This window comes from Oncorhynchus nerka, unplaced genomic scaffold (assembly GCF_034236695.1).
Source record: "Oncorhynchus nerka isolate Pitt River unplaced genomic scaffold, Oner_Uvic_2.0 unplaced_scaffold_40___fragment_2___debris, whole genome shotgun sequence".
Lineage (NCBI taxonomy): Eukaryota > Metazoa > Chordata > Actinopteri > Salmoniformes > Salmonidae > Oncorhynchus > Oncorhynchus nerka.
In genome coordinates, this window is record NW_027040326.1 from 126,150 (window position 1) to 250,000 (window position 123,851).

A 123,851-nucleotide genomic window follows, 5' to 3' on the forward strand; every position below is an offset into this window, starting at 1 on the left:
GGCAAGGGCCTTTCTCTTTTAATTCTCTCCCTCTCTGCTCCACCTTTGCTTTTCTGACCATCCATTTCGCCGTGCAGCTTGTCTAAAAGGTAGAGAAGCAGGTAGACGGTTGCGATGTGCGTCACGGAGAGACCTGATGTCCTTTTTGGCGCGGGGACACTGCAGCGAGAGATTGAGAGGATGCGTGGATTCTCTGTCAACTCATTCCTGCTTGCTATATTATCACTGGTCAAGTTGACTATTCATGGCAAGCCAAAACGACCCTCAGGCCAGTGCTCCGGACGGCCAGTCCGCCACTGCTCATTGGAACACTGTACTGACAGCAGGAACCCTAACCCTAGCTCTAACCTTAACCCTTACCCTAGCATTAAGCTTAACCCTAACCCTAGCTCTAACCTTAACCCTAACTCTAACCTTAACCCTAGCTCTAACTCTAACCTTAACCCTAGCTCTAACCTTAACCCTAGCTCTAACCTTAACCCTAGCTCTAACCTTAACCTTAACCCTAGCTCTAACCTTAACCCTAACCCTAGCTCTAACCTTAACCCTAACCCTAGCTCTAACCTTAACCCTAACCCTAGCTCTAACCTTAACCCTAGCTCTAACCTTAACCCTAACCCTAGCTCTAACCTTAACCCTAACCCTAGCTCTAACCTTAACCCTAACCCTAGCTCTAACCTTAACCCTAACCCTGGCTCTAACCTTAACCCTAACCTTAGCTTCATGTCAACATCCTGGTTCAACCCTTAGCTGTAAGTGCATGGTAGGTACAGTGGAACCAAAGATTCCCGTCAATTCCCCATATTCCCCTGGAAAATATCCTAGTAACCCTACTCACAGGTCTTCTCCAGTGCAGATTTCATCAGGCTGTCCCTCTCTGAGCTTGTAGAACATGAGTTCCAACCGGGCTGTATTCATAGTGTATTCCTCCGCCTTGGGGATGAGTTCCAACCGGGCTGTATTCATGGTGTATTCCTCCGCCTTGGGGATGAGTCCCAGGGAGCTGCAGCTCTGGCAGGGGACTAGAAATATGTTACGCCCTCTGTTGGTACTGTGACCATTACTGGATCTGCATCCGGTCGGATCTGCATCCTCAGAAGTCAAGGCAGGAGGTTTAGCAGGACATGAAGTCAACAAGGTCAAAGGTCAACACCACCAGAGCAGCCAAACTTTCCTTTATGGCCTAACAACAAGCCATCTCATAATGCCCATGTATTATGAGATGTATTTGAGGCATGAACGCTTTTGACAAACTTGCTGATCACAGTCTTACCTTCCTGACTTTATTTGTCTTGATGTATGTATTGGCAGCCTGGTCTCATAGACTAGATTTAACATAGTAAAGTCAATTCGTGACACTCAAATTAGTATGATATGTTACGTTTAGTATGATTACCGTAGATAAGTCAGATGGTTACTTAAGGTGGTTGGTCGGGGTGAATGGTGTGCGTACAACGTGAATGTCTAGAAACCCAAAGGTTGTGAGTTCGATTTTGTTTTTAAAGCATTTTAAATAATTAGCAACAATTCAACTACTTAATACTTTTTAGCTACTTTGCAACTACTTAGCATGTTAGCTTCCCTTTTCCCTAACCCTAATTGTAACCCTTTTAGCTAACCTTTCCCCTAACCCTAACCTTAACCCTTTAACCTAACTCCTAAACTAAATCCTTAACCCCTAACCTAGCTAACGTTAGCCAGCTAGCTAATATTAGCCATCTATCTATAATTTGTAACATATTGTAAGTTTTGTAAATTCATAACATATTGTACGTTTGGCAAATTCATAACATATAATATGAGTTGTAATTAGTAACATATCATATGAATGCCTGATGGACATCCACAAATTAATACATACCATACGGAACGTGTCATATCATACTAAATTGCTTGTCTCCGATTTACATACAGGATGATATGAAATGCTCTGAGACAAGGTTGGTATTGGGGGTCCATAGAGACACTTTTGCACACGACTCAGTTCATTTCTATCACAAAACAGCATGTACCTGCAAAGACATATTCACCTTTATATTATCAGAAGCCATTGAGACAATACAGGTTCACAATGTCAATAATACTTCCCATAATAACTCATTTAATAGGATCTCTGTGGTTAAATTGGCCTTACTTTCCTATAAGAGCCTGGGAGGTTTCTAGAAGGATGAGGAAGACAGCCTGGGCCTGGAGGATCACGATGGACACGGTGCACTTCTGGAACCCCACAACCACAGAGAGAGTCAGTCAGTTGATGGATGATCAGGAAGGACACCCCTTCCTGGTACTCTAACTTATCTTTAGTGTAGAGCTGGTTAATCAGCTTCTTAGCAGGCCTGTGCTTGATGATCCACTCCCCATTCTCTGGCAACAGTAGAGAGCTAGAGTTCATATGAATAGTGTCATGACTTCCAGATATACTGCTTAGAACAATTCTGTCTAGAAAAAGAGAGAGAACGAGAGAGAACGAGAGAGCGATGGATGTTGAGAGAACTTTGTATTTGTTTTTTTAGGGAATATATAGAGGATATATTACACAGTGATTTAAACAACAAATATGAGGAAGACCAAGTTGGTCAACATGATAGACAGCTTACTGATAGGTAAAGGTCTGGCTTTTTGCATTCGTCCACCTGATCCCAATTTTTTTTTAAACAGTCCCAGAAAATAACAACAGTTTAAGAAAGGAAGGTACTTTAATATTCCGATTTATTCACTTCTTCAATCTCTCCTTGTCAGCCAGGCCAGGGACAATACTCCTAACAAACATGCTAATGTCTCCTTTCAGCATGCTGTCTTGTAAACAGTAATGGATGACCGTGACTGTGTCTATGGATGTCTGTGTTCAGTTCCCAGACCTACAACGTTAACGAGATCGGACTAGTTCTCACAGAGGAGGACAACCAGCTGGTGGAGTGGGTGGTGATCGACCCCGAGGCTTCTACAGGTAGTAACCCGACGCCTCAAATCACTGAAGAGGTTGGGGGTATGTCTTGGCTAAGGGGATGTTTTTTTCTGATTGGGAGTGTGTATGATGCCCACGCCGGAAGAACATGGTGAAGTTCTGCCAGTCGAAGAGGAAGTAGTTGGCGATGATGGAGCGGGCGCTTCGGTAAATGGTATTTTAATTGAAAACAATCACATTAAGATACATAAATGTGAGCCAGAAATGATTTGATATTGAAATAAAAATAGCTGCATTGCACCTTTCACACGTCCAATAGGTAAACACACTGGCTTTGATTTGTCAGCTAAAGCAAAATACTTTGGATACTTTCCCCAATGGTATAGAAATAAACACTGAACTAAAATGATCTATTAATGTATACTGTATCCCCCACCCAAAACAGCTAACCCCCCATGAAAAACAAAAACATCATTCATCTCAAAATACAGATTCCCTGAGGGCAACACACTGTAGCTCACATGGCTTTTTCATTCTAAGTATTTGTCTATTTATTCACTTTGAATCGAGCAAAACGTGTCTGATAGCAATATTTCTGAAGCTTCGTTTAACTCATTGTTATTACACAACACGTCTGCCACACTCTCAGAAAATCTAGGCTACTGATCCACGCATTGACATTCCCCCCAAAAACCAACCGAATTTCCTCCAATTAACAGCCATGCTAACAGGAAAATTAGACGCTAACATTCTTACCAGCGTTTATACCTTCATGTGGTGGTACAGAGCTATAGGCCTACAGAATGTTGATACGGCTGTGGCCTATGCTTTGTGCCTGGCCAGGTCTGTTTTAGCTGTCGCATAGTTGAGAGGTGTTCCTGTAAGTAAGCGTTTCATTGTACTGCGTACACCTTGTGTATCCTGTGCATATGACAAATAAACCTGATTTAGGAGCCCCAAACCTCTTTTGCTCTCCCTCTGTGCAGGCTTTTGTTTCAACCCATCAACTAGTTATGGTGTTCACAATAGATTAGTAGTTGAATCTTGAATAGCTCAACATCCATTTTGACTCGAGGCAACGTCCTCACAAAAGCGAGTCTGAGCCATTCCTTTCCCCAACCACCATCATTACCCAAATGTCTCCCATCAGGGTAACATCTAATCTGTAAACAGTTAACATTAGTCTTCTGGTCATTCATAAACAATTGCTTGTAGATAGTGTGTATACAGAATCCTAAAATCATCATGTCAGACCTGAAAGACAATCTCAGTTCTATGACCAGTGTCTGGGAATAGGGATAACAGTGAGAGAGAGACAGAGAGAGGTGAGAAATAAGGAGACTCAGAGTGGAGAGGAGTGGGGTTGATTGTTACCCTAAGACCCAACCCCCCCACCATGGACCAGAGCAGCTGCTGTGTTGACGGGAAAGCTAATGTTAATGAGTCGGAGTTCAACAGAGTAGATTGAGGTCAAGGGTCATTACTTATTCCGCTTTAGTGTAGATGGACAAAATAAGTGAGTGTGTTCCCTTTACATAATATAATTCAACCTATTATCTGACCAATAGGACCTTAACGTTATATATATATATATATTTTTTTACAAATGAATGAATCCGAGTTGAAATGAGGACAAGGATTCTCTGTGTACTTCACCAGACATAGAATATATAACCAAGCACTACAGATAGAATAATAACAATTTTACTGATATTTTATTAGAAAAATACAAAGCAGTTCTCTATACAAATAAATATAGCAATGAAAAATAATATACCAATGTACAGTATGAAGGGGCCTAGTCTGCTTGCTTCACAAGAGGCTCAACCTTTTGCAGAAAAACAGACATTTTGAATAACTTATTTATACAGGCTCATAAATTAGAATGGGTTGCGTCCATAGAGATAGATACATGGATATAACCCGTTTTAGCATGGCCATCGGCATTGAGGGCTTCCACCATTTTAATGGCACAGGTACAAAAAGGAGTTCTCTATCTATTTCTATGGCTGTCTCACTGCGTTACGCCAGCCATGTAAAAAAACAACTAATCTCCATGAATGGTTGCTAGGCAGGATGGTCCAATACATTCAGGGCTGTGTGTACATAGAGGTCAGGCTCTCAGGTGGGTTGTCATGTTGTAATGTCACTCTCCTGTCTGTTCTTCAGCGTGGGCCAGCAAAGTCACGCAGTGTGTGTGTGCACGCGTCCATTTGCGCGGGGCGATTTCATACGCATTTGGACACATTGGTACAATACAGGAACGATACATTTGAATTTGAAACGAGTCGGTGCGATTTGGTTTGATTAGGGAAACTAATTGATGCAATTCAGTTCAATGCACTTCTTTGTTGTTGCATCGAACACATTCATTTTCCATTTTTAATTAATAACTGCTGCTGATGGGAGCTCAGAAGCTGGGCCTCTCTGTGCTGGATCTGTCTGAGATGACTTCTCTAAACTGAGTGGCCCTCAGTGTGTGTGTGTCAATGGGGTGTAGGCACCTGAGCATCTACCACCCCACTATCAGATTAGGAGTGGAGAAATGTATGCTTTTTCTCCCACCACTTTTATCTGACATCACCATCGCCCACCGATTAATTTGTCATTTTTGCAGATTAAACATGTTTCCAGCTAGTACTATGTCAATATTTATCTTTAGAAATTAGCATGGCATTTAGCCAATTTATATAATGCAGCTTTGTATTTTACCCCGTCTCAAAAGGGAATGATTTACACCGTTTGGAGTTTTACGGAGAGCTTCTCCATTCCGACCAATGAATCAACGCAACCATGTGCAGCTGGCAAAACTTATTTCTGTCCTTAATGAACATACCCTGTTCATGTTGAAATGACCAAATACACTGACTGTTTAAAAGCAAAACTACCAAAACAATTTCTGTCCTTAATGAACATACCCTGTTCCTGTTGAAATGACCAAATACACTGACTGTTTAAAGCAAAACTACCAAAACTATTTCTGTCCTTAATGAACATACCCTGTTCCTGTTGAAATGACCAAATACACTGACTGTTTAAAGCAAAACTACCAAAACTATTTCTTATAGTGAACCTGAACAATTAAATGAAATGTGAATGATTGAAAACCCCAAATCAACAGTTGGATGTGAGTTGTATCCATTCCGGTCGGCTACACAACGAGTAAAAAACACTTTCTACAGCTCATTTGGTAACAATGACCCGAAATGACCCAAATTACATCTGTTGTCACTCAACTAATAAAGCCTATGATTTGACATTGTGAAAGCCATTACAAGCATCTGAATGCAGATGTACGAATAGCCCATTAGAACAACTAGAGCAACCTCTCGTTGGCGCGAGCAGCTGTCTCCAGCACTGTACGCACAGTTGCTATCTCACACTCATACAGCAGTTACGTGATAAAGTCTGATAGGCTACTGAACTAAAGGAGGACGCAGCAGTTTTTCCCCCCGGAATAACACTATATAAAGTAAAAAACAGTTAACTGTCAGTTTGGAACATTTTAAATGGGTTTTCTGACCGATGCATACGTCATTTGGATCAGTTAGGGCTCCCCGCCCACCGATAACAGGGACGCACTCAGCATCTTAAGCATTTGAACCGGACCTGATGTGCATTGGTGAATTGTTACATTCCTAATGTTTAGGTCTCCTAGAATGCCCAGTGCCTGTCCTCTCGCCTCCCATCTGAATGAGTAGTCGCCAAGTTTCTAGGTCCCACGGGGTTCGTTCCCCCTCTCTGGTCTCTGGCACCACAAGCTGACTAGACCTTCGCTGAGCCACTGAGTCTTTGACGTGTGTTCGTTTTGTTGAACTTGATACTGTTTACGTTTTGAGAGCGTCCAGAGCCAGAGCAATGATGCGCGGCATGCTACGGTAGAAGGACTCATTCTCCAGACCCACCAGGCTGTAGAAGGTCAGAGGTCGACCCCCCACCACCGCCCTGACCCGAGCCTCGTACAGACCCCGATCGTTCTTAGAGCTCAGGTCCACCAGCAACTGAGGAGGAGGAGGAGGAGGAGGAGGAGGAGGAGGAGGAGAAAAGAGAGTGCGAGTGACATTGGTCAACAACACAGGACATGACGACAGTAACAAATTACTTGAATGAAGAAAAAGTGTTGGGAAAAAGTCTGATTGGTTTGAGTTTACTTGTCTGACATAATATGCACAATCTCAATATCTACATGATTATATCCCGCATAAATAGACCTTGTAAATATTGCTGTGCAGAGAAAACCTCACCTCCTGGAAGTTCATGTGGAGGTTCTTGGTGGGGATGCCCAGGATCCACTTGTATGTGTCTCTGATACCACTCACTTGCTGGGTGGACTCTGCTACTCCTGGACAAGCTGTTAAACACCCACAATCTATTATTATGTTGCTAATATCCAATACCGATAATGTTAACATATACACATGCTATGAGTGAGGCTAGAGGTTTCTCCTGACCACGTGACCTGACCAGGAAAAACTCCCAGCCTTATGTTTAGTCTATCTAGGGCCCAGAGTGTTTCCTAGTCATGTCACATGGTCAGAAAAATAAAAAAACAAAATCAGGGTCGTAATAACGTGACACTGTTGATTACAGAGCTGTTCCATCTTACCATCACAGACACGTACAGTACAGACATGCAGTACTAGATTCGACACGTACCTTTAACCCCAGGGATCTGCCTCTTGCGGAGACTCCTGCGTCTCCGGTGGTCGAGGGACAGCTGGAGGGAGGGAGAACCAGGAAGTAGAGTCTGTCTGGAGTCAAAGGTCGTTGCTATGGGAGACATGGTGCTGCCGATGGTGGACAGAGACGGGAACAGGCGCTGTAAGGTTGTCTGTTCGGTCACAGCTTCGTTAAGCCAATCAGTAGTCTCTATTGAACTGACTGGTGTTGGATCTGAAAATGTGTCCTCTTCAAACGATGTTACACTAATTTCTGCATCTTCTGTCGCCATTTCATTCTGTGTCCCAAATTTCCGGATTTCACTGATGAGGGCTGTGAGCGACTCTGACCCCTGAAGGGGGAATGAGGAGGGCGACTCTTCAGTGGGAACAGCATGAATGTTGGGAGAGTTTTCCTGGAGGAGGTCTGTATTCAGGTGCAAGATCGGAGGAGCAGGTCTGGAGTCCAGTTTGGAGTGTAAGGCTGAGATGATGGTCTGGTACTTCCCCTCTAGCTGATGCAGAGAGGGGTCCTCTGCCTGGAAATGACATCATAAAGAGGGTTAAAAATGGGTACAGTAAAGCACAGACTAACATTAACGTACAGCAACAGTATAGCATAGTACACCAGTAAAGCAAACTGTAGTGTTGATATAGCTACTGAATATAAAGAAAGAGTACAACACCGTCTCATATAAGCCAGTGGTCAACATGGGAGAGGATCAGAAAGACAGTTCCCAAGATAAACAAAGTGACTGAAAATGACCTTTACAAAGTGTTGGAAGAGTTGAGTTCACTATGGCCTACCTGAAGGAAAAGGCTCTCTTCTTGGCTCAGGGGTTTGGAGCCGTGTGTCTGTGTGTCCAACTCCACAGCGATGCCCCTGAGGTAGTTCTCCCAGTCAGCCACCAGGGGGCCTACCTTCTGGAACAACCCAGGACCAGTTTCCTCTGACCCTGACCGGACAGCACCCCATACCTGTTCTTTAATAAATAATACCCCTGTTACACACATACAATGGCCATGTCACACACACTTCTGGATGCATAATATAATACATACATACTATCAATAAATAGCATTAATACCTATAGAAAAAAAAGCAAAGGTAGGCTGTGTGGGTAAGGTTGTGTTTTTGGACATGGTTTTGAAGAGGAATGGGGTTGTTGTGGGGGTAGCAGGGGCTTACAGTACTGTGATGTGGAGTAGTAGGGTGTGTGGGGGTAGCAGGGGCTTACAGTACTGTGATGTGGAGTAGTAGGGTGTGTGGAGGTAGCAGGGGCTTACAGTACTGTGATGTGGAGTAGTAGCGTGTGTGGGGGAAGCAGGGGCTTACAGTACTGTGATGTGGAGTAGTAGGGTGTGTGGGGGTAGCAGGGGCTTACAGTACTGTGATGTGGAGTAGTAGGGTGTGTGGGGGTAGCAGGGGCTTACAGTACTGTGATGTGGAGTAGTAGGGTGTGTGGGGGTAGCAGGGACTTACAGTACTGTGATGTGGAGTAGTAGGGTGTGTGGAGGTAGCAGGGGCTTACAGTACTGTGATGTGGAGTAGTAGGGTGTGTGGAGGTAGGGGATAAGATGTGTGGGTAAGGTTGTGTTTTTGGACATGGTTTTGAAGAGGAATGGGGTTGTTGTGGGGGTACAGGGAGAGCACGAGGGGGCTAGAAAGGGTACAGTAGTGGGCTGCCTGTGTTGTACCTGTTTCCTGTGGGATCTCCCTCCTCTCCCTCTCCTTGGCGGTGAAGGCTGTACTGTAGATGTGTTCCACCAGTTGAGGCAGGGTCTGGGTGAAGAAGGTCAGGTCTACCTTGTCTCTGATATAGTCCTCTGCTCTCTGGAGCAAGTCCAGCAGGGTCTGCAGGAACGAACGCAACTCTGAAGAGAGGAGAAATCAAGGATACATTATATAGCAGAGCAGAGAGAGACTTGATTAATCTCAGTAATCTGCAGAGGATTAGTTCATTACAATATCCAATATCCATCTCCACTACAACAATAGTATCACCATTATTGCTTTATACAATAGTCTTCAAGTTGTTCTTGCCCACGGACCCCATCCCAGGCAAACTGGCAACCCACCATCATACGTTAGCAAAAAAAAATACATCTCGTCTTCTCAGGTGAACGAGGAGCAACATTTTGTTAGATATTATTTTGACATCCCAACATTACAGTTGGAAGAGGAAGAGTAAACTCTAACATAGCCTATTAGCTAGAAAGGTAACTCTAAATTGTATCGCTAAGAGCAGCTGTTAAAAGGTTAGCCATAGGGTTGGGGACAATTCCATTTAAATTCCAGTCAATTCAAGATGTATACTGAAATGCTAATTATTTTCAAAGCTTTTCAGCTGATAGCCTATTCGCGGGTGCTTTTCAAAGCCTTATGTCAGAAACTATTTTCTACATTGTAGAATAGTAGAATAATAAGACATCAAAATGATTAAATAACACACATGGAATCATGTAGTAACCAAAAAAAAGTGTTAAACAAAAACATGTTATATTTGAGATTCTTCAAAGTAGCCGCCCTTTGCCTTGATGACAGCTTTGCACACACTTGGCATTCTCTCAACTAGCTTCATGGAGGTAGTCACCTGGAATGCTATTCAAATAACAGGTGTGTCTTGTTAAAAGTTCATTTGTGGAATTTCTTTCCTTCTTAATGTGTTTGAGCCAGTCAGTTGTGTTGTGACAAGGTAGGGGTGGCATACACAAAATAGCCCTATTTGGTGAAATACCAAGTCCATATTATGGCAACAACAGGTCATATAGGCAAATAGAAACGACAGTCCATCATTACTTTAAGACATGAAGGTCAGTCAATGCGGAAACGTTCAAGAACTTTGAAAGTTTCTTCAAGTGCAGCCGCAAAAACCATCAACCGCTACGATGAAACTGGCTCTCATGAGGACCGCCACAGGAAAGAAAGACCCAGAGTTACCTCTGCTGCAGAGGATAAATTCATTAGAGTTACCAGCCTCAGAAATTGCAGCCCAAATAAGTGCGTCAAAGAGTTCAAGTAACAGACAGACCACATCAACTGTTCAGAAGAAACCGCTGCAAAGAAACCGCTACTAAAGGAGTAAGGATAATAATAATAATGAGGAGGAGACTTGCTTGGGCCAAGAAACACGAGCAATGGACATTAGACCGGTGGAATTCTGTCCTTTGGTCTGATGAGTCCAAATTTGAGATTTGGTTCCAACCGTCGAGTCTGTGAGACAGTGTAGGTGACCAGATGATCTCTGCATGTGTGGTTCCCACCGTGAAGCATGGAAGAGGAGGTGTGATGGTGCTTTGCTGGTGACACTGTCAGTGATTTATTTAGAATTCAAGGCACACTTAACCAGCATGGCTACCACAGCATTCTGCAGCGATACGTCATCCCATATGGTTTGCGCTTAGTGGGAGTATAATTTGTTTTTCAACAGGACAATGACCCAAAACACCTCCAGGTTGGGTAAGGGCTATTAGACCAAGAAGGAGAGTGATGCATCAGATGACCTGGCCTCCACAATCACGTGACCACAACCCAATTGAGATGGTTTGGGATGAGTTTGACAGCAGAGTAAAGAAAAAGCAGCCAACAAGTGCTCAGCATATGTGGGAAGTCCTTCAAGACTGTTGGAAAAGCATTACAGGTGAAGCTGGTTGAGAGAATGCCTAGGGTGCAAAGGGTGGCTACTTTGAAGAATCTCAAATGTAAACACGTTTTTGGTTACTACATGACTCCTTATGTGTTATTTCATAGTTTTGATGTCTTCACTATTATTCTACAATGTATAAATTAGTAAAAATAAAGAAAAACTTGAATGAGTAGGTGTGTCCAAACATGACTGGTACTGTACATACAGTGCATTCGGAAAGTATTCAGATCCGTTTCCTTTTTCCACATTTTGTTACGTTACAGCTTAATTCTAAATACCCACAATACCCCATGATGACAAAGCGAAAACAGGTTTCTAGATTTTTTTGCAAATTGATAACAAAAAACAGAAATACCTTATTTACATAAGTATTCAGAGCCTTTGCTATGAGACTCGAAATTGAGCTCAGGTGCATCCTGTTTCCATTGATCATCCTTGAGAAGTTTCTACAACTTGGAGTCCACTTGTGGTAAATTCAATTGATTGGATATGATTTGGAAAGGCACACCCCTGTCTATAGAAGGTCCCACAATTGGACAGTACATGTCAGTGCAAAAACCAAGCCATGAGTTTGAAGGAATTTTCCGTAGAGATCGAAGGACAGGATTGTATTGAGGCACAGATCTGGGGAAAGGTACCAAAAATGTCTGCAGCATTGAAGGTCCGCAAGAACAGTGGCCTCCATCATTCTTAAATGGAAGAAGTTTGGCACCACCAAGACTCCTCCTAGAGCTGGTCACCTGGCCAAACTCAGCAATTGGGGGAGAAGGGCCTTGGTCAGGGAGGTGACCAGGAACCCGATTCTCACTGACAAAGCTACAAAGTTCCTCTATGGGGGATGGGAGAACCTTCCAGAAGGACAACCATCTCTGCAGCATTCCACCAATCAGGCCTCTATGGTAGAGTGGCCAGACTCTCTACCACAGTCAAGGGGTCTGAATCATTTCCGAATGCACTGTATACACACAGTAACGTGCAAAAGTTTTAGGCAGGTGTGGGAAAAATGCTGCAAAGTAAGAATGCTTTCAAAAATAGACATGGTAATAGATTAGATTGATCAATTAACTAAATGCAAAGTGATTGAAAGGAAGAAAAATCTAAATCAAATCCATATTGTGTGACCTCCCTTGGCCTTCAAAACAGCATCAATTCCTCTAGGTACACTTGCAGAAAGTCAGGGATTTTGCCGACATATAGTCAGGTGTATGATTAAACAATTATACCAAACAGGTCCTAATGATCATCAATACAATATGTAGGTTGAAACACAATCATTAACTGAAACAGAAACAGCTGTGTAGGAGGAATAAACTGGGTGATGAACAGCCAAACTCATCTAACAAGGCGAGGTTGCTGAAGACAGTTTACTGTCTAAAGTCATACACCATGGCAAGCCTGAGTACAGCAACAAGACACAAGGGAGATATACTGCATCGGCAAGGTCTCTCCCAGGCAGACATTCCAAGGCAGACAGGGGTTTCCAGATGTGATGTCCAAGCTCTTTTTGAAGAAGCACAAAGAAACAGGCAACGTTGGGGACCGTAGACACAGCGGTCGGCCAAGGAAACTTACTGCAGCAGATGAGACACATCATGTTTACTTCTCTTCACAACTGGAAGATGTCCAGCAGTGCCATCGGCTCAGAATTGGCAGAAAACAGTGGGACCCTGGTACACCCATCTACTGTCCGGAGAAGTCTGGTCAGAAGTGGCCTCCATGGAAGACTTGCGGCCAAAAAGCCTCCGACGTGGAAACAAGGCCAAGCGACTCAACTATGCACGAAAACACAGGAACTGGGGTGCAGAGAAATGGCAGCAGGTGCTCTGGACTGAGGAGTCCAATATTTGGCTGTAGCAGAAGGCAGTTTGTTCACCGAAGGGCTGGAGAGGGGTACACGAATGAGTGTCTGCAGGCAACAGTGAAGCATGGGGGAGGTTCCTTGCAAGTTTGGGGCTGCATTTCTGCAAATGGAGTTGGGGTTTTGGTCAGAATTAAGAAATTATCATCCATTCAATGCTGAGAAGTACAGGCAGATAATTATCCATCATTATCCATCATGCAATACCATCAGGGAGGCATCTGATTGGCCCCAAATGTATTCTGCAGCATGACAACAACCCCAAACATTCAGTGAAAGTCATTAAGAACCATCTTCAGCGTGAAGAAGAACAAGGAGTCCTGGAAGTGATGGTATGGCCCCCACAGAGCCCTGATCTCAACATCATCAAGTCTGTCTGGGATTTACATGGAGAGAGAAGCACCTGAGGCTGCCTAAATCCACACTACCTGCAGAGTACCTTCAAAAACTGTACCTAGAAGAATTGATGCTGGTTTGAAGGCAAAGGGTGGTCACACCAAATATTGATTTTATATTTTTTGATAAATATAATCTATTAACATCTATTTTTGAAAGCATTCTTACTTCACAGCATTTTTTCCACACCTGCCTAAAACTTTTACACAGTACTGTATATATACACATACACAGATCCCCGGTTGAATAACCCTGCAAATAGGGGTTGGTTAATTTTTAATGCACTAAACGTAGGGCAGTTGAGAGTTCATGGTCCTCGTGCTCACTTCACAGCAAAAAATGGCCGTGAATGTTACAAGTCAAACACTTACGACACTTCTTGAAGCGGCTGCGACATTTCTCCTCTACGAGGCGGTTGCAGGCAGCGGTCCCCTGGCTGGGGGGGCAGGTCTGAGCGTAGAAGCGACACAGAGAGACGAACTCCGACCTCTGCTGCTCCTCCGACAGCTCCGATGTCTTCAGCAACTCAGGGCACGTCGGCTCCCGACTCCCAAAGGACTCTGGGTAAACCAGGGAGTGAATGTTAGAATGCTGGTTCAGTACTGTATCATGATTCACATCAGGGTATGTAATATGTTTTAAATGTTTCACTTCAAAAGCTTTAGAACCAATCATTTAAATGCATGGCAAATAATAGTGGCTTTAAAAAACGAGTTACTCTGTATCTCAGCGAGTATCCAATCGGAGAAGGCGCTGACCCGTGTGTAGACCCCAGGTTTGCCCTTTTCCCCACAGCCGTCTCCCCAGGACGTGATGCCGTGCAGCTGGAAGCGACCTGATATACGGTCCTGGTAGATCAGAGGGCCTCCAGAATCCCCCTACAGGACACAGACAGTATTACAGCTATGAAGTACTCTGCTATGAACTCATAAATATGCCATTCAGCAGGCATTTTAAACCAAAGCAATTTAAGGCGTCCGCATGCTTCCCAGTTCGGAAGAGTTTGTGCATATATAATGACGACATTTTGTGATGTTTTTGTTTGTTTTGTACTTTTCCGGCTGTTCGAGCACACAAAATTTTTTTTTTTAGGCAAGCCGGAGAGAGTAGTCTTTGTTGTAATTCAATGAGAGACACCTCGTAGTCGCCCCTTCGTCAGTGATTTGTCAACCGTAGGGATTCTTCAATAAGTCTTTGTTGTCATTATTCAATGAGAGACACCTCGTTTTCATGCAATTTTTTTTATTTTGCACCAAACATCTTATTTAGATGTAAAATTGCACAACCCAGATCTCCTCGGTAAAAATGAATGTCAGATTTCTTAGAAAATACACTTCCTGAAAATAGAATTTAAGGGAGTATGCGAGCCCACTCGTTTGGTTCTGACACCTTACCAGTCATGCATGTGGTGTATACATGTTTTATGTATTGGTGGTCCCGGGAATCGAACCCACTATCCCGTCATTGTAAGGGAGTATGCGAGCCCACTCGTTTGGTTCTGACACCTTACCAGTCATGCATGTGGTGTATACATGTTTTATGTATGGGTGGCCCCGGGAATCGAACCCACTATCCTGTCATTGTAAGCGCTATGCTCTCTACCAACTGAACACCAGAGGACCTCACTCATCACAATATAAATGCACAGGAGCAAAGCTCTGGATTACATTTTGAATACATTTAAACAAATGCTAAGACAATCTTCAATCATAAATCTCATTAGTCTGAGTCAGTCCAATGTTAGGAAGGGACCTGGGAATGACATGATCTTAATCTCAGTCCATTGACATGGCAGTACCACCCACCTGGCAGGAGTCGATGCCCCCAGAGAGGTACCCGGCACACAGCATGGTGTTGGTGACCAGCTCCTTGCCCAGGGAGCTCTTGCAGGTGCTCTGGGGCAGCAGAGGAACCTTAGCCTCCATCACCACGTCAGCTGAAGGACCATCTGAGGTGATAGACAGGAAGTAGTTTAATGAGTACATATCATACTGTGTGTGATGGCTTCAAACAAAGTTCAATTTTAGTCACTTCCTTATGTCAATGCATTTGCTTTTCTATACAAATGAGGTCTATAACCTGGCCCAAAAATGTTACTTGAGAAACGGACAACTTTGTAACACATGAAATATAGAGTATTGTAGCACACATTTACTTATCCAGAGTGACTTACAGTTAGTGCAGAGCGCCACACGTCTTTGGTGAATGAATCATATATTAATGATGGTTCAAATAATAGAAGTACCTTCGTAGAGGGAGCCCCAGCCGGCCACCAGACAGGGGCTGCCAGTAGGCGGTTCCAGACCTGATGGCAGACACACAGGGGTCACGCGGTCCGACAGGACCACCGGAGATGTCAGCTCCACCAGCGCTATGTCGTTGTTAAACGTCTTGGGGTTGAACTGCACAGAGAGGGAGGGAGGATTGATTAAGTTGATTGGCCGACGTGTTTGACTGATTTAGCAGTTAATTGATTCATTCAATTGCATTGCTCTAGCCGGGAACATGTGACCTTCAGAGAACAGACTGTGCTGCAACACTCAAACTGTAGTATAGACGCAGCTCTGAAGGCAGGATGCACAGTAAGAAAACATGTATGAGAAACACACCTTGGGATGGGAGATGATGCGGTTGACCTTGAGCACCTGCTCGTCAGGGTCGGTCTTGGTGATATCAAACTCTCCCACCACAGCCGTCCAGTAGCTATCACTGCGGCTGCTGCAGTAGAGAAACACAGAGAGAGAGCGGAATAAGGTCAATTATGCTGAACTTTTTACTCTGAGGGAAAAAATTCAGAGAGACAAAATTAGAAGTGTCACACTCTCTCGGTTTAACAACCAGTACCAAACAACCAGTACAAAAGGACCCACACTTACACACTTACCCAGCGAAGCAGTGAGCGGCGGTCACCACCCAGGAGCTGTCCACCAGCACCCCTCCACACATCAGCCCTCCGTCCAGCTGCAGGTTGACCAGCCAGGGCCAGCTGCCAGGGAGGGCCGGGGAACCCCCCACAATACGGGAGCGGGGCTGGGTCACGTTCTGCACCGCCGAGAGCCTCTGGCCACACACTGCTGCTGGGAAAGAGGGGGACACACTTATTTTTCATTGCAAAACATTTTGGCGTGCCCTAATGAATAACAACCAAATATAGTGCAAATTGTGTGTGTTGCTCGCTCACCCACCCTGTGTGCGTGTCTGTGTGGCAGGCTCCAGGTTCTGTATGGTGTTCAGGAGGCTACACTGGAGCACGCGGGCACTGCAGCTCTCGCCCATGATCCTCACACAAGCCTCCTTCTCCTTTTCGCCCGGCGGGCACCGCCGGCGGTAATACCCACATGCCTGGCTCAGCGCCCAGCTCCGCTCGCCCTCCTCCGGAACTTTCTGAGCCTTGGTAATGACGTCACAGCTGGGCTCAGCCAATGTGCCATCCAGAGAGGCTGTAAAGAGGAAGAGGAAGTAGAGATGAGGCCACGATTATAACCACAATGATTAAATGGCACCATGTACGAACACTTATTCTCATCTTGTGTGATTGTTATGAACTTCTTTAACTCCATCAAAAATTCTGTTTCCACTTACACAAAATCAGTACAACAAGACATTAAAACACTCTTAAGACCTAGCCTCATGTTGTCACATGGGTGATGGGGAGAGATAAAAGCTATGGATGTTTCCTTACAGCAGGGTGCGGAGCGCTGTCCGCAGTCCTGAAAGAGACAGGGTACACAGTCTCTACAGACTGCCTCGGCCTGACTCCGCTCCGACGTCGCCAGCTCCAGAGCCGACAGAGCACTGGTCAACGCCGCCTCCAGAACCACAGTACCCCGGTCCGATAGAGCTACAGAGAGAGAGAGAGAGAGACAAGAGAAGAGAGATGGAGTGAGAAAGGGATATGTCAACTTGAAGAACAGTATGACCAACAGCAAACGGTCAGTGCAGAAATGAACAGTAGAAAGTCAGCCATGTGACTCTCAGCACTAGGGCACATAAATGCAAATGTTTAGACTACTCAGAACAGTTGAGACTGCATTTACATGGTCTTATACTGTTAGGGCATTGTGACAGGTTTGTACTCTCGGAGGAGATATAATTATAAGAAGCACATTCGGAGGACATGCACACGACTGACACATTCCTTAAGTGTGGGAAAGTCGCAGTAGTTGACCGCACTCTGTGTTTGTGCTTGTAAAAGAGTGTACGGTGAGTGTTTATGTGTGTGTGTGTGTGTCACTGTGTGGAGCCCCATTTTTCTCATGATGCTCTTGAGCCCTTTGGCAGCGCGATAGGGGAGCGAGCTCACGCACAAACACGCTGGCGAGGGCTGTGCGGACGCACTTCAATTGTGCCGCCGCCCCCGCGCCCCTCCTCTGTGCGCTCCACATCACAGGGCAGGCCGCTAGCAAACAACGACAATGCTGATTAGAAGACTTAATTAGATGGCAGAGACGGCCCGAAGCATGGAGGAAAGGGGACACGGGCTGGCAGGACAGGGGCGGCAGAAACCCTGCACTCTTGGAACCCTTGGTTCAAACCGCTACAAGCACTGTGCGCCGCCATCATCATCACTTTGCTGCACTCAGCCTCCAAAGAGATCTGGGCATCTCTACTCGTAGGATTCATGCCGATCAGGGTAGCTGCTGTAACAGCCCTGGGAAAGCTCAGGGAAGTGAGCAAGGTTACCAATCCATTCCTTTTATAAGGAGGTACGGTAAGCGATTGTACTCACCAAGATGAGATTTGGCTGGATATGTGCCTGTATGTGCAAGGTCCATTTGACTGTGATACAACAATAAACCCCTAATTCACTCACCGGAATGTAGATGTCAAGATGACCTCTGCAGTGAGCAGGATTAGAGAAGCCTGCTCTGACAAACTGTTTGATCTATCCTATGCTTACTTTGCTATCAAATGCTTACTGGTCCCGGTAATTGTAAAGTGTCTGCTAAATGGCATATGCTATTTATTATTTTAAAACACCGACACCAAACGACTTACTGCTGTCACTAATGTCTGGAACATGTCACTATGTAATACAGCAGTGTGTGTTCACTGTGTGAACCCAGTTCACCAATCTGCATTGGTTAGGCTTTTGACCTCAGAGAAATTGCTGCACAGGCCTATAGTTTATCGTGCCTTCACAAGGACAGAGAGAATTTCCGATCAAAACACTAAATAGAATAGATCACCCTCGCACTACCAGGAAAGTCTCGCTTTACTTCAAGTGACAAGCTCAAGATCAGATAGATAAAGGCCAGCTCCTCTGAACTGTGGCAACAGTAGACTTGGATCGTGCTGCAGACTCAATGTGCAGAGTGTGAATGACAAACCAAGCATCATTAAAGTGAAAAAGTCATCACTACCACAGCATATATACAGTACATGTACTCTCTACATCAGTGTTTCCCAAAATGTGTCCAGCTGATTGAAATGATCAGAGCATGAGGATGAGTTGGTTATTTGAATCAGCTGTGTAGTGCTAGGGCGAAACCCAAACCGTGCACCCAGGGGGGACCCTAGGACTGTGTTTAGGAAATCCTGGTCTAGATCATCCACACTAGGTGACATATTATTCAGTGAATAGCCAAGAAGTTGACATGAGAAACGTAACCCTCGCAGTGTGCAAAGGTATGACACAAAGAGACACGGTTTAAAATGACACACAGAGCAGGCCTTTTACCTTTCAGAGCACTCTGAGGCATCCTGTACACCTCCCTCCCGGCTGGCGCTCCAAGGCAGCAGTCCATCGCCATCAGCAGCAGTGACACCAGCAACATGCCGTCAGATCATCAGATCACCACTCAGCGGTGGAGAAGAAAAAAACAAACAAAAACAAACAAAAACTCAGAGAAGAAGAAATGGGCTAGTAGTAGTAGTAGTAAACGTCTCTGTCCAGCAGCACCAGCTATTGTCTTGAGACTTGTCTCTATCGTGGCTGTCTCTCTGCACTCTCCAAAAACACACTGTGCTGCCGCGGGGCATCTGTCTGCAAGTTTCCTTAGAGGAACAATAGGAAGGAGTAGAGTGGTCTGCGGTATATATAGAGTCCCTCGGGAAACACCAGAGAGGTGGAGGAGGGGCGAGAGTGAGGGAGGGGGAGGGAGGAGAGATGCTCCCATGGCCAATGCACAAACAGCTGAATTCATTAAAACTGTGACAGCAAATCTGAGTACAACTTGCCAAGGCTGGAAATTACAAAGAGGTTTGGTTCTGTGAAAAGGGGGGAGAGGGAGCCAGGAGGGAGGGGGTGGAGTGATGGGGCTTGGAGGCAAGGAGGGGGGTGTTTGAATTCATTAACATTGGAGGGAGAGAGTTAGTTGTGGAGCTATGGCTGTGTGAGAGAGTTAATATTGTGAAAGGGCCGAGCAAAGAAGGGTATCAGTGACAGAGAGATAGGGAAGACAGGGAGACGGGGACGGAGAGATGAGAGGAAGAAAGAGAGAGAGAACATGGACAGAGAGATGAGAGAAAGCGGGGAGGGACAGAGCAGAGGACAGAGAGATGGGGGAGGGACAGTGAGAAGAGAGAGAGGAGCGTCTGCCATTCTCCCTGCCCGTCAAAGAGGGCATTGTGCTCGATGTCTCTCAGAGGATGCCCACTTCAAAGCCCCGGGAATCACTCGGACACCGCCCCCATTGATCACTTACAGCCCTTTATCCCCCCCATTAAAATATTGTCAGTTCACATCACTTTTGTCTTTCTCAGATGAACTCACCAATCGTTATATAAAGATACATTATAAGAATGGTGGTCATCATAAGTTGTGTCTTATAGTAGCAAACCAGTAGGTTTCAATTGAAAAGTTTTCAATCTTGGTAACGTTTTGCTGTATGTCTATGCATTGCAGCTCCAGCATGAGTAGCCAAAACAGTATTGATCGTTATGAAGACTCTTCTTTGATGTGTTGTCGGTATGTAATTAAGACCAGATTTAAATCAAACCAAATCTTTGTTACTAACATAACTACTACCTGTGCACACACACACACACACACACACACACACACACACACACACACACACACATTATTCTAAAAACTAGTAGGCCAATATCTGTGAGGGCAGTTTATGAATATTTCTACTCTACTGTGAACCATTCTGCTATTCTATCTGGGAACTGGAAAAGGTGTATGCATCTTCATTTTTGAACTGAACCCCGACTTCAGGGCAACCTGGCTTAATTTGTACTTGACTAAATGTTTGCACCTGTTATTTTCTAGAGGAACTAACGCATATTGTAATAGAAGAACCAGGGTTTTTTCCTGCGCAGGTCACATGGCCAGGAAAGACTCCTAACCCAATCTATAAGGTTTTACAAATAAGTCAAATAGAGGTCAAGAGGAGAATGCAGACCTTGATTCTAAACAAAGTGACTTCCAAGTTGGATCTCAGTGTTAAGTTTTCATTTTCCTCTGAAAATCACAAGTTGTTCAGACACCCATCACCCAGGTTCTTGAGAATTCTGTAGAACCGACAACAAAATGTGACAATAACGGCGACCACAGAAGACCATACCACCAACACAGACACGATGTTCTGTACACCCATACACAGACTGTTAGTGGAGAGAACGCGGTCTATGGTCACACACTAGCTAGACGTCCACATAAAACGAGGTCTAGATACAAAGCGCCAGGAAGCCAAAAGAGGGACGCAAATTGGAGTCATCTTTAAGCCAAGTGAGCGGCTGAACGATGAAACGCAGCGCGGCTCCAACAGTAGCAGGACAGCATCAAAGTGTGCCGCTGCAACCCTCCCCACAGGCCAATGCTGACGGCAGGGTTCACACTGCTAACAACAAACCCTTCCCTTTATCCACATTGTTACGTTACAGCCTTATTCTAATATGGATCAACTGTATTTTCTTCCTCATTGATCTAAACACAATACCCCATAATGACAAAGCGAAAACAGGTTTTTCAAAATGTTAGCAATTGAATTTGGTTAGAATATAACTTCGAGACAGGATTGTGTCGAGGCACAGATCTGCGGACAAGGACCAAAATTGTCTGCAGCATTGAAGGTTCAAGAACACAGTGGCCTCCATCAATCTTAAAATGAAAGAAGTTTGGAACCACCAAGACTCTTCCTAGAACTGGCCGCCTGGCCAAACTGAGCAATCAGGGGAGAAGGGCCTTGGTCAGGGAGATGACCAAAAACACAATGGTCACTCTGACAGAACTCCAGAGTTCCTCTGTGAAGATGGGAGAAACTTCCAGAAGGACAACCATCTCTGCAGCCCTCCACCAATCAGGCCTTTATAGTACAGCGGTCAGATGGAAGCCACTCCAACCACTTAAAAAAGGCACGACAGCCCACTTGGAGTTTGCCAAAAGGCACCTAAAGGACTCAGACCATGAGAAACAAGATTCTCTGGTCTGATGAAACCAAGATCGAACTCTTGGCCTGAATGCCAAGCATCACGTCTGGAGGAAACTTGGCACCATCCTTACAGTGAAGCATGGTGGTGGCAGCACCATGCCGTGGGGATGTTTTTCTGCAGCAAGGACTGGGAGACGAGTCAGGATCGAAGGAAAGATGAACGGAGCAAAGTACAGAGATATCATCGATAAAAATCTTCTCCAGAGCGCTCAGGACATCAGACTGGGGCGATGGTTCACCTTCCAACAGGACCACGACCCTAAGCACACAACCAAGACAACGCAGGAGTGGCTTCGGGACAAGTCTCTGAATGTCCTTGAGTGGCCCAATCAGAGCCCAGACTTGAACCCGATCAAACATCTCTGAAGACCAGCCAGAGCGTGAGAGGATCTGCAGAGAAGAATGGGAGAAACTCCACAAATACAGGTGTGCCAAGCTTGTAGCATCATACCCAAGCCTGTAATCGCTGCCAAAGGTGCTTCACAACAAAGTACTGAGTAAAGGGTCTGAAAACTTATATAAATATGATATTTCTGACTTATTTTTTGTCATTTTGCAAAAAAATCTAGAAACCTGTTTTCGCTTTGTCATCATGGGGTATTGTGTGTAGACTGAGGGATAAAAAAAATATATATTTATATATTTTTTTAATAAGGCTGTAACGTAAACCAAATGTGGAATATTTTCCAAAATAACTGTATGTGGACAGCTGCTCATTGAACATCTAATTCCAAAATCATGGGCATTAATATGGACTTGGTTCACATTTGTTTCTATAACAGCCTCCACTTGTCTGGGAAGGCTTTCCACTAGATGTTGGAACTTGCTTCCAATTCAGCCACAAAAGCATTAGTGAGGTCGGGCACTGATGTTGGGCGATTGATTAGGCCTGGCTTTCCAATTCATCCCAAAGGTGTTCGATGCGGATGACGTCAGGGCTCTGTGTAGGCCAGTCAAGTTATTCCACACAGATCGAGACAACCATTTCTGTATGGGCCTCGATTTGTGCACAGGGGCATTATCATGCTGAAACAGGAAAGGGCCTTCCCCAAACTGTTGTCACAACGTTGGAAGCACAGAATCTTCTAGAATGTCATTGTATGCTGTAGTGTTAAGCTTTCCCTTCACTGGAACTAAGGGGCATAGCCCGAACCATGAAAAACAGCCCCAGACCATTATTCTTTATCCACCAAACTTTACAGTTGGCACTATGCATTCGGGCAGGTAGCGTTCTCCTGGCATCAGCCAAACCCAGATTCGTCCGTCGGACTGCCAGATGGCGAAGAGTGATTAATCACTCCAGAGAACGTGTTTCCACTGCTCCAGAGTCCAATGGCGGCAAGCTATACACCACTCCAGTCGATGTTTGGCATTGCGCATGGTGATCTTAGGCTTGTGTGTGGCTGCTCGGCCATAGAAACCCATTTCATGAAGCTCCCGACGAACAGTTCTTGTGCTGATGTTGCTTCCAGAGGCAGTTTGGAACTTGGTAGTGAGTGTTGCAACCGAGGACATATCATTTTTATGCGCTACCAGCTTCAGCGGTCCTGTTCTGTGAGCCTGTGTGGCCTACCACTTTGCGGCTGAGCCGTTGTTGCTCCTAGACTTTTCCACTTAACAATAACAGCCCTTACAGTTGACCGGGGCAGCTCTAGCAGGGCAGACATTTGACAAACTGCCTTGTTGGAAAGGTGGCATCCTATGACGGTGCCACGTTGAGAGTCATTGAGCTTTTCAGTGAGGCCATTCTACTGCCAATGTTTGTCTATGGAGATTGCATGGCTGTGTGCTCGATTCTACACCTGTCAGCAACAGGTGTGTCCGAAATAGACTATATATACACATTTGTGGATTTGGCTGTGTGAAGTGTGTGTGACTGTGTGTATGAGTGGCTGTGCCGCAGTTTGAGTGAGTGGCCGACTTTGGCAACATCAGAGGGCTGTGCTTTGAAGTTGCGGCATAACAGAGAGAACGGGTGTGTGAGAGAGACACACATTGGGGGATGGAAAGAGAGAAAGGAGGAAAAAAGGAGACCGACAGTAAATAAGTGTAAGAGGAGAAAGCGCTAATTTCCGCTCTCAGTACTTTGTGTGTGAGTGTGTGTAGTGACTGGGGGGGGATCAAAACAGTCACAATATCGCAATATTATTTTGGACGATATTATGACTGATCAAAACTCATTCTCTCTCGTCTCCCTCTCTGCAGCAGACATATAGTGAGCAATATATTTGGAACATCAAACCGCAATATCAAATAGAATCGTGAAAATCGCAATAAATATAGTATTGGCACCTGAGTACCGTGATAAATCAAATCAAATTGTATTGGTCACATACATGTGTTAAGCAGATGTTATTACGGGTGTAGCAAAATGCTTGTTTCTATCTAACAATTTCCCAACATATACTCAACACACACAAATCTAATATTGTGTCGTGAGGTCCCTGCTAATTAGCAGCCCTGGTATGGTGTGAGTCTGTGTTGTTTCTAATTTGTAGTGTTGTGTTGGTACTGTAGTGTATGTGTGTCGTGTCCCAGCCCCCTCCATGCACCCGCGTGGCACAATGGCCCCGAGATCTGTAAGCCAGCTCAGGCAGAGCAGGATGGCATGGGACAAACGGTCGGCACGCTTTCATCCTATCCCTCCATCCCCTTTGATGTCCTTTGATTAATCTGGCCTCCGCTCACTCGCTCCTCCCATCCCTCCCCCTCGAGTGGGCATAGTGTACTGAAGGCCCCCCCCCCTTTCTTTTTGACAGTCTATCGCTCAGTATTACACCTATTTTACCAGTCTCAGTGGCACTGACCACACAGAGCTAGACCAGCAAGCAAGGTTGAAGGGAGAGGTCAGCAGTCTTAGAAGGGAAAGTGAGAGATACTAAATGTAAAACGAGAGGTCAGCAGTCTTAGAAGGGAAAGTCAGAGATACTAAATGGAAAATGAGGGAGGACAGCTAGACAAACAAGTGGTTCAGGCATCTCACCTCTCTCGCCTCTTCTTGCTGTGACGGCACACCCGCTGCTCTAGACCTGAAATACATCAGAGAACATTAAATCAAGCCAAAGCCACACGCTTAAAATTGAACACACACAAATCCATAGAAAGCTTAACTTGAAAGTGCATTAATGTCCTGCTAAATCATGGCATGACTGACATCACATCGTATGGAGATGTTTTGGAGGCGTACTTACCGGAGCCATCTCCTCTATTCGGCCAGTTCAGCAGTCGCAAATGGCTACAAGGGTTACAGCTCACTGCCACAAGAAGTGCGTTGCAGAAGCCTAGACAGGATTTGCTTTTGCCAGTCCATATCTCCATTGAGACAAGAAACCCAGTATATGGAGAATTGGGTTTAGGGTGTGTGTGTGTGTGTGTGGTGGTTCCTGCCCTAGGGATCAACGGAGGTTACACATGGTGCTGACATAACACACACAAGCCCTACAAAGACACTAGGCAAGGGTCTAATAAGGGTCATAAAGTGGCGCAAAGTGAATGAGTTAGTAAGTGGAGCAAAGTGAATGAGTTAGTAAGTGGCGCAAAGTGAATGAGTTAGTAAGTGGCGCAAAGTGAATGAGTTAGTAAGTGGCGCAAAGTGAATGAGTTAGTAAGTGGAGCAAAGTGAATGAGTTAGTAAGTGGCAAAGTGAATGAGTTAGTAAGTGGAGCAAAGTGAATGAGTTAGTAAGTGGCGCAAAATGAGTGAATGAGTTGAATGAGTTAGTAAGTGGCGCAAAGTGAATGAGTTAGTAAGTGCAAAGTGAATGAGTTAGTTAGCAAAGTGAATGAGTTAGTAAGTGGCGCAAAGTGAATGAGTTAGTAAGTGGAGCGTGAATGAGTTAGTAAGTGGAGCAAAGTGAATGAGTTAGTAAAAGTGGAGTTAGTAAGTGGAGCAAAGTGAATGAGTTAGTAAGTGGAGCAAAGTGAATGAGTTAGTAAGTGGAGCAAAGTGAATGAGTTAGTAAGTGGAGCAACGTGAATGAGTTAGTAAGTGGCGCAACGTGAATGAGTTAGTAAGTGGAGCAACGTGAATGAGTTAGTAAGTGGAGCAACGTGAATGAGTTAGTAAGTGGAGCAAAGTGAATGAGTTAGTAAGTGGAGCAACGTGAATGAGTTAGTAAGTGGCGCAAAGTGAATGAGTTAGTAAGTGGAGCAAAGTGAATGAGTTAGTAAGTGGCGTGAGAAAGAAAGGTTTTGTAAAGGCTGTCAACAGGGACATTTGAGATCTCTCCATAAGAATAACTTTGAGACCCCAGGGTGAGGACAAAGTGTGTGTGTGTGGAAAGGGCGTTGGGTACTGAAACTGCTCGCTGGGGGAGGGCTGCATGAGTTGGTTACATAAAGGATGCGCACAACGCTCTACACACAATCACGCCACAATGAGAACCCTTAACAACAATCCTGTTGAATAACACCCAGGTATTGTGTGTGGTTATGAAACCATTTTCTCCCATTGTCTCAGGCAGAAAACAATTGAAAACTAGGTCAGCGGGGTACGCAGGGCTGGGCAGGGGAGAGAAGGGGTTCCCAACGAGGCAGCAGACAGACCTAAAAACATACACTTCAGCCCCCAGACAATAACTCAAGCAAAAGCATCTCGTCTGTGTAGGGCTGGAGCGGGTCTTTCATTCTTGAACATTTAGTAGAACTCTTAAACATAACCGGAAATTGTTTCCATTTGAATAATCACAGATTTAGATGGGGGACAGGATAACACCGATAATATCAGTAATATTTCCTAAACTACATAGCAGTATGCTGATGAAACTTGTGTGCTTATTCAAGTGATGTTGCATTTGTGATAATGAAGTTCAGTTCAAAATCTGAAAACATAGCTTTTAATATTTGCTATTAGCAAATAAAATGACAAAAATCGGCACATTCAACAGGAAATACATTCTCTCTTTATCCAATTTTTTTTAAAGACAAATTACAAACAACCTTTTTATAAACAGGGGAAAGGATAGTGCCTTAAACAAAAGACTCCTAGTCCAGGCCACAAACCCATGGAATAAATCTCAAAAGTGTCTTACTCTCCTTGTCTCCTCCATTTCAGTTGTTTGAAGGCAGTGCAGACTGAGGGAAGGAGACAAGGCGTGGAAGCACCTTCAGAACACTGAGCAGCCTATGTCTTAATAAAACAGTACATGCCCGTCTCAGGCTACAGTGGTCAGGGTCTCTGGTTGTTGAGGCTCTTGGCCTTGGAGATTATCTGTAGGGGGGTCTGCCTGCGCTCGGCCCCGGAGCCTGCCATGGCCCCTTCCCCCTCCTGCTCCCCCAGAGGGTCCATGTCCTGAGTGGACGTAGACGTGGTTGCTGACATCATCCTGCGGATGTTACCCACCTGACCGAGACAGGAGAGAGACAGAGACCAGATTAGAGACACATATTATCCTCAGATTACACAGACCCACAAAGAATTCGAAAAACAAATCCAATTTTGATGAACTCCCATATCTATTGGGTGAAACACCACAGTGTACAATCACAGCAGCAAGATTTGTGACCTGTTGCCACAAGGGCAACCATTGTAAATACAACCAATATTTATTTTCCCTTTTGTACTTGAACTATTTTTACAACACTGTATATAGACATAATGGGGCATAGACATAAAATGTGAGCAAAAAAATATATATATATCTATTTCACTTGCTTTGCAATGTAAACATGTTTCCCATGCCAATAAAGCCCTTTAAACTGAAAGAGAGGAGGAAGGACAGAAAAGTGACAGGGAGACAACACTAAAAATCATGCACCAGAGCACACTTGAAAATGGAGCACTTATTCTTTCTGACCATCCACCTCAACCCTCTCTGAATGTTTCCCTCACCTCGGTCTCGATGTGCTGCAGAGCTTTGAGGTGGCTCTCTCTGCAGTGGCTCACCCTGCCCACCTCCTGCTCTATGGACGCAGACATGCTCTCACAGTCACTACACCTGTGGACACGCATAAAGATCAGCAGAATCTATATGTGGACAGAGAAACAGGCATAAAACAAACAGTAGAAAAGCAGGACTAATGATACAATATTAATGATTAATCAGATACAGACAATGACATTCTAACATGGCTTTTGTTGGGGAAAAAACGACTCATAACCGGGTCTATAATCTCAAACATTAATATGCAGAACTCTATACGTGGACCCCCCCCCCCACACCACACCACACCACACCACTGTGTCAGTATGCTGGCGATGCGGCCCATGCCCTGGGAGCGGATGTCCCGGCCGATGCAGGCGTCCACCTCCAGTTGCTGCCTGCACTGGTCCAGCTTCCCCCGGATCACGTCAGCATACACAGCCTCTATCACCAAGTCCTCTAGCTCACGCACACTGCCCACCTCCAGGTCCTTCAGCAGCACTGAGTACGGGATCACCTGCACTCACCATGATAATGAACAGAAGTGTGTGAGAGTGATGCTGCACATTACACATTTGCAAACGGGTGCTGGACCAATAATGAACACCATGAATAAGAAGAAAGCCTACTGCTCTCGGTTACTTTGATCAAACTGACTGCACAAATACAATACACAAACAATATTTAGGGTTGCTTCGGGTCTGTTGCAGTAGACAGTCCTGTACGGACCTGCATGTTTGCAGCCAGGTTGACAATGGTCAGATGCCTTAGTTTGTTCTTCTGGGTCTCAGTCAAGGGGGGTAGAGTATCCTTGAATGCTGAAAAGACAAATAGGACCAAAAATAATTGTATTTTCCTACTAGCATAGATTTAGCTGATAAATAATTATTGAGGGATGATGTACTTGCTACGACTGAATTGTAGGACCCCTTTAGGTATAATTTTAAAAAGCAAATATAAAACAAAATATTGAATTTGGCCTATACTACTATAGCCCATAGAAACACATTGAATACCACATTCATAAATGGCAAAAAAAACTGTCAACTAGTTTAATAAGGATCTGCACCTTTTTTCAATTTTCCGCCTAAAATGACATACCCAAATCTAACTGCCTGTAACTCAGGACCTGGAGAGAGGATATGCATATTCTTGATACCATTTCAACGGAAACACTGAAGTTTGTGGAAATGTGAATTTAATGTAGGAGAATATAATTCCTGAGATCTGGCAAAAAATAATACCAGGAGAAAACGTGTTTTTTATGTTTGTACCATCATCTTTGAAATGCAAGATATCTGCATCAAGACTGCCCAAATGTGCCTAATTGGTTTATTCATACATTTTCAAGTTCATAACTGTGTACTCTCCTCAAACAATAGCATGGTATTCCTTCACTGTAATAGCTCCTGTAAATTGGACAGCGCATTTAGATTAACAAGAATGTACGTTTTCTGTCCATATCAGATATGTCTCCGTCCTGGGATTTTGTTTTTGTTCCTTACAACCTAGCCTATGTTAGCTCAACCATCCCGCGTTGGGGGGGGGACACCGATCCTGTAGAGGTTAAACTGATTTTGTTTCTGTTCCTTACAACCTAGCCTATGTTAGCTCAACCGTCCTGCGTTGGGGGGGGGACACCGATCCTGTAGAGGTTAAACTGATTGATTTTGATGGGGATTTTTAAAATAATGGTACTTATATTGAAGCAATAGACTTAGAGATGCACTGTGCAGAAATCACTCTGCCATTTTCTGCTTGCTAAAATTCTAATAGTTTGCATAATTTCAGTTTATGCAGGAAAACAAGCAAGTATAGTGTAGAGCAGGGGTCTTCAACAGGTTGATCGCGAGCTACCAGTAGCTCGTAGGCTCACATACGAGTAAATCGCTAAACAATTCTGAATGTACATGCAATTTGACATGTATTAGATACCGCAAGCTCCAAATACTATCTAATCAATGCAACATTGACATTATCCAACCCCTGGTTACCCACTATTGGCTCAAAAAGCCAAACCTAACAATATTTGCCGATTAAATTCCAGCAATATTGCCTGTCTGTCTGTGTGGTGCATGCGTTTTTCTATCACTCCGTGTGTAGCCAGTTGATGCAATAACCATCTTGTGGGTTGACAGAAATACTTTCTCCAAAATCTTCTCAATTAAATGGTAAGGCTTACCCGGCAGAAGTATATAATGAATAAGTATGTTATTTGTATCTATTATTTGTTATTGCAACATTTGCTGTGAAATGAGCAACAGCAGTACAGAACCATCACCAGACACCCACATTTGATGGCATATTCTTTGCTTGCTATATGCACAACTAAAGGGGAATTACGCAACAAAATGTTTTCTACCAGACCTGAATTATTATTATATATATATTTTTTAATACTCAGAACATCCAATTTCATTTTTTCTCTATGAACAATTGTAATTGAGACTGAAAATTATTTATTTTTACTGAGAAAACAATCTGGAAAAATATAATCCAGAAAATATTGTGCACTACTTTCTATTGTACACGAAGGACCTGGGGACGAGTCGCAGGGGAGAGAAGATTGTGTCTATTGGAAAGCTAGAAAAAAATGAGTAGCTCAAAAATGAGCAGCTTAAAAATGTAGCTCTCATGCTAGAAAAGGTTGGAGACCCCTGGTGTAGATAATAATTGTACCATCTAAACTGCTGTGAAATATTTTTCATAACCAAAAATATTTCATTTTCAGCTGTTTTAAGCTGGCACACAAAACAGAAATTAAATAGATGCAAAACCCAAACTTATGAACAGGAAGCTTAGAAATAGCACACATTATACAGATCTACCTCTTATTTGACATGATTTAAATGAGAATGACAGATCTATAGAGTGTTCAAAACATTTCTACGTGAATTTGGTCAGTCACCCAAAAAGTTACATATTGCAGCTTTAAGGATTTTTAAGATGAATGCACTAATTGTTATTCGCTCTGGAGAAGTGTCTGCTAAATTGACTAAAATGTACAAATGTAAATAAATCAACCCGTGGATACTGTAGCACCATTACCGTGTAACATGAATAACACAAGCAGAAAAAAGCATGAAAGGATCAACTACCTTTATAATCATGGTATGTGCCATAGGCAAACATGTTGAGCAGTTGACTGTAGCCTTCATTGGGACCTTTTGACATCTACAAAGAGAGAGCAGTGAGTTGGGGAAAAATTGACAACATTGTACGCAATCACATACCTTGAAACCAGTGACATCTAGTGGTGTGGGGTTAGCCACTACATTTGAGTGAAAAATGAATGCCCTCCACATTCATACACAAGTCACTCCACTTGAGAAGAAAAAGATGGTTAGGTAGGTTACCTGTTGAATGCAGGGCAGTTCTAGGAACTCTCCGAAGACATATACGCCCGGAGCTTCCAGTAATTGTTTTATGAGGGTAATCAAAGCGGGTCCTTGCGTATTTTTGGCCAGCAACATGAACTGCTCTAGCTGGTTGCTGTGTTTCGGCTCTCCAGCCATCTGAGGAAAAACTGAGAGGAGCTAGCCAGAGCTAGCTAGCTAACGTTAGCGATGTCATTTTAGCTGGCTAGCAAACTGGCTTATATATTAAACCACAGCAAGGCAATACAGTTGACTATCAAGTTTATTTTGCTCCCAGGCAGTTACCGAAGTTTGCTACTGTAAGTACTCACTTTGGTTTTGTTTATCTTGTCATAAATATTGTTTCGAGCTGCTTGACTAAATGCCAACTTGTTTTCAGGAGAAAGATGTGGGGGCGTGTCTAGGCAAATTACACGCCTTTATATGAGACATTAAAGGGATATTTCATCAACATTACAAAATTATGTGTTGGTTTCCTTACTCTGTCAGCAGTCTATGGTCATCGGGAAGTGTGCAATTTACTCCTCAGCCTGAAGTATCGCCACTTGCACCGTTGGCCGACCAACTGGGTCATTCCTACAATGTGGGGCCTTTTGGACCTCAACTTTTTTGAGGAAAAGTATATATATTTTTTGTATTCTATCAGAAAAATGACATGATTGACTTTCAGAAGAAAATATTGGTCAAGTTCAGGCACTTAAATCAGGGCCGGTCCTAGCCTTTTGGGGGCCCTAAGCACCTTGCAGGCAAAACATTTTAGTGGTCTCCCTCTTGATGGTGGAGAGTTTTTAAGTACATTTCCTGCAATTCTACACATTTTGCCATGGGTGGAGAGAAAATGTAGCAATTTTCTAACACATTTCATGCAATTCTACTCATATTGCCATGGGGCCGTTCAAAAGTTTGAAAATGTCCGTTGGTCCGTTAAAATAACATGAAATTGATCCGAAATACAGTGTAGACATTGTTAATGTTGAAAATGACTATTGTAGCTGGAAATGGCAAATTATTTATGGAATATCTACATACACATACAGATGCCCATTATCGGCAACCATCCCTCCTGTGTCCCAATGGCACGTTGTGTTAGCTAATCCAAGTTTATCATTTTAAAAGGCTAATTAATCATTAGAAAACCCTTTTGCGATTATGTTAGCACAGCTGAAAACGGTTGTGCTGATTTAAAGTAGCAATCTAACTGTCCTTCTTTAGACTAGTTGAGTATCGGGAGCATCAGCATTTGTGGGTTCCATTACAGGCTCAAAATGGCTAGAAACAAAGAACTTACTTCTGAAACTCGTCAGTCTATTCTTGTTCTGAGAAATGAAGGCTATTCCATGCGAGAAACTGTAAGAAAGTGAAGATCTGGTACAATTATGTGTACTACTCCCTTCACAGAACAGCAGCAAACTGTCTCTAAACAGAATAGAAAGAGGAGTGAGAGGTCCCGGTGCACAACTGAGCAAGAGGACAAGTACATTAGAGTGTCTAGTTTGAGAAACAGACCCCAATTAGTCGACTGGTGGATTGTTTGGTTGTTAGGCTGTTGGTCGACCAAGATCGTTTTAGTCAAGCAGTTACAAATATATATATACAGTACCAATCAAAGCTTTGGACACACCTACACATTCAAGGGTTTTTATTTATTTTTACTATTTTCTATATTGTAGAATAATAGTGAAGACATCAACACTATGAAATAACACATATGGAATCATATATTTTATATTTGACATTCTTCAAAGTAGCCACCCTTTGCCTTGATGACAGAATTGCATACTCTTGGCATTCTCTCACCCAGCTTCACCTGGAATGCTTTTCTAACAGTCCTGAAGGAGTTCCCACATATGGTGAACACTTGTTGGATGCATTTCTTTCACTCTGCGGTCCATCTCTCTCATCCCAAACCATCTCAATTGGGTTGAGATCAGGTGATTATGGAGACCAGGTCATCTGATGCAGCACTTCACCACTCTCATTGGACAAATGATTCCATGTGTTATTTCATAGTTTTGATGTCTTCACTATTATGGTGGATTTTTATTTATTTAAAAAAAAAAAATTATCCTTGAATGACTGGTACTGTGTATATTTGCGCCCATCTCAGTGAACTAATTAATCAATTGCGGAGGCCTAGACTAAAAGACCATTTATGCTTGATCCGAAAATGTGGTCGGAGGCTCCATATGATGGGGGTGAAGCAATTGCGGAGCCTCCAGAGGCCAAATCGAGCTCCACCATATCGCCATGCGCCTCCCAAATGTTGTAACAATGCGGTGGGCTCTTCATTGACATGATTGGTTGACGGTAGGTGGGGCGGTACATCCTGTATAAACGCAAACACTTCCTTGACAACAGCGCCGCACTGCTCCGTGAAGCGCAAAGAGTATGAATAACCTGCCTTCTCGTATCACCGTAAATGCTGCATGACGAATGCAGAAATCGGATTGACCATGTCCCAGATGCTTAATGCACTTCTTTCTCCAGAATTTGCTCTCTCCCACCAATTTGTGCACATTCATTGTTTCATAACTTCATTGTGTGAATTGTTAGTGTATATCAATTTCCCATTGCATACATCACCAGTAGTAGACTACATTTACCGTTAATTCCTATACTTTCTATATTCTAACGTTTAGTTGTAATTATTTAAATGCATTCAATATTCTTATTCCTGTCTTCCAGTTCTCATTGTCTGAGTGGACACATTGTTGGCAGAGTGCACAACCTATGCTACACTTGTGAGAAACAAGTTTTATTTTATTTCATTCCATTTACGAGTTTTGTCAATTTAGTCATTGTCTTTTGTGTGGAGCTCTCCTGTCAATGTTGAGAAGGGAGGCGCACGCATAGAAGTAAGCCTATATAATAAGCGACCTGAAAAATCTTTCCATCACTCAAGAGGAACAGGAACAAATAGGCTACAGCTGTGTCTGTCCGGTCCTCACTGGCGGGGAAACTCTGTGTGTCCAGAACATTTTATACAATGTTGCAAGTTCGCTAGCGAAAGCTCGGTGCTGGACCCAACTTTAATAGTTTATACAATGTTTCTGGTTATCTAGATCTCTGGCGCCATCCGGAGGCAATTGTCTTATTTCATCAAACCATAAGCTTTAAGAATCAGACAAGCTCAATGCATATAGTTAATTTGATTAAAACACATAGGGTGTGTCTATATATGGAAAAATACACGTTTAACATTTCCAGGTTGATCGAAAGAACAGACGATTTTCGGACACCAAGATAGTTTTTAGTTGGGGACAGCCCTAAATTCTACACAGTTTGCCATGACTTCTATCTATAAACACTGAACAAAAATATGAATGCAACATGTAGTGTTGGTCCCATGTTTCATGAACTGAAATATAAAATCCCAGAAATGTTCTATACACACACAAATCGTATTTCTAGCCCATTTTGAGCAGGAATGCATTTTCATCACCGTTAGTGAGTATTTCTCCTTTGCCAAGATAATCCATCCACCTGACAAGTGTGGCATATCAAGAAGCTGATTAAACAACATGATCATTACAAAACAAAGATACAGTACCTCTAGCTTAAACTGATACATTTTGATGGGGATTTTTTTGTTATATAATTTATTGTAGATTGACACACCGGTGCGTCAATCGACTCTAAAGGGGGTCAAAGATATCTGAGTGAGAGTGAATTACAAAATCAATGGGGGCTTCCTGGAGGTCAGTGTCCTTGGCCACGTGCCCTGCGTGCCTGGTTGGTATTCATTGATTACTACAAGTTTAGATAGCTGGCTTGACTAATTTACCAATCAAAAAATTGTTAGCTGACATGGCTAATTGAGCGACTGTCAGTGACTGACATCACAAGAGAAATACTGCTGATGCACAACCACATTTTGAAATGGCACATTGTGTGTTCTACTATTCTAACTCTCAACAGTAAACGTAACCCTAGCGGACGGGGTTCCTAAGTGACCGCTTATGTCACCGGCCCTGACTTAAATACTAATACCATCAGATATTTCCACCCTGTTTGGGATATACACATAAATATCTCAAAGTGTTAACAATGCATGTATACAGATATATTTAGATTTTCTAAAGACATCAAAGGTTCATTTATTTCTTCAAATAATTATAAAACAATGATTATTGAGTGAAACTTATGTTATTTTCAGGGGTCTTTGTCCTGTTGGAAGACGAACCTTCGCGCCAGTCTGAGGTCCTGAGCGCTCTGGAGCAGGTTTACAACAGGGATCTCTCTGTACTTTGCTCCGTTCATCTTTCCCTCGATCCTGACTAGTCTCCCAGCCCCTGCCGCTGAAAAATTGACCTACAGCATGACGCTTCCCCCACCATGCTTCACCGTAGGGATGGTGCCAGGTTTCCTCCAGACATGACGCGTGGCATTCAGGCCAAAGAGTTCAATCTTGGTTTCATCAGACCAGAGAATCTTGTTTCTCTTAGTCTGAGAGTCTGTAGGTGCCTTTTGGAAAACGCCAAGCGGGCTGTCATGTGCATTTTACTGAGGAGTGGCCACTCTACCATAAAGGCCTGATTGGTGCAGTGCTGCAGAGATGGTTGTCCTTCTGGAAGGTTCTTCCATCTTCACAGAGAAACTCTGGAGCTCTGTCAGAGTGACCATTGGGTTCTTGGTCACCTCCCTGACCAAGGCCGTTCTCCCCAGATTGCTCAGTTTGGCTGGGCTGCCAGCTCTAGGAAGAGTCTTGGTGGTTCCAAACTTCTTCCATTTATGAATGATGGAGGCCACTGTGTTCTTTGGGACCTTCAATGCTGCAGAAATGTTTTGGTACCCTTCCCCAGATCTGTGACAAACGTCACATCTGGAGGAAACCTGGCACCATCCCTACGATAAAGCATGGGGGTGGCAGTATCAGCGACACTCCCCATCCAACCTGACAGAGGTTGAGAGGATCTGCAGAGAAGAATGTGAGAAACTCCCCAAATACAGGTGTGCCAAGCTTGTAGTGTCATACCCAAGAAGACTCAGGGCTCAGTACAAAGTACTGAGTAAAGGCCCTGAACACTTATGTAAATGTGATATTTCAGTTTATTCTTTTGATATACATATACATTTGCAAAATGTTTTTAAAAAAACAGTTTTTGCTTTGTCATTATAGGGTATTGTGTGCAGATTAATGAGGGGGAAAAAATATTTAATCCATTTTAGAATAGGCTGTAACGTAACAAAATGCGGAAAAAGTCAAGGGGTCTTAATGGCTTATATTTGATGAATATATATACAGTCAAAACTGTTCGCTGCTCTGGCCCCCCAATGGTGGAACAAACTCCCTCACGACGCCAGGACAGCGGAGTCAATCACCACCTTCCGGAGACACCTGAAACCCCACCTCTTTAAGGAATACCTAGGATAGGATAAAGTAATCCTTCTCACCCCCTCCCCCCCCCCCCTTAAAAGACCTAGATGCACTATTGTAAAGTGGCTGTTCCACTGGATGTCATAAGGTGAAAGCACCAATTTGTAAGTCGCTCTGGATAAGAGCGTCTGCTAAATGACTTAAATGTAAATGTAAATGTATAACATGGCAAAAACACCTACATCCACTAAAAACAAAATGCCTAAAATTAACTTTGAGATCCATATCTTTGTGGTTTTTATGGTAAAGGGACACCTAACTTTATATTTAAAGCCCTTTTGAATCCACATTTTACACTAAATATGAGGTGATATTTCCTTGGGACAGAAAAGGCACCAGATTTTTTATTTTACCCTTATTTTACAAGGTAAGTTGACTGAGAACACATTCTCATTTACAGCAACGACCTGTGGAATAGTTCAAATCAAATTTTTTGTCACATACACATGGTTAGCAGATGTTAATGCGAGTGTAGCAAAATGCTTGTGCTTCTAGTTCCGACAATGCAGTAATAACCAACGAGTAATCTAACCTAACAATTCCAAAACTACTACCTTATACACACAAGTGTAAAGGGATAAAGAATATGTACATAAAGATATATGAATGAGTGATGGTACAGAACGGAATAGGCAAGATGCAGTAGATGGTATCGAGTACAGTATATACATATGAGATGAGTAATGTAGGGTATGTAAACAAAGTGGCATAGTTTAAAGTGGCTAGTGATACATGTATTACATAAATATGCAGTAGATGATAGAGTACAGTATATACATAGATGAATAATGTAGGGTGTGTAAACATTATATTAAGTAGCATTGTTTAAAGTGGCTAGTGATATATTTTACATCAATTTCCATCAATTTCCATTATTAAAGTGGCTGGAGTTGAGTCAGTGTGTTGGCAGCAGCCACTCAATGTTAGTGGTGGCTGTTTAACAGTCTGATGGCCTTGAGATAGAAGCTGTTTTTCAGTCTCTCGGTCCCAGCTTTGATGCACCTGTACTGACCTCGCCTTCTGGATGATAGCGGGGTGAACAGGCATTGGCTCGGGTGGTTGTTGTCCTTGATGATCTTTATGGCCTTCCTGTGACATCGGGTGGTGTAGGTGTCCTGGAGGGCAGGTAGTTTGCCCCCGGTGATGCATTGTGCAGACCTCACTACACTCTGGAGAGCCTTACGGTTGTGGGCGGAGCAGTTGCCGTACCAGGCGGTGATACAGCCCGACAGGATGCTCTCGATTGTGCATCTGTAGAAGTTTGTGAGTGTTTTTGGTGACAAGCCAAATTTCTTCAGCCTCCTGAGGTTGAAGAGGCGCTGCTGCGCCTTCTTCACGATGCTGTCTGTGTGGGTGGACCAATTCAGTTTGTCTGTGATGTGTACGCCGAGGAACTTAAAACGTACTACCCTCTCCACTACTGTCCCATCGATGTGGATAGGGGGGTGCTCCCTCTGCTGTTTCCTGAAGTCCACAACCATCTCCTTAGTTTTGTTGATGTTGAGTGTGAGGTTATTTTCCCGACACCACACTCCGAAGGCCCTCACCTCCTCCCTGTAGGCCGTCTTGTCGTTGTTGTTAAACAAGCCTATCACTGTAGTGTCGTCCGCAAACTTGATGATTGAGTTGGAGGCCACGCAGTCGTGGGTGAACAGGGAGTACAGGAGAGGGCTCAGAATGCACCCATGTGGGGCCCCAGTGTTGAGGATCAGCGGGGTGGAGATGTTGTTACCTACCCTCACCACCTGGGGGCGGCCCGTCAGGAAGTCCAGTACCCAGCTGCACAGGGCGGGGTCGAGACCCAGGGTCTCGAGCTTGATGGGGGATAGGAGGGTGGATGAATGAGCCAATTGAACGAGCCAGGTCAGCTCATTGTAGGAATGACCTGACTGGTAAGATGCAGAGGTCCTGGGTTTGAGCCTTGGGTTGAGATGAATAATGGTGCCTAGTGTGTAGAAGTCCCTTAGATATTCATTTACAATTAGATCTTCAAGGCTGTTTTATTGATCTGCCAGTATTTTCATTTAGAGATTCTGGTAAACTCTATGTTTCCTTTCATTTCATCCTACCAATTATTATTGGATTATTCACCACGGCAACCATTTGTTAATATAAAAACAAAACTTATCTCTCGGTTTGGTTGGCTTTTGTGGAGATCAGACCATTTTCATTTGAAGAGAAATTTGTCCGTTTTTGACCAAGTAACACATGTATACTCTGGTTCATCATTGAACTCAGACTGGGCTTCTGTGTCTGTCATCCCTCTTAGACCAGTGACTTGGATCTACAGGTGCGCTCAGCTCAACACCGGGGTCACTGTTGAGTAAGGTTAAAGGGCGAATGTAGCACATTATCACAATGCAGCCTGAAGTGTCACCCTTATGCCACCGAATTGTTAAAGTCCTCCTCCAGTCTCCTTTTCAACTCATTTCACAAATGATTTACTTCGCAAAAGGCACATCTCAATAGGTCGTCCAGGCATGACATGGCACAAGTGGAGGGGAGGTCCTTTCCTCTTTTGTTCTCTATTGGTCCTCTACTGTTCCTCAAGCAAGGGAGGAGGCTGATGACATCACTTCTTTACCTACAAACCTCCTCAGAACTCCTTGAAGTTTGCAGTTGTGTCTAAAAAACACTATTTTGCTCAAAACATATTTTTTAATCCTTTAGTGATTAGAAGATAAGATAAGGAGATGCAGTTCCCCTTACTGCTCTGTAGACAAGCACCAGGGTATTGAAGATGATGCGAGCTTCGACTGGAAGCCAGTGAAGTGTGCCCAGCCAACAGAGAGTTGCAGTAGTGTAGACGGGAGATAACAAGTTCCTGGATTAGGACCTACTCAGCTTCCGATGTGAGGAAACGTTGTGTTCTACAGATGTCGTAGAGCATGAACCTGCAGGAGCGAGTCACTGCTTTGATGTTTGCAGAGAACGACAGGGTGTTGTCCAGGGTCACACCAAGTTTCTTTGCACTCTGGGAAGGAGCCACCGTGTAGTTGTCAACAGTGGTGGAGAGGTTTTGGAGCGGGGCAAGCCTTTCTCGGGAGGAAGAGCATCTCCGTTTTGTTTGAGGTTGAGCTTGATGTGGTGGGCTGACATCCAAGCTGAGATGTCTACCAGGCACTCAGAGATGCATGTCGCCACCTGAGTGTCAGAAGGGAGGAAGGACAACAGTAGAAGCGTGTCATCCGCATAGCAATGATAGGAGAGACCATGTGAGGGTATGACAGAGCCGACAGAGTCAAGTGCAGACACAGATCCTCTCCACGCCACCCGGTAGGAGTGACCTGCCAGGTAGGATGCAATTCAGGAGTGTGCAGAGCCTGAGACACCCAGGTCTGAGAGGGTGAGGAGGAGGCAGAGCCTGAGACACCCAGCCCTGAGGGGTGGAGAGGAGGCAGAGCCTGAGACACCCAGGTCTGAGAGGTGGAGAGGAGGCAGAGCCTGAGACACCCAGCCCTGAGAGGTGGAGAGGAGGATCTGATGGTTCACGGTGTTGAAGGCAGCAGATAGATCTAGGAGGATGAGAACAGAGGAGAGAGATTCAGCTTTGGAAGAGCGGCGAGCCTCCGTGACACAGAGAAGAGCAGTATAAGTTGAGTGAGCTGCCTTGAAGCCCTACTGGCTAGGGTCAAGAAGATTGTTCTGAGAGAGATAACGAGAGAGTTGGTTCCGAGACGGTACGCTCAAGTGTTTTAGAAAGCAAAGAAAGAAGGGTTACCGAAGGGGAAGGTCGGACCGGACAGGAGGAATAGGGAAAGTGAGAGTCAAATGATGCAGAAAGGTAGAAGAGTAGGGTCGAAGAGGCAGAGTCAGTAGACAGAAGGGAGAAGGATTTAGCAGAAGAAAGAGAGGATGTGACAGAAGAGGGGAGAGTAGCAGGAGAGAGCGAAGTTTGCGGTGGCGCATTACAATCTGGCTTGGGGCTGAGTGGGTAGGGTTGGAGGGGAGATGGATGGAAAGGGAAACAAAGTAGTGACCAGAGACACGGAGAGGGGGTTGCAGTGAGATTAATAAGCCAACAGCCTCTAGTGAAGATGAGGTCATTCATTTTCTCCAGGTGGGGGAAGGCAATGACGATTGCGTCGTCCATGGATGTGTCGGGATGGTAGGCGAATTGGAGAGGGTCGAGTGTGTCGGAGAGGGACGAGGTGATGTGGTTTCTTTAAGACCATCACGAAATGTCCTGATAACTGACACACAGAAATGTTCTTGCAGCGATCCCATTAAACATGTCTGATGGATCATTTTCCCTCAGAAAACTGGACACATGAATGGTCTTGCAACTTTCCTATGAAATGTGTTTAGAATATTAACATGTTCTGAGAACATGTTAACCAACTTCTGGATCACTTCTATTTGACATTAAGGGAATGGTCTCTTGCACATCACCCTAATGGGAGTCGTAAGGGAAAGTTCTGTAATGTTTTGGGGACGTTTCTTCTTAGCTGGGCTACTATTCCGATTGTGATGAGTAGATTGCGTAGTCATAATTTAGGCTGATAATATAACTCAATCACTGTTAGCAAAACAGACAGTGCTGAACAATTCATGACTGATCGCGTAGTGACGTGACATATAGCAGGCCTAATCAGAGGCGTTTCTTCTCTTTTCTTTGCATGGGAAAAATGTGGCCATTTATAAACACATTTCATGCAATTCTAGTACAATTTATATGGCTGAAGACACAAGCAACATATTCTTTCATACGACACAAATTAGTAGCCTACTCTGCTGACACTGACAAACAGATCAGTAGAACGACCTTGTCTGCAACCATCTCATTTAGTCCTGCGAAAAGGGGGAGTTGTGTACAGTATGACATCCCATCTAGCCTGGAGGAGGAAGTGATTGTCCCCAGAAAAACTTTCAAGTTGTACTGATCCAATGATAAAGAGTGAATATGAGCACACTCATCCACGATATGGCCAGTGAAATAGGCTACTGGTCGCTCAATTGGGGGATGAGAATTTTTGATAACTTAAGACAGATTTGAGTATTTTCTTTGTCTTCTCTTTTCAGCAATAGCCATTTGCTTTCTAAACTATGTTTTTCTAAAAATATAAATATATATTTTTTGAGATACTAACTTTTTAAAATGTTTTAATTGAGATTTAACTGCTTTTCACTGACTGCTGCGACAGAACAATCAGCTATTTGGTAGGCTATTAGCCATGGTAGGCTATTAGCCATGGTAGGCTATTAGCCATGGTAGGATATTAGCCATGGTAGGCTATTAGCCATGTGCTGCCCAAATTGTGTGCTGAAAACAATCCATAGCTCATTTTAAAAAGAAGCTATGGCTGATAAGAGAATTATGTTCTCTAGGTACATCACCCAATTTAATTATATTACTCTCAGTCTGCAAACCAGAATGTGTAAGATCTTGGTCGAATGAAACAGACGGAGGCCCAGCCAAATGGTCAAAAAGGTTTATTCACGAGCCGTTCTGAAGTCAAGAATACAAAACAATTAATTTTATACTGACTTCTCACACCCACATACACACAGCCATACGCACACACACAAACAGACGCACATACACACATACCCACACACACATGCAAACAAACAGACGCACACACGTCCTGCTATGTACACTGTCTGTCTCACTTCCCAGCCGACAGAGATAGTGACCTTGTCCTTGAGACATACTCCCTGTTCTCTCCCAAATCTCTAGTCAGGTCGGCACCAAGCTCAGACAGTCTGTTTAAAATACCATAAAGACATATTGTTTTACCCTAATTCTAACTAGGACTACACATTTATTGTTTATGATTTTATACATTCTAATCAATTCCATAAAATTATATATTTCAGGGCGGAATATTCTAATCATTCAATTAACAGACAATTCTCACCTATCAATGGCCAAATCATGCTCTCTTGTGACGTATGTTGAATGACTTATTTCTGTATAGACACAAGTAGTTATAGGCTATAGCTCATTTCCATTTACTTTTCAATTTACTAAAGCTTGTCTTCCCCTAGCCTATTGGAGGCACAAAGCAATTGGCGCACCGCCTAAACCGCTGACCGGCAAAGCAAGCTGCCTGGCTCTGTCTCTGCTTTCTTTAAAGTGTGAGAAAGGCACAGGCTGGCAGAGAAAGGCACAGGTTGGCAGTGAAAGGCACAGGCTGGCAGAGAAAGGCACAGGCTGGCAGAGAAAGGCACAGGCTAGCAGAGAAAGGCACAGGCTGGCAGAGAAAGGCACAGGCTGGCAGAGAAAGGCACAGGTTGGCAGTGAAAGGCACAGGCTGGCAGAGAAAGGCACAGGCTGGCAGAGAAAGGCACAGGCTAGCAGAGAAAGGCACAGGCTGGCAGAGAAAGGCACAGGCTGGCAGAGAAAGGCACAGGCTGGCAGAGAAAGGCACAGGCTGGCAGAGAAAGGCACAGGCTGGCAGAGAAAGACACAGGCTGGCAGAGAAAGGCACAGGCTGGCAGAGAAAGACACAGGCTGGCAGAGAAAGGCACAGGCTGGCAGAGAAAGGCACAGGCTGGCAGACAAAGACACAGGCTGGCAGAGAAAGGCACAGGCTGGCAGAGAAAGGCACAGGCTGGCAGAGAAAGGCACAGGCTGGCAGAGAAAGGCACAGGCTGGCAGAGAGAGAAGCTTTCATACTATCTCCTGCTAAATAATGAAGATAATATAGGAGCAACACAGCAGGTAATAACATTTATTCATTTTGTTTAGTTACAATACAATTCATTCAAAAAATATATACAAGTACCAGTCAAAAGTTTGGACACCTACCTGTACTCATTCAAGGGTTTCTCTTTATTTGTACTATTTTCTACATTGTAGAATAATAGTGAAGACATCAAAACTATGAAATAACACATGGAATCATGTAGTAACCAAAAAAGTGTATATTTTATATTTGAGATTCTTTAAAGTAGCCATGTTTTGCCTTGATGACAGCTTTGCACACTCTTGTCCCGAAATGTGTTAGGTACAGTGGGACCTTTTGTAAAAGGGCTTTATAAATGAAAACATAGCATTTTATCAAGCTACGTGACATCAGAGGGACGACCAACTTTTTGCAGGAGAATACAGTGATGAGTACTGAAATTGTCCCCCATAAAGTGGCTACTTTGAAGAATCTCAAATGTAAAATATATCCAGCGTGGCACAGCAGTCTAGGCCACTGCATCTTAGTGCTAGAGGTGTCACTACAGACCCTGGTTTGATTCCAGGCTGTATCACAGCGGTCTAGGCCACTGCATCTTAGTGCTAGAGGTGTCACTACAGACCCTGGTTTGATTCCAGGCTGTATCACAGCGGTCTAGGCCACTGCATCTTAGTGCTAGAGGTGTCACTACAGACCCTGGTTTGATTCCAGGCTGTATCACAGCGGTCTAGGCCACTGCATCTTAGTGCTAGAGGTGTCACTACAGACCCTGGTTTGATTCCAGGCTGTATCACAGCGGTCTAGGCCACTGCATCTTAGTGCTAGAGGTGTCACTACAGACCCTGGTTTGATTCCAGGCTGTATCACAGCAGTCTAGGCCACTGCATCTTAGTGCTAGAGGTGTCACTACAGACCCTGGTTTGATTCCAGGCTGTATCACAATCGGCCGTGATTGGGAGTCCCATAGGGCGGCGCACAATGAGCCCAGCGTCGTCCAGGTTTTGCCAGAATAGGCCGCCACTGTAAATAAGAACGTGTGCTTAACTGACTTGCCTAGTTGGATAAAGGTTAAATAATCAACCACAGTGTGTCATGATCAACTGCATCTAATGGCTTTAATGAAGTGGCAGCTGTGTTCATGTACAGGAAATGACGTCACCATAGCCTTGGAACGTCGACTGAATAATCTGCTATCTACTATGTAGCGAGAGGCAGGGCCAATTTCTATAGAAGAAGCCCATTTTCACTAACGTATCAGTATGCTTTTTAAGAGACAGCTTTTCATCTGTCCAGATGCCCAGAGATTTGTAAGCGGGACATGTTCACTATGGACACCATCCAAAGTACATATGCTTAAATCAGTTCATTTTATACACTCTAGAAAACAACATATACTTTGTTTTATCTGCATTCAGTAGTAATTTCAGGTCAATAACGTTTTTCTGTAATAAGATAAAGGCAGACTGTAGTTCAGATAGAGCCTGTCAACCATGAGGGCAATAACATACAAAACAGTATCATCGGCATGCAGGTTACAGTTGTTTACAGACGAGTCGATATTGTTAATGTAAACAGGACCCAGAATCGCCCCATGCAGGAGACCTGCCGTAATATCCAGGAAACCTGCTTTAACACCATCAGTAAATATGTAATGTTTCAACCAGTTACATGCAGCCTGGTCTAGGCCAATTGAGGAAATCCTCTGAATTAGAAGTGAGTGATCAACAGTATTGAAAGCCTTTGACAGGTCAATGAAGAGGGCAGCACGTTGCTTTTTATCAGCAGAGATAGTGCTATGACCTGGTCTAAAACCTGACTGATGTACATTTAGAATAGATTTCAAAGATAAGAATGATCTTAGCTAATCATTTATTGGATTTTTAAAATCTGAATCGAGGATTCAAATATTTTAGCTAGTTTAGAAATAGGGCGATAATTATTTAGGTCGCAAGGGTCACCACCTTTGTGAAGGGGGAGTACGTGGGCCACTTTCCAAACCTTGGGGATAGTACCAGATATAATCGGCAGGCTAAAAATAGGTGTAAGTGATTCAGCAATCAGTGGGACAGAGAGTGCAGCAAAAATGGATAAAGCATATCAGCCCCAGTGGATGTTTTAATATTTTACATCAATCTTAAGCAAGGAGTCTAGCACATCACAGACAGGAAATTGTTGAAATGAAAACAGATTCAGCAGAAGTTAACGGGTTAACCATAGAGTCAGCTAGAGGTTGGCAGAGGGAAGAGCAGTCGATTGACTGACCGACCAGGGTCAATTAAACCACTGTTTCTCTCAAATAAAAAGCCTGCTGAGATAAAATTATGATTAAGAGCATCATTAATCTATTCTACTCAGTTTTGATGCCAGAATCAGACAGAACTTGCTTCGGCAGGGAAGAAGAGGAATTTGTACGCTTCAGTGCATTGACTGTTTTCCTAAATGATTTAGCTTTCTTAATTGAGATAGTACATCTGTTTTTCATTTGGCTGAAAGATTGCCAGTCCTCTACAGTCTGTTTTTCCTTGCTCTGGCCCAGTCCTGATTTCTCATCTGAATGAGCTCAGATAGCTCCGAAAGCGCTAGATTTATCTTTGACTCTGAATTGTTTAAAAGATGTGTGTTTATCTGCCAGAGGAATAAATATGGAGGATACATTTTCTAGAGCCAACTCAGGGTCAGGAATACAGGAGACAGTGGCTAAATCAGAGTAGAGCCTGAGTAGAGATGACCTGACGAAGATACAACTCAGGGTCAGGAATACAGGAGACAGTGGCTAAATCAGAGTAGAGCCTGAGTAGAGATGACCTGACGAAGATACAACTCAGGGTCAGGAATACAGGAGACAGTGGCTAAATCAGAGTAGAGCCCGAGTAGAGATGACCTGACGAAGATACAACTCAGGGTCAGGAATACAGGAGACAGTGGCTAAATCAGAGTAGAGCCCGAGTAGAGATGACCTGACGAAGATACAACTCAGGGTCAGGAATACAGGAGACAGTGGCTAAATCAGAGTAGAGCCTGAGTAGAGATGACCTGACGAAGATACAACTCAGGGTCAGGAATACAGGAGACAGTGGCTAAATCAGAGTAGAGCCCGAGTAGAGATGACCTGACGAAGATACAACTCAGGGTCAGGAATACAGGAGACAGTGGCTAAATCAGAGTAGAGGCTGAGTAGAGATGACCTGACGAAGATACAACTCAGGGTCAGGAATACAGGAGACAGTGGCTAAATCAGAGTAGAGCCTGAGTAGAGATGACCTGACGAAGATACAACTCAGGGTCAGGAATACAGGAGACAGTGGCTAAATCAGAGTAGAGCCTGAGTAGAGATGACCTGACGAAGATACAACTCAGGGTCAGGAATACAGGAGACAGTGGCTAAATCAGAGTAGAGGCTGAGTAGAGATGACCTGACGAAGATACAACTCAGGGTCAGGAATACAGGAGACAGTGGCTAAATCAGAGTAGAGCCTGAGTAGAGATGACCTGACGAAGATACAACTCAGGGTCAGGAATACAGGAGACAGTGGCTAAATCAGAGTAGAGCCCGAGTAGAGATGACCTGACGAAGATACAACTCAGGGTCAGGAATACAGGAGACAGTGGCTAAATCAGAGTAGAGCCCGAGTAGAGATGACCTGACGAAGATACAACTCAGGGTCAGGAATACAGGAGACAGTGGCTAAATCAGAGTAGAGCCTGAGTAGAGATGACCTGACGAAGATACAACTCAGGGTCAGGAATACAGGAGACAGTGGCTAAATCAGAGTAGAGCCTGAGTAGAGATGACCTGACGAAGATACAACTCAGGGTCAGGAATACAGGAGACAGTGGCTAAATCAGAGTAGAGGCTGAGTAGAGATGACCTGACGAAGATACAACTCAGGGTCAGGAATACAGGAGACAGTGGCTAAATCAGAGTAGAGCCTGAGTAGAGATGACCTGACGAAGATACAACTCAGGGTCAGGAATACAGGAATACAGGAGACAGTGGCTAAATCAGAGTAGATCCTGAGTAGAGATGACCTGACGAAGATACAACTCAGGGTCAGGAATACAGGAGACAGTGGCTAAATCAGAGTAGAGCCTGAGTAGAGATGACCTGACGAAGATACAACTCAGGGTCAGGAATACAGGAGACAGTGGCTAAATCAGAGTAGAGCCTGAGTAGAGATGACCTGACGAAGATACAACTCAGGGTCAGGAATACAGGAGACAGTGGCTAAATCAGAGTAGAGCCTGAGTAGAGATGACCTGACGAAGATACAACTCAGGGTCAGGAATTCAGGAGACAGTGGCTAAATCAGAGTAGAACATGTCACGTAGAAACCCTTGAGGAGAACTTCTTAAAATGTCTTTTCCTAATTAAACAAGGATTAGTATTTTGGTGTTTCAAATCTCTAATACATACTATGGGACAAGGACAACTGAGATCATATGCAAATACTACACCAGACAAATATTTATGGGGGTTATTAGTAAGAATGAAATCGATCAATAAGGAGTTAACAGGGTTTTTCACACCCACGCCGTGTGGGTTTTGAGATCAATTGAGCCAGATTAAAGTCATTGCATATACTCTTACATTGAGCTGAGGTCGGGGATATCCAATCCAGATCAAAATCCCCTAATATGACCTACACCAAGAATAAAAAAAGGTGTTAAACACTCTGATATAGCACCAATAGCATCCGCCATGGCATCGGTAAATCCCAGCAACAAATACATGTGTATTCTGGTTTATGGACATATCTACAATCAGGAGCTTAAATTTATTGCGAACAGAAATATTTAAAGATTGGGACGCAATGAAATGTGATTTTACATAAAGTATATGGCCACTCCTCCCCCTTTCTGTAATCTGTCACATCTAAATACATTATAATAATTTATTTGTTTATTATAATAATTTACTTCAATGTCAATTTACTTCAATGTCTTTTTTGTTTGTTTGAATTTTACCCCTTTTTCTCCCCAATTTCGTACTATGGGCTTGGGAGAGACGAAGGTTGAAAGTCATGCGTCCTCCAATACACAACCCAACTCTTGCGTCGAGCCATCCCGGATCCGGTATCGTGACTACAGCCTCAAGCTCATTACCATAACGCAACGTTAACTATTCATGAAAAACGCAAATGAAATGAAATTAATCTATTTGCTCTCAAGCTTAGCCTTTTGTTAACAACACTGTCATCTCAGATGTTCAAAATATGCTTCTCAACCATTGCAAAACAAGCATTTGTGTAACAGTATTGATTGCTAGCGTAGCATTTAGCGTAGCATTTAGCGTTAGCATTCAGCAGGCAACATTTTCACAAAAAACAGAAAAGGATTCAAATAAAATCATTTACCTTTGAAGAACTTCAGATGTTTTCAATGAGGAGACTCTCAGTTAGATAGCAAATGTTCCGTTTTTACAAAAAATATTATTTGTGTCGACTAATCGCTCCGTTTTGTTCATCACGTTTGGGTAAGGAAAAAAAAAAAGTCATTAAAACGCGAACTTTTTTCCAAATGAACTCCATAATATCGACAGAAACATGGCAAACCGATGTTTAGAATCAATCCTCAAGGTGTCTTTCACATATCTATCGACGATAAAATCCATCGTGGCAGTTTACTTTCGTTTACTTTCTCTTCTGAAGAAATGGAACGCGCATGGACCTACAGATTACGCACACAGGACACCGGGCGGGACACCAGGTAAATGTAGTCAATTCAATTCAATTCAATTCAATTCAAGGGCTTTATTGGCATGGGAAACATGTGTTAACATTGCCAAAGCAAGTGAGGTAGACAACATACAAAGTGAATATATAAAGTGAAAAACAACAAAAATTAACAGTAAACATTACACATACAGAAGTTTCAAAACAGTAAAGACATTACAAATGTCATATTATATATATATATACAATGTACAAATAGTTAAAGGACACAAGATAAAATAAATAAGCATAAATATGGGTTGTATTTACAATGGTGTTTGTTCTTCACTGGTTGCCCTTTTCTCGTGGCAACAGGTCACAAATCTTGCTGCTGTGATGGCACACTGTGGAATTTCACCCAAAATATATGGGAGTTTTTCAAAATTGGATTTGTTTTCGAATTCTTTGTGGATCTGTGTAATCTGGGGGAAATATGTCTCTCTAATATGGTCATACATTGGGCAGGAGGTTAGGAAGTAGTCTCTTATGGTCAATTTTCCAATGATATGCCTACAAACACGTCACAATGCTGCAGACACCTCGGAGAATAGACAGAAAGCGCAGGCTCATTCCTGGCGCATTCACAGCCATATAAGGAGACATCGGAACACAGCGCCTTCAGAATCTGGGGCATTTCCTGTATGAAACTTCATCTTGGTTTCGCCTGTTGCATTAGTTCTGGGGCACTCACAGATAATGGAGACGTCAGAGTTTTGTCTTTCCAAGGCTGTCAATTCCATGCATAGTCGAGCATCTTTTCGTAACAAAATATTGCGCTTAAAACGGGCACGTCTTTTTATCCAATAATGACACAGCGCCCCCATAGGTCGAAGAGGTTAACACAGTGCTCATCCAACCCGGAAGCCAGCCGCACCAATGCGCCGGAGGAAACACCGTGCACCTGGCCACCTTGGCTAGCGCACACTGCGCCCAGCCCACCACAGGAGTCGCTGGTGCGCGATGAGACAAGGACACCCCTACCGACCAAGCCCTCCCTAACCCGGGCGACGCTAGGCCAATTGTGCGTAGCCCCACGGACCTCCCGGTCGCGCGAATCCATGGACTCTGATGGCACAGCTGGCGCTGCAGTACAGCGCCCTTAACCACTGCGCCACCCGGGAGGCCCCCAATGTCTTTTTTAACCATGTTTCTGAGAAGACCAGAATGTCTGGACACGAGTCCTGTACCCATATGTCAATTGTGTCCATTTTTTAAATCAAACTTTGCAAATGTAGGTGCATTAGCCCAAGCCCCTTACAAGATTTAAAGTCAGACGGGGGTATTCAGCTCATTCCCATAAGAACTAACAGGCATAGGTTCATTCACAGACACATGAAGTCTATACTACACAGTATTTGAATTTCTGTTGTTATTGTAATATTACATGCAACATCAATAATGGTCCATGTTTTGAATAGAGATATGCACAACATTTCAATAAGAATTCACTTTCATAATATTTTTGGAGCTGTGAAATAAAAATTCTCCGTTTTATATCATATGCATACAGAGAGGTTTGCATTAAGGCTTTGAGCCACATCTCTATGGAGTGAGAATGCGGTGTGGCGTTAGATGCTCGTGATGGATATCTTATCAGTGCTTTATTTGAGCAGCATGTGATAAACCTGACCACGTGTCTCCTCTCTTAAGTACTATCTCTATCTGTAGCTCATGAAGCGTGGTCCCAGAGATAGCTTGGAGGACGGAGTCAGCAGGGCTCTGACCAGGAGGCCCAAATCAGCCAAGGCCAGACAACGGTATCCTCCACCTGACCCAGACCCGTCTGTAAATGTGGTTACCCAACAACATGCAGAGGTAGTGTCAGTGTCAATGCGCCAACACCGCTCTCAGACTCCACAAGGCATGTATGGTGGAAACTTGAATACCTTTACTATCGCAGCTGCTACTGGTGCTGTGGTGCCATCTAGGCATCACCAGAGGGACCAGCAGAGAGACAGCTTTGCTCCACTCAGGAACCTAGGCGTCATGGCCTCCCCTGTAGGTAGGCCCATGTCCGCCAGGGGGTGCTGACGACAACAACAACCCGCCCATCACACACCAGATGCGGAGAGGAACCAATCTCAAGTGGAAACCCATCGTCCACATGACCTGACTCCGAGTCAACCTCGCATGAACCAGGTATCGAAGATAGCCTCTGTCAACTGGTCTGGAGCTGGGGCTGAGACCCCCTATGTGTCTCAGGATGACCTGAACAGAGGGAAGAGTAGCAGTTCCTTTGACCAAGACGACCCAGAGGTGAAAGGTCAGAGAATCAGCCCCAAGTCATCGAAGGGACGGCAGCGATACCCAGTACAACCACAACCTCAAAGTCAGGAGGACCAACCTTGGAACACACACGACACTCAAGGACAGGGACAACATCGGTACCCAGTACTAACTCAAAGTCAGGAGGACCATGCTGACGCAAAGAGTATAGAGCGGCCAGGCAGTCATGTTTATCCCCGGGTCATAATCAAGCAGCCACAGATATGGTGGAGTCCAATACAAAATGGGATGCAGTCATACTCCTTGTCTACACATCCCCTCCTTGTACCTCGAGTATCCTGCAGCTCCCTCAACAAGTACAGTGTGTTGCCCTCCATCAGAAAGAGAGATGCTGAGAGTCTGTCAAAGAAGACAGACCAGTAGCCTCACCTTAACATGGATTTATAAACCTTTATTTTCAACAAACAAATATTTGCGTTGTTGTATGCTATGTGTATAGGAGGGAACTGAGTTATTGAATGATACTGCTTATTTGTGTGGGGAATTGAATTATAGTAAATGAAATAAAGGTGAACTTGATCTCTCTTGTTGGTCATAAAACAGTCTGTCACGTGCTGTAGTCGGTAGTGAGAGAAAACCTTTAGCAATTACCTGACTTTGTCTCTAGATGGTGACAAAGATGAATAAAAAGTGAAGTAGGCCTACATTTAGCATTTTTGAATTCAACAAGGAGAGGAAAGTCAGGAAGAACAAATACGTTGTTTCTGATTATTTGGCAAAAGGCTTTGTCTTGTTTGTATCAAGGTACAAGCATGCTGTCCTCAATTCTGCAATCAATATTTTTTCCTTCAAGACAAACCCAATCAATGGGGATAGAATCAATGTAAACAGAAGATAAAATCAATTATCTTAGCCATGATATGTATTTTGCTCACATTAATCAGTTAGTGTATAGACTTTGATTCAATGTGCTATATTTCGAAGTGACCTGTTGTCTGTGTGTTATTATCTGTTACTAAATGATGAATAATGTCTTATACACATGATCTATACTCACAGCCTGACCACATTCATTTACAACCACTATTCCTTTCGTAAGGTAGCGTAATGTAATGTAACACATGACACTTAAATGGAGGGATACAAATGTACGTCCCAAATCTAACGAAATGCCACGAGACTAGGTTAATACTCAAAGTTACATCACTGCAATCAGAACAATCATCACAGGTGCAACACCTGCCAGTGCCAATAGAACTACATACTGTACCTGTTACCATGGTTCCTTCACAGTAACTCAGACTATCCAGACTTAGTAAAGGTCAGTGAGAGCACGTTCCAGGCAGGCATGTTCCATACCGAATAGACCTGTAGCAAGTGCAGTTAAAGAAGAGGGAGCCGTTTTAGACTGTGATGTAGCCACTGCTTTCCTTTTGCCAGTGTTGAAACTGATGTACGAATGTACATGGGAGAATAGCATTTCATTGATTCCTCAAATCTTCTCTGCTCGCCTCCCTCTCAAAAACCATTGGATGAGAAGGTCAAAGATCCCTTCCCTCTAACCTTCTCATCTAATGGGATTTGAGGAGGCAAGGAGAGAGAGGACATGAGAAATAAAGGAAATGAAATTAATATTCTCCCCCTGTGTCTGACTCTGACCTGTTGAGGAGAGGCAGACAGACAGACTCAGATGATCTGCTCTCTCCTGGCTCAATCAGCCATTATCTTGAGTTATGGGCTATGGTCAGAGCCAATTGCCTGGACACAGAACAGACAGCAAATTATGTCCACCACAGCAACTGGTCCAGGGGCAGTATGGTTTACAATGGTGACATGTAGGGATGGATATGTAGGATTGATTCTAGATCAGTAACAGACACACACAGTATGTTAATCTTTGCGCAATTTACTGAGGACTATACCTGTATAACTTCAAAGCCACAATGTAATCCATATAATACGTTAATACTGAATGAATAAGCATTATTCTGAATGAATAAGAATAGTATTATTTATTGACATAATGTCTTCCCTGTCAATGAATCCTCGTCAGTCATTATAGTTCTCCTTACAGTAAAAGGGAGCGATTCAATCAGAGATGAGCAACAGTGTGTGTGTGTGTGTGTGTGTGTGTGTGTGTGTGTGTGTGTGTGTGTGTGTGTGTGTGTGTGTGTGTGTGTGTGTGTGTGTGTGTGTGTGTCAACGCACGCGCACGTTCTGCACCGTCCGTATTGCGCGTGCGCGCGTGGGTAAATAGGCACTGAGGAGAACAGGGTCCGTCCTTTAACGGTAAAAACCCGAACGGGGTTAACAACGGAAGAAGGAGACAGAAGTGGGATGGAGTGATGCTGACCAGCAAGAGGACCCGGAGAGAAACAACGGGACCGCGGTGACCACAGAGAAGCAGAAAGACCGGTAAGTAAATGCATAGCAATGTATTGATTTAGCATTTTATCAAAGGGGTTTTATTAACGCAAATAGCCTGCAGTAGAGCTATACTCGCTGTGTATTTCTCTTGCAGCCACTTTCAACAGTAAAAATAACGGGCAGCCCAATGCCGTGTCATGTATAGCCTGTCTGCACTGAGTTTTGTTAGGGGCTTATGCACTTAAGTATTCTTATGTAGGCTTACAATGATCTTCAATTTAAGGAATTTGAAGGACAACAAAGTTGTTGTCCCCCCCATTGTCATTCCATATGATTTCAAGCACTTTCTGACTGCACCCCTTTTGATTTGAACGAAACCTCCCATACATGTTTGCCCAGTGTAGAAGTGGTCAGAAAGTGATTCTTTTTCATCTAAATGCCAAAACATTCAGGTGATACAGTGGTGTTAAATAGTATCCAGTACATTAAAAATACTACTTGAGTAAAAGTCTAAAAGTATTTGTTTTTAATTATACTTAAGTATCAAAAGTAAATGTAATTGATTTTCTTGATTTGTATTTATTTATGGATAGCCAGAGGCACACTCCAACACTGAGACAATAATTTACAAATGCAGCATTTGTGTTTAGTGAGTCCTTCAGATCAAAGACAGTAGGGAGGACTAGGGATGTTCTCTTGAAAAGTGTGTGATTTGGACGATTTTCCTCTCCTGCTAAGAATTTGAAATGTAACAAGTACTTTGGGGTGTCAGGGTAGGCTATCGTAAATAAGAATTTGTTCTTAACTGACTTTCCTAGTTAAATTTAAAAAATCAATGTCTTTATCAATTAAACATATAAATAATTGCATTTGACATCATTTGAAAGCTTACAAACCGGATTGTCAAACTATTAAAACATGTATTGAAAAATACGTTTTTAAATCAAATTGCATATTTTTTTTAACCTTTCAAGTCAATATAAAAAACGCATAAATTCAACAAAAAAATGATGTTCATATATGTTGTAGTTAGGACCCTGTTTGACATCATCTGAGGTGTTTGTGTTGTGCCTGTCTTCAGACACAGCATACTTTTGAATACAGGTGGGTGTCATGTAAAGGCTGATAAATGTCAGTGGTGGAAACAGTACCCACTTGTCATACTTGAGTAAAAGTAAAGATACCTTAATAGAAAATGACTAAAGTAAAAAAGTGAAAGTCACCCAGTGAAATAATACTTGAGTAAAAGTCTAAAAGTATTTGGTTTTAAATATACTTAAGTATGAAAAGTGTATGGAATTGCTAAAATATACTGAAGTATTAAAAGTATAAATCATTTCAAATTCCTTATATTAAACCAGACGGCACAATTTTCTTGTTTTTTTAAATTGAAGGATAGCAAGGGGCCACTCCAACACTCTGACATAATTTACAAATAAGCATTTGTGTATAGTGAATCTGCCAGATCAGAGACAGTAGGGACGACCAGGGATGTTCTCTTGATAAATGCGTGAAGTGGACAATTTTCCAAGTCTTGGGGATCAGGGAAAATGTATCAAGTAAAAAGTACATTATTTTCTTTAAGAATGTAGTGAAGTTAAAGTAAAAGTTGGCAAAAACGTAAATAGTAAAATAAGAACAGGTACCCCCAAAAACGACTTAAGTAGTTATTTTTACTTAAATACTTTACACCACTGATAAATGTACTAAAATGTGAATATAATGTAAATGTTTACTTTCATTTGGTAACACAAAGATGATTGTAGAACATACACGCAAAACAATGCCGGATTCAAAACTTTGAATTTTTAAATGTAAGTTATTATACAAAATTATTGTAACTATTTAAATGTTATAATATATGGGGGATACAATAATCCCAGCTCTACAGATTTTGCTGCAGAGACAGAATCCTTGGATATGTACAGTAGCTTGTTTTTGGTTGTAGGTCCAGGAATGGCTGAAGAATTGCAACATTTACCTGAAGCTAACTCTGCAGATAGCACCACTGGTTGATTTGAAAAGTCATTGTCAGTCAGTCAATCAATAATAGAATAATACTTTTAGCAACAAATGTTATCTTTAATTTACAATCTCTAGAAACCATGAGAATAGAAAGGTTCAGAACTGTTGTAAAACAGCACAGCACAGATGAAAAATATATGGCAAATAGAAATCCAATATGGATGGTGTTAAGAGATAGATGGGAGGGGTTGAGAGGAGCTGAAGGGTGGGACAAATAACAACAAGATAACTCAGGTCAAATATACTGTGTATGAAAAATGTATATAGGTTCAGAACTATTGTGAAAGAGCACAGTTAAAAATATATGGCAAATAGAAATGAAACTGGATGGTCTTCAGAAATAGATGGGAGGGTTAGAGGGTAGAGGAAGGACATCAGAAATAGATGGGAGGGTTAGAGGGTAGAGGAAGGACATCAGAAATAGATGGGATGGTTAGAGGGTAGAGGAAGGACATCAGTAATAGATGGGAGGGTTAGAGGGTAGAAGAAGGACATCAGAAATAGATGGGATGGTTAGAGGGTAGAGGAAGGACATCAGAAATAGATAGGAGGGTTAGAGGGTAGAGGAAGGACATCAGTAATAGATGGGATGGTTAGAGGGTAGAGGAAGGACATCAGTAATAGATGGGAGGGTTAGAGGGTAGAGGAAGGACATCAGTAATAGATGGGATGGTTAGAGGGTAGAGGAAGGACATCAGAAATAGATAGAAGGGTTAGAGGGTAGAGGAAGGACATCAGTAATAGATGGGAGGGTTAGAGGGTAGAGGAAGGACATCAGTAATAGATGGGAGGGTTAGAGGGTAGAGGAAGGACATCAGTAATAGATGGGATGGTTAGAGGGTAGAGGAAGGACATCAGAAATAGATAGAAGGGTTAGAGGGTAGAGGAAGGACATCAGTAATAGATGGGAGGGTTAGAGGGTAGAGGAAGGACATCAGTAATAGATGGGAGGGTTAGAGGGTAGAAGAAGGACATCAGAAATAGATGGGAGGGTTAGAGGGTAGAGGAAGGACATCAGAAATAGATAGGAGGGTTAGAGGGTAGAGGAAGGGCATCAGTAATAGATGGGATGGTTAGAGGGTAGAGGAAGGACATCAGTAATAGATGGGAGGGTTAGAGGGTAGAGGAAGGACATCAGTAATAGATGGGATGGTTAGAGGGTAGAGGAAGGACATCAGAAATAGATAGGAGGGTTAGAGGGTAGAGGAAGGACATCAGAAATAGATGGGAGGGTTAGAGGGTAGAGGAAGGACATCAGTAATAGATGGGAGGGTTAGAGGGTAGAGGAAGGACATCAGTAATAGATGGGATGGTTAGAGGGTAGAGGAAGGACATCAGAAATAGATAGGAGGGTTAGAGGGTAGAGGAAGGACATCAGTAATAGATGGGAGGGTTAGAGGGTAGAGGAAGGACATCAGAAATAGATGGGATGGTTAGAGGGTAGAGGAAGGACATCAGAAATAGATAGAAGGGTTAGAGGGTAGAGGAAGGACATCAGTAATAGATGGGAGGGTTAGAGGGTAGAGGAAGGACATCAGTAATAGATGGGAGGGTTAGAGGGTAGAGGAAGGACATCAGTAATAGATGGGATGGTTAGAGGGTAGAGGAAGGACATCAGAAATAGATAGAAGGGTTAGAGGGTAGAGGAAGGACATCAGTAATAGATGGGAGGGTTAGAGGGTAGAGGAAGGACATCAGTAATAGATGGGAGGGTTAGAGGGTAGAAGAAGGACATCAGAAATAGATGGGAGGGTTAGAGGGTAGAGGAAGGACATCAGAAATAGATGGGATGGTTAGAGGGTAGAGGAAGGACATCAGTAATAGATGGGAGGGTTAGAGGGTAGAAGAAGGACATCAGAAATAGATGGGATGGTTAGAGGGTAGAGGAAGGACATCAGAAATAGATAGGAGGGTTAGAGGGTAGAGGAAGGACATCAGTAATAGATGGGATGGTTAGAGGGTAGAGGAAGGACATCAGTAATAGATGGGAGGGTTAGAGGGTAGAGGAAGGACATCAGTAATAGATGGGATGGTTAGAGGGTAGAGGAAGGACATCAGAAATAGATAGAAGGGTTAGAGGGTAGAGGAAGGACATCAGTAATAGATGGGAGGGTTAGAGGGTAGAGGAAGGACATCAGTAATAGATGGGAGGGTTAGAGGGTAGAGGAAGGACATCAGTAATAGATGGGATGGTTAGAGGGTAGAGGAAGGACATCAGAAATAGATAGAAGGGTTAGAGGGTAGAGGAAGGACATCAGTAATAGATGGGAGGGTTAGAGGGTAGAGGAAGGACATCAGTAATAGATGGGAGGGTTAGAGGGTAGAAGAAGGACATCAGAAATAGATGGGAGGGTTAGAGGGTAGAGGAAGGACATCAGAAATAGATAGGAGGGTTAGAGGGTAGAGGAAGGGCATCAGTAATAGATGGGATGGTTAGAGGGTAGAGGAAGGACATCAGTAATAGATGGGAGGGTTAGAGGGTAGAGGAAGGACATCAGTAATAGATGGGATGGTTAGAGGGTAGAGGAAGGACATCAGAAATAGATAGGAGGGTTAGAGGGTAGAGGAAGGACATCAGAAATAGATGGGAGGGTTAGAGGGTAGAGGAAGGACATCAGTAATAGATGGGAGGGTTAGAGGGTAGAGGAAGGACATCAGTAATAGATGGGATGGTTAGAGGGTAGAGGAAGGACATCAGAAATAGATAGGAGGGTTAGAGGGTAGAGGAAGGACATCAGTAATAGATGGGAGGGTTAGAGGGTAGAGGAAGGACATCAGAAATAGATGGGATGGTTAGAGGGTAGAGGAAGGACATCAGAAATAGATAGAAGGGTTAGAGGGTAGAGGAAGGACATCAGTAATAGATGGGAGGGTTAGAGGGTAGAGGAAGGACATCAGTAATAGATGGGAGGGTTAGAGGGTAGAGGAAGGACATCAGTAATAGATGGGATGGTTAGAGGGTAGAGGAAGGACATCAGAAATAGATAGAAGGGTTAGAGGGTAGAGGAAGGACATCAGTAATAGATGGGAGGGTTAGAGGGTAGAGGAAGGACATCAGTAATAGATGGGAGGGTTAGAGGGTAGAAGAAGGACATCAGAAATAGATGGGAGGGTTAGAGGGTAGAGGAAGGACATCAGAAATAGATAGGAGGGTTAGAGGGTAGAGGAAGGGCATCAGTAATAGATGGGATGGTTAGAGGGTAGAGGAAGGACATCAGTAATAGATGGGAGGGTTAGAGGGTAGAGGAAGGACATCAGTAATAGATGGGATGGTTAGAGGGTAGAGGAAGGACATCAGAAATAGATAGGAGGGTTAGAGGGTAGAGGAAGGACATCAGAAATAGATGGGAGGGTTAGAGGGTAGAGGAAGGACATCAGTAATAGATGGGAGGGTTAGAGGGTAGAGGAAGGACATCAGTAATAGATGGGATGGTTAGAGGGTAGAGGAAGGACATCAGAAATAGATAGGAGGGTTAGAGGGTAGAGGAAGGACATCAGTAATAGATGGGAGGGTTAGAGGGTAGAGGAAGGACATCAGAAATAGATAGGAGGGTTAGAGGGTAGAGGAAGGACATCAGTAATAGATGGGATGGTTAGAGGGTAGAGGAAGGACATCAGTAATAGATGGGAGGGTTAGAGGGTAGAGGAAGGACATCAGTAATAGATGGGATGGTTAGAGGGTAGAGGAAGGACATCAGAAATAGATAGAAGGGTTAGAGGGTAGAGGAAGGACATCAGTAATAGATGGGAGGGTTAGAGGGTAGAGGAAGGACATCAGTAATAGATGGGAGGGTTAGAGGGTAGAGGAAGGACATCAGTAATAGATGGGATGGTTAGAGGGTAGAGGAAGGACATCAGAAATAGATGGGAGGGTTAGAGGGTAGAGGAAGGACATCAGTAATAGATGGGAGGGTTAGAGGGTAGAGGAAGGACATCAGTAATAGATGGGAGGGTTAGAGGGTAGAGGAAGGACATCAGTAATAGATGGGATGGTTAGAGGGTAGAGGAAGGACATCAGTAATAGATAGAAGGGTTAGAGGGTAGAGGAAGGACATCAGTAATAGATGGGAGGGTTAGAGGGTAGAGGAAGGACATCAGTAATAGATGGGAGGGTTAGAGGGTAGAAGAAGGACATCATAAATAGATGGGAGGGTTAGAGGGTAGAGGAAGGACATCAGAAATAGATAGGAGGGTTAGAGGGTAGAGGAAGGGCATCAGTAATAGATGGGATGGTTAGAGGGTAGAGGAAGGACATCAGTAATAGATGGGAGGGTTAGAGGGTAGAGGAAGGACATCAGTAATAGATGGGATGGTTAGAGGGTAGAGGAAGGACATCAGAAATAGATAGGAGGGTTAGAGGGTAGAGGAAGGACATCAGAAATAGATGGGAGGGTTAGAGGGTAGAGGAAGGACATCAGTAATAGATGGGAGGGTTAGAGGGTAGAGGAAGGACATCAGTAATAGATGGGATGGTTAGAGGGTAGAGGAAGGACATCAGAAATAGATAGGAGGGTTAGAGGGTAGAGGAAGGACATCAGTAATAGATGGGAGGGTTAGAGGGTAGAGGAAGGACATCAGAAATAGATAGGAGGGTTAGAGGGTAGAGGAAGGACATCAGTAATAGATGGGATGGTTAGAGGGTAGAGGAAGGACATCAGTAATAGATGGGAGGGTTAGAGGGTAGAGGAAGGACATCAGTAATAGATGGGAGGGTTAGAGGGTAGAGGAAGGACATCAGTAATAGATGGGATGGTTAGAGGGTAGAGGAAGGACATCAGAAATAGATAGAAGGGTTAGAGGGTAGAGGAAGGACATCAGTAATAGATGGGAGGGTTAGAGGGTAGAGGAAGGACATCAGTAATAGATGGGATGGTTAGAGGGTAGAGGAAGGACATCAGAAATAGATGGGAGGGTTAGAGGGTAGAGGAAGGACATCAGTAATAGATGGGAGGGTTAGAGGGTAGAGGAAGGACATCAGTAATAGATGGGAGGGTTAGAGGGTAGAGGAAGGGCATCAGTAATAGATGGGATGGTTAGAGGGTAGAGGAAGGGCATCAGTAATAGATGGGATGGTTAGAGGGTAGAGGAAGGACATCAGTAATAGATGGGAGGGTTAGAGGGTAGAGGAAGGACATCAGTAATAGATGGGAGGGTTAGAGGGTAGAGGAAGGACATCAGTAATAGATGGGATGGTTAGAGGGTAGAGGAAGGACATCAGAAATAGATAGAAGGGTTAGAGGGTAGAGGAAGGACATCAGTAATAGATGGGAGGGTTAGAGGGTAGAGGAAGGACATCAGTAATAGATGGGATGGTTAGAGGGTAGAGGAAGGACATCAGAAATAGATGGGAGGGTTAGAGGGTAGAGGAAGGACATCAGTAATAGATGGGAGGGTTAGAGGGTAGAGGAAGGACATCAGTAATAGATGGGAGGGTTAGAGGGTAGAGGAAGGACATCAGTAATAGATGGGATGGTTAGAGGGTAGAGGAAGGACATCAGTAATAGATAGGAGGGTTAGAGGGTAGAGGAAGGACATCAGTAATAGATGGGATGGTTAGAGGGTAGAGGAAGGACATCAGAAATAGATGGGAGGGTTAGAGGGTAGAGGAAGGACATCAGAAATAGATGGGAGGGTTAGAGGGTAGAGGAAGGACATCAGTAATAGATGGGAGGGTTAGAGGGTAGAGGAAGGACATCAGTAATATATGGGAGGGTTAGAGGGTAGAGGAAGGACATCAGTAATAGATGGGAGGGTTAGAGGTTAGAGGAAGGACATCAGTAATAGATGGGAGGGTTAGAGGGTAGAAGAAGGACATCAGTAATAGATGGGAGGGTTAGAGGGTAGAGGAAGGACATCAGTAATAGATAGGAGGGTTAGAGGGTAGAGGAAGGACATCAGTAATAGATGGGAGGGTTAGAGGGTAGAGGAAGGACATCAAAAATAGATAGAAGGGTTAGAGGGTAGAGGAAGGACATCAGAAATAGATGGGAGGGTTAGATGGTAGAGGAAGGACATCAGTAACAGATGGGATGGTTAGAGGGTAGAGGAAGGACATCAGTAATAGATGGGATGGTTAGAGGGTAGAGGAAGGACATCAGTAATAGATGGGATGGTTCGAGGGTAGAGGAAGGACAGGAGAAAAAAACAAACAAAAGATTACTATTGTAAAAGAGATTGTGTCCGTAAAATGTATAAGCTGTCGCTCTGGATAAGAGCGTCTGCTAAATGACTTAAATGTAAATGTAAATGTAAGTATAAGCTGAAGTGTTGATGTTCATTAGTTTACTCCAATTAGGGGAGGGGTGGTAAAATATATTTTTAAAAGATGCACACTCTTGCTATTCTCTCAACCAGCTTCATGAGGTAGTGACCTTGAATGCATTTCAAGTGACAGGTGTGCCTTGGTAAAAGTTAATTTATGGATTTTCTTTCCTTCTTAATGCGTTTGAGCCAATCAGTTGTGTTGTGACAAGGTAGAGGTGGTGTACAGAAGATAGCCCTATTTGGTTAAAGACCAAGTCCATATTAACAACAGGTCATATAGGCAAATATAAATGACAGTACATCATTACTTTAAGACATGAAGGTCAGTCAATGCGGATCATTTCAAGAACTTTGACAGTTTCTTCAAGTGCAGTCGCAAAAACCATCAAGCGCTATGATGAAACTGGTTCTCATGAGGATCGTCACAGGAAAGGAAGACCCAGAGTTACCTCTGCTGCAGAGGATAAGTTCATTAGAGTTACCAGCCTCAAAAATTTCAGTTCAAATAAATGCTTCACAGAGTTCAAGTAACAGACACATCTCAACACCAACTGCGTGAATCAGGCCTTCATGCTCAAATTGCTGCAAAGAAACCACTACTAAAGGACACCAATAAGAAGGAGTGACTTGCTTAGTCCAAGAAACATGAGCAATGGACATTAGACAGGTGGAAATCTGTGGAAGATAGGTGGAAGTCCACATTTTTGGTTCCAACTGCTGTGTCTTTGTGAGAGTAGGTGAACGGATGATCTCCGCATGTGGTTCCCACCGTGAAGCACGGAGGAGAAGGTGTGATGGTGTGGGGGGTGCTTTTCTGGTGACACTGTCAGTGATTTATTCAGAATTCAAGGCACACTTAACCAGCATGGCTACCACAGCATTCTGCAGCGATACGCCATCCCACCAGGTTTGCGCTTAGTGGGATTATCATTTGTTTTTCAACAGGACAATGATCCAACACACCTCCAGGCTGTGCAAGGGCTATTTGACCAAGAAGGAGGGTGATGGAGTGCTGCATCAGATGACCTGGCCTCCACAATCCCCCAACCTCAACCAAATTAAGATGGTTTGGGATGATTCGGACCGCAGAGTGAAGGAAATACTGCAAACAAGTGCTCAGCATATGTGGGAACTCCTTCAAGACTGTTGGAAAAGCATTTCAGGTGAAGCTGGTTGAGAGAATAACACGCGTGTGCAAAGCTGTCATCAAGGAAAAGGGTGGCTACTTTGAAGAATCTACAATCTAAGATCTATTTGTTACCACATGATTCCAAATGTGTTATTTCATAGTTTAGATGTCTTCACTATTATTATACAATGTAGAAAGTAGTAAAATAAATAAAACCCCTTGAATGAGTAAGTGTGTCCAAACTTTTGACTGGTACTGTATATATACGTACAGTTGAAGTCGGAAGTTTACATACACCTTAGCCAAATACATTTAAACTCCGTTTTTCACAATTCCTGACATTTAATCCTAGTAAAAATTCCCTGTCTTAGGTCAGTTAGGATCACCACTTTATTTTAAGAATGTGACATGCCAGAATAATAGCAGAGAGAATGATTAATTTCAGCTTTTATTTCTTTCATCACATTCCCAGTGGGTCAGAAGTTTACATACACTCAATTAGTATTTGGTAGCATTGTCTTTAAATTGTTTAACTTGGGTCAAACGATTTGGGTGGCCTTCCACAAGCTTCCCACAATAAGTTGGTTGAATTTTTGCCCATTCCTCTTGACAGAGCTGGTGTAACTGAGTCAGGTTTGTATGCCCCATTCCTCCTGACAGAGCTGGTGTAACTGAGTCAGGTTTGTAGGCCCCATTCTTCCTGACAGAGCTGGTGCAACTGAGTCAGGTTTGTAGGCCCCATTCTTCCTGACAGAGCTGGTGTAACTGAGTCAGGTTTGTAGGCCCCATTCCTCCTGACAGAGCTGGTGTAACTGAGTCAGGTTTGTAGGCCCCATTCTTCCTGACAGAGCTGGTGTAACTGAGTCAGGTTTGTAGGCCTCCTTGCTCGCACACTCTTTTTCAGTTCTGCCCACAAATTTTCTATAGGATTGAGGTCAGTGCTTTGTGATGGCCACTCCAATACCTTGACTTTGTTGTCCTTAAGCCATTTTGCCACAACTTTGGAAGTATGGTTGGGGTCATTGTCCATTTGGAAGATACATTTTGCAACCAAGCTTAACTTCCTGACTGATGTCTTGATATGTTGCTTCAATATATGGCCAAACCGTTCTTTTTTTGCCTCAGCAGACCAGAGGACATTTCAAACCGTTTTGGAGCAGTGGCTTCTTCCTTGCTGACTGGCCTTTCAGGTTATGTCGATATAGGACTTGTTTTACTGTGGATATTGATACTTTTGTACCTGTTTCCTCCAACATCTTCACAAGGTCCTTTGCTAAATCTGGGATTTATTTGCACTTTTCGCACCAAAGTACGTTCATCTTTAGGAGACAGAAGGAGTCCCCTCCCTGAGCGATATGATGGCTGCGTAGTCCCATGGTGTTTATATTTGCACACTATTGTTTGTACATATGAACGTGGTACCTTCAGGCGTTTGGAAATTGTTCTCAAGGATCAACCAGACTTGTGGAGGTCAACAATTGTTTTTCTGAGGTCTTGGCTGATTTCTTATGATTTTCCCATGATGTCAAGCAAAGAGGCACTGAGCTTGAAGGTAGGCCTTGAAATACATCCACAGGTATACCTCCAATTGACTCCAATTGACTCAAATGATGTCCATTAGCCTATCAGAATCTTCTAAAGCCATGACATAATCTTCTGGACTTTTCCAAGCTGTTTAAAGGCACAGTCAACTTAGTGCATGTAAACTACTGACCCACTGGAATATATATGTGTGTATATATATATATATATGTATGTACAGTGCATTCAGAAAGTATTCAGACTCCTTCACTTTTTCCACATTTTGTTACGTTACAGCCTTGTTCTAAAATGAAGTAAATAATTGTTCCCCCTCATCAATCTACACACAATAACCCATACTGACAAAGTGAAAACAGGTTTTTAGAATAAATAAAAAAATACAGTATGTAAATAAGTATTCAGACCCTTTGTTATGAAACTCAAAATTGAGCTCAGGTGCATCCTGTTTCCATTGATCATCCTTGAGATGTTACTACAACTTGATTGGGGTAAATTCAATTTATTGGGGCATGATTTAGAAAGGCACACACCTGGCTATATAAGGTCCCACAGTTGACAGTGCATGTCAGAGCAAAAACCAAGCCATCGGGTCAAAGGAATTGTCCATAGAGCTCCGAAACAGGATTGTGTCGAGGCACAGATATGGGGAAGGGTACCAAAACATTTCTGCAGCAATGAAGGTCCCCAAGAACACAGTGGCCTCCATCATTCTAAAATTAATGAAATTTGGAACCACCAAGACTCTTACTAGAGCTGGCCTCCAGGCCAAATTGAGCAATCTGTGGAGATGGTTGAGCCTTTCAGAAGGACAACCATCTCTTCATCACTCCACCAATCAAGCCTTTATGGTATAGTGGCCAGACGGAAGCCACTCCTCACTAAAAGGCACATGACGGCCCTCTTGGAGTTTATCAAAAGGCACCTTAAGACTCTCAGACCATGAGAAACTAGATTCCCTGGTCTGATGAAACCAAGAACTCTTTGTCCTGAATGCCAAGTCTCACATCTGGAGGAAACCTGGCACCATCCCTGCGGCGAAGCATGGTGGTGGCAGCATCACGCTGTTTTTCAGCGGTAGGGATTGGGAGACTAGTCAGGATCGAGGGAAAGATAAACTGAGAAAGGTACAGAGAGTTCTTTGATGAAAACCTGCTCCAGAGGGCTCAGGACCTCAGTCTGGCACAAAGGTGCACCTTCCAACAGGACCACGACCCTAAGCACACAGCCAAGACAACGCAAGAGTGGCTTCGGGGCAAGTCTCTGAATGTCCTTGAGTGGCCTAGCCACAGCCCGGACTTGAAACCGATCGAACATCTCTGGAGAGATGTGGAAAAAGTGAAGGAGTCTGAATACTTTCCAAAGGCACTGTATGTATATATGTATATGATGGAAGCTACAATCAATCAGCAATATTAAAGATGATCTACCCCCCCCCCCACACACATTTTTTAAAATTATGGTTGGAGAATGTCAGAGAATGAGTTCTGGGAAGATTCTTTGATTTAAATTAGACTGTTAGGTTTCCTATGGAAGACTATTTGACTACCTTGTAGGGTGTTGGGCAGTAATCAAAAGGTTACTGGTTCGTATCCCCGAGATGGCAAGGTTGGAAAAAACCTGATTCATAAAGGTTACTGGTTCGTATCCTCGAGATGGCAAGGTGGGAAAAAACCTGATTCATAAAGGTCACTGGTTCGTATCCCCGAGATGGCAAGGTGGGAAAAAACCTGATTCATAAAGGTTACTGGCTCGTATCCCCGAGATGGCAAGGTGGGAAAAAACCTGATTCATAAAGGTTACTGGTTTGTATCCCCGACATGGCAAGGTGGGAAAAAAACTGATTCATAAAGTTTACTGGTTCGTATCCCCGAGATGGTAAGGTGGGAAAAAACCTGATTCATAAAGGTTACTGGTTCGTATCCCCGAGATGGCAAGGTGGGAAAAAACCTGATTCATAAAGGTTACTGGTTCGTATCCTTGCGATGGCAAGGTGGGAAAAAACCTGATTCATAAAGGTTACTGGTTCGTATCCTCGAGATGGCAAGGTGGGAAAAAACCTGATTCATAAAGGTTACTGGTTCGTATCCTCGAGATGGCAAGGTGGGAAAAAACCTGATTCATAAGGGTTGGGTTAAATGCAGAAGACACATTTCAGTTGTACAACTGACTAGGTATCCCCCTTTCCCTTTACTGAAATATAGATAATAGAACATACATTTCCATTCAAGTTGACATTCGATGCTGGGTGGACTGGCGGCCATCTGGTAATTGGAAGTTAAAGTTTCTACTCAATTTAAATGTCATGGTGTACCAGCTAAATTGTAGTGGTCTTCATGGAAATGTCCATTCTATGAATTCTACTTCTATGATTGAAATAACACCCACCCTGTATTCAAGAGTATGCTGTGTCTCAACTGATGACGGGCACAACATAAATACCTCATATGATGTCAAATAGGGTCTGAGATACAGCATAAATACCTCATATGATGTAAAATAGGGTCTGAGATACAACATAAATACCTCATATGATGTAAAATAGGGTCTGAGATACAACATATGTGAAAATGTTTTTAGATCATTTACGTTAAAGGTTAAAAAATGACCGAATTTTGTAAATCATATCTAACTCAACTTTTATATTTTTCAGTGTTGAAGACTTCTCTCAGTGTTGAAGACTTCTATCTCTCATGGTAGGGTGGGATATGCAAAATTGGTCATATTTGAGGCCCTCTTTCCCCTGACTTTCTGACCAGTTCTTCCATGGGCAAACAAGTATGGAAGGTTTAAATCAGAAGGGGTGAAGTCAGAGGTGACTTCATTCATAGAGAACAACCCTGAGCCCAAACAGCAGAAGAAGCAGCCTGTTGTATCAGATCTCCCTTGGACATTTTTTATGAGAGAAAATAGGTAAGGCACAGTATGGGTTTGCCATCTACATACCGGGGCCCTTTCATATCAGCCAAAACGTATGTCAAACAGATTTATTCAGTAGTACTTTATGGAAGATGACGAGACCTTTTAATTGTAAGATCTAGACATTTACATTTAACAAGTAACCTTTCCTGCTGTGTGTTTTACTCTGACCGCGTGTTTGTGGTTGAATGCTGGTTTGGCTTATTTCTGCCCTCCCCTTCTCCCAAACAGACATGTATTTGCTGCCCCCCCTCCATCCCTCCAAAGCACAGTAGCCAGATGGAAGCTGTTGATCTACTTAGTCAGAGGTGGATGTAGAGACCATTACCCAGACCAAAGCAAACAGTCACAATCTGCACTCCGCAGTTTGCTGCTCACTGAGCTGTGAGTCCGCTAACACTAAACCATTAGAAACCATTACACCTGCAGGTTATAGCCCAGATTCCCAGAACATTGTTTTATTCAAGGAGTGCTAAAAAGGTCAATCACTAAGAAGTGTGTTTTATGTTCTTCTTTGACCTGCTGGGCTTAATTGCAGCAGCTGTGTTTCTTTCGTAAAGAACATGGCTGCCTAGTTTGATTCATCTATTTCATGTTGTGTTGTGTTTGCTGCTGATGCAAGCAACAAGGTTAGAGCAAGCAACAAGGTGATGTTATACTGGAAGGACGTCCCTGTGAGTTTAAAGTCCTAAACAACAAGATGCAAGTCTTTTCAAGGAGGGAATAGTGTCTATTTGTTACTAGATCTCTTATTTACACTAACATTCTTTTGAGGTGCACCTGTTTCGTAGGTTTTCTAAGAGGTTCCAGTAACCCAACAAGCTTACCTGATCTCTTACCTGATCTCTTACCTGATCTCTTACCTGATCTCTTACCTGAGCTCCCGTATTGTGCTACGAACACAACCTAAAGATACATCATACCACCCACCCACTCTTATCTCCTCTGTGGTCAGTTAAGACTTGTGAAGCTGTATAGTATGGATTTGCATCAGGTAGCCGTTGAGGAGATGTTGCCCACGAGCCCATGGCGTGTTGACCAATCTGTTAATGATTGAGTTGGCCTTCAACACTGCTGCAACCGGTTGCTATGCAGGTGGAGAGAGGGGATAGCTCGGTTGCCAGAGTAGAAGCCCAAGGCAAGATGGGGCTTCTGTAAATAAATATATCTCACAGTTACACAGGTAATTCATGTGAAAACAGTATATATTTACATTTTCTTTATTATACCAACATGGCACAATTGCCCTGCAGCAAGGTTCATTAAATGTGGGGACCTTTAGCTGACATTTTGAAATAATTATCAGAGCTGATTCGAGGCCAATGTTCTTTCCATCAATTGAGAGAAAGCCTCATTTAGAAGCACATAATTGGTCGAAGAACTTTCCATACTGTGCTTCTGATCCTTCCCCTTGATAAGGCTAGACACTGAGGCCATTTGAATGCGTGTGCACACACACGCGCGCACACACACGCGCGCACACACCCACACACACATGCACACACACACTATCGTACACACACGCAAACACACACACACATTGAACTCAAGGATTTTCTCTCTTCCTCACATCCAGAGACGATGGTTGGCCTGAGAAACCGGTCCACGTGGGCCCCGCTTCTCCTCAAGGCCTCCTGCATCAAGTCCTGTGCCAACGGCTGCTCCCTGGGCATCACCGCGCATCTCACCTACGCCAACACAGACACCGAACCTGTGGAGGGTGAGGTCACACACTGATGTCATGGGGGGAGGTGGGATTTTGGGCCTTAGCAATCGGTTAGTCACATATCAAGCCACAACATCTATAGCCAGATCTAATCTTGGTCTTGTCTTTCTGTAATAGTCTTTCTGTAATGCTGTCTGTTGTCCTTTATTCAATGCCCCTTGCACCTTCCCCTCACCCCTCTCCCCCAAGGTGTGTTTGTCTACCCGCTGGGGGAGAAGGAGGTGGTGGTGGGCTTTGAGGCGGTCATCGCCGGCCGCATGGTGGGAGTTCAGATCCAGAGTCGGGGGAAGCTGGAGGATTGCTGTCTGGACTGCTGCCCAGGATCGGGGCTTGACGGCCAATGTGGCAACAGACGGGAGTGGGGCTGCTGCGGGGGATCCAGCCTGGACATACAGTGTACCAACGGTGAACAAAGGGGGAAGGAGGGAGGGATAGATGGGAGGGGGCTGCTGCGGGGATCCAGCCTGGACATACAGTGTACCAACGGTGAACAAAGGGGGAGGGAGGGAGGGATAGATGGGAGTGGGGCTGCTGCGGGGATCCAGCCTGGACATGCAGTGTACCAACGGTGAACAAAGGGGGGAGGGAGGGAGGGATAGATGGGAGTGGGGCTGCTGCGGGGGATCCAGCCTGGACATGCAGAGTACCAACGGTGAACAAAGGGGGGAAGGAGAGATGTACGGCAGAAGGGAAGGAGGGAGGGATAGATGGAGAGAGGGAGGGAAGGAGGAAGGAAGGAAGGTAGGGATGGAAGAAGGAAGGTAGGGATGGAAGGAGGGAGGTAGAGATAGGGCTGGATGGAGAGAGGGAGGGAAGGAGGAAGGAAGGAAGGTAGGGATGGAAGAAGGGAGGTAGAGATAGGGCTGGATGGAGAGAGGGAGGGAAGGACGAAGGAAGGAAGGTAGGGATGGAAGGAGGGAGGTAGAGATAGGGCTGGATGGAGAGAGGGAGGGAAGGAAGGAAGGTATGGGTGGAAGGAGGGAGGTAGAGATAGGGCTGGATGGAGAGAGGGAGGGAAGGAGGAAGGAAGGAAGGTATGGATGGAAGGAGGGAGGTAGAGATAGGGCTGGATGGATAGAAGGAGGGAAGGAGTGTATCAGAAGGTATTTTTCATTTCTAAAAGCTTAGGGCATAACCCACAGACAGTGGTGGAAAAAGTACCTATTTGTCATACTTGAGTAAAAGTAAAGATACCATAAAAGATAACGACTCAAGTGAAAGTGAAAATCACCCAATAAAATACTTTAGTAAAAGTATTTGGTTTTAAATGTACTTTAGTGTCAAAAGGAAATGTAATCGCTAAAATATCCTTAAGTATCAAAGTAAAATTATACATCATTTCACATTCCTCATATTAAGCAAACCAGACGGAACGATTTTCTTGAGTTTTTTGATTTATGGATAGCCAGGGGCACACTACAACACATCATTTACAAGCAAAGCATTTGTGTTTAGTGAATCTGCCAGATCAGAGTCAGTATAGATGTCTGGGGATGTTCTCTTGATAAGTGAGTGAATTAGACCATTTTCCTATCCTGCTAAGCATTCAAAATGTAGTTAGTACTTTTGGGTATCATTGAAATGTAAGGAGTAAAAAGTACATTATTTTCTTTAGCAATGTAGTGGAGTAAAATTAAAAGTTGTCAAAAATATAAAAGTAAAGTACAGCTATCCCATAAAAGTACTTAATTATGTAGTACTTTAAAGTATTTTTACTTATGTACTTTTCACCACTGCCCACAGATTCTGTTTGGTCCTATTTCATGTTTTCCTTTCTCTAACTTTCACGAAGTAATCTTTAATCAGTAGAGAGACAACACAGAAACTCAGGCACACCAGGGACTAAGGCACACCAGGGACTAAGGCACACCAGGGACTAAGGCACACCAGGCACACCAGGGACTCAGGCACACCAGGGACTAAGGCACACCAGGGACTCAGGCACACCAGGGACTAAGGCACAACAGGGACTCAGGCACACCAGGGACTAAGGCACACCAGGGACTAAGGCACACCAGGGACTAAGGCACACCAGGGACTAAGGCACACCAGGGACTAAGGCACACCAGGGACTCAGGCACACCAGGGACTAAGGCACACCAGGGACTAAGGCACACCAGGTCTCCTCTGTGTGTCTGACCTGACTGGGAGTTTTCAAATATCACATCAGTCTCATTCCTGTTCCCCACCCCGTTGCTTCCCCTCTGCCTCCCAACTCTCCCTCAGCTGCCATTCTATGTGATCGTTTTATTGATAGTTTTATTGGGCGGCAGGTAGCGCTTGGGTGTTGGGATAATAAAAGAAAGGCCGCTGGTTTGAATACCGAGCCGACAAGGTGAAACATCGGTAGATGTGCCCTTAAGCAAGGCACTTGACCCTAATTTGCTCAAGGGGCGCCGTACTACTATGGCTGACCCTGTAAAACAACACATTTCACTGCACCTATCTGGTGTGTGACAGTAAACATTTTTGATGCTAGGACAGCAGAGTCCCTGTTAGGACAGCAGAGTCCCTGTTAGGACAGCAGAGTCCCTGTTAGGACAGCAGAGTCCCTGTTAGGACAGCAGAGTCTCTGTTAGGACAGCAGAGTCCCTGTTAGGACAGCAGAGTTCCTGTTAGGACAGCAGAGTCCCTGTTAGGACAGCAGAGTCTCTGTTAGGACAGCAGAGTCCCTGTTAGGACAGCAGAGTCTCTGTTAGGACAACAGAGTCCCTGTTAGGACAGCAGAGTCCCTGTTAGGACAGCAGAGTCTCTGTTAGGACAACAGAGTCCCTGTTAGGACAGCAGAGTCCCTGCCAATCTTCTGAAAGTGTCTGAAACTCTAACTCTTCAGCATCTATAAGCATAATAAAGCTGTCTTACCCCCCCCCCCCCCTCAAGAGACCTTGCACTTGTCTTTTCCACTAGCACTAACTTTGCTGATAACTTCTTTACTGAGGGAAAATGTATTAACTAAGACTGTGACATGTGGTTGTTTCACCTATCTACTGTAGTGTAAGATGAAAGCACTAACTGTAAGTGGCTCTGGATAAGAGTATCTGCTAAACGACAGAAATGTAAAACTGTACTTAATACCCTGCTCATCCAAACCAGCCGCTAAAAGAAATCAGTTAGGCTTTTATTGAAGAGTCTCAAGCTAATCCATTTAGTGAGACCGCCCACCCGGAGACATGCCATTAGTCTTCCTCTCGTTCAGAGAGACCTCCTACCTATCTCTGAACGTATCACAACACCCAGGCATGCATTCCTATTATGAATCCTGGAACTCTCTTTATAAATCACTTTGTAGGCTATACATTTAGATGCTTAGAACATTAGAAGAGTAAAGAATCGCTACCAGAATAGAAATGCCTCATTCATTTGATTCATTTAACATAATGGTATAATCTTGTAGGATGGGGCAGAGGACTGAAGCTAAAAGGATTTGTCGTCTTGCCTCTTCATGAAATGGCTTTCACTTAGTGTAAAAAAATGTATCGACTTGAAGTGAATGTTAAGATTCTATTCAATCCATGGAACCATGCACTGACCATTTTTATCTGAATCTCTGTCTTTTAGGCCATCTCATCCTAGATGAAGACTTGGAGCGAACCACCTTCGTCTTAGGCACAGGGGTCATTGGCTCGATGGACATAGTATCTGTCATCATAAGTACGACCGTGGAACTCCCCACCTTGAAGAGTGGCGCGATCCACCTGGTCTACCCCACAGTACTCACTCCCATCGCCACAGGGCGGGTGACTGCAAGCAAAAGCGAAAATGGGGCGAAATCAGATGAAACAGGGTATTTCCATCCCCCTTGAAAATGATCTAAATGTTTGGTAGTTTGATGTCAATAAAATTCATTCCCACAAGTGCTGAAAAAACAACCAAAAGGTCATGTGTAATTCAAACTCTGGTGCTTAATATTCCCCCCCAGACCCACCAGTTGTTTTGGAGCCACCTCAGGGAAACAGGAGAGGGTTTTGGGTTCGGAGCAACAGTGTGCCCATGCCATCTTCACCAGCCCTGCCACCAACCTGGCACCCTATGAGCTCAACTTCCAGCTGCTGGTCCGAGGGGCATGCCTGCTGGCTGGTATACCCATATTATATACCCATCTATCGCCCCACATTTATTTACCCAGGAAGTCCCATTGATGTCAACATACCTCTTTCCCACGAAGTAGCTTTGCTATTGTAGCGAACAGCAGGGCAGGGAAGGGTCACTGGCCTGAAAGGCCTACGCATCATGCAAATAGGGTTAACCCATTTGGTGGTAATTGTAACTTGGTTCATATAGGCTTGATACACTGCCCCCTTAGAACAGAAAAGCACATCCCCGTGCTTCGGCCCCTCACAGCCCCCTCACACTTCTGGGCCGTGCAATTCCGATGGCCTTACCGCCACCATCCCACTTTTGACACCAGTGTAGCAAACGGAAGGGCAGGGAAGCAAATGCGGGTCGCTGGTGTGAAAGGCAAACACCCTAGGCATCGTGCCACTTGGCTCATATAGCGAGGATCACTACAATATCATCCCTATCTCCTCCTGGTTTGGTGACGCAGAGTTCTTTGAGTACAGCAAACACTTGAGTGGGTGGGAGAAACAGCTCTTTCTATCTTTAGCCTGTCTCCTGTAATGATATAGTGACAGATACAATTGGCCCTGGCACTCCCATAGTGATATATGAAATGTGTCTGGGGAGGCGGGACAATGAGCTCAGAGTGAGGCAGCCCAGGGACGGGGACAGAGTAAGGGAGCTGAGGAATGAAGGAGGTGGTGGGTGTGTTTGGAACAGGGCCAGGCTACTGTAACTGCACTGTGCAGCAGTCAAGATATTAGGTGGGGGGGGGGGGGGGAATTAGGCTACTCAATCAGATTGGGCACTAGGAGGGCCTGTATGGGAGTGGAATCACTCCGGCCTGTCTGAGAGGGAGCGTACCCTTTCCCCAGCCCCTTCCTCTAGCTGGCCCCTAACCCTATCCCCTTCACCTAAGTGTTGTTGTTGAACTGGGCTTCTCTTGTCCCTTTCTCCAGGTCTGGAAAGCCCTACCCATGCACTCAGGGCAGATGCAGACCCCAGCGCCCAGAGTGCTTCCTCCACCTACATCACGCTGGCACAGGAACACCCCTATGACAGACACATAGAGATCATACTGCACCTCAGCGGTGAGAGAGAGTGTCTGTGTGTGTGGTTGTGCATGTGTGCGTGTGTGCGTGTGTCACAATAGTCTCTGATGGCCTCCTTCCTTATCTCACTGATCATGAGTTCTGTCCCCAAACTCTCTACTCCAGAGCCTCACAGCCCATTGGTCATCCTGGAGAGGGGTCGGCTCACCTTCAGCCAATACGAGCAGCAGATCTGTTCCCGGCGCGACTTCATTCGCTGTGCTCGCAAAGAGCTGGAACCAGAGAAGAAGGTGAGCTGGACTGAAAGCGAAACAATCAGTGGGCGCAAACAACAGTGTGTGGCTTCATTATATTTCCTTTAAACTATTTATCCAACCCAGTACCCAGCAAATAGCCTTTCATGTCCTTATAATACATCTATACATTATTTGGACGAACACACAGTATATTCTGGCTGTATATGTTTTTTTATTGCCTAATAAATTCTATCAATCAATCCTCCTGTACAGTTGGAGTTTGTGAGAAAGCGGTACCACAAGGACATCCTGAGCAGCCCGGTCCTGATGCTCAACTTCTGTCCCGACCTGCTGTCTGAGCCTCCAGAGCTGCACCGTGCCACCAGGGAACTGCTCTTCCTCATAGACCGCAGCGGCAGCATGAGCGGCATCAACATCCACCGCATCAAGGTGATGATGGAGAAAACACATAGTGAAGAGGAAGGGATAAAAATACGCCTACAGGTGAAGTCGGAGGTTTACATACATCGTAGCCAAATACATTTAATTAAACTCAGTTTTTCACAATTCCTGACATTTAATCCTAGTAAAAATGCCCTGTCTCAGGTCAGTTAGAATCACCAAGTTGTTTTAAGAATGTGAAATGTCAGAATAATAGTAGAGAAAATTACTTATTTAAGCTTTAATTTCTTTCATCACATTCCCAGTGGGTCAGAAGTTTACATACACTCAATTAGTATTTGGTAGCATTGTCTTTAAATTGTTCAACTTGGGTCAAACGATTCGGGTAGCCTTCCACAAGCTTCCCGCAATGAGTTGGGTGAATTTTGGCCCATTCTTCCTGACAGAGCTGGTGTAACTGAGTCAGGTTTGTAGGCCTCCTTGCTCGCACACGCTTCTGCCCACAAATTTTCTTTACGATTAAAGTTAGGGCTTTGTGATGGCAACTCCAATACCTTGACTTTGTTGTCCTTAAGCCATTTTGCCACAACTTTGGAAGTATGCTTGGGGTCATTGTCCATTTGGAAGACCCAATTGCAACCAAGCTGTAAATTTCTGACTGATGTCTTGAGATGTTGTATCAATATATCCACATAATTTTCCTTCCTCATGATGCCATCTATTTTGTGAAGTGCACCAGTCCCTCTTGCAGCAAAGCAACCCCACAACATGATGCTGCCACCCCCGTGTTTCACTGTTGGGATGGTGTTCTTCGGGTTGCAAGCCTCCCCCTTGCAAGCCTACGATCTTTTCCCCCATGTGCAGTTGCAAACCATAGTCTGGCTTTTTTATGGCGGTTTTGGAGCAGTGGCTTCTTCCTTGCTGACTGGCCTTTCAGGTTATGTCGATATAGGACTCGTTTTACTGTGGATATAGATACTTTTGTACCTGTTTCCTCCATGGTCCTTTGCTGTTGTTCTGTGATTGATTTGCACTTTTCTCACCAAAGTACGTTCATCTCTAGGAGACAGAACGCGTCTCCTTCCTGAGCGGTATGACGGCTGTGTGGTCCCTAGGTGTTTATACTTGCGTACTATTGTTTGTACAGATGAACGTGGTACCTTCAGGCGTTTGGAAATTGCTCCCAAGGATGAACCAGAGTTGTGGAGGTCTACATTTTTTTTAATAAGGTCTTGGCTGATTTCTTTTGATATTCCCATGATGTCAAGCAAAGAGGCACTGAGTTTGAAGGTAGGCCTTGAAATACATCCACAGGTACACCTCCAGTTGACTCAAATTATGTCAATTAGCCTATCAGAAGTGTCTAAAGCCATGACATCATTTTCTGGAATTTTCCAAGCTGTGCCAAGCTTCTGGTTACGACAGTGCAGTAATATCTAACAAGTAATCTAACAGTTCCCCAAAAACTACCTAAACTACACACAAATCTAAAAGGGGTGAATGAGAATATGTACATATAAATATATGGATGAGCGATGGCCGAGCGGCATAGGCAAGGTGCAATAGATGGTATACTAAACCCATGTCTACTTCCTGTCCCAAGGAACCAATGGTGGTAGCTCTGAAGAGTCTTCCTCCAGGCACCATGCTCAACATTATAGGCTTCGGCACCACCATCAAAGCCCTGTTCACCACCAGCAAGCTCTGCACAGATGTAAGTACTACGTCAGAGCTCAAATGAATAGTTCACCCTAAAAAGTCAAAGTTTGCCAGATGCTTTCACTCCTCAAAGAAGTAATCTATTATTGACTTGCACTGATATTCCCCACAATCTGTTATGCTGATCCATTGTAGATCCATATATATGCATTAATTAAGAGAAATCTGCAGGGCTCAATCGCCAAATGAATGTGAAGTATACTGTGTAACCTTGACAATGGGTCTCCATTTGCCGAGCAACCATGAGCTTCCATCCAACCTTACATGTATGAAGATCTACAAACCATGTTAAAGTGAAGAACTTAACATGCTCAGTCAGACAAGGTGTTCTCAATAGGACCTTGATGAACTTTAAAAATAAATCACTTGTGGACCTTCTGTCCTGTCCCCCTCTCTGTTCCACCTCATTCAGAGTCCAGGTCAGCTCATACCAGGGTTGCCCTAGCAGCTGAGTATCAGGTTTTAGCCAGACCAGGGCTGTGCAAGGACAAACAGCAGCTAAACAACATATGGTGACCTTTCATGCATATTACAATGAGAAAAACGAGGATGAGCAATAGCCACCTAACCTGTTCTCTCTCCCTCTCTCTCTGTCTGGTTTAATTAATCACAGATTGTCATGGGTGTTTGTGTCCCCTTTGTGATTTGGGTTTAGGCAGGTGCAGGTGCTGACGTTGGGTGACCTACACTGTTAATGTTGTTCAATGATGGTCTACTATGGGCTTTGTTACGTTTGTATTCCCTTACAGGTTGGACAGGGCTTGATTACATTCTAACGGCAATAGAAATATAGGATTATGTCTGTTTGATTTATTCCAATTCAAATCAATTGAGCTCTTCCAATGTTTACACATCAAACAATAGGAAGGTATTTACCCCGTTCTACCAGACAGATAACAAGAGATTTATTCAAACTGCCCCTTATTTCTCCTCGCCCAATCTGATGCATATCATACTATCCCTCTGTCAATTATTTAGTGTACAGTAGATGTATGCTACCCTTAAGTTTTTATGCCCCCTCATTGATTAAATTAATTAGAAGAATAGTTTGGTGATCATACGCTGCTTATCAAACGTGTCCATCAATATGAACCAATAGGCTGTAATCCTATCTGTCCCTCCCCTCCCCTCCCCTATCCCTTACTCTCCGCTCTGCTCCCCTCTCCCTTACTCTCCGCTCCCCTCCCCTATCCCTTACTCTCCGCTCTGCTCCCCTCTCCCTTACTCTCCGCTCCCCTCCCCTATCCCTTACTCTCCGCTCTGCTCCCCTCTCCCCAGGTGACCTTGGCACAGTCCTGTGAGTACATCCACAAGATGAGGGCTGACATGCGGGAAACCAACCTGCTGGGGGCGCTGTCCTGGGTGTATCAGCAGCCTGTGCAGCGCTCCTGCCCCCGCCAGGTGTTCATCATCACAGACGGCAGCGTCAGCAGTGTGGGCAAGGTGCTGGAGCTGGTCCGCAGGAACACTTGTGCTGCCAGGTATTGTCTGACGGCGGCTGGTAGAATGAGTAGGAATGGGATCAGTTAGCGTTTACATTTACATTTAAGTCATTTAGCAGACGCTCTTATCCAGAGCGACTTACAAATTGGTGCATTCACCTTATGACATCCAGTGGAGCAGCCACTTTACAATAGTGCATCTAAATCTTTTAAGGGGGGTGAGAAGGATTACTTTATCCTATCCTAGGTATTCCTTAAAGAGGTGGGGTTTCAGGTGTCTCCGGAAGGTGGTGATTGACTCCGCTGTCCTGGCGTCGTGAGGGAGTTTGTTCCACCATTGGGGGGCCAGAGCAGCGAACAGTTTTGACTGGGCTGAGCGGGAACTGTACTTCCTCAGTGGTAGGGAGGCGAGCAGGCCAGAGGTGGATGAACGCAGTGCCCTTGTTTGGGTGTAGGGCCTGATCAGAGCCTGGAGGTACTGAGGTGCCGTTCCCCTCACAGCTCCGTAGGCAAGCACCATGGTCTTGTAGCGGATGCGAGCTTCAACTGGAAGCCAGTGGAGAGAGCGGAGGAGCGGGGTGACGTGAGAGAACTTGGGAAGGTTGAACACCAGACGGGCTGCGGCGTTCTGGATGAGTTGTAGGGGTTTAATGGCACAGGCAGGGAGCCCAGCCAACAGCGAGTTGCAGTAATCCAGACGGGAGATGACAAGTGCCTGGATTAGGACCTGCGCCGCTTCCTGTGTGAGGTTTAAAACCTACTGTAGTGATCAAAAGTGGTACTGTAGGTTCAACCCTGAATATTGTGGTAATAAAGTGTGTCGGTGTAAGTCTGTGTGTTTGGAAGGAGAGAGAGCAAGAAAAAGAGAGAGTTAGAAAGAGAGTGGCTGATGCAGTATGAAGTATCAGATATAAACCACACCCATTAATCCCACTAATTGCTTCCCTCTGCAGTTACTGCCACGCCACTCTGGTCTAGTCTGCCCCCCCCCCTTTCCAGCTCCCTGGGCATTGTGCAACAATAACTCCATTTATCCTTCATTAGTATTCTACTGTTAGCCCAGCTATCCCCGACAGCACACTGGTTATGTTAGAGAAGATGATGGAGGTACGTAGGGAGTGGTCAAATCACAAATGTGATTCCAACAGCCTGTGTGTGTGTGTGTGTGTGTGTGTGTGTGTGTGTGTGTGTGTGTGTGTGTGTGTGTGTGTGTGTGTGTGTGTGTGTGTGGCGTATGTGTGTGTGTGTGTGTGTGTGTGTGTGTGTGTGTGTGTGTGTGTGTGTGTGTGTGTGTGTGTGTGTGTGTGTGTGTGTGTGTGTGTGTGTGTGTGTGTGTGTGTGTGTGTGTGTGTGTGTGTGTGTGTGTGTGTGTGTGTGTGTGTGTGTGTGTGTGTGTGTGTGTGTGTGTGTGTGTGTGTGTGTGTGTGTGTGTGTGTGTGTGTGTGTATATATATATATTGATATTCATGTGGGACAATGAGTCTGCTCTGCCAGACAGACATACGTAGCTGAATTCAGAGCAGAGCAACACACTGTCTGTCACTTGGCTTTTTCAATTAGTCTGGCCTGTGGCCCTTTCAGCCATTCAATTAGTGAAATGCCATTTGATTCCTCTCAGTGTTGTGTTCAACACTGCTGTGTGTAGCTAATAACTCAGGTTTAGATACGAAGGACACAGTAAGTCCATCATACATCTCCTGGTTTTAAAGTCCCTAACTAATACATTTGTCTAAATTTGCGACAGTAGATAGATTCTCTCTCTCTCTCTCTCTACTAAATAAGAGGTATTTTACAGTTTTTCTCAATTGCTAAAACACCATTTCTGAAACCTTGCTCCATTTCCTGAAAATATTAAACACAAAACCTCATCTTCAAGCACTATTTACATAACCCCTGACTCCTCTTACAAAATTAAATATTCGCCTCAGAACAGTTTTACCTGTGTTCAAAATCAAACACTGCTCTCAAATCATAAACAAAGTGATCGAACTGATGTACACTCTCAAGCAGCCAGTAAACAATACAACCAAAAATAGAAAACACATTGTTCAAAACATACAATTCTCAGGGAGAAGTATATTTTTAATCAAAATAAATATTCATATATTTCCGTCATTGTCCTTTTATGAACGACAACATGTTCTATCATAGTAGCTCAAAATGTACTCCTCTGCTTTGCTCTTTGCAATTTTGTTTTTTGTTCTTCCTCCTCCTTGTACCCCTATTTTTACAGTACTGTACCCTGCATCTCACAAACTTGTCCTTTGTCTCTGTGATACTGTAATTCTTGTTCTTTGTTGATATGAACCTGCAACCAGGGCAGACAGTACTGTTAATAAATGGAAAGCACAATGTTCAGGGCCATACAATTCATCCATTCTACAGTATACAGCCTACAATGCACTGTACTACAGTATCCATTCTCAGACTTTCTCCTTCCCACCTTCAACAACCTGTTTGCTCTCTGAACGGGCTTATATTGGTTGTGTCGCATCATTTGAAACAGGTTAAATCAATTTTGAGTGGTTGTGTTGAATCAATGACATGTCTTCTCTACTTGTATTTGATTGTTGCCACTTGTGTTTACCAGTATGGATGACATGTGCATTAGAGTGCAGAATGTGTTTTGAGAATGAGAATGTGTTTAGAGTTTTGCTGAAAAGACTAAGTGAGATCTGCAAATGGTGTTTTACCACGTGAAATGGTTTAAGGTATTGACAACAGACTGCATCATTAGCTAAATGAGTGCAGGCAACTGAGAACTTTGTTCAGCCAATGGGTTTTAGTGTTTTAGCAATTGAGAAAAACTGTATTATTATCCCAGGTGCTTTGGTCTTGGCCTGGGCCCCAGAGCCTGCAGGAGGCTCCTACAGGGCGTTGCCAAGGTGACAGGTGGAACCACAGAGTTCTTGGGTGATGAGGAGAGGCTGCAGCCCAAGGTGAGAAGCGACATCACTGTCCCCTAGTGGGGAAAGTAAAACTATTTAAATAATTTCACTTTGGGGAAATACTGTAGTAGGCTACTGGGGAAAAACACTCTACTCTAACATTCAAAGATTATCGCTTCCCTCCTCAACCTAAAAATTAAAACACATTTGAATCAACCGTTAACCCCTAATGTTTAACTAATCACTGATCCCTCAGCTGATAAAGTCCCTGAAGAAGGCCTTTGAGCCAGTCCTCACAGATGTACGTATAGACTGGTACCTGCCTGATAACATGGAGGCTCTCCTGTCACCCAATGAGATCCCTCCGCTTTACCCGGGGAATCGCCTGATTGGCTACTGTACCCTGTACGATGTGTCTAGCTTCAGAGGCAAGAAGACTGAGGTGAGTGTCCAACTATCCACTCTGGAAAGGCTTTCAAGTGTCCTGTCTTGTGGACAGCATGTAAACTGTGCAGAATACAAAAGTAAACTCAGTCCCTTCTCTCGCCTTGTGTGTTCTGTAGGGGCGTGGTAGGGGCTATAAAGGCTTGTCTCGAGGCTCGGTGGGCTCTGTGTTCGGCCTATCCAACGACGAGCTGTCCCCTCCCTCCGTGTCTGAGCTCCTCCCTCTGGTTACATCATCAGAAGGTGCAGACCTAGAGGAGGCGCTGAGGGAAATCTCCCGGGAAATCTCCTCAGAGTTCTCCTGTGCCAAAGACACCGACACTGGGACTAGTACAGGTGAAATACTGACACTCAAGAAATGACACGGTCACTCAGTTCCCTCAATCCAATACCTGTAAAGTTCCTTTGGCTTTGTGCATATTACACCTGAAGCGCAATGATTATAGCTGTGTTCCAAGCTCTCCTCTGATATCTCATCCACAGGTGGAGAGGTGGAATGGTCCAGTGATGTTCGTGGTAGGATCCAGGAGAGTTCTTACATCCAGGAGCAGTATGTTCTGACCCGCTGCTCTCTGAGCAGTGAGAGGGGGCTGCCCTACACCCACACCCCCTCCACCTCCGACTCTATGGGAGGCCCTTACCCCACTGATCTGCTCCCCATCCCGTGCCTGGACACGGGCTCCCTGCCGCAGGGCCTCGAGAAGATGGCTCCAACCGAACAGAGAAGCACCCTGTCCCGCTGGGGCGAGTCGCCATGGCAACAGCCCCCCTCCTCAGAGAATACAGATTCCGTGTCAGAAAAGGTAGGACTGAACCACCTCAATACTGTAGTCATTAGACGACACTGCTGTAAATATTTTTTAACCCAGTGTACTCGTTTTCCCTTGTCACAATCCAGGCAGGGCGTATGTGTGGAGGGGAGGAATCTCGAAGGAGACAGAGGGCATTGGCCCGTTCAGCCATGTCTGCAAGGAGTTTCTCCTCCCCCCAGGGTGAGCTGGACATGCACCGCCTGCGGAGGGCACTAGAGAGAGTCTCCTTTGATCAGGCGGTGGGGGGGAGGCTAGAGGAGAGCGATGGGGAGAACCAGCCTACACCCAGAGGAGGGCTGTCCCGCAGGAGCCTCACTGACTCCAGTAGGTTAACTCACCTCTAGACTGATGTCTGAAACTAAACTCCCTCGCACTCTCTTTCTCTCTATTTTCCATCCATCCACTAATCCTCTCCTTCTACCCCTCTTTCTCTCCCCCTAGACGGCCTGCTGTTCCCTGTCTCTCCTCTGGACTGGGACAGCTTCACTGACCCGGAGTACCTGTTTACCGCCGCCCCCCCGGACGACCCCCCCACGCCCCCTGCCCAGTGCCGCTCCCTCATCCACGGCCTCCTAGGAAGCAGGCCTGTTTCCTGGGAGGTCACCGTGGACCTGACCCAACTCTGGGCCCCTGAGGACCAAGGGACAGGAGGGACATCCGGGGGAGGAGGAGAAGGGGGAGGAGGGGGAGACCTCTGGGAGGAAATTATCCACCAGCTGACAGCTCGCTCTGCAATCAGGGACTTTGAGAAGATGGCGGAGAAAGAGAGTGACATCGAGCACGGTGAGGGTTTCCACCAGTGTTCCTCCATTTTGGGATTGAGGAGGTCACAGGGTGTACAGGGTTTTGTTTCAGCCTTGATTAGTTGAGTACAAAGGGGTATATTACAAAGCAGGATCAAAGAGTTAGCCAGCTAACTTGCCTAAATATTCTGATGTAACTTAATTTCTTTTGAAACATAAGCTTGAAATGGATATGGTGTAATTGATTCAACAAACGAAAACGCAGAGTCAGGTCCGAAATTATTGGCACACTTGATAAAGATGAGCAAAAAAGACTGTGTAAAATAAATAACACAAATAGTAAGCTACAGGTAACTGCCAAAATAAAGGAATTTGGCACCAGGAGCCAGAACAGCTTCAGCTGTTGTCTGGAACTCTGTCGGAGGGATACAACACTATTTCAATGGTCTTGAAAACAGCCAATCATTTTGACCCCTATCTTTTTGAGAGAACAAAAGTACAAAATCTCTTTCTCTGAGCAATTGTAGTAGTATAAAATAATATCATTTTCCTATTATTTGAGCACGCAATGGCTGCGTTTACACAGGCAGCTGAATTCTGATCTTTTACCACTAGGTCACTTGCCACAGGGCGGCAGGTAGCCTCGTGGTTAGAGCGTTGGACTAGTAACCGAAAGGTTGCAAGATCGAATCCCTGAGCTGACAAGGTAAAAATCTGCCGTTCTGCCCCCGAACAAGGCAGTTAACCCACTGTTCCTAGGCCGTCATTGAAAAAAAATATTTGTTCTTAACTGACTTGCCTAGTTAAATAAAGATCAGCTCTTTCCACAATATTTGGGGAAAATATCAGAATTGGGCTGCCAATATAGCTCAGTATTGTTATTATTTATTTTGTGGTCTTTTTGCTCATCTTTAGACCTGACTGTATCGAAGTCTCGCTTTTATAATGAACAAGAAAATCTATAGTTATTTCTTGTTGCTTATCAAAGTTAGATGGCTAACTAATTGATCCTGCTTTGTGGTATACCTGTCTCTAAGTGTATGATTGATTGTATGCCGTATACTTGTTTTGCAGGGCCTGCTAAGCGGTACCGTATGAAAGCCATCCAGACCAGTAAGAGCTGTAACATCATCTGTACGTACACAGCCTTTACTGCCACTGACGCCAACACCAGCAAGGGTCCATCAGACACTGTGGAAGTGAGAAACAACGGTAACAATTCAGACAGTTCCACAGTCACAGCAAACCTGAAAACACATGGCCTAATTTGACAATATGCAACTGAAGTCTGTTAAACAGTATCGATTTCAAACAACTACATGTATTTTATACAGCCCTTCTTACATCAGCAGTTGTCAAAGTGCTTTACAGATACCCAGCCTAAAACCCCAAAGAGCAGGCGATGCAGATGTAGAAGCACAGTGGATGGGAAAAACTCTCTACAAGGCAGGAACCTAGGAAGAAAGAGAGACAGGAACCAGGCTCCGAGGAGTATGGTTTGGATAGCAGTGGTGTGTGGTGACTGGTATCCCGTCATGTGTAGGGTTGCGTTTGGGGAACAGACGGAGCTCCCAGGCAGGCAGTCGCAGACAGAGGGCCTACTCTGTGGGACTGGGCCGACGCCCCTCCAGCAGAGACAGTGAGGAATTTGAGGACACCTGCAACTCCACAGGTAAACCTACAACGCAATAATCCTAGTCATTAGTAAACCTGCAGAGGTCAAATGGTATGTATATGTCAATGCCATGATGTCAGCTAGTCTACCTGGGTTCCGATACAGAACTAAAAAGACATTACAAACAATTAACATTTACATTAAAGACATTATATATATATATTTTTTAAATAGACCTGACGGGTAACACATTTCCATACAATAATGAACTCCAGGTCTTGTAGTAGACATGTTGTTTGGTTGTTTCCCAGACAGGGATGATACTCCTGCCTCCCCATGCAGCCTAAAGTCTTGGGACAGCAGTAAGTGCTATTACATTGGCTGAATCTATAACCGAACACTTCGATCCACTCGATTACTCAATATCCGAGTTCACGATTGGTTTCACTCAACCCCTCTTACAACCTGTTGTAATAAAAGCCATCCATTACTGTTGATCACACCTGTGTGCCTCTCTCTCAGGTGCAGGGGGAAATCCCTACCCTGCCAGTCCCTCAGCCGTGTCCGGCACCTCCTCCACCCGCTCCCAACGCTCAGTGGAGAGCAAGTCTGTGGAGAGGTTCTTTGGCTCCAGATTCCCTCTGGGCAGACTAAGGTCATCTAACTCCTCTGGGAAGCAGGCCCCTCTGAAGGGCCACTGTCTTTCTGCTGAGGCAGAGAAACGCACAGACACGGAGTCCCCAGACTACCTCCCTCTGGTGAGACCACTGTCCTCTCGCCACATCTGTGCCTGAAAGGTCTTAGGCCTCGATTCAATCAGATCAAGCGTTAACCGACGATAGCAGACACCCGCATAGTGGTGGTCGGAACTGCATTGGAGCCGTCAGATCGGTGAGCAGCTGCTCTTGCGGTCATTGTCACAAAGCCACACCTGTCCCACTGGTGTTAGAAGTTCAGAAGGAGAAAGTATAGACTGTATAGAAATAATGACACTGAAATGGAAAAATAACGAGGATTTCTATCATTCTATTTGAGGTGTAAATTACATCTCACATTGCAGTTTTGAACTCCATGCAGCCAATGGCAATGTCCACTTTAGGTATAATCCCAGGAGCTACTTGTGGATTTGACAGCTCTAACGCAGTTCCACTTCCGACACTGTCAAAACAACCGCGATGTGGATGTTGGCTAAAGTGGATCTGACTTAATCAAGCCCTTAGTGCAATTGTATTAAAGGGCAATTCCACCCCTTTCAACCTAATATTCATTATCTCCAGCATCATACCAGTATCTACATGTAGGTACATACCAGTATAAACAGTGTAGTTATTCCCTCCGCAAGACAGTCAAACAAGCGAAAAGTCGGTATAAATCAAATCAAATTTTATTGGTCACATACACATGGTTAGCAGATGTTAATGCGAGTGTAGCGAAATGCTTGTGTTTCTAGTTCCGACAGTGCAGTAATATCTAACAAGTAATCTAACAATTCCCCAACAACTACCTAATACACACAAATCTAAAAGGGGTGAATGAGAATATGTATACAAGTATATGTACAAGTATACAAGTATATACAAGCCTATGTGCAATAGATGGTATAAGGTACAGTATATACGAGCATATGGGATGAGTAATGTAAGATATGGAAACATTATTAAAGTGGCATTATTAAACTGACTAGTGATTCATTTGTTAAAGTGGCCAGGGTCTCAATGTAGGCAGCAGCCTCTCTGAGTTAGTGATTGCTGTTTAGCGGTCAGATGGTCTTGAGATAGAAGCTATTTTTCAATCTCTCGGTCCCAGCTTTGATGCACCTGTACAGTGTACAGGTGGATCACACCTCGCCTTCTGGATGGTAGTGGTGTGAACAGGCAGTGGCTCGGGTGGTTGTTGTCCTTGATGATCTTTTTGGCCTTCCTGTGACATCGGGTGCTGTAGGTGTCGTGGAGGGCAGGTAGTTTGCCCCCGGTGATGCGTTGTGCAGACCGCACCACCCTCTGGAGAGCCTTGCGGTTGAGGGCGGTGCAGTTGCTGTACCAGGCTATGATACAGCCCGATAGGATGCTCTCGATCGTGCATCTGTAAAGGTTGGTCAGGGTTTTGGGTGACAAGCCAAATTTCTTCAGCCTCTTGAGGTTGAAGAGGCGCTGTTGTGCCTTCTTCACCACACTGTCTGTGTGGGTGGACCATTTCAGTTTGTCTGTGATGTGTATGCCGAGGAACTTAAAACTTTCCACCTTCACTGCTGTCCCATCGATGTGGATAGGGGGGTGCTCCCTCTGATGTTTCCTGTAGTCCACGATCATCTCCTTTGTTTGTTGAGTGAGAGGTTGTTTTCCTGACACCACACTCCGAGAGCCCTCACCTCCTCCCTGTAGGCCGTCTCGTCGTTGTTGGTAATCAAGCCTACTTCTGTTGTATCATCTGCAAACTTGATGATTGAGTTGGAGGCGTGCGTGGAGATCCTTGATGAAAACCTGCTCCAGAGCACTCAGGACCTCATACTGGGGCGAAGGTTCACCTTCCAACAGGACAACGACTCTAAGCACACAGCCAAGACAACGCAGGAGTGGCATCGGAACAAGTCTCTGAATCTCCTCGAGTTGTCCAGCAAGAGCCCGGACTTGAACCCGACCAAACATCTCTGGAGAGACCTGAAAATAGCTGTGCAGCAACGCTACCCATCCAACCTGACAGAGCTTGAGAGGATCTGCAGAGAAGAATGGGAGAAACTCCCCAAATACAGGTGTGCCAAGCTTGTAGTGTCATACCCAAGAAGACTTGATGCTGTATTCCCTGCCAAAGGTGCTTCAACAAAGTACTGAGTAAAGAGTTTGAATACTTATGGAAATGTGGTAAGTTTTTTTATTTTTTTTATAATTTTGCAGAAATTGATAAAAACCTGGTTTTGCGTTGTCATTAAGGGGTATTGTGTGTAGATGAGGGGGAGAAACGATTTAATCAATTTTATAACAAGACTGTATCGTAACAACGTGGGGAATGTCTGAAGACGTGTTCTGTGAATAAAAAGAAGAGCTCCTAAAAAGTCCTACTCTGTGACATCCTTGAGAAGGATAAAAAATGATTTGCAAAACCTGCACCGAGTTTCTAGCCAGGGGGAGAGCATTTTCCTGTTCTCTGCGATCTGGGCTTCAAAACCACCGTTTAATGTTTTTACTTTTGATGACAACAAAATTGCACTTTCTAATTTGATATTTGTACTACAAAACATAGAAGTGTGTCAATTATACATATGTAGGCCATGGTATGGTGCTGGATATAATGAAGATGAGATTGAAAAGTGGTGGAAATGCCCTTCAAGTACTCTACCGATAATGAATCTACAAGAAGTATTTAGACGTGGATACCTGATTTAAGAGTTAGTATCTGGTATCTCCTCCACAGGTGCGTCTCCAGTTGGCCTCTGGGGCCTTCCTCCTGACAGAGGTCTACTCTGACTGTATCCAGATCCCCCTGGACCGTCTGAAGAGGGCATCCCCCTACAGCCTCCACCGCAGTAGCCTCAGCCCCCCCTTCCGCTGCACCTCGCCCAACGCCCCAACAATCCCCTCCTCCACCACTACCACGCGCCCAACTGGTACCCCCCTCCACCACACCACCACCACTACCAAGCCTCCTAGTCTCCCCCATCACCACACCTCTACTGGTACCAAGCCCTTGGGTGGCCCCCATACCCCTGACGACCCTCCACTAATCCTGGACCCCCGACTCTGCAGGAGACACTTCTCCGACCGGTGCCAAGAGCCCCTGACGACCCTCCCCGACCCCCCTAGCTCCGAGGAAGGCTCTCCTGACACGACAAGTGGCCCTATCCCCCAGACCACCCAAGCAGACAGCGGGCGCGGCTCAGAGACTGACGTCTGTGAGGGTTCTCTGTTGGATCCAGCAGCTCCAGACCCCCAGGGGAGCGATCAGCTAGCTCTGGGGGACCTGGAGGGCTCGAGCTGGGCCACGGCCGTGGCTCTGGCCTGGCTAGAGCACCGCTGTGCAGGTTTTTTCATGGAGTGGGAGCTGGTGGCAGCCAAGGCGGATTTCTGGCTGCGGGGCCAGGAGCTGCCGGAGGGGGTGGACCTGGCCGGGCTGAAGGGGGCTGCCAGGCAACTGTTTATGCTGCTCCGCCACTGGGACGAGAACATCCAGCTCAACATGCTCTGCTACAATCCCAACAACATGTGACCACATAGCCACCATGTTAAAACCACCACAATATGCGAAATGACTTATTACCGTCACGACAACATGTGATAGTTACCGGTGTTTTCTCCTACTAGAACTTTGGTGCAGTTGCCTCCTACCTTGAATCATTTGTTTTTAAAATCAGATTCAGTTGAAAAATGGCATTTGCACCTCTGGTTGCTAATATGAATGCGTCTGTGGCCCGCCCACATAAAAGAAACAGATTCCATTTTCCCCAGTGCCAAGATCATTTAAAAGCCATTGACTTAGGTAAATTGAGACTTGACGGTGCAAACTCTACTTGACTAAACCCAAGAGGCCTTTAAGTACACCATATGAAACTACAATATGATCATGTAAAGCTTACATTACTTTGATTTAGTAGATTTAGTCACTGCTCTATTTTCTCTCAGCTGAATGGCCTATTAACTGGGTAGTCTGTCTAACTTGCATTAGTGTAGAATTAAATTACTCAAATGTATGCTTGTGAATGAATGACATTTAATTCAAATTTCTTTAGAGATATGCCTTTTATTTTCACATCTTTATCAACAGAATAAAACACACCTTTGGAATCAATCTCTGTCTTCATGTGTAACACAAAACAGACATGCAAATCAAACACACAAACATCAGAAAACAAATATGAGCACTAAATATCACCTATGGCAGCTCATTAAAGAACATTAACACTTAAAAATGGACAGTTTCCTACTCAGATTAAAAGGAAAGTACTGCAAAATTACGTGAATATGTTGTCACGCGGAACTATCCATTTAAGCCTATTCTTGGACTAAAATAACCTTTGTGAGTGTTTCGTCCAGGTGTAGGCTTAATCTGGGTGCGGGAAATGGGCCTCGTCTATTTAGTCTAGTGCACACACTGATCCACATTCTCTGAAAGAAACTATTAGAAAATAAAAACAATAGACAGATATTCATGGCAGTCAACAGTTTAGTTCTGCATGGTCATATTCTTATATGAAATTACATATATTATTACGTATTTGCCTATGATAAGCCTTGTGCTAGCTAGGCAACGTCATTCCTATTGTGCCCAATGGGCGGCACCAAAAGCTTATTGCAGAGAACGGTTACATTTAAAGCGTTCATTAATAAGTAGTAAAGTAAAAATTCCCAGGTATGGAGTTAAGGACAAACAGAAATCTTTAATATAATAATATATGCCATCTACCGGAAGCTTTTAACCAAAACAACTTAGTCAAGCGTGCATCATTTTTTTAAACGTATGGGTGGTCCCTGGAATCGAACTCACTATCCTGGCGTTGCAAGCGCCACGCTCTACCAACTGAGTTAGAGGACTAGAATCTATTGCAGAGGACAGTTCAATTCAAAGCTTTGTCAATAAGTTTGTAGCAAAGTAAAAATTCCCTGATACGGAGTTAAGACAAACGCACATAGAAACCATCTTTACAACAACAAATGGTCCAGTATCAGAGGTTCGGAACACCTGGTTGCCAGCATGGGGACCTAAGAGTTTCTCACTCGATTATCGACAAGACCAGATAATACTCCCCAAGAAAAATCAAGGGCTAAAAGGTAGTTGACACAAAACATACTGTAAGCAAGAGATCCTTCCTTAAGATGTTCTAGACGACACAGCAAAACATTCAGCGTTTCTCCACACCACTAGACTCCCACTCTTAGATTTGTATTATTTCATTCTTTAACCTGAGAATCCTAATTGTTTTCAGCTTCCTCCCACGCCACAAACCTGCACGACTGCCAAATCGTAATACACCCCCACATGCAGTCTCACTCAGTCCCTTCTCTCACCTGTATGTACCGCTATACGCTAGCAGAGCTACAGCGAGGTGGGTAGCAACAAACCGATGCGTTTAAAGACAGACCCCACTCCACCTCAATAACCCCCTGTGCGTCATGAGGAAATAGGCAAGACACGGTGAGGCGAGGGGTGAGAACCAGCCTAGGGTGGACGGGAGGGTCCTCTAGGGGCTAATCTTACTGGCTCTTGGCATTCTCTCCCTGGCGGGCTGGGGGCCGGGCGAACCACAAGGAGAGCAGCATGATGAGGTGACACAGGTGGAGGGCTGCTGAGCTGTATATGGTAGACGGGTAGGTGTTCCATGACAGCTCCACCAGACCCAGGATCAAAACCCTGTCCACAGAAAGACCAGATAAGACATAACGTGAGAGGACAATGAGTGACAATAACAGGCCTTTTGACCCATCAAGGCTCAGAATGTATAGTAGACTAAAATTAGCAAATGTTCCCAATCCTGCATACGCCTGAAAACTACATGGATGTCAATTAAGATTTGTGAAAATGTACATTGGAAGTTAGGACCCTTCCCATTTCTACACATCACGGCCAAAAGCCCCCCACCCTTACCGGAGTAGGTGAGCCAGCTTCTTGACCCCTCCACTCCAGAGCAGGAAGGGTAGGGTGTGGAAGTACCAGACATAAAACTGGTAGTGCAGCGAGCGGCTGAAGCACATGCCGATGAAGTTAGACGTGAAGAGGATCAGCACCATCTGTGATCAGCTGTTAAGGTCTAATATACAGTCAGAAAGTCTTCACACCCTTTCACTTTTTCCACATGTTGTTGAGCCTGAATTTAAAATGGATTAAAGTTGAGATTTTGGGTCACTGATCTACCACAATGTCAAAGTGGATTATTATTATTTTTTTTGCAAATTAATAAAAAATGAAAAGCAGAAATGTCTTGAGTCGGTAAGTATTCAACCCTCTGTTATGTCAAGCCTAAATAAGTTCAGGAGTAAAAATGTGCTTAACAAGTCACATTATAAGTTGCATGGATACACTCTGCGTGCAATAAGTGTCTAACATGACTTTTGAATGACTACCCCATCTCGGTACACCACACCCACAATTTTCTCTGAGGTCCCTTAGTCGAGCAGTGAATTTCAAGCACAGATTCAACCACAAAGACCAGGGAGGTTTTCCAATGACACGCAAGGAAGGGCACCTATTGGTAGATGGGTAAAAATTTTAAAAAACACGTTCTTCCTAACTCAGCTGCCGGAGGGGAAGGAAACCGCTCAGGCATATCACCATGAGGCCAATGTTAATTTTAAAACAGACTTTAATGGCTCTGGAGACAATTGAGGATGAATCAACAACATTGTAGTTTCTCCACAATACTGTGAAAAGGAAGCCTGTACAGAATATTCCAAAACATGCACCCTGTTTGCAATAAGGCACGAAAGTAATACTGCAAAAAAAATGTGGCAAAGGAATGAACTTGTTTTATGTATTTTTTAATTAAGAAGCAGGGTCGTGTTTCAGAGGACGCATGGCTCTCGACCTTCTACCCCTTTTTCGTGATATCCAATTACAGTCTTGTCCCATCTCTGCAACTCCCCTACGGACTCGGGAGAGGCGAAGGTCGAGAGCCATGCGTCCTTTGAAACACGACCCTGCCAAGCCGCACTGCTTCTTGATACTACACTGCTTAACCCGGAAGCCGTACCAATGTGTCAGAGGAAACACTGTCCAACTGGTGACTGAAGTCAGCTTGCAGGTGCCCGGACGGCCACAATGAGTCTCTCTCGAGCGCGATGGGGCAAGGACATCCCGGGCAGTGTCAAAGCTTTCCCTAACCCGGACGACGCTGGGCCAATTGTGCGCCGCCTCATGGGTCTCCCGGTCACGGCCAGCTGTGAAACAGCCGGGGATCGAAGCCGGGCTGTAGTGATGCCTCAAGCACTGCAATGTGCCTTAGACTGCTGCACCACTCGATTTAAAAATTGTCTTAAATCTATGGCAAGACTTCAAAATTGCTGTCTAGCAACAACCAACTTGACAGGGCTTGAATAATAATTGAAAAAAAAGGGCAAATATTGTACAATCCAGGTGTGCCAAAGTCATAAAAAGACTTACCCAGAAAGACACACAGCTGTAATCACTGCCAAAGGTGATTCTAACATGTATTGACTCAGGGAGTTGAAAACTTATCTAATGAAGATATATTAATGTCTTACTTTCCTTAATACCTTTTTCTTCCACTTTGACATTAGAGTATTGCGTATAGATCATTGACAAAAAAATTACAATTAAATACTTTTTAATCCCACTTTGGAACAACAAAATCTTGAAAAAGTGAAGGGGTGTGAAAACGTTCTAATAACTATATAACAGGCACAGTTGTTGTTTGTATGTTCGTATTTGGTGTGAAAAAAACATGGAAAAAATATAAACACAAAGTAATTGGGTTTTCTACCCATATCCACTAATAGCCATCTTTAGTTACAGCTCTTAAGATATACACTGGTACTTTATGGCCATAGAGACAGACCTAATTAAATAAAGGTTAAACAAGTCCAACAGAAGAAGATAACTGTGTGTTTAGAGATACAGAACAACACACCAGTACTGTTTCTAGTCATGGCTCCAGAGACAGACTGAGGAAAGGATATGATCTGAGGTGAGTTTCTGTGTAAGGAGGACTCTCTTGCCTGGCTCCTTCAGCAGTTCCACGATGCTCTCTTCAGGCCTGAGGAGAAACATGTGTTGGTTTAATTCAACAGAGAGCGCACCTGGTTAACAACAAAAAGTAGAGATGGCCAGACTAAAGCATTGGTGTACAAATATAATTTAGGCTGTATCTCCTTTTAGGCTCCACTAAGGGCCAAGAGTTTTGGCCTGACCATGAACATCTCTGGTGCTAGAGATAACCCCAGTAGCCTCACCTCTTCCAGCGGCGCAGGGCAAATAGCAGCAGGGCTAGCAGGTGGGCGGCCAGGAGCACCAGGTGGAAGTAGCGACTCAGGAACAGCCACTCCGGCAGGAAGCGCCAGTTCACTGTCCATGTGAACATGAACTGACGACCCAGGTCAAAGGCCCGGGTCATATAACCAATTGGATTCTCCATCAGGAAGGGTAGGCCCAGCAACAACTGTGATGCGAGAGAGAGAGAGGTGAGGTGGAGTAGAGATGGACAATCAACAGAATGGAAATAGAGTACGCAAATCCTAATTGTCCACACAGTGTGGAAAGTGGATGGAACGCTGGGGACAAGTTTTACTCATCTGTGAGTAAAACTTAAACGTAACAGTTGAAGCAGATGAAGGAGGTCCAAACCTGGATGGCAGCACAGAGAGAAAGCTTGGGTATGGTCCTCATCAGGCCAAATTCAGACAGCAGCAAGAAGAGAAGGCCCGGGGCGAACAGGAGCACGTTCATCTTCACAGACACTGCTAAACTGTCCACAGCAGAGGTAGAGGAAGTTGTCATTCAGACCATGTGATAGGGGCTACCACAGTCAGATGTTGAGTTCAGCAACTCAGTTCTGCCAATCTAAATTAGAGCTTTATTATCATGAAAGGTGTCCCATATTTGCCCGCACACTGAATCAAGTTAACTTCGGTTTGATCATTTCAGTTTAACTGAGCTGGGCTCCAGCTGTGCAGAACCAGGGTTTACACTTGCCTGTAGAGCCCGCAGCCCAAAGTCCAGCGGCCGTCCAAGAATAAATTGACGGCCCCAAACAGCATCATCATGGCCACGGGGTCGTTGAAAAGACGCAGGACGAAGATGGAGTGGATCCGGTAGGAGGCACAGCACACAAAGAAGAACACATAGGGAGGAACCTGGAGAGGAGGAGAGTCAAAATGGCCCTTTTTTAAAATCATGGAATAGATTACAGTATTATAAAGTGGTGAATTCCAAGTTGCAATAAAAACTAAATATATTTTGGCTAATGACAAATAGCTAAGTACCAAAGAGAAACAACGTCACCTTGGAAAAGAGTGTACAAAGGAATAAGTGTTGCATCTCACCTTCTTGGTGCGGTGGTATATCCTGAAGACGAGTAGCAGAGTGAGCAGGTAGAAGACAGCGAACAAATACTGGGCCAGGCGGATATTCACCCCGTGATTGGTAACGTAATACAACGCTGTGAAGATGTACACAAACCCTGCTGGGTACCTGGAAAGGTAGGTTCAGAAATTAGTTTCAAGACTGTGATCTTGTTCACGTCAAGACACGTCAGACTGCAGGCACGCACAGACACACACAGGGAAAAGTGCAATGCTTTGTCGTGGGTCTGGTGAAGATTCAAACGTATGTACAAATTCAGGTAGGTCCCTCCGTTTCGTTTGCTTCCTAGAGAAAACAGGAAACCATTTGCGTTGCAAAAGGTTTTGCAACAGACACGTTTAGCAATGGAATCCGGCTAATGAATACATCCCTGGGGTTGCCAATACTGGTATTGGAACCTGGTTCCTTAACTTGTAGAGTACCACGTATAGGGTAGTGGAACTTACACCAAAGGGCCTGTGTCTCCTTTGAGCTGGGTGTAGTCGTAGGTGCCGTTGATGACTCCCTCTACCTCATCCATATACGCCTTCCAGTCGATCTCTGTGTCTGCAGGAGAAGACATTCACCAATGAACTTGTCATATACATTCAACAAATGGGGTAAATGATGTGGATGAAGGTACCTAAAGAATCAGGTGACAGTAAGAACAGGTCAGCAGCAACTACCAAAAAAAAAAAAAGAAAAACAAGAAAGGGAAACCGTAGCTATACATTAAAAACGGTGACGTGAATTTTCCCATATGTGGTTATACCTTGGCTAGTAGAAAGGGTTGGAAGCTATTTTTCAATTTACCTGTTCTTGCTGATACTTCCTTCGTTCTCAAATCGGAAGAAAAGTATCTTATAAATGTCTATGTTGAGTTACAGGTGGTTCTTCAAAAACCAGAGAATATTTTGAAAGGTAGTAAAATCAACATTTTGTATCGAGTGAGAAATGCCTGGACTGGGTGTAGATCTTTGTTTTGGTCGCACTGTGTGATGCACTATCATCTGCTTCTACAAGCAAAAAGTGAAAAAATGGCGATGGTGCATAAAAATGACTAGTTCCTGCAAAGATGATAGGAAATGCAAGATGTCTGGCAGCTAAAATGGCGATCGAACGCCTGTGAAAAACGTTGATTTTACTATCTTGGCGATGGAACGCCTGTGAAAAACGTTGATTTTACCATCTTAATGAATACTCTTTTTTGGAGAACCACCTGCAGCTGAACACAGACAGTTATAAGATAGACTTTTCTTCCATATCGAGGGAACTAAGCATCTGCAAGAACAAGTTACTTAAATTACTTCTGACCCTTCCTACTTGCTCTCAAGAACCCAAGGGATTCTACTTTATACCAACGGTTCTCAGCTATAAGCACTGGTGGGACCATGTGAACTACAATCCTGACACTGTTTCAACATTTAGAAACCTAAATAATAAGTAATTGCTTGTGATACGGTTTTCCAAACATATGGAACTTATCTTTCATTTCAGCAATAAAGAATATTTAGAATAAAAAGAGATCAACTTACTGTAGCAGGTTTGCACAGTTCCATACCGCTGTTTACCTCGAGCCAATGAACTACACTTCCTCCACAGTTACACTTACATAGGTGTTGAGCACGCTAGATATCACTGGTGTCATCTGTAATAAGCGCTGTAACATGGAGATATCTCCATGTGGGAAAACAAACCATAACTCTATAAAGCAAAGGTGTGCAGTAATTTAACAGATATGTTGCCAAACCATACCGCAAGCGATGCATTTTAAAGTCAGAACGAGTGTCTGGGATCTTAACTAAAGTCCTCCAGCAGAAGATACTACAGTCAATAGGGGCCAAAGCAGTTAGGCGAGTCTATGAATGGGTTAGCCTCTGTAGTGCCAACTGTCAAAGTGAATTTACAGACTGGTCACGATCCCTTGTGATGTTGCCTAGTATGGACGAAATATGTAGCTCTCAATAGCTGTGGCAAGTTTAAGTGTTGTTGCCAGAAGAAGCATGTATATTCTGGTCGGGGGAACATGAATGGCCCGTATGCGCGTTCTAAGGTTAACACGCATCACTTGCGGTACGGTTTTGGAAACAAGGAACGTTGCTATCTTCATATCAGCGACAAGTATACTTAAAAAAACAAAACAACAAATGGTTAAATTATAACACGACAGAGTTTGGGTTAGTGTTCTCACACAGCCATATTTCCATGTTACATCGCCCGTTTACGCAAGACAGATGGAAATCCACCTGTCCTAATTAGTGTAACAGTATAGCTTCCGTCCCTCTCCTCGCCCCTACCCGGGCTCGAACCAGGGACCCTCTGCACACAGACAACCCTTGAAGCATCGTTACCCATCGCGCCACAAAAGCCGTGGCCCTTGCAGAGCAAGGGGAACCACTACTCCAAGTCTCAGAGCGAGTGACGTATGAAACGCTAACTAGCTCTCCATTTCACACCGGTTACACTAGCACATTTCACACCGGTTACACTGCATCTGAACGCCAGTGTAACTGTAACTGGGTAGGGAGAAAGTGTACTGTAGTTCGCCAACTGGAGGCACACAGCTTATGGATCAGCGGGGGACTGCTGCAGTAAGTGTATATTTTTTAAGAGTTTATTGCCGATATGAAAGATAAGAGGCATAGATTAGAAAAACGGGTTCGCAAATGATTGTTGACGTTTCTAAACGTTAAAACACAGCTTCGGAATTGTAGTACAGCCAAACGTGGCTAAGTTAACGCCTGAAAACCATACGAATAATAAGGGTTTAAGAGTTGAATATTAGGCATGCTAGTAGATACCATAGACTTGCAGTCGTTGTGCTAAGGTCAGTTAACATTGGCTCGCGAAACTACCACTACCTTCCTTCATACTGGACATATACATACAACTGGTATCCATGAGTTAATCTGACTCTGGGGAAGTAGATAAAGGCCCTCAATGTTAAGGACCTCATTGCCAAAATCTCGAAGTATCCTTTTAAGGCTAGCCGCATGCTCAAGCTAAACCGCTAGCTACTTACATGCTACTTTTTGTATGACCCATATGTTTATTCCGATCTCCAGGAACCACAGAACAGAGGCGACCAGTATTGTGTACTCCGCCTGGAATAATATCAAATGTTTCTCCTGCCATAGTTTTCGAAGTGTCGCCCACACTCGAGACAGTGGACCAGGTGATGATTTTTTCTTCACACCTCCTGCCATTTCGGCTTACGCTAGCTACGTGGCGCGGCAGCAACAGTACATTAGTACCCCGTCACATGATTCGGTATAGCGTCAACCAATCGTTGGGGAGTTCGTTTTGCATGACCCGGTGTCCCGGGTGGGAAGAGTTTGTACATTTTACACCATTCCATTGGTCAATAAAGATGCCACCGAGAAAAATGTGTTGTTATTGAACTTTCATTCTCACTGAAAGCAAGCCAAAGACGCGGCAGATGTGCTCTCTGTGCGCTATTTCTAAACTTCTCTTAAATTTCGTTTTTGCGTATTTTACTTTTGGATTTATACACCAGCTTCAAACAGCTGAAAATACAATATTTTTTATGGAAAATATGTTTCACATCGGTTTAAATTATATAATACTTGCTTGTTTGGTCACAAACTGAAATTAGACAAAGGATTCGAATTTCTGTGTCCAGGAAGGCGGAGCAATTTCTTTACAGTGCATCTTCGAAGTGAAATACCCAGGGAACAGGGCCATTGGCTTCACCCGAAGATGCGTAGTTTCCAGGAAGGAGAACATGTCATGTGATCAAAACAAAAAGCCAATTCTTCCTGCGAAGACAACTAGTGTTTTTGAAAGGTAAAAATGTACAATACTGATTGTTTAAGTCAGATTTGACCATTTGGCTGTTGCAAAAGAGTGCACAAATACTGTTGTCATGTTATGGTCTAACCTTTGCGGACATTTAAGACGATATTTTAGAGGTCAATGGCAGGTCTTCCAGCTAGCAAAATATTTCAATTCGCTAACAAAACATTTGCTAGCTAGCCAACTGTAATGATTGTTTATATCCACTCTGTGGGCCAGCAACTTGGATGTTTATCGAAGTAGGTATCTGTGATGGCATAATGTCAATGTTGAACGTGATATTTTGTTAAATGTAGTTCTGGGCCGGATACATCTTAGAACTGGCTTTAATGGTTCTGCATGGTTGTGCAATGGGGGGAGATGGCGCTGCAGTGGCTAGCTGCCGTTTTACGGGCTCCTGACCGATTATGCTACTTTTTTTGTACATAATATTTCCGCCATCGTTACCAATGACTGAAACCGCTTCTAAACATCGGGAACAGCAATCACTATCCTCGATTTAGATGAATATTTATTAATCAAAGAGTCTGGACCAGGCTCGATTCACCCGGACTCAAAAAGGAAGGGACGGCGCAAGAGCGGCAAACGAGCTTATAATCACTAGATAACTAACTAGACGAGCTCCATTGGAGTCTATCCTATCAACTGGAAGAATTGGATAATATACAGTACCAGTCAAAAGTCACATCTTCAAGGGTTTTTCTTTACTTGGACTGTTTTCTACATTTATAGAATAACAGTGAAGACATTAAAACTATGAAATGACACATTTGGAATCATGTAGTAACCAACGGTGTTAATCAAAATATATTTGGAGGTTCTTCAAAGTAGCCAACCTTTGCCTTGAGAAATAATCACGAGAGTGATACGGTGTTGTATTCTCAAGTCAACATTTAGTTCAATGAGAAAAAGACCGCGAATTTCCCCAGGAATATGGGTGGAGACCAGAGCAATCGATCTCCGGCTCATAGATTAAAAGCATTTCGTAGATCACAGATTAACACTTTTAGGCACCACAAAATAAAGTAATCAATATAACGTTTACACATTACTCTCACAATTCGTACCCTTTGACAGATTTGAACTTTAACACAATTATATGAATGTTATCAATCTCTATCAACTAATACTGAATGCATATTTTAACCTTAGATGTTTTAAGATCCTCACATACTATGAACTTACTCATACTTTTCAATGTATAACAGGCTATGAATATGTCCTTTAACCTGTCACATAAGCATTTCACTGTTAATCTACACCTGTTGTTTATGGAATATGTGACAAGTAACGTTTGATTTGATCAAGCTAGCCCAGGAATGTACTCTAAAGTAGTGTAGGCGAGCCTACCGTCCAAGGTCCTTATGTTATTTTCAGAGAGAGACTGGCTGTGACAGCCAAATACTCCATTTCTAAATGTGAATCCATTTCTCTATTGCATAACGTTTCTAGAAACATAAAGCCCCTTTACTTTCATATCGCATCAAAATAATTTCGCACATGCTAAATATACACACTACACTGTTTTAACTGGCTTCATCACAGTTGCAGCCGACAGTATTTTTCAGTTACAACTAGGGTTGCAAAGGGTCGGGAAACCTTTTCCATGGGAAGTTAAGCCCCGGAATTTGGGGAATTTAGTTTATATTCATCAAAAAAGATAACTTAGAACAGTGAACTTTTTTTTGTGGGATACACAAGGCAATTCTAGGTGTTATCGCATATTTTGTTTAAACTATCCCCAATTCAATGGAATTACAGCTGACTCTCAAGATCTTGCACACTAATGAGATGCTATTGAGCCCACGCTATTACACTGTCTGAGCCAAGGACTACATGCTTTCTGGTAAGATTTGATTACAATACTGGGTGGGGTGACTATATTTTATGACATACATGTTTTTTTTGTTGTTAACTAGTAAATAGTAGCCTACGGCAAAGTGTGTTTAAATGATTTCTAACTTGTTAACAATTTCTGCTAGTTAGTTTTTGGTACCATGTGGGTTTTAGCTTGCTTGAGCCTGCTAACTGAGGAGTGTTAATTCACCTGTTTCCATACATGTTTCACTTTAAAACAACTCCTTTGTAAGATAAATGTTTTAATCTAACTGCTTAAATATTTATCTGTACATGGAATTGTATTCTTTTTTTCTGATCTTTACAGGAAAATGCCACGGGCACTGTCCCGATGTGTGGAGACATTTCACTGCAGCTAATGTAGAAGAAAAAGCTGTGTACATTTGCAAATACTGTGCCAAATCATATGTGGAGTATGCAACAAAGATGCAGAATCTGGCCAAGTACATAAAGTTCCCTCAGCGCTCACAACAAGCAACCTCTGACAAAAGTCCCTCTACTCCTATTCAAGGTGAAAATGATGAATCAGACACCTTATCGATGGCAACAGCTCATGGACCTCCTGGAATCAGAAGGATGATTCAATGGAGGAACGTAGTCCGGGAAATGCAGATGAATGTCTTGCTCGAGCTGTGTAAGCAACTGGTTCACCTCTGATGCTCACAGGCAACGTGTACATCAACAATAAACTAACATGGTGTGCTTGGACCAAGACAGTCGTGAAGAGGGCACAACAAAACCTATTCCCCCTCAGGAGACTAAAAAGATTTGGCATGGATCCTCAGATCCTCAAAAGATTTTACAGCTGCACCATCGAGAGCATCCTGACAGGTGGCATCACTGCCTGGTATGGCAACTGCTCGGCCACCAACCGGAAGGCACATCATAGGGTAGTGCATACGGCCCAGTACATCACCGGGGTCGAGCTTCCTGCCATCCAGGACCTCTATACCAGTCGGTGTCAGAGGAAGGGCTGAAAAATTGTCGAAGACTCCAGTCATAGATTGTTCTCTCTACTACCACACGACAAGCGGTACCTGAGCACCAAGTCTAGGTCCAAGAGGCTTCTAAACAGCTTCTACCCCCCCCCCCCCAAGCCATAAGACTCCTGAACTGAACAGTTTATCAAATGGCTACCCAGACTATTTGCACCCCCCACGCTTCTACTACTCTGTTATCTATGCATAGCCACTTTAACAACCCTACCTACATGTACATAATTACCTCGACACCGGTGCCCCTGCACATAGACACATTGACTCTGTACCGGTACTCCCTGTATAAAGCCCCGCTATTGTTATTTGCTGCTGCTCTTTAATGATTTGTTTTTCTTATTGCATATTATTATTTTTTGTGTGTGTATTTTCTTAACTGCATCGTTGGTTAAGGGCTTGTAAAGTAAGCATTTCACTGTAAGGTTGTATTCGGCGCATGTGACAAATAACGATTTGATTTATTGGAAGAGATTTCTCCCAGCATACACCTCTCCAACCAGACATGCTTTATCTACTCATTTGCTGAATGCAGAGTTCAAGTGAAGGAAGTAAATCATAGAGAAAGCAGACTGTATTGCAATCCTCTCTGATAGTTGGACAAAATATTCGTGGGCAAGGAATAATTAACTACATCATCTCCACTCCTCAGCCAGTATTCTACAAGAGCACAGACACAAGAGACAACAGACACACCGGTCTCTAATTTACAAAGGAGCTGAAGGCAGTCATCAATGACCTTGGACCACAGAAGGTATTTGCACTGGTTCGCAGCATTGTCTGTCACCTGACGGCTGCTTGGTCTAAAGTGGAGGAGTCCTACCCTCACATCACCCATTGGCTGTGCTGCTCATGCATTGAATCTGCTCCTCAAGGACATAATGGCACTGAAAACAATGTATACACTACAAGAGAGCCAAGGAAATGATTAGATATGTGAAGGGTCATCAAGCAGCAGTCTACCTCACCAAGCAAAATGAGAAGAATAAGAGCACCACATTGAAGCTGCCCAGCAATACCTGTTGGGGTGGTGTTGTCATCATGTTTGACAGTCTCCTGGAGGGGAAGGAGTCTCTCCAAGAAATGGCCATATCACAGTCTGCCGATATGGACAGCCCCATCAAGAGAATCCTCCTGGATGATGTATTTTGGGAGGGAGTGGTAAGCAGCCTGAAACTCCTGAAACCTATAGCAGTAGCCATTGCACAGATTGAAGGAGGCAATTCCATCCTGTCCATTCATCTGCTTGCAGATGTAAGAGAAGAAATCCATACTACCCTGCCCACTTCACTGTTGCTCCAAGCAGAGGAAATTGCAGTTCTGAAATGCATCAAAAAGCGTGAAGACTTCTGCCTGAAGCCCATCCACGCCGCAGCGTACATGTTGGACACCAAGTATGCTGGCAAGAGCATCCTGTCTGGTGCAGAGATCAACAAGGCCTGCGGTGTCATCACTACCGTGTCTCACCACCTTGGCCTGGATGAGGGCAAGGTTCTTGGCAGTCTGGCGAAGTACACTTCCAAGCAAGGGCTTTGGGATGGAGATGCAATATGGCAGTCGTGCCAACATATCTCATCAGTCACCTGATGGAAGGGACTTTGTGGATCTGAGGCTCTTTACCCTGTTGCCTCCATCATCCTCCAAATCCCACCAACATTAGCTGCCTCAGAGCGCAACTGGTCCTTCTTTGGGAACACGCACCAAAGCACGCAACAGGCAGACCAATGCAAGGGTTGCAAAATTGGTGGCCGTCCGGACAAATTTGAGGCTTTTTGAGCCTGACAACGAGCCATCCTCAACACGGTTGGAAAGTGACAGTGAAGATGAGGCCTCAGTATGATGTTCAAGAGGTGGACATTGAGGAGGTCCAGGGAGAAGACATGGAAGCCGGAGAGGAAGACAACCAAAGCTTTATTTTCTAGACTATCATTTTACAGATGTTGAATGTTTTTGGGAGATGCGATGGATCATTCAATATTCCCTTTTGTTGTTGAGTGAAATTATCCCATGTGAAGAGTCAACTCATTTAATTAAAGTTCAATTCGTTAAAAAAAAAGTTCATTTGGAAGGATTTAATCATTTGCAATGATGTCTACTTAAGACAAGGTCAAAGGTTTGTTTTTGTCTCCATATGATATGGTAAATATATCCAATTCAAAAACCAAACCAATGGTATTAATATTAATTCTCATATATTCCAGTTAATCCCCACGGAAAGTTTCCACCTCTGAATATTCCCCAAAATGTGCAACCCTAGTTACAACACATTTCCGGTGGCCTTCTTCTAATCAGCAGAGGTGGTTGCCACTGTCTTCCGTCTGTCTTCCACAGTAACATAGAGATATGGCTGTATGGGAACACTAACCCTATGAAGGTCATTTAACCTTTTGGTTTTTTAGAAAAGTATTTCTCGCTCATATGAAAAACCGTACCGCAAGTGATCCGTGCTCACATTCAAGACCGACCGTTGGTGTTCTTTACGAAAGTCCAATGGGAAGAAAATACCTTCATCAATAGGCGTTAATTTGGTATTATCTAGCTAAACCAGTTCTAGTTAGCCAAGGAATGTAAAGACCGTGTCAATCACCTGGAAGTCAATAAATGGTATTTGAACCCAAGCGCCTTCATCGTATGACATCTAGAAAGACTGATGTAGGTACCCCATTCAAAAAGGTAGCTATAATGCCACCTACACAGATTGTAAGTCATCAATGAAATGAAACACATGTCCAACTTTGTTGTGCTTGTGAGTGAAGGCACTGAATATGCAAATTGTCATAATTATCTGTGTAATACTATAGTATAGGATTATGATATATTTGAAATGTATTTTCTTAGATTATAACGTCGTATAACCTAACCCAATCAAATGTGAATACCCAACATATTTTTGTGCATCTTTGCATTCTGAGTAGCCTAATCCAGTTTACTGTCAAAGTGAAAATAAATAGCAACCAGCGTTCTGACACTGTGCTGTCAAAATAAAATTATAGACATTTTCAAGCATTTCACTGACATTTCAAAGAGAATCGTGCAGCTGAAGATTTAATTGAGGCTCGTTTGAGTGACTCATGGCCCCCTTGCTTTCATGCTGAAGAACATCCTTCATATAACTTGTCTGTCTGTTTCTGAACTGTAGGCCTGTTACCAGGGGGGTGAGAAGAGACTGTGTGGAGTGTGTGTTGGGGGGGATGGAGGAGTTTCCAGTGAGGATGGTGGAAGGGCTGTGTCTAGGCACCAGCTTGGCTATATCTGGTTTCTTCTACTACATCTACAGGAAAAAGAGGAAAACGTTGGACAAGCTCAATGTTAGTAGTCTGCCCTGTATCTATTCCTTCAGACTACGGCCTAGATTCAATCTGTAATGTTAGTAGTCTGCCCTGTATCTATTCCTTCAGACAATCTGTAATGTTAGTAGTCTGCCCTGCTATTCCTTCAGATTCAATCTGTAATGTTAGTAGTCTGCCCTGTATCTATTCCTTCAGACTACGGCCTAGATTCAATCCGTAATGTTAGTAGTCTGCCCTGTATCTATTCCATCAGACTACGGCCTAGATTCAATCCGTAATGTTAGTAGTCTGCCCTGTATCTATTCCATCAGACTACGGCCTAGATTCAATCTGTAATGTTAGTAGTCTGCCCTGTATCTATTCCATCAGACTACGGCCTAGATTCAATCCGTATTGCTGAAGATCCACATTATAGCGCGATTGAAATTTAAGGCAACGTTCCCACATTCAGTGACTGCATGCTCCATATGTCGTCTGAAATGGAAATGACCTTTTAAATTTAAATTGCGCTGTCCCGCGGATTTTCCGCAACACGAATTGAGTCTAGGCCGTAGTCTTTACACATTGTAAATCAAGTACAAAACTAATTTTCAGACATGGGGACAGAAATGACTGTATTTGCTTGACTTTGCAGGATGCACCACAGTTGACTTTGGATGGGAAACTGGCAGACCTTTTGAACGTGACACCGGGAAAGTGTCTGCAGTATGTTGTCATTGAAGGTAGGCATATGGTTATCTGTGTCAATGGGAAACATTTGAGTGTATCACTAAGATCATTGTATTATGATATTGACTAGACTCTGTTCTCTCACTTATTGGTGTGATTGGGCAGTTCTTAGTATAATTAATGTCTCTATCCATTGTGTGTGTGTGTGTGTGTGTGTAGGGGCAGTGCAGCCTCTGGGGGAGCCTTTGAGGAGTCAGTTCCAGGAAGGCACTGTGGGGGTGGTGCAGAAACTCATGCTGAGGGAACACAAGCTGGTGTGGAATAGCCTGTCTCGCAACTGGTAGAAACACTCCTGATTGACACTCCAAATGTAATGTGAAAGACTAGTATCATCTGTATTACCACTTTGAATGATACACTTTAATATGACTAGGACCGTCTGACATCAAATATACACTCCTCAGTGAAGTTAACATGTGCACGTTTGGCTCTGTACTCCAGTATTTTGGATTTAAATGTTTCATATGATGCAACGGTATTTGAAGTGATTTTCATATCTGTTTTACAATTTAGAAATGAAACCACTTGATGTATATCCCCCCCACCCCCTCTACAAATCCACTTATAGTTTATTAAAGTAGTCAAAAGGTTAATAATTGGTCCCATATTCTTAGCATGCAATGGTTACAAACTTGTTGGATGCATTTGCAGTTTGTTTTGATTGTGTTAAAGATTGTTTTGCCCAATAGGAACTAAATGGTGAATAATGTATTTTGTCATTTTGGAGTCCCTTTTATTGTAAATAAGATGTTCCTGAAGTCTTCTACATTAATGTGGATGCCTCCATGATTATGGATAATCATGAATGAATTGTGAATAATCTTTGTTCCTCTAACTTTCTCCCCCCCCCTTCCTGTGTAGGACGGACAGTGAGCGTGTGCTGCACCAGAGGGTGAACGCGGTACCCTTCAGCCTGGTCGGGTCGGACCAGGCCAACGTGAGGGTGCTGTGTCCCCTGGAGGCCTCGGGTCTAGAGATGGAGATCATCCATGAGAAGTTCCACCAGGCCACCTATGGTTTTACCGACATCATCGGGCAGTACCTCAGTGGAGAGAAGCCCAAAGGCCAGCTGGAGACTGAGGAGATTCTCAAGGTGAGGTTTGAGTACATTTTTTTATGTAGCAATATCACTGATAGATTACTTATAAAACAGTGTATTCATTCCCAGAATTCCACAATAAGATCCCCAAATGTTCTATTGTGTTTAGGGTGAGGGAGGTTACTATTGCCCCTAAATAGTGAGAGTGTGTTGCTCCATAATCCAGTTAATCTTTCTGTATTTCTAGGTTGGCGCTACTCTGACAGGTGTAGGCGAGCTCATCCTGGACACGGACCGGGTGCTGAAGCTCCGCCCGCCCACTGACGGCTCGGAGTACTTCCTCACCACGGCAGACTTTGAGTCCCTGCGGCTGGAGCAGGAGGGCCAAGCGGTGGTCTGGCAGGTCCTGGCCTCTGTGTTCGCCCTGGCCGGGTCCGCCATCCTCTTCTGGTTGGGCCACCGCTACTACCGCAGCCTGAGGGTCCGCTGGGACCAGGAACGGCTGAGGAGGGAGTTTGAGAGGTTGGGTGCTGGTGGCACGGGGGAAGGGTCTACGGCTGGGGATACACAAGAGGGGTCTGGGGAGCAGGCGACCTTGGAAAACGCCTGTGTGATCTGCCTGACCCAGCCGCGTAGCTGTGTGCTGCTGGAGTGTGGGCACGTGTGCTGCTGCTACAGCTGCTACCAGGCCTTGCCCCAGCCCACCTGCCCCATATGCCGGCAGGCCATCAAGAGGGTGGTGCCCCTCTACCAGGCCTGATGCCCAGCCTGGGAGTAGAACAGATGTGTGTTCTCATGGTTGGTATATGTATGTATCCCCTGGGGTGTTGTTACCTGTACTCCTAGAAAGACAAGGTCAAGGTGATAGAATGGAGACATTTTATAATTGACATTTTGGCTGACTCTCCACATAGAGGCAGAAGGAAAGAGCACCAGAAGGACCGAACTCTACTGTGATGATAACAGTCACCCTGAAAATACAACTTTGGAGAGCTGAGGAGAGACCTAATCTAGCAAGACAGAGCAGGACATGCACACACTAGTCCTTAAACCCCTCACAATGTCAGAGAGAGAGAGACCAACTCTTGATAGACCAGGCAAACCATCACTGTACTTATTACACTGTAATAATCACCTGAATGCTTGTTGGCATTCTCAACACAAATAGGCTAGGTGCCGCTACTGTATTAACAAAATGTGAAACTTTGAGGTTTGAAGCACTTAAATGCATATGTATTATAAAGCTAACAGCTGTTGAGTTTGGTTTTGAATAGTAAATACATGTTTATATACTGAACAAAAATATAAATACACCGATTTTTACTGAGTTACAGTTCATATGGAAATCAGTCAATTTAAATCAATTCATTAGGCCCTAATCTATGGATTTCACATGACTGAGCAGGGGTGCAGCCATGGGTGGGCCTGGACATATGCACTTGGGAGCCAGCCCCACCAACTGGGGAGCCAGCCCATCAGAATTACCCCCCCACACACACACACACACACACAAAATGGCTTTATTACAGACATATTCCTCAGCACACCCCCAGACGATCCCCCAGGTGAAGAAGCTGGGTTTGGAGCTCCTGGGCACGTGGTCTGTAGTTGAGGCCGGTTGGAAATACTGTCAAATTCTCAAAAATTACGTTGGAGGTGGCTTATGGTAGAAAGATGAACATTCAATTCTCGGGTAACACCTCTGGTGGGCATTCCTGAAGTCAGAATGCCAATTGCACGCCCTACCTCAACTTGAAACATCTGTTGTGTGACAACTGCATATTTTAGTGGCCTTTTTATTGTGCCCGGCACAAGGTGCATCTGTGTAATCATCATGCTGCTTAATTAGCTTCTTGATATGCCACACCTGTCAGGTAATGGATTATCTTGGCAAGGACAAATTCTCTTAATAGGGATGTAAAGCAAATTTGTGCATTTGAGAGAGAAATAAGCTTTTTGTGCATATGGAACATTTCTCTGAGCTTTTATTTCAGTTCATGCAACATGGGAGAAACACTTAACATGTTAAGTTTATATTTTTGTTCAGTATAGATACTGGGAATGCAGTTCTCTCATAATTAAAGTGTGCATATGGATAGAGAGGTGTTTACGTTTGTAGTACTATCGCTTGCTTTGTGCCTTATTTTCACTCCTGGTGTAAGGAGGGGGTCGGTCGTTCCACCAATTTGATTTTTGTTGTAAAGATTCCTGTCAAAGCGCTTTGACGGAATGGAAGCTTGTTTCCAACAGGGAGGGGGGCAATTGAATGTGAGCTTGAACATTTCGGAAATCGTTAACATTTCTAGCCTATCTATGGGTAACAGGGTTGGTGTTTTATGCTTGACCCACTCTGTTTTCCAGCACAAAATACCAGAAAAGGTGCAAAGAAAACAAAGACTAGTACCAGCTCACCTGGTATTTACACTGAAATTACTACTAAATGTTCCATATTGAAAGATGTATTGAATTATCCATGTGGTCTAAAATATTAAAGGGCAATTCATTTATAACAGGCTTTAAAAGTTCTATATTTGTACTTTAAAATATCAAAGGGATGCAAAAGGCACTAATTTCTCATTGACTGTATAAATCATCTGATCACACTGAATTTGTGATAACCCAATGTTGAATATTGTCAAAAAAAAGTATAGATTGTTTTATGCAAAGGTTTAACACCAATGTACTCTGAAAAGTTTGCTGTCTTGAGTCAACTATCCTGCTATTTCTGTCATCTCTAACCAGCACAGGGGAGGAATAGATCGAAAGCCACCTACAGAGTTTTGGGGCACTACGGAAATGGAAAAGTTAAGAAACTAACTGGCATGCGTGGGTTGGGTGAGGGGTGAGTGAGTGAGTGAGTGAGTGAGGAGCAGGTGGGGGATTAGGTGTCGTAAATCTTCCTGGGGGGAGGGGGGCAGTCTGAGAGAATCCTTCATGACCTCCCCTGGCAGAATAACAGCTGTGGCGCTTGGGGGTAAACTTAAACCTCAGCATGTCATGACGCTAAAGACAGGAATTTCTTCAGGTTTTCAGTACACGCTGAACTTACAAGAGTGATCCCTCACCAAACCAGTTTCAAACCAATGCACATTCTACCATGATACATGTGATTAGTAAAGTGGCCACCAGGGGGCCTACTTGCATCTGTTTCATTATACTAACAATGACAAGTAACCTGCTGTGAGTTTATGATATTGCTGTTCATATAATACAATAATAATAATTACATTTTCCCCTGAACTATGACAATTATTGAACTATGACAAGTTTAACCTGCAGGGAACATCAGGTCAGAGCTCCTGATATGAGTTATGGGACATTTGGAGAACTAATCACCTTTATTTGCCAAGTATATTTGCAAGTACAGGAATTTGACTCTGTGAAATTGTGCTGCAACAATAAACAAAATATAGAGAATATACAGGAAAATATATCATTTATAATTGACAAAAATCGACGTATGTACACTATCAACACTAAGCTCTGATAATATGAATGATATTTCTCACAATGGGATTTGCTGGAAGGCAAATCACTAGAGGAAGGACCAATTGCACAACGTCTGTCCTGGCCTCTGGTCAATCCAAAGCATGTCTCTCTTCCTTGTGCTCTGCAAGCAGGAAAATGTGGTGAGACATCTCAATATTATCATATGAAAATAACCTTGAGTTTTTTTCTAATATTCGTTTCGATGTCTCACGATGGGATGTGGCCAACTCTCATAACGCTGACATTCTCTCCGAAGCCAGGGTAGTCCCAACAGTATCATCCCTCAGAGGCTCCAACACAGAGGACAGTATGCGCCAAAGAAGGTACAGTGACATCCAGTCAGTAAAACGTATGAGAAGTAGCAAGATGCCGCATCGCAAATATCTTGTAAAGAGAAAGATGCTTTTGAACAGTGCCCAAGATGTAAACTGAAAATATTTGGCATGGGTCCCCAGATCCTCAAAAGGTTCTACAGCTGCAAATGTAATGGAACATCTAATCAAACACTCCATGAGAACCCATGAGCTCATGTTGCACAACATTTCTATAGGCTATGCAATTGCTCGGAAAAACAGACTAAGGGCCTTTATTAAATATAATGTCCATGATTTGATGAATTTCAAGTTGTTATGCAATTCAAAAGGTTATTGTGGATAAGGGAATTAAATGTATTTTATATTTTTTGGCGAATGTCTGTTGAATGTTGAATATCAAACCAACTTTACCTCGGTTATATTATGTTCAAAACAAAACAGCAGAAATCGCGAAAGACTCAAATGTGCGCGGGTACTGTCCATCGTGCTGAAGTTGATTTATCTTGTGCGTTTGGAGACCGCCCTCCCTCGCCTAACAAGGGAGCATCCTGCAAAAACCATATGCCTACATCGATATTGAACTGCATGTTTTCAAACACCCCTCTATGAAATAACTAGGCCATAATGTTATTAGTTGATACTTCATCACTGTATAGAAATAGGCTTTGTTAAAGGCATACAATTGTATAATGGTGTGTGTAGACTGCTTTTAACCTCTGGAAAAGAGGTAGGCCTACTCCCTGCAGTCTAAAATTACATGTCAGCGATGAATTAGTAAATTATCCATGAAGCCTACAGTGTAACTATCCCATCAACGGAGAATTTGCTTAAAAGTGGCATTTGTGATCCTCGTTCGCCCGCTGCTACTGTGTGATTTTGCTTTGTAGCTACGGGAAAAGACGTGCGTGAGTAAGGCACTTCCGACTTCTGTGCGCATACAGACTCTCAAAGGAGCAGGTAATGATTTCCTGTGAGAACCCGGTGTCACCAGAGCCAATGTCAAGCAAGAGCCACCAAGGAGGCTGGTTTACAGGAAGGAAATATACTGAATACGAGGAGAGAAACACATTACAATGTCAAGCGTAATAGGTAAACAAAAAAAGGAGACTCCCAATAACTAGTAATACGCGCAAATGCACGAGTAGGTTATATTCATAATGCTCAGATTAAATATAATTAGCCTACGTAGGCATAGCACATGCGTAAATATCATCACATTGTAATAACTTATTTAGGCTAGAAATTTGTTCAGCATAGAAAAGATTACTCCCCAAATAAAAGGTTTACCTCAGTTGCTCCAGTAGCTCTAGCTCGGTGGTCATGAATTGATAGCCTACATTTCTGTTACCTCCACAGTACATATTATATATTTCGCCTGTTGATGTCACCCTTAGCCTACTCCTCCAGCATTCGGAGTCCCCCAGCACACACACACACGCAGATGGATAACTTCGCCGTTCCTCCTGGGTTTCCTTTATGATCCCGGGATCTCCCACTTTCCTCATCAGACTTCATCTAGCAACACATGCGAACAGACCGCTCCTCTGCTCTCCTTTCTACCAGCGACACAGCAGCCTGCTACCACCCCGCACCACGACACCTCAACCAGGACTCTTCACCTTCATCCTTCGCAGACTGGCTACGCACGACGAAGTAATCGAGTGATTTTCCTTCCAAACGGATTTCCACCGAAAAGCTCGACAAGTGCAAGTACCAAGACAAGGATTTCTGGGCTATATCGACTAAAGCCGCCGACTTCAAAACGTTTTTTTTTTTCACCGCTGTTGATCCGTCTGTCTCAGCCGTGCCATAATGTCCGAGGTGCTGCCTTATAGCGAGGGGAAAATGAGCGGCTATGGGGACACCGAGGCCAGTCAGATATCCTTTAGCTGCGGGCTACAGGACACCAATTCGTTCTTCGGGGCGTCGCAAGCGAAAAGACCCCCAAAGCTGGGACAGATCGGCAGAGCCAAGAGAGGTAAGAGCTGGTTATTGGAATGGATTGTTGAATAGAGGTTTTGTTTTGGTGATCAAAAACAAAGGCTTGGCTTGGCCATGCTTGTGTGAACTTTAACTCTAACCTATGCTACAGTTACCTAGCCTACTTGTTATAAAACAAAAAGATAAAACACAGATATGCATCTGACCTCTAAATTATGAGGCAAACATTTGTTGATATAACAAAGGTCAGCAGCTGAGCCCAGTTGAAAGTGATGCATGAGAATAATGGACTACTGATGTGCTATCAAAATGTATTTCAGTAGCTATAGGCTACTATATTTATTCTTTACATATGTTCTGTCTTTTTAAAATAACAAAGTTGTCCTCATTGCATGCGTGGCTATGTGCCATTATGGACAAGGCATTGTTTGCAGTATTTCAGGACCAAGGTCAGAGGTTTGACACAACATGTATTCCTTTGTTGCACCAGTCCCCATCCTATTCACTCAAAGCCTTTGCAATGACTTGATTTGGTGTCTGTAAAACATTTTTAAGAAACAGTTATATGCTATGTCAGTAATAAACCAAATAATTTCTTCTCCCCTCCGCAGTGGTCATCGAAGATGACCGAATAGACGACGTCCTAAAGGGGATGGCAGACAAGTCGTCACCTGGTGTTTAAAGGTGAACGACGCCTTGCAAACTTTTTATTTTGATCAGCGATTTAAAGCACCTGTCGGTTGTGCATGTTCGAGGATTGTAGGAGAAACGATGGCACGAAGCGAAGACAAGGGGAAGGAAAGGAAAGGAAAGAAGTATGTGAAGATTGGACGAGAAAGCAGAGGAAGACACCAGAAAAGACAGATTTATCATGGGGTTGCTGGCAATTCTCCAAACGAAAAGCCATTTTAACTTGTGCTGCGCGGCGTGATGTTGAGATGGCGGACCCTGGCTCTGATGGATGAACTTGCCATTACTTCACAACCATCTTCCAAAAGCGCCGTAAAGCAACACAAAACTACAAGTGGTGGCTGAATCTCATTTCAAGCTCTATTTCTGTAGTTGTATACAATAGCCTTCCTAAGCTCAAAGACCATAGTCCCCTTACACGCTTGGCATTGTTGATAACAAATCGGCGACATCGCATTCAAGGGAGCTGTCCTTTTCAGCACTGGTCGAACGTAGAGAATGCATTCCGATTGCTGCTAAAGCTTTTAAATACTGACCAAACAAACACTGTCCAGTAACTAGTATAGACCCATTGTATGTACAAAAGAAAATATATATAAATACACACACACACACACACACAACCAAGGATGGTGCAATGTTAATATTTCCTTTCCTAGGCCTGTATTCATCTAGGCTCCATCTGTAAAGAATAAGCTAGTAATGCATAGTCCCCAGGTTCAAATGAATTAAAATGATACATGGTGTTTCATTACCCCCCCCCCACGGTTAACGATGCAGGTCGGCGCCTTCATGAAACCTACCGACACCAATACATAGCTGTTTCACTTTTTACAGACTCCAAATATCGAAGGAGGCGAGATCGGCAAATTATGTTTGGAAAAATAGTCATGAAATTGATGGGGAAATGTTTTATTTATTTATATTTCGCAATTATTTGTGTTTTTTTGTCTTCGATAATTAAAAAGTCATTCTATTTTCTCCATCTATTTGCATGAACTTTCGCTCTGGTGCCAACACAGGTGCCACCACTCTTACCCTGGCACGCTTCTTTTGAACTAAATTCATATTTGTATTTTTATATCTAAACAATTGTATTGAGAAATGTGCTAGTCTACCATCTTACAATTCATCAACACAATTGTGTGTACTTTGGAAAGGATATGCAGATTGAGACCATATAGGCCTAACGGAGAATCGAAGAGATTTGGGTTTTGACTTTTCTCATTCAATATCATTTTTTAAAGACTAACTGAATGTGTTTGGGGTTTTGCACACATCAATGTTAACCTATTATTGAGAAATTGTATCCTGTGACTTGAGCTTCGTTGATGAATTTGTTAGAAAATAGCCTTTTTTTTTGTATATTGCACTGTTTACGAGGATCCTCAAATAACACGTTGGATTTTGACAGATTTTGGACATCAAAGTTGTTTTTTTATTTAGTTTATCTTGCACCATTCTTCTAAGGAAACTCAATATGGTTTGTTGTGCATGAAACCTTAATATTTCCATTAATGAAACATTGTTTTACGAAGCAAAAAAAGCAACAGTGTCATGACATTCTAAGAATGAGTCATTGAATATTATGATGCCATTTTCACTGTATTTGGTGAACAAATAAATGGTGAAAGAACATGTCAAATGTGGTCCTATGGTATTCATTTTCCAAGATCTCTCCATCATCACAGAGTAAAAACATTAACACATGGCAGTTAATACGTAATGACAGCTGGTTTGGCTTTGGATTACAACCACATTGTTGGACATAAAGTGGATGAACGCCCAATGGATTACAGTAGATCTCCAAGCTATAGCTCATAGTCTTTGATGACAATTATAGGCTACTGTATACCTGATGACCAGATGGTTCTGGTCAAATGTAGTGCACGGCAACACGGTGGGCAACACGGTGGGTAACACGGTGGCCAACACGGTGGGCATCACGGTGGGCAACACGGTGGGCATCACGGTGGGTAACACGGTGGGCAACACGGTGGGCATCACGGTGGGTAACACGGTGGCCAACACGGTGGGCATCACAGTGGGTAACACGGTGGGCAACACGGTGGGCATCACGGTGGGTAACACGGTGGGCAACACGGTGGGCATCACGGTGGGTAACACGGTGGCCAACACGGTGGGCATCACGGTGGGCAACACGGTGGGCAACACGGTGGCCATCACGGTGGCCAACACGGTGGCCAACACGGTGGGCATCACGGTGGGTAACACGGTGGCCAACACGGTGGGCATCACGGTGGGCAACACGGTGGGCAACACGGTGGGCATCACGGTGGGCAACACGGTGGGCAACACGGTGGGCATCACGGTGGGTAACACGGTGGCCAACACGGTGGGCATCACGGTGGGTAACACGGTGGGCAACACGGTGGGCATCACGGTGGGCAACACGGTGGCCATCACGGTGGCCAACACGGTGGCCAACACGGTGGCCAACACGGTGGGCAACACGGTGGCCAACACGGTGGGCATCACGGTGGGTAACACGGTGGCCAACACGGTGGGTAACACGGTGGGCAACACGGTGGGTAACACGGTGGGCAACACGGTGGCCAACACGGTGGGCATCACGGTGGGTAACACGGTGGCCAACACGGTGGGTAACACGGTGGGTAACACGGTGGGCAACACGGTGGGTAACACGGTGGGCATCACGGTGGGCATCACGGTGGGTAACACGGTGGGCAACACGGTGGCCAACACGGTGGGCAACACGGTGGGCATCACGGTGGGCAACACGGTGGCCAACACGGTGGGCATCACGGTGGGCAACACGGTGGCCAACACGGTGGGTAACACGGTGGGCAACACGGTGGGCAACACGGTGGCCAACACGGTGGGCAACACGGTGGCCAACACGGTGGGTAACACGGTGGGCAACACGGTGGGTAACACGGTGGCCAACACGGTGGGCATCACGGTGGGCAACACGGTGGGCATCACGGTGGGCAACACGGTGGCCAACACGGTGGGTAACACGGTGGGCAACACGGTGGGTAACACGGTGGCCAACACGGTGGCCAACACGGTGGGCAACACGGTGGGCAACACGGTGGCCAACACGGTGGCCAACACGGTGGGCAACACGGTGGCCAACACGGTGGGCATCACGGTGGGTAACACGGTGGCCAACACGGTGGGTAACACGGTGGGCATCACGGTGGGTAACACGGTGGGCAACACGGTGGGTAACACGGTGGGCAACACGGTGGCCAACACGGTGGGTAACACGGTGGGCAACACGGTGGGTAACACGGTGGGCAACACGGTGGCCAACACGGTGGGCAACACGGTGGGTAACACGGTGGGTAACACGGTGGCCAACACGGTGGCCAACACGGTGGGCAACACGGTGGTCATCACGGTGGGTAACACGGTGGCCAACGCGGTGGCCAACGCGGTGGGCAACACGGTGGGCAACCCGGTGGGCAACACAGTGCAAGTTGAGATTTTCCTACAATAGTAGGCTGGGGATTCTATTGGAACAAGGGCCCTCTGGAATATTACACCAATCTATCAGCTATCAAAGTCCCTATCATAACCTGAGCTACAAGGTGTATGAATGTAAACATGGTTCTAGGCCCCAGGCCATTCATACTAACAAGGTGCCCCACACACAGTTGGCCCAGAGGGAATACTTGAATAATCCTCCCTTGAAGTCTAACATCATCTAACACTGTCAGACAGGTAAAAGCAAGGATTCCACAACATAGCTGACACCTAGCCAGTCATATCAGATCTGCCTAATGGAGGGGCCAAGTAAGGCGTAATCCCAAATTGTTGTTTACCATAGGGGTATACTACAAAGCATGATCAACGAGTTATCCAGCTAACTTGACAAAATATTCTAAGATATCTTTTCATTTTTTAGAAACAGGCTTGAAATGGGCACGGTATAATTGACTCAACAACCAAAACCATATATCTAAGTTGAGGTTTCTTAATTAAGCAGAACATCAATAGTTGTTTCTGGTTGTTTATCAAAGTTAGCTGGCTAACTCATTGATCCTGCTATGTAGTATACTCCCCAGGTGCATTTAGTTAGTCAGCTAACTTTGATAAAATAACAGAAATAACTGTCTTTTCTGGTTCATTAAGAAAGCTAAACTTTGATATGTGTTTGAATTTGAATCTGCGTGTAGTCTACCCCAGAGTAGTATCACTCTGTAATGCTACAGACAATAACAAAACAAGCCTCTCCATTCTCACTACTCACACACTCCTGGTTATAGTCTTTTCTGTTGCAGTCTCTGAACTGAATGGACACACATTACCATCAACCTTTGTTGTGTTGTGGGCAATGTGTGTGTGTTCATAGCCTGATACATTTTCAAATCTGATGTTCAGTACTAAGTTGGATGGGCATGACCACCAATCACTACTGACCACTTTGTTGCACTTTGTGAGTGTGTGTGTGTTTGAACCCTGTCACATTGTTTCTGTTGATTGTTTACCACTGAAACTATTGGCATGCATGGGAAAACGTAACGTTATGACTATAACTACTGTTCTCTGAAGGATGGGAAACAAGGAACAACACAACTATGGAGAGTCACACTCACACAACTTTGACTGAAGAACTCAAATCACACCTGACAAGAGCCTATGAAATCCACGCCTCGCTGGAAGCCCCGCCTTACACAGGTGATAAGCCTCAGGCTCCGATTCATTCCTTCAACCCAGTACCCCTCTTCACCGTGCCCAGAACCGATCGGCGTGGGCCAAAGAGGTGTTGAACCTCGTTTCCCTACTTCAAGGAACAGTAGTTAGTCATAACGTTACGTTCCCTTTCAGTCAGTACTCTCGGTAGAACACAACCATGGGGGAATCACGCCCCAAGTCGACCTCAATGGATATAAAATGAAACGGCCCGTGGTAGACCACACAGTCCTCCACCTCACAAGATGCGGTAGTCGGGTTATTGGGTACACTACACGCTGCTTAATAACCCTCTCCTGTACTAGCTGTAATCACACTGTGGGCTACATTGGGAGCAGTGACAACCAGGCAATAAAACCTCACTAAAGTGTGTGGTGATGCCCAACTTGCCACAGCACAAATATCCCCTACAGTCAACCCCTTTTATATAACGGCCAAAACGCTGCCAGACCTCTGGTGGAGTGGGAGCATACACCACCTGGTAACCCTTGCCACTTTCTGCTACAGAGTATTGGGAAAGTATTCAGACCCCTTGACTTTTTACACATTTTGTTACGTTACAGCCTTAGTCTAAAATTGATAAACAAAAAAAATCCTCAATCTACACACAATACCCAATAATGACAAAGCAAAAACAGGTTGTATGTTTAAAATAAAAAACTGAAATATCACATTTACGTAAATATTCAGACCCTTTGCTCAGTACTTTGGCAGTGATTACAGCCTCGAGTCTTCTTGGGTATGACGCTACAAGTTGGCACACCTGTATTTGGGGAGTTTCTCCCATTCTTCTCTGCAGATCCTCACAAGCTCTGTCAGGTTGGATGGGGAGCCTTGCTGCACAGATATTTTCAGGTCTCTCCAGAGATGTTCGATCCGGTTCAAGTCCGGGCTCTGGTTGGGCCACTCAAGGACATTCAGAGTCTTGTCCCGAAGCCACTACTGCATTGTATTGGCAGTGTGCTTAGGGTCATTGTCCTATTGGAAGATGAACCTTCTCCCCGGTCTGAGGTCCTGAGCGCTGTGGAGCAGGATTTCATCAAGGATCTCTGTGTACTTTGCTCCGTTCCTGTTTCCCTTAATCCTGACTCGTCTCCCAGTCCCGCCGCTGAAAAATCAAATCAAATCAAATCAAATTGATTTATATAGCCCTTCGTACATCAGCTGATATCTCAAAGTGCTGTACAGAAACCCAACCTAAAACCCCAGACAGCAAGCAATGCAGGTGTAGAAGCACGGTGGCTAGGAAAAACTCCCTAGAAAGGCCAAAACCTAGGAAGAAACCTAGAGAGGAACCAGGCTATGTGGGGTGGCCAGTCCTCTTCTGGCTGTGCCGGGTGGAGATTATAACAGAACATGGCCAAGATGTTCAAATGTTCATAAATGACCAGCATGGTCGAATAATAATAAGGCAGAACAGTTGAAACTGGAGCAGCAGCACAGTCAGGTGGAAGTTGAAACTGGAGCAGCAGCATGGCCAGGTGGACTGGGGACAGCAAGGAGTCATCATGTCAGGTAGTCCTGGGGCATGGTCCTAGGGCTCAGGTCCTCCGAGAGAATAGAAAGAAAGAGGTAAGGAGAGAATTAGAGAACGCACACTTAGATTCACACAGGACACCGAATAGGACAGGAGAAGTACTCCAGATATAACAAACTGACCCCAGCCCCCCGACACATAAACTACTGCAGCATAAATACTGGAGGCTGACACAGGAGGGGTCAGGAGACACTGTGGCCCCATCCGAGGACACCCCCGGACAGGGCCAAACAGGAAGGATATAACCCCACCCACTTTGCCAAAGCACAGCCCCCACACCACTAGAGGGATATCTTCAACCACCAACTTACCATCCTGAGACAAGGCTGAGTATAGCCTACAAACATCCCCACAGCATGATACTGCCACCACCATGCTTCACCGTAGGGATGGTGCCAGGTTTCCTCCAGTCGTGATGCTTGATATTCAGGCCAAAGAGTTCAATTTTGGTATCATCAGACCAGAGAATCTTGTTTCGCAATGGTCTGAGAGTCCATTAGGTGCCTTTTGGCAAATTCCAAGTGAGCTGACACGTGACTTTTACTGAGGAATGGCTTCCGTCTGGTCATTCTACCATAAAGACCTGATTGGTGGAGTGCTGCAGAGATGGGAGAACCTTCCAGAAGGACAACCATCTCCACAGAGGAACTCTGGAGTTCTGTCAGAGTGACCATCACGTTCTTGGTCACCTCCCTGACCAAGGCCCTTCTCCTCTTATTGCTCAATTTGGCCGGGCTGCCAGCTCTAGGAAGAGTCCCGGTGGTTCCAAACTTCTTACATTTAAGAATGATGGAGGCCACTTTGTTCATGGTGTCCTTCAATGCTGCAGAAATGTTTTGGCACCCTTCCCCAGATCTGTGCCTCGACATGGTCCTGTCTTCCTCAGATCTATTATTTTACACAATCCTGTCTCAGAGCTCTACGGACAATTTCTTCAACCTTTTGGCTTGTTTTTTGCTCTGACATGCACTGTCAACTGTCGGACCTTATATAGACAGGTGTGTCCCTTTCCAAATCATGTCCAATCAATTGAATTTACCACAGCTGGACTCCAATCAAGATGTAGAAACATCTCAAGGATGATCAATGGAAACAGGATGCACCTGAGCACAGTTTCGAGTCTCACAGCAAAGGGTCTGAATACTTTTTTTTGTGCAAACATTTCTAAAAACCTGTTGTTTTTTTCATAATTGGGGATTGTGTGTAGATTGATTAAATAAATGTTTGTCCTCGTCAATTTTAGAATAAGGCTGAAACTTCAACAAATCCAGTGGGAGAGATGATGCTTAGAGAGCGCCCTGCCACGAGGTGGAATAGCAAAACAGACAAAAAGCTGATCACATAACCGGATATCCCGTGTTCACTCAAGATACGCTTGTACTGGACACAGGGCATGTAACCTCCGTTGCTTCTCAGAAGCAAATGGAGGAGGCGAAAAGGGAAGTAGCTAAAAGCTAGAGACCTGTAGGGCATAGTCATGACCTTTGGGGTAATGGCCTCATTAGGGAACAAAGTCACATTAGAGTCGCAGTGGCGAAATGATCTTCAGATCCACAGACTTCAGCGGTTCTAAAGGGGGCCTCAGTCAGAGCATCCAAAACCAAATCTAAATCCCAAGTGGGTGCAATAGGTTTAGAAACCGGTCTGAGATGGCGCACACATTTTAGTAACTGTACCGCCAGGGCACTAGTCCTTCTCAAAGTGGAGAATGAACGAACCTGGTCGAAAAGCTCCTGTAGGGACATTGCAATATTCATTTTCAGAGTGCTCTGGGGGACAATTACCTTTATCTTGGCACCAAAGCTCTGACGCCTGCCACTTATACAAATGCAGACCTCCCGTGGAGGTCACCATTACGGACGAATAGTTCAGAGGTAAACCTCTAGCCGAGATAAGTGAACGGTGCCAGCTGTAAGAGCTGTATCTACTATACTTTAATTCAGGACAAAGCGGATCACTCAGAGTTCCAATGCAGCACGTGTTGGCTTGCCAAGGATTAGAGGCTTAAGGTGACTTCCTTGATAACGCAAGTCGCCTGTCTACAAAAGAAACTGGGTAAAACGCAGAGTGGCCTTCCGAGTGGCGCAGTGGTCTGAGGCACTGCATCACAGTTCTAGCTGTGACACTAGAGATCCTGGTTCGAGTCCAGGTTATGTTGCAACTGGCCTTGACTGGGAGACCCTTGGAGCGGTGCACAATTGATCCGGGTTAGGGGAGGGTTTGGCCGGCAGGGATGTTCTTGTCCCATCGCGTACTAGCGACTCCTGTGGCTGGCCGGGCACACTGACAACGTCGCCATGTGCACAGTGTTTCCTCCAACACCTTGTTGAGGCTGGCTTCCGGGTTAAGTGGGCATTGTGTCAAGCAGCAGTGAGGTTGGCTGGGTTCTGTTTCGGAGGTTGCACGGCTCTCGACCTACGCCTCTCCTGAGTCCGTACGGGAGGTGCAGCAATGGGACAAGACTAACTACCAATTGGATACCATGAAAAATGGGTAAATCATTTTTTTACGCAAATGTTTACATTTTCTATGCCGGTGGCTTGACGGCATTCGTGCTTGTTGGATGCATCACTGCCTTGTCGTTTGTCGTTATCTGACTGGTCGGTGTTGCCCGGAGCTCCCCCATCTGATAGGGGAGTGTAGCAGTCTACACTCCCAATGAGAGGACTGTAGAGGATACAAACAACGAAGTTTCGCCATCCTGGAGCCTGATCTTCCTGCACCTTCGCTGCTGGGGGTACCTGTGTCTGCGGCCGCAGTGCCTACTACTACGATTTCGAAGTTGACGTTGACAACCTCCCATCACTGCTCTGGAACGAGCGGGGCTTCTCCGTCTGTCGGAAGCCTGCACCAGGCACCGGGAGCAACAGCTCTAGTTAATCTTCCCCTCGCCCGTCCATAGAGTGTCACACCATGATCTGTTTTACCTGTCTTTTTGCTTGTCTCCACCCCCCTCCAGGTGTCACCCATCTTCCTCATTATCGCCAGTATATTTATACCTGTGTTCTCTATTTCTGTTGTCAGTTCGTTTTGTTTCATTGAGCCTACCAGCGTTTATTCCTGTGCTCCTTTCTGTCTCTAGTTCCTGTTTCTAGTTTTCCTGGTTTTGGCCATTCTGCCTGCCCTGACCCTGAGCCTGCCTGTCGTTCTGTACCTTGTCAGACCACCCTGGATTACTGACCTCTGCCTGCCCTGACCCTGACTGTCGTTCTGTACCTTGTCACACCACCCTGGATTACTGACCTCTGCCTGCTCTGACCCTGAGCCTGCATTTCTGTACCTTTTGGACTCTGCTCTGGACTACTGACCTCTGCCTGCCCTTGACCTGTCATTTGCCTGCCCCCCTGTTTTTGTAATAAACTTTTGTTACTTTGAAACTGTCTGTTTCTGGCTCTTCTACTGAGCCTTGACATAAAGGGTTCTCAGAATCCTGTGAAGCGTGGGAGTGGGCGGATTTCCTCGTCCTCACCAGCTGTGAATTTGGGCAGCTCCATGGTAAGAAATGAGACCGTTTCTGGTGCAAAAACAATGTCCTATCCCTTCAGCTTGAGTAAATGACATTACAAAGTTGCTCCCAAATGTACTACGTTTCGAAGGGCAGCTCTGAACAGTTGAAACTGGATTTTAAAGCTGATTGACTCTGCTAAACACTAACAACAGACCCATCATATCTGGCCCTGTGCCCTCTCTGAATCATGGCATTGAACGCTTTAGCAGGATTTCCTCTCTTCACAACTGGCTCGTGATTATTTCAGCTCAATGGGTCTAACTTTTGGAAACAAAACACATTTTATAAGGATGGGATCCACCCAAATAATTTGGGTTCCTGGATCCTTTCACCGCGTTATAAGGCTTTGTTGAGACAATGACTTATCAATGACCCAAGCCCAGCTCAGCTAATCCCTACCATTGTAACGCAGAGTTGTCATAATGCTTCAGCAAATGTAAATTACACCAGGGGCATTGGTAGACACAATGTAAGTAACCAAAAGTATGTCTCTCTAACTGCCCGGAATGCCTCTGCTGATCCTACAGCTATTGTATGCAGTGATCATGTGCCTATGAACCAGATTTATACTGTAGCACTGATGCCGTGTGCCCTAGGAGGAAGTCCACTGTGTGCAGCTCACCCTGCACTAACATAAATAACATGAGCATAACTACTTCTGCTAAGCTTCCCAGTAAAGCAACGGAAACAAGTAAGCATCCCAGAAGAAAAGTGCTCAAAATAGCCCACGTTAACATATGTAGTTTAAGTAACAAGGTTCATGAAATCAATAATTCTGCTAGTAACAGATGACGTTCATATTTGGACAATCTCTGAAACTCACTTGGATAATACCTTTGATGATACGGTGGTAGCAATAACAAGGTTATAACATTTACAGAAAAGATAGAAATGCCAATGGTGGAGGTGTTGCTGTTGATATGTATGTCGAACCATATTCCCGTAAAGAGTAGAGATGATTTCATGTTAAATACCATTGAAGTAATATGACTACTGCCTCACCTAAATCCCCTTCTGGTGGGAAGCTGCTATACACCACCAAGTGCTAACAGTCAGTATCTGGATAACATGTATGAAATGCTTGGTACTGTATGTTGTATCAACAGAGAGGTATATTTTCTGGGTATATATTTCCCTGTGGATTGATGAGGAATTGAAAAATGGTATGGTTGAGAGGGATGAGGGAAAAGGAATGCCAAATAATTCTGGCTGCACAACCGATTGGCAAACGTATTGCAAATTGAGAAATCATGTGACTAAAATGAATAAAAGGAAGAAGAAACTATACTATGAAACAAAGATAAATAATAAACAATGATAGAAAAAGAAATCATTGGAGCACCTTAAATGATATTTTGGTAAAAATAGCAAACTCAGCTCCATCATTCATTGAATGAAGGCTCATTCATCATATTGTCATAGCTAAAGTTAACCAAATAGGTTACATTAGGCTATAACTAGCAATGTGAAATGGCATTCTGAGATAACATTACTACACACAGATCATAAATGTAATGTTAGCTAGCGAGCCAGCCATCTAACGTCAGCTAGCTAG

General features: G+C 44.2%; 6 protein-coding genes across 12 annotated transcripts; 3 read left to right on the top strand and 3 right to left on the bottom strand.

Annotated features, from left to right (window-relative positions):
• Positions 1–4,601: 4,601 nt before the first annotated feature.
• prss56 (serine protease 56) lies at positions 4,602–20,373 on the bottom strand. Its single transcript, XM_029623235.2, has 14 exons — positions 19,145–20,373; positions 17,147–17,305; positions 16,650–16,904; positions 16,349–16,538; positions 16,074–16,182; positions 15,710–15,866; positions 15,270–15,412; positions 14,183–14,342; positions 13,836–14,024; positions 9,262–9,438; positions 8,371–8,546; positions 7,562–8,102; positions 7,150–7,256; positions 4,602–6,906 (listed from the first exon to the last, which is right to left on the bottom strand). Exons 1-14 carry the CDS (start codon positions 19,239–19,241, stop codon positions 6,733–6,735), a joined length of 2,634 nt encoding a protein of 877 aa, XP_029479095.2. The 5' UTR covers positions 19,242–20,373; the 3' UTR covers positions 4,602–6,732.
• Positions 20,374–26,665: 6,292 nt separating this feature from the next.
• Positions 26,666–31,497, bottom strand: LOC115102854 (COP9 signalosome complex subunit 7b-like). 3 transcript variants are annotated; one of them, XM_029623234.2, is made up of 7 exons: positions 31,394–31,497; positions 31,062–31,231; positions 30,804–30,879; positions 28,435–28,523; positions 28,020–28,222; positions 27,675–27,780; positions 26,666–27,185 (listed from the first exon to the last, which is right to left on the bottom strand). In XM_029623234.2, exons 2-7 carry the CDS (start codon positions 31,218–31,220, stop codon positions 27,012–27,014), a joined length of 807 nt encoding a protein of 268 aa, XP_029479094.1. In that variant the 5' UTR covers positions 31,221–31,231; positions 31,394–31,497; the 3' UTR covers positions 26,666–27,011. The 3 variants fall into 3 exon arrangements, with proteins under 3 accessions (XP_029479094.1, XP_029479092.1, XP_029479093.1); XM_029623232.2 differs by having other exon boundaries at positions 31,062–31,251; XM_029623233.2 differs by having other exon boundaries at positions 31,062–31,255; positions 31,394–31,483.
• Positions 31,498–53,323: 21,826 nt separating this feature from the next.
• On the top strand, positions 53,324–89,256 carry vwa5b2 (von Willebrand factor A domain containing 5B2). Its single transcript, XM_029623225.2, has 21 exons — positions 53,324–53,443; positions 68,848–68,991; positions 69,187–69,402; positions 72,556–72,781; positions 72,917–73,074; positions 74,016–74,147; positions 74,274–74,398; positions 74,618–74,794; positions 76,350–76,460; positions 77,744–77,946; positions 80,732–80,846; positions 81,052–81,237; positions 81,359–81,575; positions 81,723–82,042; positions 82,138–82,375; positions 82,493–82,834; positions 83,869–84,006; positions 84,338–84,466; positions 84,721–84,771; positions 84,932–85,167; positions 87,818–89,256. The coding sequence occupies exons 2-21, from the start codon at positions 68,853–68,855 to the stop codon at positions 88,607–88,609; spliced, it is 4,251 nt and encodes a 1,416-aa protein (XP_029479085.2). The 5' UTR covers positions 53,324–53,443; positions 68,848–68,852; the 3' UTR covers positions 88,610–89,256.
• On the bottom strand, positions 89,121–98,992 carry LOC115102851 (dol-P-Man:Man(5)GlcNAc(2)-PP-Dol alpha-1,3-mannosyltransferase). 3 transcript variants are annotated; one of them, XM_065016500.1, is made up of 9 exons: positions 98,900–98,992; positions 94,879–94,978; positions 94,393–94,540; positions 94,043–94,203; positions 93,695–93,815; positions 93,304–93,509; positions 93,030–93,107; positions 90,983–91,126; positions 89,121–90,748 (listed from the first exon to the last, which is right to left on the bottom strand). In XM_065016500.1, the coding sequence occupies exons 2-9, from the start codon at positions 94,950–94,952 to the stop codon at positions 90,592–90,594; spliced, it is 1,089 nt and encodes a 362-aa protein (XP_064872572.1). In that variant the 5' UTR covers positions 94,953–94,978; positions 98,900–98,992; the 3' UTR covers positions 89,121–90,591. The 3 variants fall into 3 exon arrangements, with proteins under 3 accessions (XP_064872572.1, XP_064872571.1, XP_064872573.1); XM_065016499.1 differs by lacking the exon at positions 98,900–98,992 and adding an exon at positions 97,434–97,674; XM_065016501.1 differs by lacking the exon at positions 98,900–98,992 and adding an exon at positions 95,947–96,846.
• LOC115102853 (mitochondrial ubiquitin ligase activator of nfkb 1-A-like) lies at positions 96,914–109,553 on the top strand. 3 transcript variants are annotated; one of them, XM_029623230.2, is made up of 6 exons: positions 96,914–97,002; positions 104,216–104,384; positions 105,001–105,088; positions 105,255–105,375; positions 105,957–106,188; positions 106,382–109,553. In XM_029623230.2, exons 2-6 carry the CDS (start codon positions 104,268–104,270, stop codon positions 106,892–106,894), a joined length of 1,071 nt encoding a protein of 356 aa, XP_029479090.1. In that variant the 5' UTR covers positions 96,914–97,002; positions 104,216–104,267; the 3' UTR covers positions 106,895–109,553. The 3 variants fall into 3 exon arrangements, with proteins under 3 accessions (XP_029479090.1, XP_029479089.1, XP_064872574.1); XM_029623229.2 differs by lacking the exon at positions 96,914–97,002 and adding an exon at positions 97,858–98,218; XM_065016502.1 differs by lacking the exon at positions 96,914–97,002 and adding an exon at positions 99,070–100,073 and having other exon boundaries at positions 100,392–104,384.
• Positions 109,554–111,304: 1,751 nt separating this feature from the next.
• On the top strand, positions 111,305–114,202 carry LOC115101744 (calcium/calmodulin-dependent protein kinase II inhibitor 2-like). The gene is made up of 2 exons (XM_029621210.2): positions 111,305–111,915; positions 112,490–114,202. The coding sequence occupies exons 1-2, from the start codon at positions 111,750–111,752 to the stop codon at positions 112,558–112,560; spliced, it is 237 nt and encodes a 78-aa protein (XP_029477070.1). The 5' UTR covers positions 111,305–111,749; the 3' UTR covers positions 112,561–114,202.
• Positions 114,203–123,851: the final 9,649 nt, after the last annotated feature.

Bases quoted from the DNA above. Each gene is read 5' to 3' on its own strand.
- prss56 (XM_029623235.2), bottom strand. From the start codon at position 19,241: ATGTTGCTGGTGTCACTGCTGCTGATGGCGATGGACTGCTGCCTTGGA. The intron at 17,306-19,144 runs GTAAAAGGCCTG...CTCTCTCTGTAG, and splicing joins GCCTCAGAGTGCTCTGAAAG to CTCTATCGGACCGGGGTACT. The intron at 6,907-7,149 runs GTGAGGTTTTCT...CCTCCTCCTCAG, and splicing joins TCCACATGAACTTCCAGGAG to TTGCTGGTGGACCTGAGCTC.
- LOC115102854 (XM_029623234.2), bottom strand. From the start codon at position 31,220: ATGGCTGGAGAGCCGAAACACAGCAACCAGCTAGAGCAGTTCATGTTG. The intron at 30,880-31,061 runs GTAACCTACCTA...CTCTCTTTGTAG, and splicing joins AACTGCCCTGCATTCAACAG to ATGTCAAAAGGTCCCAATGA. The intron at 27,186-27,674 runs GTGAGGGAAACA...TGTCTCGGTCAG, and splicing joins TGCAGCACATCGAGACCGAG to GTGGGTAACATCCGCAGGAT.
- vwa5b2 (XM_029623225.2), top strand. From the start codon at position 68,853: ATGGTTGGCCTGAGAAACCGGTCCACGTGGGCCCCGCTTCTCCTCAAG. The intron at 77,947-80,731 runs GTATTGTCTGAC...TTATTATCCCAG, and splicing joins AGGAACACTTGTGCTGCCAG to GTGCTTTGGTCTTGGCCTGG. The intron at 82,376-82,492 runs GTAGGTTAACTC...CTCTCCCCCTAG, and splicing joins CAGGAGCCTCACTGACTCCA to ACGGCCTGCTGTTCCCTGTC.
- LOC115102851 (XM_065016499.1), bottom strand. From the start codon at position 97,617: ATGGCAGGAGGTGTGAAGAAAAAATCATCACCTGGTCCACTGTCTCGA. The intron at 94,979-97,433 runs GTAAGTAGCTAG...CTTCTCCTGCAG, and splicing joins GGTCATACAAAAAGTAGCAT to ACACAGAGATCGACTGGAAG. The intron at 94,204-94,392 runs GTGAGATGCAAC...CCTCCTCTCCAG, and splicing joins TATACCACCGCACCAAGAAG to GTTCCTCCCTATGTGTTCTT.
- LOC115102853 (XM_029623229.2), top strand. From the start codon at position 98,157: ATGTCATGTGATCAAAACAAAAAGCCAATTCTTCCTGCGAAGACAACT. The intron at 104,385-105,000 runs GTTAGTAGTCTG...TTGACTTTGCAG, and splicing joins AAACGTTGGACAAGCTCAAT to GATGCACCACAGTTGACTTT. The intron at 106,189-106,381 runs GTGAGGTTTGAG...CTGTATTTCTAG, and splicing joins AGACTGAGGAGATTCTCAAG to GTTGGCGCTACTCTGACAGG.
- LOC115101744 (XM_029621210.2), top strand. From the start codon at position 111,750: ATGTCCGAGGTGCTGCCTTATAGCGAGGGGAAAATGAGCGGCTATGGG. The intron at 111,916-112,489 runs GTAAGAGCTGGT...TCCCCTCCGCAG, and splicing joins GATCGGCAGAGCCAAGAGAG to TGGTCATCGAAGATGACCGA.